Genomic DNA, 144179 nt, shown 5'->3' on the forward strand with positions numbered 1-144179 from the left:
GAAGAAAAGCATAAAAAACACATTTTTCGTAGTGTACCACTTCATAGATTAGGAACAGTCTCAGACAGTCACTGATACATGAAGGTGATATAAAAAAAAAAGTTGTACCTAATATCTTACTTTTAGAAAGTGAAATGTTGCTAATATGCTATAATAGGCCTACACAAAATATGTAGTTAGAAAAAATGCTATAATTTTGCCTTGAGCTGTGGTCTTTATATAAAACCATCTGTTGATAATGATAAAGAATGAGCATACATTGAACAGCACATTACATACATTGAACGATGTCGGTAACGTAGTCCTACAGCGGTGTCTAGCGGCTCAAACGCGAAACGATGCATGGCATTTTGTTTGGCGCCGATGGAGGGAGTCACTCCTGAGTACTTTGGTCAGTCAGACGGCAGAACTTCCGGTCGGCATTTTGTTCTACGAGACGAGAGCCTCTTGATGATCGCAACAATCGTCATATTTCTCATTTACTGTCGAAATTGGCTGCACTCATTGAGTAAGGCGGAACAGACCGACTGAAACTCCGAAGAACGAATGTTTCCTCATGAATGTACGCGGAGACGTTCACCCTTGAGAGGCGGAAAAAGAACGAATCAGCCCGACCCGGATTATTGTTGATAGCTAGCAAGCTAGCTAACCAGCTAGCTGGCAGCCAATCGAGTTCCTTCTGGAGGAGCCGAGAGAGAAGAAAGGGGGAGCTAGAGATACGGACACAAGCTAAAACATTCCCCTCCCTTTGAACGCAACATCTAAAGGTAAATAAAGTCACGCATTTACAACCATGCAACAAACTTTTAAAAACACATTTTATAAATAATAGCATTATGTAATACACGTTTTGTTGGAAGACCACCTACGGCGTCGTTAATCGTTGACCGGGAGGTAACGGAAGCTAGCGAACTAGCCGAGCTAGCTAGGTGTGTTTTTGCTCCGCCAAGGCGCACGGCCTCAACTGGATGTCATTTGTCGAGCCCGAGGATTGGGCCGTTGCCGAGGAATTATGTTCCATGTCGTTGCTTTTTTTCATGTACTCGCACTAACACAACGCATTTTTTTTCAAAACCCATGGGAAATTGACAACAATTCATCAAACCCGACAAGCGCTTCCTTGTACAATTTGAAATGCAGAGCGTTTATTTGAACGGGGAACATCAATAAAAGCTAACCAACAACAGTTTGAGCAAGTTAGCATAACTAGCTATCCATTAAAAAAAGGACTGTTGTTGTTAGCATTTTTGGCAGCTAGCATCAGTGATCTTTGCTGTTATGGTTAGAGTAGTAGACCTAGCTTCACGAGTCGCAGGAAAGCTGCAGGCAGTCAACTTATTGGCAGTTCAACGTTAATGGTTGTGTTCACAAGTAGCGGGCTGCAGCTGACATTTGAGCTAACTAATATAAACAGAGTAACGTATGCTACCGCCAACTATACGTTAGCTAATCGCTGTGTTTTCATTATTTTGTGTTATTTGACTCAAAGTTGTGCTTTGGTTTGCTGGAATATTTGGCAGGGCTTATGTTGGTTTTAGTTGCTATTACTGTTTTGAGTGACCACAGACTGAGAACAAACTACGTTTTCACAGCTATAGTTATTACACTATCGGAGCCTGGCAGTCATGTTCATGTTGTTTGAATCGTGTACATGCTTGTTTTTGGCAACAACAAATACAGTGTGGCTGCTTTCCGCAGTTAGCTAGTTTGCAGAATGTGTACGGGGGCTGTCGGCTGCTGGAGGATGAGCCCCCCACCGCCACCATCACAGTGCATCTGTTCCTTTGTGCTGCCTCCTGCCTGTCAGTCTCACAGCTGTCAGCCAAGCCCCTGCGTGCTGAGGAAGAGCCACAGCCTGGGCATGCTAATGCTACAGCTAGCTAATGTAATGTTTACAATATCCATCTGTTGAATAGCTGTAACAGTAAAGTGATGCAGGAGCTGCTGCACGTATTTCCTATTTGACCTAAGATTGTCTTTACACATGTAGGTGGTATTAGATAAGTTACTGTGAAAACATGTTCAATTAGATAAATACATTTCCAAAAGGTCTACAGAGCTGCATAGTTTAGAATTGTAGGTTTAAAGATTGTGTAGCAGTAATGACAGGATCATTGCAAACATAATATGCTTGTGTGACAGTCAAAACTGCTATACTGTATTTGTCATGCATTGTTGTTGTTGTTAAGGTTATAGTTAACTGCTACAGACAAAACATATTATTTTCTATCAAGAAAAATAATGCGATTTTATGTCACAAAGTCTCACGCAGAGCCATGTTTTTCTCCTTTCAACAGATTGAAGGAGTAGGACTTTTTTTATCTGAAATGTCACTGAGTCCACCCAAGCTAAAAAATCTTCAAAAAGGTATTATTATATTGGTGTGAGCCATTTAATTGACTTGTCATTATCAACAATCGTAATACTCTTAAATGATGCAGAATGCTGAAAAGGTTGTTTCTGAAAATTGCAGCTGGCTTTTCACTCTGCTCCTCTTTAACCTCCTGTGCACTCTTACTTGAGAGGTCATGGACACCTTAAAAGCAAAGGGGTTAATGACAAATGACATGGAGCATAGGGTCCTAATTTGTAGAAATGTCATTAAAAGCAGAGAATGAAGAGCCCTGGTGTGAAATGAGTGAAAGGGAACAGACTCCTGTGATGGTTACTAAAAACAAAATACACAGTGGCATTCTTAATCAGTTTCACAATAGTAGCAAAATTAAGTGTGGAAAATAGAACGTATTTACGGCATAGGATCTGCTGTATAACCACCAACCATCAGAATATAAAGGCTCATTCAGTGGCGTACATGATCACTGTTATTCAAAACCCAGTATTATACGTGACTATAGCCCCCCCCACACAAAGCCTCTTTCTTCTGTAAAACGCCACAGTGTTGTCATACACATGTTTTACATTGTATTTTCAATACAGAGAATACATTTGTTTCCATGTTGCTGGAAGCCACTAAGATATTTGAAATGTAATCTAACATATTTAAATGATTAATAATAAACATCAATCATGGTGTAAGAACACTTGAATATGATATTGCTGATCTGTCAGTGCTTCTGTATTTGTTGAACATTTCTTGATCAAGACACTTAACCTGCACTCATTGTACTGGCATTACATTCCTGATCATGGGATCTAAGCAGTGCCTTATTTACATTATCATATACAAGATATAACAGTACAATGGTGAGATCCATGGCGGTCTACTGATGATGCAGCCGGCACCTTTCCCTCACAAAACATCATCTCAGCATTGGGGCAGACATATAAATGTATACAGCAAATATTCATTCATTTACTGCATTTGATCCCAATATATCTGTTTTAATACTATTGGTACATTATTTTGGTTGCATTTGTTAATTTTTACCCACACTAGTTGTTTTTGTTATTCCTTCTCATGTCCATCGCTCATGCTGTTTTTCTTCTTTCTCTCTCCCTGACTAACCTTCCTCTCTTAGGAGTCAGGAGATGTGAGGACGGGAGTCGTCCATCGGCCCCCTGATCTACCTGTGTATCAGCACACCCCCCCACCCCCACCTTCAGCATGAATGGGGATATGCCTCATGTTCCCATCACCACTCTCGCTGGGATCGCTAGCCTCACAGACTGTGAGTGGCACACAGCCGTGCTCCAAATACACTATCACACATTAGGTTGTATCTCTGCTTCCCATTTCAAATGCCAAAGTTAAATATTGAACAGATTTCAATTTGCAATTATGATAACCTTAGTAGCATACTTCTCTTGCATAGTCTTGCTTCTTCTCTTCTCTACCTTTCTATAACCATGTTTTCTATATTGCTTATGCCTTTTTTCTCACCCTGTCACCCTTTTATCTCCCAACCTCTGTCCTGTCCATCATCTCTCTTCTCGCCTCAGTGTTGAACCAGCTGCCCCTCCCTTCCCCTCTCCCGGCCACTACCACTAAAAGCCTGCTATACAATGGGAGGATCGCGGAGGAAGTTACCTGCCTACTGGGCTGTCGGGATGAGAACCTGGCCTCCCAGCTAGCCCATGGCCTCAACCAGGTCTCCACAGAGTACATGTGAGTTTATAAGGGAACCTGTGTAAATATGACAACATTGTTGCTTTATTTATATATTTTTCTAGTAAATATTTGCATTCATACATATTTTAGATTTTAAACATAGTTCATCATTGTCTGTATCTATTACTTTGAATTATGCTCCCAACTTGTTTTACTCCCATAACTTTATGTTGTGACTGAACTTTTTCACGTGTGTTTTCAGAGAGCTGAAGGACAACCTGGGCAGCGACGAGCCAGAGGGAGATGCACCACTGCTGCTGCAGACCATGCTGGCCAGGAACCCTGGCATCTTCAGGGAGAAAAGTATGAAGATAAATACCTGTTGCATTATGAAAGGAAAGCATACCATCATAAAGACCAGGCTCATGTTGATATTTATAAACCATGTACTGTATTTTCCTCTCTGAACAGATGTTATGCAGCAGCCAATGGTACCACCATACAAGATCACCCAAAATTCCTTGCATAGCCCTGCCCAGTCCGCAAACTTCCAGCCAGCAGCCATGTCTCCCAATCCACCGAGGTACGCGGGACTCTTTGACAGACCCAAGTGATTCAATTCTATCCCATATTTTCTTTCATGATTCAGCATGCACCTTCATTCTGCTTTCTTGCTCACTTGCTTTCTCCTTGTTCTCTTCCACTTTGTCCAGTCGGTTTGTGGCGCCCCCGACCGGTTCCAGTAGTCGGTACCTGGGCCAGAACAGTCCAGTACCCAGCCCCTACACTCCTCAGAGCCCGGCCCCTGGGTACATACAGCCGTTTCCCCACCAACCTCCCAGCTATAATCAACACCAGCAGATACAACAAGGTAAGAGGATGTGTTTTATGTTGCCTAAAGGGTTTACGTTGACCTTCAAAGGTCAACATTTAAGTCTGTCAGATGGCCAAATTATAAAACAAAGTACCTATCTTTGTTTTTCTAAATGCACTTGCTTGTGTATTGTTTGTAGCATGTGATTAGCAACTTTGGTTTGGTATAAACTAGTGGTGTACGATAATTATCGGTCCGATATTAGGAATTATGACGTCATCCCGATAAACCCGATACCAGTATTAATAGCCCCGATAATATACAATATATTTTTTGGGTACAAAAAAAGAAAAAAATACTGCGGTGTGGGTGGATTGGGATGAGGGGCGCTTGTTTTTCACTCGGCTCCTCCCGTTTTGCCAGTACTGTGGTATTAGTGGTTTAGGAAGAGGGGAGTTTTTCACAAATCCAGCGCTCCCTAACTCATGCCTGGCTGTGACGTAAATGGTGTGCGGCCGTGAAGCCAGGACAGTAAACAAACATGTCGCCGGTAGTATGGGACTATTTCAAAGTTTCAGAGTTAGATAGTTCACTTGCTATTTGTATTAACAAATGCAATGCAGAAGTTCCACGAGGAGGGAAAAGGCAACGAGCTATAATACTTCCAACCTGATTTGTCACCTGAAACATCGCCATCGCTACGATGGTGTGTTAAAAGCGTACGAAGACGCCTGCGCTGCTAAACTAGCGGCGAATCCAAAGCCAGCTGCAAAGGCACCGGGGCTTTTACCTATCGACGAGGCTTTTGAAAAAGGCAAGAAGTTTGCCAGAGACGACCCCAGGGCTAAAACGATCTCTAACTTCATCATAGAAATGATGGCGCTTGATTAGAGTCAAAACTGTTCTTGGCTTTGTTTTGTTCATAGTAGTAATGCTCATGTCATTTGCTCACTACTAGTCTTTTTTTTACCACCAGGTGTGCAAAAACTACAGGTACATTTTATACATATATATATATTATATTATTATCGGTTATCGGTATCGGTCTTGAGAAGCAGGAAGTTATCGGTATCGGTTTCAAAAACCAATATCGTGCATCCCTAGTATAAACAATTGTGTCTTTCTGTTGAACCACTGTTGAATACACTTCCTTCAGTTGCCTCACAGATGTTGCCTGTTGTTGTTTTTAGTTTTATTTCCAACTGCATTTGGTCCCATTTGGTTCAGATGGTAGGCCAGGGATTTCCTGAATGTTGTATGAAAATAGGACCTTTTTTTGTTTTGAGCCTAACTCACAAATATAGTGTAACAAAGCAATGTATTAAAATAATGTTATATATGATACGAGGTCAGTATGGCTATTTCATTATGTGCTGCAGGATTTAAGCTCATTGTGGCTTATTACCATGTAGTCATGTTGGATAAGTTGGCAAAAGTGGAAAAAAGTTATTGCAGTGCGGCAAGCAAATAATTGATATGCTGCGGTTATATTTATATATGAACTTAATTCTTCAGAATAGTTTTGGCCTCGGAAATTCATGCCCTCTTAACACTACTTGCTCCTCCAATGAAAGGAAATTCGTTAAAATGTTGATGTTGAAGTGCCTTCTCTGGTTCATTGATTACATATTCCCAGTTGACTGGTAAAATATCAGACCAATGACAGGTGGAACCCGTCTGTTTGAACTATTAAGTCATTTCCCACCATCTGTTTCACACAAAAGTCAGCAGCTTGGAGGCAAAATAAGCTTGTAGTTAACAGACAAATAATTGTACTACGTATACAACCAGTATTCAGTGTAATTCCATTTTCTGTTGAGTGATTTTAATGGGCCTATTAATGTGAATACTAAAAGAGCTGAGGCCACATTTATGCAGCTTAACCCAAATTAGGTCTAATAAAATCCTTTATCCTTTTATTGTCATTAAGTGTTTGACTTATCCCTGTCTTATTTTAGAGATGATTTTTTGTATGGGTGTTCATCAATGTGATAATTACCCCATTATGGATCATTTATTTAAATGTTAAAAAACCTTTTCTTTTGTCTTCTATCTGACAGTGTCTGTGGCCAGTCCCATGGTTCCAGGTGGCATAAGAAATATCCTTGAGGGCAAAGTAGCGGGGCAGATGGGAAATGCTGCCAACCACCACTCAGACAGACATGGCCCTGAGGACTATATGAACATTGCACTGGCCAATGAGGTATGACTTACAAAGACTAGAATGAATACTTTTTAAGTTAAGAAAACCCAACCAACTCTATTGTGAGCCAAAAATCAAATGTATTTATTCTATGTCGCTGCTCTATCACTGCTCCGGTAGCAAACGGGCATTAGTGAGCATTCCGATTGGGAAAACATTGAAAACACTGCTCTAAAGATTAAATATCTGTGGCGCAATCGACGGCACAGATATTTTGTCTGGTTGTGTTAACTAAGCAAAAACAGGTCCAGTTACATTTGTGTGTCTTTAATTATTTTTAGGTTATAATAACTTTATCTTAAATGAGTTCAGAAGATTCTTTTGAAATTGACGGTGGTTATGAGGTGGAATCTCCCTAGGTTTTTTAAGGGAGAACATTTTTATAAATGTAAGCTTAATGATATGCACAGTGCTAGGTATTCAATTACATTGACATTATAGTTCTGATATGTCGGACAGCATCTTTGCCAGATTTAAAAATATTTTATTCGCCCCAATTGTTGTGTAAATATAATCACCCTGCACACTGGAGTCACTTCCCCCTCATAAGACAAGCTTTATTGGCAACAATTAGGCAAAAGGGCTTTAAGATATTTTCAGAGAATGCTTTCGGTTGATAGGCAAGTGTAAAGCTGATACCTGGTAGCTTACATCTCTCTTGTCTGTTGTCCAGGAGGGTGACTCGGCCATGAGGAATCCTTCTTTCTCTCTGAGGTCTCCACAGTCTGGCTGCTCCCCAGCAGGGAGTGAAGGGACGCCAAAACGTAAGCACACTGAAGGAGGAAAGAAGACGCTACAGAGCCTACCTTTTTTATTTAGGAAACAGCCGTCTCTGGCTCTGTAAAACTCATAATTACCCTGAAACAGAATGATTTGCGGCCATAATCCTTCAAACTGATACAATGCCAAAATGATTTTTATTATTTATTCGAGTGCACTGTCACTTCTGTGTTTGGTTTTGTTCGTTTTCTTTTGCATGCCTTTGGAGGATAACTTTCTTCTCTTTTTGGTGTTGCCTCCTCTCAGCAGGTTCTCGTCCTCCACTGATTCTACAGTCACCACCTCCCTATGCCTCACCAAGAGAGGGAGGACTTGACCAGAAACAGCTGCTCCAGCAAAGGAAGAAAGGCCCAGCAGTGAAAGAGGAGAAAGATATGTACGACATTGTAAGCTCTCCAAACAACGACTCTTCAAAACTTACCCTCAAGCTGTCCAGGGTCAAGTCAAATGAGTCCGATTCAGCAGGTAAGGAAGATTTGTGATTAGCTCAATCTTAGCTCGATTCCCATGTTTCTGTTATGCAGTTTCCTACATCTCCAGTTTACAAACTTAAATCACTTTCACAGCTTTTTAATCAATTAGAAGTACTATAAAGAGGTATGCTGCATGCACTTCTTTAAGAAGAAGAAAAAAACCCTCAGTCAAAACTTTTGGACTAGTGAAAACTATTAGCCCTTTGAAACTCAACCATGTAAATGTGCTCTTGTTAATATCTCAGGTGATGTTCTGCCAGGAATGGACGAGAACTCTGACAATATGGAGGCAGAACTGGGCTTTCAGCAGGTGCCTGTGCTCCAGCAGAATCTTGGAGCTCGGTTGCATCATGCGGGTGGTGCCAGTGGTCTCCAGCCTCCCAGTTCTCCGTACGACGAGGCAGAGCTGGATGCCCTCGCTGAAATTGAAAGGATAGAACGAGAAGCGGCTAGTGAGAAGTGTTCCAAGGAGGTGCAAGATAAAGGTGTGTACAATACCTATGGTTATGACTACATGGATACAAGCCTGAAAACATAGTTGTAAGTTTATAACTCTGGAAGTTTTACAAAAAAGTAAACATTACATTTCTTTCTCATTATAGACAAGCCACTGAAGAAGAGGAAACAGGACTCTTTTCCCCTGGAGCCAGGTGCGGGGGGACCAGGAGGACCAACGGGAGCCCCGGGCAGTGGATCAACAGGAGGGGGCAATGCTGGCAAACTGACCCCACAAGAGGCCACTGCAGCTGGGAACGGTGCCAGCCGACCGCCCCTCATGGTGAGCATCGAGCTACAGCAGGCAGGCCGAGCTGATGGGCAGCTCGACCCCTGTCCAGCTGCCCCTATTCCAGCCCTAGAGGCCCAACGCTGGCCTGAAGAACCAGCTAGTGGGCCGGCAGCAGTGGAGGGTTCTGACACGGCTTTACGGTTGAAACCAGATGGAAGGCCGGAAGTAATAAAGAACAGGGTCGATAAACACGACAGCAGGAGAGATGGTCGGGATTCATCAAAACACAGACTCGATGAGAAGTCCTCTGAGAGACGGGGAGATATGCCAAAGTCATCAAACCGAGGGGAACTCGGTCGAGACAGGGACAGAGAGTCTGACAGAGATAGGAGGCATCGGAGCGAGACTGGTGGTCGTGACCGACGCTCACCTGACCCTCGGTGCCGAAGTGACCGAGATAGGTACCGAGCTTCTTCTACTGGAGAGCCTGGTCGAAGCGGCAACAGGCAAGATGGTTCCAACCCGGCCTCATCCGCCTCTGGTGCTAAACTGCCAGATTCATTCCCTGCTCAGCTACTGGGAGGGCATAGTGGCGCACTGAAGAACTTCCAGATCCCTAAGGTGATCTGGGCCGACCCAAACCAAATGTCTACCCACCTACCAATCATTCAACTTTCACTGCCTGCAATCTCACAAAACCAAATCACACCACTGCTCGCTGTTTTTTTACATGTTTATGTTTTTTCATGTGCAAGACTTTTGTTTATTCCTGGGGTAAAATGATGTCAACACATTGACACAAACCTAACCATCTGCTTAAAGTAGAATATTTGTTTATGAATTGAAGTTCTAAGTCCTGTGTGTAAACAAAAGCAAGTACTTCAAAGAAATGCTCCACTGCTGTTTCTCAGACATTTCTTGAGAGTGAATGTCGACTCAAAGCTCTCACTGTTAGTACCGTGAAGCCCAATAATCTGGACTGGGAAGATTTGTCTTGTAAAGCTTCCATTTGTTTCATCCTTCCTTATATTTATTGTCAACGCAGTGTTAAGAGATGCAACCCCCAGCCATATACCATGTTGAGTAACTTGCCCCCACCACAGTAAAGTGTGCTAAGTAAATATTTAAACTTGGCAGATTTAGTGTTTTCTTACCGAAGAGCTAGCACATTTTACATCTATTGCAAACTAAAGCTTATTTTGTTTTACTGAAAGGATCAGTTAAAACAAACAAAAAACAACCACATGTGCCGGAGCAGCCACTATATGGTAGCCATATTTAGCTCCCATAAATACAAGATAACCTGCCGTTTAATGTTTTAGTCAAATTGATAGCTCATCACCCATGCTGCATACCAGAAAAGAATTGCATGTCTGCCTAAAATCTGGCTGCTAATCAAGTTTTTAGTTAAAGTTACTTATTTACGTTTTTGATTGTCTTTATAGAGTGCCACTCTATTGTTCTCAGCAGAGCAATGTTACGATGAATGTATGTCAGTCATTGGTAGGGTTAGCAACATAAAACTGTGTTTTGAGTTTGCTAAGCCTTTTAGCAGAGGCTGTTTGTTTGTGTAATTTAAGCCAGTTAGGAATAAGTGCATATTGCATTTATTTGATAAAGACCGACGCTGTGAAAAGGTTGACAGTGTAGACATCCACAGAAGACATCGCCCTGTTTTCCCATCACACCTAGTGGCTGGGGGCAGTTGCTGCCTTGACGCTGCAGTTTTGACAATGTTTTTGTGAAGACATTGAGATAATGTTAGGATAACAGTGGATTATTCCTTGAGTGTTTATCAGAACTTTACTGGAAACTAACATCAAAATCACTGATCTCATGTTAATCGGTTTGATCCATTGTTTACATGTTATTATCTTACGTGATTTTCCTTTTTGTAAACAAAGCTCATATTTTTTAACATGCGATTTTTATAAAAGTTTGAACTACACACTTGACAAACACTTCTCTAACTCCTTTCTGTTTGTTTGAATTTTTTCAGATCAAGCGTGATAAGGATGGCAGTGGCTCCATTGAAAGTCCAATGTGGGTTCAGCCCAAGGTTAAACTGGAGAGGCTTGGATTGGTGCAGGACTTTGAGAAGAGGCCCAAGCCTGTAGTGGTTCTAAAAAAGCTCTCCGTCGACCAGATCCAGAGGATCATCCGACACAGCAAGTCTGGGAAAAACAGGACCTCCTCAGCAAAACCTGTCACGGGTGAGAGCTAGAATCTATAGAGTGGCGAAGTCACGCCCATCTACTTCCGGTCCATGGGACCGTATTTCAGAAAAATAATGTATTGAAGTCAATGGAGAGAGAAAACGTATCTTTCGATCCCGTTTGAATTGTGCCATGAATTACACATATGATGTTTGTCAATCTTAAAAAATAATTTCCATGTCAAAAAAGTCACAGTTTGTCGTAAAACTAACGACCCGTCCACACAGCGGCGTGCGTTGAAGCTTCCAACGCTTCTGCCCATTCACTTTGAATGGGGTGACGTCACTTTTAGCCGAACTGCATTTTGGGAAGCGACGTGGAGCGTTTCTGGCGTTACTCGCTTCAAAAGTTGAGCAATGTTCAACTTTTGGCGCCTCGGCAGAAGCGTCAGCCAATGAAATCCCGTTTATGCAAATCTGCCAGTACAAACGCTAGCCAATCAAACCGCGTGTATGCTGGGAGAGACTACGCAGGTCATTTCCTCATATTCCAAAAAATGGAGGGAAAATTCATTATAGCGGTAGTTGCTGTATGATCAGTCTCTGTTCATCTACCGGGATACAAACCGGAGGAACCAGGCATGGAGGGAGGAGGCAGAGACAGTGGGTGAAACTGGTAGGTTTTCGCCTGTTTGGGGATTTTATATCCACTTTACTTCGATTTAACATTGCTATTGCTTTGTATGTCGGGGGCGGGAGATTCATGTGATTGGTTGTTGGTCGCGTTGCTCGCAAAAAATCCCCAAGCTTCAGACACGCCCACTTCCAAGCGTCAACGCACGCCGCTGTGTGGACGGGCCGTAACGGCCCCTACACACGCTTCTGCCCATTCACTTTGAATGGGGTGACGTCACGCTTCGCCGAACTGCATTGTGGGAGCAAAGCGTAGCGTTGCTCGCTTCAAAAGTAGAGCAATGTTCTACTTTTGAAGCTTCGACGGAAGCGTCAGCCAATCAAATCATATGCCAGTACAAGCTCTAGCCAATCAAACCACTGCTTGTGTGTCTGGGCGGGAGATTCAGGTGATTGGTTGTTGGTCTAGCTTCAGACATGTAAGTGATGTCACAATTGTTTTCCTCCACTAAGAGATAGCTAAGATCAGCGCCACATAGATATATAATCTATCTATATGGCGCTGGCTAAGATAAGATAACTTTAACAAGATGCCTGTGTGCTTAGTACCAGGTTGTTATCATACCAGCAAAGGGTCTTGCTCGTTCTTTCGCTTCCCGTCTGATGAAAGGACCAGGAGTGGCTGGATCAAGTTAGCTAGTAGCTAGCACGTTTGTTAGCATTACAGCCATGTCATTTTTATTAGCCTTAATATGAAGTAACATTAAGTAACCCAAAATGTTAAACAGTAAGAGTAGTAGTCATATTTCGTGAACCCTTTGAAGAGTACTGTCACCGGTGTGATCATTCTATAATACACAATTTAAGCCCGGGGGAAAAATGCTAACGGTAGCACCGGTGATCGCCGATCTTTTCTACTTCATGCTATCTGCACAAATGGTTGACATTAAACATTAAAAAGACCAGGCAGTTCAGAGAGAATCAAAGGAAGGCAGGCAGGCAGCTTTGCATAACATTCTTCTGGACGTGTTTCATTGTGGTGATAGTGAGGGTAGTCGATCGTTTTGTTGACAAGACAGTAGTGACGGCCATCTTGGTGACGTGTGTTGTTCTGCGAGACCAGAGATGTTGTGACTTGCAAAATTATCTTTTAAATTGACAAACATCATATGTGTAATTCGTAGCACAATTTAAACGGGATCGAAAGATAATCTTTCTCTCTCCATTGACTTCAATACATAATTTTTTCGGAATAAGTTCCCATGGAGGTCCACCGGAAGGGGAGGGACTTCGCACGCATGTTTTCACCACGCAATTACATTTAAAGCAACATTACCTGTATTACCGCAACATTTTATTTTCAGGTGGCATGGACCCATCAGTTCTCAAGGATCTTCCCCCAGAGCTGCTGGCAGAGATCGAGTCAACAATGCCCCTGTGTGAACGGGTGAAGGTGAACAAGAGGAAACGAAGCACTGTAAATGACAAGCCCAAATATGCTGAGGTCAGCTCAGATGACGACTTTGACGCAAATGGAGAGTGTAAGTCCAAATATGTATTTCTCATCAGTTGTTGCTTAAAGTCTTTGCAAGGTTTAGGCATTTGAGGAATATTCTTAAAATGGGATAACCTATTGAGCCAACAGTTAAAGCCTATTGATATTAATATGTGTCAACATTTCTAAACACAAATGAACTGTAAAGGGTTAGTGTTACTTTGGTTTTATTTATAATTTAGGGCCTGAATGTTGTTTCCTTGTTCTCCACAGCTGCAAGGAAGCGCCAGCGCCAAGAAAAAGACCGGACCTGGGATACGGAAGAACGGGAGCGCCGGGGTTCGGGCGAACATCGGAAAATTGTGTCGCGGGACAGCCGACGGGGCTCAGGGAGCCGCTATCGAGACTCATCTGACGAACATTCACCGCCACCAAGCATAAGTGAAGGTCTGTATAAGTCCGCCATCACATGACTTCCAATTAAATGTTTATTTCGTTTTTTTTTTTACTTGTGTATGTGACAGTCATAGAACTGCCTCCACAGTAAAAGATAATGCCACATTAGGTTGGGGGGTAATGTTGTATATAAACATATTTTACTTGTCAGTGTGCAACACATTTCACACACACACACACACACACACACACACACACACACACACACACACACACACACACACACACACACACACACACACACACACACACACACACACACAATAACAGCAACATAAACTAAATGAAATTTCTGTTCCTCAGTCGCCAGAAAGATAGATAGAAAACAGAGTTTCTAGTAACAATGAACCTGTCCAGGGATTCATTAGCATCCCATACACCCACACACACACACACACACACACACACACACACACACACACACACACACACACACAATAACAGCAACATAAACTAAATGACATTTCTGTTCCTCAGTCGCCAGAAAAATGAAGATTAAGGAGAAGCAGAAGAAACGGAAAGCATACGAACCCAAGCTGACCCATGAAGAATTGATGGACTCGTCCACATTCAAGAGGTTCTTAAATAGCATTGACAACATACTGGAGAATCTTGAGGATGTGGATTTCACTGCCATGGGTAAATATCAGCGCTGACTTTGCTTTGTCAATCCAATTGCAGAAACCTCTGTTTTATTATTCCTCTGCACTGGCACTATGTTTTTAGTTTTTTTTAGATCCGTTGTAGTGAAAGTGAATTGTAAATTTGTCACGGACATCCACTTGGAATCTAGGTTAAACCATTGGTTTTGATGGTTATGGTTCAATGTCACTGTGACCACACAAAACAAGCCATAACTCAAAAAATGAATGCGCTAATTATGACTATTTTAAATAATTGTCTTAACTGATACAATTATGACATTTTGGACAGACTTGGATGTAAACTGCAACTTGAGTGGTTGTGGACGACATAAAACAGCTCGTTAGTAACTGTAGTTGTGATTTTGTGTTCTCCAGCAGAGGCAGATGATGATGAGATACCTCAAGAATTTCTGCTCGGGAAACACCAGTTGCATGAGCTGGGCAGCGAGTCCGCCAAGATTAAAGCCATGGGCATCTCCGGCAGGGTACTGCATATTATAATATATGAATATAAAGAAAGAGATTCCACTGTTGCGTATATGTGGTGCTGTTTCAGATGTAGGTCTAAATAACAGTCTGTGTTGTTATAGATCCCAACAGAAAAGCTGGTGAAGCTGCTGAACATACTGGAGAAGAATATCCTGGATGGGTCCAAGCTCTCCACCATGATGACCCATGTGAGCCTCTTTCCTCCACATTTCTGTGTTGAATATTGTTTGTAGTATAATTGACTTGACATCAGCAATGTGTGACATACTGTGAACATGATGTTAGAGATTACAAAAGATACCCACTGGTAGCAAAAGTTCAAAATTGTTAAAATGCTTCAAATGCTTTTTCTCGGCTAGACTGAATATAAATCTTCGGCCTCAGAACAGTCGTTTATTTCAATGATTTCCATGTGACCTCAGGACAATGATGCTGAAGATGAGGAAAAACTCTGGCGGGACCTGATAATGGAGAGAGTCACAAAGTCAGCAGACGCGTGTCTCACAGCTCTAAACATCATGACCTCAGCGCACATGCCCAAAGCGGTCTACATAGAAGACGTCATAGAGCGGGTGCTACAATACACCAAGTTCCATCTGCAGAACACACTGTACCCCCAATACGACCCGGTCTACAGGGTGGACCCTCATGGAGGTGAGGGTTGAGAGAGAGCTTTATTTCATTTGAGCTGATGGGATTGGAGAGAAATGTCATTTTTTTCTTCTTCTTATAAATCTCTTTTATTAATTGTCTTTTTGTTTAATTTTTAATTATGATGTGTTATGCCTATATAAAGCACTTTGAATTGCCTTTTTGTTTGAAATGTGCTATATACATAAACTAAGTGTAACCTTAATATCTGAGAAGTTATTTCAACACAGTTCTACATTTTAGAGACAGTTTTTTTTCAATAACTAGTAAAACTTGTTATTATGTAAATCATTGTTTATTATCAAATTCAGTATTTAATGCAGTTACTCTTGTCCATCTAGGTGGTCTGTTGAGCTCCAAGGCAAAGCGGGCAAAGTGCTCCACACACAAGCAGCGAGTGATTGTCATGTTGTACAACAAAGTGTGCGACATTGTCAGCAACATCTCTGAGCTCCTCGAAATCCAGCTGCTTACAGACACCACCATCCTCCAGGTAAAAACAATGTTAACTGCAGTCATCTGTTAATCAAGACAAAAGTTTCAGCGTTAACCAGTTGATGATTTGTCGTTATTTTTCTATCCAGGTTTCTTCTATGGGAATCACTCCTTTCTTTGTGGAGAATGTCAGTGAGCTGCAGCTGTGTGCCATTAAACTCGTTACAGCTGTAAGTCACATTATTTTCTCTTAAAAATACATAAAAACGTAGTGCTTAAAATCGTTGTTGTACCGTTATGTGCAACCCTGCATTGTTGTTTTTCACTGTCTCCCTCTGACTTGTGTGTCCATCCATTGAATGCATGTTTCTACAAAACTACGAGTAGAGATTAATCATTTTTGTCCCTATGTTCTGTCTCCAGGTGTTCTCACGATATGAGAAGCATCGGCAGCTGATCTTGGAGGAAATCTTTACCTCTTTGGCCAGACTGCCCACCAGCAAACGCTCCCTCAGGAATTTCCGGTAAGTTGTGAATTCACATGATTTATTGTTGTCAGGTCATGCAGAGAAAAGCATCAAACCAGAGGCTTAAGCCAACAATGTAGCAGAAATAATAATAGTTGAGGTAGAGGTGAAGATACCCATAGTAGTAACATTACACATATCCATGCTCCTCTTGTGTCTAGGCTGAACAGCTCAGACCAGGATGGAGAGCCTCTGTACATCCAGATGGTGACGGCTCTGGTGCTGCAGCTGATTCAGTGCGTGGTCCACCTCCCCAACGACAAGGATTTCTACGACGAGTACGAGGGCAAGGTACGACAGCAAGCAGACACACGACACATCCTCGCAAGCGGCAAAAACACATTCATTTCATTTTCTTTTTTTTCCAGGTGGATCAAGATGTGTTGATAACCAACTCGTATGAGACGGCAATGAGAACAGCACAAAACTTCCTCTCCGTCTTTCTCAAAAAGTAATTACTTTCACAGTTTTGACGGCTTTCGAGTAGGCTATGCTCTTTCCTTTTGGCTATTTGAATTGTACTGAGGCAGTCACCTTATATTTTTATTAATGCGTACAGTGTAGACCAGGGGTGCCCAACCTTTTTTGAACCGAGAGCTACTTTTAAAGTTGCCAGTCTGCCGAGATCTACCAGTCCAAATAGAGAGGCGTAGCCATTACTGACAGCCTACTACCAGGTAAATACACACTTCTACTTGTATAAAACTGACCTTTTGTACGATTAATACTCCATAAAATACTGCAGATCCTTTATCTTACCTCTTTCTAATCTACACACATACAAGTATTTAACTGAAGTTACACAACTGTGTTGATACAGAGTTGAAGTTTATTCACATGTCACACTACAGTGGGTAATGTTTTCAAGAAACATTGAACAGTGCTGCCACATATGACACAGGGAAAAAAGAAAAGACGCTGAACCCTTTCTTTGCCAATAAAATTAGGCTTACTAATAAGACAACTCAGATCTGAAGCTACACAGGAATCTGCTGCAACAGTGCAATAAAAAAGACAAAATTAATAGAATCAAACCCTTTTTTTGTTGCATTTTAGTAGAGTATAAAAATAAATGCCTTTTTAAAAGAGGATGCAAGCAACTCTAGTTTCTTAACCTGAATTGATAATAGACTATAATCAATTTAAGTTTGCATTCTTATACAATTTTGTACAATAATTATAATGAATAAGTTCAAAGAAACAGCTTACAGCTGATTAATAACGGTATCTAACTTGAGTTTTTATTATATCAAAAGCCTGTTGAAATGCTACTGTTATTTTTACTGTCCCACAAAAGAGCGTCTGCAGCCTCCAGGAATGCTTCTTACACAACTTCGCCGTCTTTGAAAGACTTCATGTGTTTCGCAAGAACGTGACTGACACGACAAGATGCTCTGGTAGCAGCCTTGCTCTTGTTGTTGGGCCTGGTGGAAATGGACTGCTGTGCATTTAGCTGTCCTTTCAGGCCCCTCCCCTTTTGGAGCGTAGGGCAGAATTAGGAGGGAGTTCCGTCTCTTAGTGTTTGTGCACTGTTTTGAAATGCCGCTCCTAAATTACCCTTCTTCGATAAAGCCAGGCTCGCATTGCAGATGAGACAGATGGACTTTGAATTGGAATAGATACAAAAATAATCATCCTCCCACTCGGAGTGAAAATTATATATTTTGGGCTTTTTTGCTTCTGCCATAATTGCGGTCTTGTGTGTGTGCGGACTGTCACTCCTGTTGACACGGACAACGTCAGCGAAATAGTGCCCACTGCCCACCAGCCACGCCCCCACACATGGGGTCACGCCGGCCAATCACAAAGCTTTGGTGCATTCAAGTGCATTATTCTGGCACAGGAAGATTATGTTACAGGACATTAACGATAAAACAGAATATTGTTGTTCTATTTTTAGACACATCTCGCGATCGAGTGGGAATCTCCCCGCGATCGACTGGTTGGGCACCCCTGGTGTAGACAAATACAGTAGAGTGATTGCTTCAGTGTGTAGGAATGTTAGTCTTCCTTTCCTGGTGGCTTCATGACTTGATTCTTTTTTTCTACCAATATCTTTTTCTACTTTCTAATGATGCTTTCCCGTTTGTTCCTGTTATTCCCCCACGTTTCCTCCTCTGCCACTTTTCTATCTTTTCCCGTCCCCAGGTGTGGCAGTAAGCAGGGAGAAGAAGATTACCGGCCTTTGTTTGAGAACTTTGTCCAGGACCTGTTATCGACAGTAAACAAACCAGAGTGGCCGGCTGCAGAGCTGCTGCTCAGTTTGCTTGGCAGACTACTGGTTAGTAAAGCAGAGCTCTTTCTTTAAACTGGAAATGCAACCGTTTCTACTTAAGTGTTTCAAATATAAAGTATCCAGCGGCCTCATTTGTATATAGGTTGTATAGAAACAAGTGCATGGTGTTATACAGTATAAACATTAATTATGTCAAAATATTTTTTTAATTGTTAAGCATTTTAGATTTGAACGGTCCTTTTACAAATAAAGTTCATTATTATTATTATTGTCCGGCAGTGGCTTGGACTGGGAGGGTCACTGGTTTAAAGACCCGAACAGCCTTATAATATGGATTTTGGACTGGTACTTAGAGAGGTCCCAGTTCACCTCCTCGGCCCTGCCGTGGTGCCCTGGAGCAAGGCACCGGACATAATTAAGAAGAAAGCTCTTTTAGTAAATGCACTAATGAAATGATGATATGGAGTCTTTCTGTTTTTCTTAAGTGTGTAGATAAAAGCTAATCTTGTGTAAGTGTAACATTATATTTCTAATTCTGTCTCTCCTCCCATCAGGTACACCAGTTCAGTAATAAGCAGACAGAGATGGCTCTGAGAGTAGCATCTCTGGACTACCTGGGCACAGTGGCTGCCCGCCTGAGGAAGGACGCGGTCACCAGCAAAATGGACCAGAGATCAATTGATCGAATATTGAAAGAGGTAGGAGATTTCCCATTTGATGCCCTCATATTCACTTGAACATACAAGTTAATGTATATAATAATAATAATAACTAAATGGAACATTGTTAAAATGCCTTTGTAATCTCTCTCTCTCTGCTTATTCAGTCTCAAGGTAATGATGAGACCCAGCAGCTGCAGAAGGCTCTCCTGGACTACATGGAGGAAAATGCTGAGACTGATGCCTCACTGGTGGTGGGTTTACATTAGACTGGCTGAGCAAGTGATGATTTTAGACACCATTTGAACTTCATTTAAATTAAAGTTGAGGGCATGTTCTGAATGTCATGTTGGCATTTGGTTTATTACTTTAATTGGGGTAATTGGCCACCCAAGCTTGAAAAACATCTATTGTCCATTCATGCTGTTATCTCTTCAAATTACTAATAGGCCCTTTTAAAAAAATGAAATGGCTAAATGGCTTATAGCAGGGCTATTCAATTAGTTTGGAATGGGGGCCGGTTGATGAAAATGATCCAAAGCAAGGGGCCGGGGAAAAGATGGCTTGAAATATGAGCAATCATATTAAGTGCTTCGGATACAGTAAATACTACAACAGCATAGTGGAGTGCATATATTGTGTTTAATTAAATCAAACAACATAGTCCCAAGGCCTTTATAGATCTAAATGGCAAGTTCAGAGCTCAGTACATGTGAAGCTGATTTAACCATCAACATCATTTAATTTTATTTACTTTAGGTGAAATGATCTAATCATTCACGCAGAGATGCAATAAATGTCAGGAGTTGTCACTACAGTAGCTAGTAGGTGGGTTCGAAACCCGAGCCCGCAGAAGTTTTCAGGGATTGTCTTCTCCTCTTTCTCTCAATTTAACACCCTCTCTGGAATAAAGGCACTCTGGCCCAAAAAAAAAGAAGGTAGATAACTTTTTAACATTATAGTCAAAGGGCCAGTAAATATCACCCCGGGGCCGGATTTGGCCCGCGGGCTGCCAATTGAATAGCCCTGGCTTATAGTATCACTACCTATATGTTTGTTACATTAGTATGTAATAATCTGTTACTATAAACAGTCTTTGAATAAATTCAATACTGGAATTTTTTGTCCTCTAGTTTGCCAGAAAGTTCTACATTGCCCAGTGGTTCCGGGACACCACGACAGAGGCTGAGAAGTCCATGAGGAACCAGAACCCGAAGGATGAAGACTCATCGGACGGACCGCAACATGCCAAGGAGATGGAAACCACCGGGGAAATTATGCAACGTGCTGAGAAGCGCAAGAAGTTTTTGCGCAACATCATCAAGGCCACGCCAGCTCACTTTGCCACACTGAAGTAAGGATTCTGTCAATGTGTCAGCAATCACCATATCACTCATATCGACATATTCAAACCTATTTTTCTCATTTGTCTTGTCTCGGGCCTCCTGTCAGTTACGAGTCTGTTTGTTATACTATACAACCCTCTAACATTCCCCCTCTTTGCCCCTCCCCAGAATGAACTCTGACACTGTGGACTATGAGGACTCCTGTCTGATTGTGCGTTATTTGGCCTCCATGAGGCCGTTCGCCCATAGCTTCGATATTTATTTAACACAGGTAAGATTTAAATATTATTACCATAAATATATTTGTCATCTGTCAAGTCACAGCAGCTACACACAAATCATCTGTTATTTGTTCACACAGTATAATACAGCTGACATTTGGACTAACTGGTTTAGCTTTTTTGAAGAAGAAAAGTAAAGATGTTATCATGAGCTGGTGCATCAATGAATCTTTTTATTTTGTACAGATTCTGCGAGTCCTTGGGGAAAGTGCCATCGCCGTAAGGACTAAAGCCATGAAATGTCTGTCCGAGGTTGTGGCTGTGGACCCCAGCATACTGGCAAGGGTATGTGAGGATCTGTGTTTGCCAAGATCATTTGTCATGTCTGAATTTTGCATTCCACATAATATACATCATGTGGCTTCTTGTTACTTTATTGCTCTGTCAAAAGTTCTGTCCTATGCTATCATGTATGCAAGTGCTATATTCTGATACACTCTTCTCCACTTCTGCAGTCCGACATGCAGCGGGGCGTCCACGGCCGTTTGATGGACAACTCTACCAGTGTGAGAGAGGCAGCTGTGGAGCTGCTGGGCAAATTTGTGCTCAGCAGACCCCAACTCACTGAGCAGTACTATGACATGCTCACAGAGAGGATACTGGTAAGTTACTGAATCTGACTCATTGTAGACACTTTTGTGTTGTAAGGTCTTACAACCATGTGAACTGTCCACATGGTAGAATGCTTACATTTTTGAATTATTTTTTGCAGTGGTGTTATGGTACGCAGTGTAATCAAAATGTTGATGTATATTTGTTTTGGTTCAATGCACTCTTTATTACTGTTTTTCGGTTCCCGTGAGGATGCAATTGGAAAAAATGTAGGTCATTGCTATTCCATTTATTAGGATATACCCAGCTGTTTACCATGATGTTAATTACATGACATATTGGCCCCTCTACTAATGTGATCTTAACCATCACACTATCAGCATCATTTACATTGCAAGCTTTTTATTTCTGGTCCCACAGTTTGCTTGGAAAAGCACTGCAGAGATTGAGTTTAAAGGAAGTGTTCTTATTGGGTGTTTCAAGTTTGCTTTTGCTTTATGGAATTAATGAAATGAGGAACCAGTTTAATCGCAGGATGCAGTCTAGTATTAACAAAGAACATTGTGAAGGTGGTGGCACTATAAGCTGTCATTTCGAAACGCCATCTAACACACAAGCTCTGCACTAAGTCTTTGTACTCGGCTCCTGACAAGTGAACATACTGAAATTGTTGTGCCTGTTGTCATGGAAATGATCAAGAGGGTTCATGAGAAGTTCACTCTTCATTACGGTCTGAAGCTGCCACCTATTGGTAGAAAAATGGCATTGCACCCCATTCAGAAGTTTTTGTTTATGATACACAGGACACTGGTATCAGCGTAAGAAAACGAGTGATCAAGATCCTCAGAGACATCTGCCTGGAGCAGCCCACCTTCAGTAAGATAACTGAGATGTGTGTGAGGATGATCCGCAGGGTCAATGACGAGGAAGGAATCAAGGTATGGATCCACTGCACCTTTTGTCTGTTCAAAATGTATCATTACTCATCAATTTGTTTTTCTTTCATTTTTAAGATACAATGCTCTGTGTTCAAATATATGGATCGCAAAACCTTTGAAAGATATGATCTAAGGTATAGATTTAAACTGAAGACGTGAACTTGTTTGCTTTATAGAAATTGGTGAATGAAACATTCCAGAAGTTGTGGTTTACTCCAACTCCCGCCAATGACAAAGTATCCATGACCAGAAAGATCCTCAACATTACTGATGTGGTAAGTTTGGCTGACTTCCCAGTTTGTTGGAAGCCAACTGTGGTGAAGTTTGGCCAGGGAATCTTCGATTGTCATGAGTCTGATTTGTTCTTCAGGTTTCAGCGTGTCGAGACACCGGCTATGACTGGTTTGAACAGCTTCTTCAGAATGTAAGTATTTGATTTTGTGTCGTAGCTTCGTCTAACGGGAATTATATGGATGTTTAAAAACGTTTTTAAATGAACATTGTCTCTTTTGCTCTAGCTTCTAAAGTCTGAAGAGGATGCAACGTATAAACCAGCCAAAAAGGCCTGTGTGCAGCTTGTTGACAATCTAGTGGAGCACATCCTCAAATACGAGGAATCTCTTTCAGGTATGCAGGTTTATCCTTTTTTCATCAAATTAAACGTTCCAAAAATGCAGCAGTTGATTTTCTTTCAGAACGCTATCTATACTTACAGTTTAGCCAATCATTGCCCTGCAGTAGGTTTGAGTTAAAATGTTAATTAATGCATTCCATTTTGACTCTGCAGAGAACAAAGGTGTAAACTCAACACGGCTAGTGTCGTGCATCACCACCTTGTACTTATTCAGCAAGATCAGGGCCCAGCTCATGGTCAAACATGCCATGACCATGCAACCCTACCTGACCACAAAGTGTAACGTAAGTTGTGCATACTAAATCCCTTTTTGTTGTTGATAAATATACAAAGCAATACTCCCAATCTACTTGCATAATATGTTCTTTTACAACAGAACAGAGAAACTTGCACAAAGAATTCACTGCCTTATCCAGAGATTGATTTCAGGAACGATCTTTCTGATTGGCAATAGTAGAGTTCCCCAAACAAGTCGATGTTGGTTGGGATCCATCAGAGCTTTCCCAATGAATAACTCTTTTATTGTTTTAACCTCAGACTGCCAATGACTTCATGGTCATCTGTAACGTGGCCAAGATCTTGGAGCTTGTGGTTCCTCTGATGGAGCATCCCAGTGAGACTTACCTTGCCACAATCGAAGAAGACCTCATGAAGCTCATCATCAAATATGGCATGACGGTGCGTGGTTGTGGCTTTTTATCAATCATATGGGGGGGGGGGCACCATTGTGGACCCATGTTGACTTAGTAACATTTTATTATTGAAGTTTGAATGGTGTTGTTAAGGAGATGAATTGATGGTCCTCCTTCCTTTTCTCCAGGTGGTCCAACACTGTGTGAGCTGTCTCGGAGCTGTTGTCAACAAAGTCACGCACAACTATAAGTTTGTGTGGGCTTGCTTCAACAGATTCTATGGTGAGACATACAGTTAGAAATGTTGACCTTCCATGTTCTGTTTTTGCAACAGTTTGCCTGCAGTTTAAGATGTCACCCATACCAACAAAGTTCAACTTTAGTTTAACATTTTAAAACGACATATCATGTTATCATTGGATCTATTCTCGAGATAAAAACTGTTAAAAAAAACTAAATTAGGAGACACCAAAAATGTTTTAATGTGTTTTTGCAGGTGCACTTAACAAGCTGAAGGTGCAGCATCACGAGGATCCCAACAGCACCACGCTGGTAGCAAACAAGCCCTTCCTGCTGCGATCGCTCTTCACTGTGGGGGCCCTGGCTCGGCACTTTGACTTTGATCTGGAGGAGTTCAAAGGCACCAACAAAGTAGGCCGATTTTATAATATCACAAATTTGAAATTAAAACTGTGAAAGCTATCGATTGTAGCTGTAAGTCTATTTATTGTTGTTTTGCTTTTAGACACGGATAGAGAAAGTGTAGGGAATGCTTTGATGTGAAACCAAAGCCTTTGCTCTACCACCTTTATTGCTGCTTCAACAAATGATTTAACCTACAACTCTTATAACTATGTCTGTGTGTTGTGAACAGGTTGTCATCAAGGAGAAAGTTCTTGAGCTGCTGGTTTACTTCACCAAACATGAAGACGAGGAGGTCAAGACCAAAGCCATCATCGGCTTAGGCAAGAACACTTTTTTTTTTTCCATATACAATAAAGTTGTTGCTAAGTCTCTGTCAGTGTCAACTTGTACAGGGCTGAAATGGAAAGACGTGTGTTAGAAGCCGACGCTCTAGTCCCAGCAGATGGATGTACATTGTTTGCTTGTTTTTTCATGTCTTTATTCTTTTCTCTTAGGCTTCCTTGTGATCATGCATCCCAGCCAGATGTTTATGCCTGAGGTGAAGAATTTGTACAACGGCATCCTGGCTGACAGGGCCTCCTCCATCAACCTCAAAATCCAGATCCTTAAAAACCTCCAGACATATCTTCAGGAGGAAGACACGCGGATGCAGTACGCAGACAGAGATTGTAAGTGATGCTTTCTTTGTTACTGTACTTTAAGGTTTGTTGATTTAACACTGCAGTGTTACATTCTCTTACAGCATATCAGCAAGGTGCAGGTTAATTAGATCATATTTTGGGTCCTTGCAGGGAAGAAACTGTCCAAACAGGAGGATCTGAAGGAGATGGGAGACATCTCATCAGGGATGAGCAGCTCCATCATGCAGCTTTATCTGAAACAGGTGTTGGAGGCGTTCTTCCACACCCAGTCCAGTGTACGGCACTTTGCTCTCAACGTCATCGCTCTCACACTCAACCAGGGTCTCATCCATCCTGTACAGGTAAGACATGAAAGCCGGAAGCTGTCAAACCACCCCACCTCTTGTGATAAATAATAAAGTTACATTGTAATAACTCATTTAGCAGAATAAATCAACAGTAATATGAACATAAGCATGTGAACATCACATATTTGTTTGCCCTGTCTGCAGTGTGTACCCTACCTCATTGCAATGGGAACAGACCCAGAGGGCAGCATGAGGATCAAATCTGACCAGCAGCTGGTGGAGATTGACAAGAAGTACACGGGATTCATCCATGTGAGTCCTTGTTCAGTGTTGTCAAGTTTAAAAATAACACGGCAAGATTCTAAACAAGAATACAATGTAGATGGATCTTCTGTAGGGCTGGAGATTGCTGAAATATATTTCAGCAATTGTCTGGATAACTAAGTCTGTAACACTTTTCTTTCAACATATTTTTTCACAGATGAAGGCAGTTGCTGGGATGAAGATGTCGTACAACTTGCAGCAGGCCATCGAATCGTCTCGCAGGAACATCATAAGAGGATTCAGACAGGAGGAGACGACCTCCGCTCTCTGCGCCCACCTCTTCTCTATGATCCGGGGGAACCGGCAGCACCGGAGGGCTTTCCTCATCTCGCTGCTGAACCTCTTCGATGACAGTTCTGTGAGTAAACCTGGGCTCCTCTCTCTCCTAATTAGCAACATGCTAGGACAGGGGTCGGCAACCCGCGGCTCTTTAAGCCCTCTGCTCTGGCTCCCTTGAGCTTAGACAAAAATAAGAAGGAAATAAAATAAAAATATTTGTAGGACTATTTACATTTTGTTGCACGGTTGAAAATGTTTCGTATCTTATATTTTGAGGTGATACTGTGACACATAAAAAAAAAAACACCCGTTTTTAATTAGGTCAACCGAATACAACTTTATAAGCTATCAAATATGTTTTGCGGCTCCAGACAAAAGAAATTGGTGGAAAAGGGGGCAAAATGGCTCTTGGTCAAAAAGGTTGCAGACCCCTGTGCTAGGAGAACATTTCTTAGAGATACAGATAACGGCACTGATTGTAAAGCAAAACCTTTTATACATAGACAAAAAACACACTGGTGTTGCAAAATGTTAAATCCCACTCTTTTACTGTCTTGCAAATGTAATAAGAATTTGTATTTGTAGCATGTATGAATTAAATTCTAGTAGATGAATACTAAGAAGAGTGTTACTTACCATGAAGCAATGCTTTCTTTCTGCAGAGGACGGAAGTGAACATGCTGCTGTTTGTAGCAGACAACCTCGCCTGTTTCCCATACCAGAGCCAGGAGGAGCCTCTCTTCATTATGCACCACATAGACATCACCCTGTCTGTGTCCGGCAGCAACTTGTTGCAAACCTTCAAAGAGGTAGGGTAGCATTTTTTTGAAAGTAGTTTTCGCATAGATTAAATACAAAAATTTAAACTTTTTTTTTATCGTGAAGCATTTATATAGATTGTTCTTCCTTTTCCCTTTCCAGCTTCTGCTAAAGGAGCCACGGCGTAAGGAGAAGAAGATAAAGGTGTTGAAGCAAATGTCAGATGGGGAGGATGAGGAGGAAAAGATTCATTGTGATTCTCCCAGGAGCAATGAGGAAGGAAACAATGAAAATGAAGATGTGGTACGGCGGCCTAAAAAGGCCAAAAAACCTATTCCAGAGTCGGAGAGCTCAGAATCCGATCTGGAGGATTTGGATTTGGAGGATGTGGAAAAAGTGATGAGGCTCCTCCCAGACAATCCCACAGGTCTCTTGGACTTTGCTAACTCTGTTCAGGGCATCTTGTTGCTTCTGGTGCTCAAACAGCATCTGAAGAACCAATATGGATTCTCTGATGGGTAAGATCTTTTGTAATATGTATTTCTTCATAGACTTTTTCTAAATTAAGACATCTACTTTTGTATGTGTTGATTAGTTCGATCAATTCAAACCTTTAGTCGCATTAGAAACTCAAAATGTTTTGATCTTTCAACAGCAAAATTCAGAAGTACTCTCCAACAGAGTCAGCCAAGGTGTACGATAAGGCGGTGAACAAAAAAAACACTGTTGTCTTCCACCCGCGACAAACCATCGACTTCATCTCCAACAACATGTTTCGTGCCACACTGTCAACCGATGTCAAGAGGCGAATTGTCCGACAGTACCTAGATGTAAGCATTGAAGCTATAACAGACTTTCTTTGCCAATATTTTATGTACATCATCGTGAAAGTTAATCTGCTTTTGGTCTACTCACAAGTTACCAAGATATAAATACTAAATTGTTTCTAATTATTTAATAAATGTTCAGTGCTGGCTGTAGTTTGCCCTTGAAAGCATTCAATACCTGTACATGACTTGTACTGTTACTTCCACTATATTCTGTCACGTTTGCTGTTGTGTGTGAAACCTGCATCTGAAAGACCGTTTTGATCTGTTCTCTCCGACAGTTCAAGGTTCTGATGGAACATCTGGACCCAGACGAGGAGGATGAGGAGGGAGAAGCGTCTGCCAGCGCTAACATCAGAAACAAAGCCATAAGCGCCCTCCTGGGAGGCTCCGGCCCCATGTCGGGACCCAGCCCTCGCAACCAGGCTGGACCAGAGACTGATGACGACTACAGTGATGGAGACGAAAAGACCCCAGGGGTGAGAGAAACGGATACACACACCATGTATAAAATACAATTTCGAATACGGGGGGAAATAATGCAACCCTTTTTTCTTTTGTCATCCCTGCAGTCCTCTCGAAGGTCAAGGCGAGCAGTTGACTCCATGAACGAGATATTGGAGTCCATGGATGTGATTGCTCTTTGCTGTCCGAAATACAAGGACCGGCCGCAAATAGCTCGAGTCATCCAGAAGACCTCCAATGGATACAGCATCCACTGGATGGCCGGCTCCTACTCGGGGCCCTGGGCAGACGCCAAGAAACGCGATGGCCGCAAACAGGTGCCTTGGGTGGACACTATTAAGGAGTCGGACATCATTTACAAGAAGATTGCCTTGACCAGCAACCACAAACTGAGCAACAAAGTAGTACAGACTTTACGCTCACTGTATGCAGCGCGGGAAGGAGGGGCTAGCTAATGGCTCCCGTGTGATGTTTTTTTTTTTTCTTTTGGTCCCCCTTACCCATTTCTACTTTATCAAAAATCCTCCTCTTCCCTGCTCCTCCTCCTCCTCCTCAACCTGCCACCTCCAACAACACAGCCAAACTTCACTGGATTCCTACCCTGCTCCTCTTCTTCCTCATTTTTGTAAGAAAGACAAGAGGGCAAGAATATTTGACACTACATACTTTTACATGAGTTATTCTTGCAGAAATAAAAAATGACACAAAAGACTTGTTATATTAGAGGGACTGCTCACGTTTTGTTTGTGTACAAGTGCAGAGGATAGGATCCAGAAGGCATTAAAGGAATAATTACCCAAATTATCCCTTAAAAAGGCTATTAGAAAAGAGACCTGGAGGGAAATGTTATGTCAACATTGTTGTGGGAGCTCCTTCGCTGTTGTGCAGCAGATTCTAATCGCTCATTTCTACTCCCACTGTATCATAGTTTAACACAACAAAAAACTAAAATGTTTATATCTCTGAAGACAAAAAAGCTGTAAAAAAAGAATAAAACCTTAAGTGAATGTTGGAAATTAGTCTTTTTGATGTTCTTATTAAAGTGTTTTTGGAGTTTATTATACTACTAGCACCCTGATGGTTTTTAGCTTTTAGATATTTTATGGAAAACAAGAAAAAAGACCAAAAAAAACAAGATTTTTTATTTTTGTTCACTTTTATTTGTCCATGCTGTACAATGGCAGAGTCCTCTGGACATAATTTATTCTATTTCGAAATACGCATGCAGTATATGTGGCCTATTGCAGGAAGATATTTTGTAAATGTAGATTTTGTTGTATTAGGTCACCCTAGTAATAAGAGGAAAGGGGATTCATACCCTTTTGGTGGAACAATACTGCAATAAATTTTTCTACTTCTCTTTGTCACTTGTCTGCTCAAGGTGTTAATCTGATCTGTTCATTATATAAATGAAGAAAAGTGTAGGAACTGGATACTGCAAAAACACAGATAGGTCTCAGAGGCTTAATCTGTTCCATCTGAGGGATGGGGAAAGCTTAAAAAAGTATACCAGACAATCCTTTTCTGAATATGTCTGTACAATTTAAAACAAAGCAACTACCAGTACCACATTACAATAAGACTACCTTTATAAAGGGTTTACGAATAGTTTATAATTCATTTATTAATTAGGTTGTGAACACTTTATCATTATTAAGCTTTTATAAGACATGAGATAAACAGGGCACCTGTGACCAGTTGCTTGCCAAATAGTGAGCCCACATTTATCTGTACTGCTAAGCCTTATATTGGCTACCTAGCTTACTTCGTCTTCATCAGCCAGCATCCTTGGTATCTGTTGTTCACTGAGTTGATTCTCGCCAAGTAGCCAATATAAGGCTTAGTCATCTTGCCAAATAGTGAGCCTGTGTTGATGTATAGAACTGGTTTATAAAGGGTTCTTAATGATTAATAAAGTGTTTACATTACAACCTAATTATAAACCCTTTATGAATCCTTTATAAGGGTAGTCTTATTGTAAAGTGGTACACTTTTTTGTATTGTGTCCACCAGGGAATCATGCTACACCACTATGGAAAACCGTCTCCTAACATAATTTATTGCCTATGGTACTGTCATTATATTGGATAATTGTATACAAGCTGCATTTAAATCTGTCAAATCAAACCTGTCAGACACTTATTTGTATTAAGTGATGGAATGTAACTTTGTTTTCTACTTAAGTATACATTGTTCTATTTTATTCTACTTCATACTTCTACCCAACATTTTGGAGTTAAAACATTTAGTTTTACGTAATTACATTTATATGAAACCTCAAGTTGATTTGCAAATGTAGATTATCAATACAAAATATAGGCCATTGTACACAATTAGTAGTTTACTTTTGTATCTAGTTTTGATGGTCACAATTTTGTACTTTGACTTGGTTAAGATTTAAAATACAGTACTTCAACCAAAGTTTTCAATATTCTCTTGTTTTAAATACAATCCGTATCCGTAACACAAATATAAAATGACCAGGCGAGAGAAAAAGGAGAGGAAGCTGATTTCTGAAGCCACAAGCAGGTATTTTAATGGACAAAAAGAAAAAGGCATCCCCAGCCAACTTGCAAAGTAAACTAAGATACAAATATATACTGGAACCATACTGGAACACATCTAGTGATTAACGAAACACAGGTCCCACACAGAGACACCATGCTGCACACATGCAGCCAGAGGAGAAGGAGATGAACCACTGCAGCCTTCCTCAGGTCCTTTAAGGAGGCCCTGATTGGGGATTGGGAGCACCTGGGGGAGAGGCTGCACCTGGAGACAATAAGAGAGAGAGAGAGAGAGAGAGCGAGAGAGCGAGAGAGAGAGAGAGAGAGACACAAAGAGACACACACAAAGAGAGAGTGACACAAAAGCACCAACTGCGGCACGTAACAGTGACTGTGGTAAAGTCTACTTGCAGAGCTAGTTACGGAGCATTCTTGGACCTAATGGCTCTCCGTAGTCTGGTGATATGACAGCCTTCCTGTTCCTGCAAAATTCGTATTGTTTTGGCGGGGTCTGTTACCGTTTGTGTCTTCCTCCCTTCGGACGTTTTATCCGATGTTGTAAACATCAACTTTCTTAATACGAACTATGGAGCGGTACGTATTATATTTGCAGTTGGTTTATTCCTGAACGTAATCAGCAAACAGACAGAAAATATGTAATGATTTTTTGCTCGCCAGAGAAGGTTTTGCCAGTTGCGGTCTTTGTTGTTGACTTTAGCTATAGTTACCTATCGTAACATTAATTGAAACGATGTTATCAATCCTAATAGGTTGTTTTGAGTAAACTTTACTCCATAACAACTATTTTAGATTGAGCAAGAAACCAACAATTTCGGCGTGTAGAGTTTTGTCTAGTTATGTCACTGAACGAGTTGCTAGTTAGCTTGTTAAGCTAGTGCTTACACTGACATCCGTTACGTTAGCCAGCTGTTGCTCCTGATGATTATTGTTTTAACTGTGGCCAACATTTCCACAATAAAATGCACTTGTATGTATTTTGCGGACATTGTGGAACATACGAATAATGTTTATAAATGGTATCTGTTTATTTTGTTCTTGATCACGCTACGTTTCTAGTGGAAGGCGGAGTCGAGCAGTAAGCGGCAGAACATCGGATCTGCCGATGCGCGTGCAAGAAACCAACAGAATGAGCATGGTGTATACAACACCAAAGAAGTGGGTTTGATGCAAACACGTGTTTACATTCATTCGTTTAAGTTGTATAGTTAGCAAAGATACAGGTTTCTTGTGTCGTTTACGGATTACACTCTTATTTGTATGAAGCATACATGTAGTTGGTATAACCTGATGTTAGCCACACCCACACAACTACTTTACAAGATACTTTACTTCTAATAATGGGTTGTATCCACAATATGATATTATATATAAGATAACTTAGTGAGGACTACACTGTTATAGATAGATTGAGATGTTGTGGCTAGCTTCATGTTATTGTATATTACATTAAACTTTAAGAACAAACTGGGAGACACTGCAGCTTTATTTTTTAAAGGCTTCATAGATTATATTCTACTTATTTTAGTGTATTATAAACAATGTTTTATGAACCTGTGAGAACTCAGTAAAGTCAGACTAATAGATTAGTGGTACTTTGCCGTAATAGCAGTCATATGAAACATATACATTTGTTCACAGTTTTGTTTCTTTACAGCAAACAGCCTTCCTTTGGAAAGCTCAACATGCCCAAACCGCAGTCTGGGACCTCTGAGAGGCGGACCAGCTTCTTTGATGCCAGCCGGTATGTGAATAATATTGAAAGAATATCCAAAGTTGCATTACCATGTACTTCTACAATGTAAGTGCTAATACACATATATATAATGCTAAGAATAACAATATATATACATCGGCAATATCTACAGGTCCTAATACAACTTAAGTAGTAGTAAGATCAAATAAAGTGGGTCAAATGTTGACTTTGCCTTTTTATACAGGAATAAAGACTTCAGTACCTGAACATCCTGTGAATATGGCTTTAAAAAGTATAATGCATGTTCTATATGAAAACCTTAGCTGACTGAGGTTTTTATATCTATTAATAGGTTTCTACAATACAATTTAACAGTTTTTTTTGTCAGTTAACACAATTCATTTTTGATATTGTGGTGTAATGCTAACATTTTGTCTGCAGAACTAGTGGAGCCAGCATGCCTCGCAACAGCATCATGTCAGGATTTGGAGGAAGTGAAAAGATAAAAGACAGCAGAGCTTTGCACGATAAAGCGTTTGTTCAGCAATGCACCAGGCAGCTGCACGAGGTACACACACACGAATAGTTGAGTTAGATTTAACATTGCTTCACCCTTTCATATTCAATACATCAAATCCAATGTGTAGGAGATAAAACAAAATTGAAAGACTTTGGTGGTTGAATCTAATTTGGCAGACAGCAACATTTCATTGCATTGAACTGATGACAATTAATGCAACACCACTACTTTAGCATAAAATAAATATTGGCTGATTTCAGGTATTTGTTTCATTTTTGTATCACTACACTCACACTGATTTAACATCAATCCTTATGGTATCTGATTTGTAGCTTAACCTTTTTTATGTACCTTTCTAAAAACATATAGTTAGTTAATATGAGTAGGAATCTATACCGTTGCCCTGTCCAGTCTGATTCTCTCTTTGGTCTTTCTAGTTCTTGACAGAGCACAGTTACCCAGGCCCCTTGTCAGCCAAGACCCTCGTGTCCCCCTCCACCAAGGAGTTTGTGAAGGTGTTTGAGTTTGTTTACTGTCAGATAGACCCCACGTTTGAGATGCCAAACTCAAAAGTTGAGGAGGAGGTTCCAGCTCTCCTTAAAGCCCTGAGGTAAGATGATGTCATTTTGTTGTAATAAGTACGTATTCATTAATATTACTTTGTTTCGTTTAGTGCCCCACATTGCATATTTTGATCATAAAAAGCACCTGTTGGCTTACCTTGTGTATTGGGAAGGCACTTTAGTACCACTGCAATATAAAGATTTGTCTGGATTGAAGTAATATTAAAAATAAAAGAAAGATGAAGAGAAACTATTAAACTATGCATATCAAAAATTCATAGTACAACAAGTCTGAACATGCAAGTAGCTATTTTAATTAGTTGTAGCCTTCCATTTATACATTTTTAGAACTTCAACTTGTAACCGAATATTCCTACACTCTGGTACTTCTACATAAGTACTTCTCCCACCTCTGTTGGCTTCATATCGATGTTCAGATCGCTGGAGCCATCTCCAACGATCACCTTTCCTTTCTCTCACTCTTTTTTTTCTCATACAACTCTCTTCTTTTTGGTTGAAGGTATCCATTTGTGCTCTCCAAGTCTTCAATGTATTCCGTTGGAGCCCCCCACACCTGGCCTCTGGCCCTCGGTGCTCTCACATGGATGATTGATCATGTCAAGGTGAGAAGCGATAGACCTTTTTAATTAGAAAAGAACAGGCTCATTTGCATAGGAAGCAGAATACATTATTGTAATTTGATAACCTAGTTAAAACCAGTCTTGTGTTTTCTTTCTGTGCCAGTTTGTCTCGCATATGGGTGAGAAGGAGACGCTGTTCCGTGACTTCTTTGATGGCGATGAGGACATCGAGGAAGGGTTGGAGTATAACAAGGTACCTCTTTAAGTATGTATGCTTTGGATAAAAGCATCTAACAATTGAAATGTAATGTTTAAACAGCACACAGTGTATTCCAAACCCATTCAGTGTTTTTCCTCTGTATTTCGGACCAAAATCCTCAACATAACTGCACATTATAAGGTTATTCTTATCCGTCTAAATCTAAAGCATGTTGTTTATTCATCTTTATTCTTTGTCTTTACGGTGCAGCTTGTCGAGGACTACTCGGCTGAGGAATACTCCAAGTTCATGAAGGGCGAGGACATGTTTGACGACATGGGGGATGTATTCCTCAATAATCTAAGTAAGCACAGCATCTCTTTATGCAATATATTTATTTTTAAACAATTCTTTGCATTCCATAGATGTTTGAACAGAATTGAAATGACTTTGTACGTTCAAATTTAGATTTTTAAAACTGGATTTTAGTCCCATTTAAAAGTGTTGTTTTCTAAAACGACAAAAAACAACAAGAATCATTTGTCTTCACCCCAGCCAAACTTTATAACGTTGGCGAAGCCCTGCTGGACTCGATGGAGGAGAAGTACAAAATCCTCAGCACTGAGCTGCATCTACTGGAGAACGACAGCCAGGCGGTAAGGAGACCTTCTATAAAACCATTCCCATTTGTACTGCGTAGATTAGGATTAGAATCTTGATATTTCTATTACGGGTTTTTATATAGGGTTAGGGATATTGCACTGCACAAGTGGAAAGGGTGAAAAACTATCATCGTTGTTAGGAAAAATATCACTCGTCACCGGCTAGGTCTTCAATATCAGGAAGGATATATGTATTTATTATCCTTGCAAGAATGGAAGTAGTCATCACACAGGGCTGCGTGGGACAAATAGTTCCCAGAACAGTGTCCTTCACATGCTTATATACAAGAGAGGGAGTTACAATCACAAGATGCGGAATACCGGTTCAAAGCAGTATTCAATGTTTAGTTCAGATTAGCTAAGGCCTGCGTAAGCAATAAACATGACAGTCATATGTCTATCTTCTCCATAGAGGCTGAATCATCATGTTAATCGTTGTCACATACACTGAACAAAAATATAAACGCAACACTTTTGTTTTTGCTCCCATTTTTTATGAGATGAACTCAAAGATCTAAAACATTTTCTATCTACACAAAATAACCATTTCTCTCAAATATTGTTCACAAATCTGAAAAAATCTGTGATAGTGAGCACTTCTCCTTTGCCGAGATAATCCATCCCACCTCACAGGTGTGGCATATCAAGATGCTGATTAGACAGCATGATTATTGCACAGGTGTGCCTTAGGCTGGCCACAATAAAAGGCCACTCTGAAACGTGCAGTTTTGCTTTATTGGGGGGGGGGCCTGAAAACCAGTCAGTATCTGGTGTGAGGGGTAGGGTTAGGGTTAGGGTAATGTTGTGAATCGAGTGGCCTGTGTTCGTCGTCCATAACATATGCCTGCCCATACCATAACCCCACCACCACCATGGGCCACTCGATTCACAACATTACCCTAACCCTACCCCTAACCCTAATCCTACCCCTCACACCAGATACTGACTGGTTTTCGGACCCCCCCAGACCCCCCCAATAAAGCAAAACTGCACGTTTCAGAGTGGCCTTTTATTGTGGCCAGCCTAAGGCACACCTGTGCAATAATCATGCTGTCTAATCAGCATCTTGATATGCCACACCTGTGAGGTGGGATGGATTATCTCGGCAAAGGAGAAGTGCTCACTATCACAGATTTGTTTCAGATTTGTGAACAATATTTGAGAGAAATGGTTATTTTGTGTATATAGAAAATGTTTTAGATCTTTGAGTTCATCTCATGAAAAATGGGAGCAAAAACAAAAGTGTTGCATTTATATTTTTGTTCCGTGTAGCTATCATATGCCTAAAACAGTGTCCTGATGCTCTTCTAAGTAATCATACTTCCTGTTACGTACACAGCTACGTTTATGTTTATTTAGGATCCCCATTAGCTTTTGCTCTTGACAAAAGCTACTCTTCCTGGGGTCCGACACTTGAAACAATTCAACAATAATACAACAACAATAATACAACAACATTCAAGACATAAGTCCTGACAACATCACCAACATCATCAACAATCTCATCCACTTTCAATATCAATCTCAGCCAAGGATGAGTGCACAAGACACCCACCAGTACAAAGCATGAGATTAAGTTAGGGTTCAGAGCTCACAAGGGTACATGGTCATTAGTAGATGGCCCTTCAATCTCTTCTTGAAAGAGGCTCTGGACTCTATTTCAGCAAGGTAGTTTGGCAATGAGTTCCATTCCTTTATAGCTCTATAAGACACAGAAGAGTTCAGAAGATGTGTCCTGGGTTTAGGTGCCCGTAGATGGCCTGATGTAGCTTGTCTAGTCTTATGGTCATGCTCGTCTCTTGTGTAAACTATTTGATCATAAAAATACAATGTTTTTTTGCTAAATTGGAAATCTTTTAGAAAAGTGATAACACGAGATTGCAGACGTTTCTCAACCGGAAGCCATGATAGGTTTCTATGCATAACTCCAATATGAGTGTGCTTCGAACAGTGGAGAGCTAGTCTGGCAGCCTATGTAGGGCCTTCGTTATCATGTGCTACTCTGATATTAGAAGAGTACATTCAGTATTTTCCCAACAATCGTCAACAAAATAATTGTGCTACAAAATGAAAAGAAGATATTTATGATTATCGAAGGTGCAAAAGTTTAAAGCTAAAGCCAATATACCTTGGCTTTTATGAGGGTGTGCACCCATTTTATAGTTCTATCAGTAACATGAATATATGTTTAAGCAACAATAAGTCAGATGGATAAGATTCTGTTTCTTCTCCTGGACAGGACCGTCTCACGACCAAGAGGTTGCTAAGAGTGAAGCTGCAGACAGACCTGAAGAATATCCTGATTTATCAAAGCAAACTGGATTCGTTCAAAGCAATCCTGGAGTGCAAATATTCAGAACTGAGTGATGAACAGGAGACTACTGGTACATATAACATTCAACCAGTTGTTAAGCAGGATGCACAGGATCATGGGGGAGATTTCAGTGTTCAGACACCAAGCAGATTCATGTGCTAATTATCAAAGCTCATTAAGTTACTGAAACTATGAATTTACATGTTCTTTTTTGGCCTGTCTCTACTCTGTACCAACTAAACAAGGATTCTTCTTAGGAGTTAACTGGACTTCTTGACTGAGATATTTTCTCTGTCTGAATCCTTGTAAAAAACATTTAACATTCTTGCTTTAAATAAGTCCCCAGAGACCACACTTTACTGTGGTTTTAAAACTCCCTACCGTGCGATAGAAACATATTCTGTCTCTTACTGTCAACACGGGATCATTCAATGCTAACAAAGCTCCCACTGAGCAGCATAGTTCACTACTGAGGTGTGGATGGGGTTTTGAATCCTTTTATTCTCTGTCTTCCTGCAGAGAGTCACCTGGAGTCTCTCAAACATGAGCAAAATGAACTGCAGCAACTCCTGAAGAACCAGAAGTTTACTCCAGCTGATGTGGAGAGGATCACCAGAGAGAAGAGAGAGCTCCAGCAGACCATCTCCAGCCTCAGCAAGTCTCTAGAAGACGCTGAGCAGCACAATTGGAACGAGGAGATCGCCCTGGCCAAATTCAACGAAAAGGTATGAGCATCTAATATGCATACTTAATGACATAGTTGGGATTAAAATGGTATTTTGTGTTTGTGGCTACCAAAGATTGATAATGGCAAATGCTTTTCATCATTTGAACTTGAATTCCTTGCTCCTTCTGTGTGTGTGTCATTTCCTTATATCCATCCAGGCGGAGCTGAAGGTGGCAGAATACCACAAGCTGGCCCGTAAACTGAAGCTGATCCCGCTGTCTGCAGAGAACGCCTGTGGTCATGACTTTGAGATCAGGCTTTTTGAGTCGGGCACCATGGATCAGCATAAAGTTAAGATACAGGTACTGCCAAGATTTAATTCAGATACATTGAGTATGATCAAAGCTGGCTTATTATATCTATACTAATGTCATTTGGAGCTTTGATACATTTAATGTTATCAGGTGGAAATGATATTCGATTTTCTTTTTTCGTCAAAAATGAAAGGTGTGTGTTCTGTGTCCTTGTTCTGATCTTTGCGGTGTGTTTGTAGATGCTCCTGATAAAGCTGGTCGGTAACGTGGAGGAGGAGAACAGTCGCCTAGCCAACATGAAACTTAGTTTAGAGGAGTTTTATGAACAGGTAAAAACATCCTTATTGTTTTGCGCTGCTAACTTTTTCCTTTACTGACGCACATTATTACAAAAGTTTATATTTTTTCCATCTCAATTGTCCATTTTCATGTATGTGTCTTTTTTAGGTTGGTTGTAACATCTTGGACAAGTCAAATGACCTGAAGAATCTCAAAGAGCAGATCCGCAAGGTCGATGAGCGGCTGGATTCTGTCATGCAGGTAAAGTCCATGTAGTTCACGCTTATGCTTCAAGTAGAACACATCTAGTGACCAACCACATGTCAACAAGATGAACTATGTCCGTGTCGATCCAGCATTGAACGGTTTGTCTTCAAGGCAGAAAAACAGGAATATGAAACATTTTCAAATATTTGAAGCACACAATGTTTCCTGTTTGCTTGTGTCTGTGTAGGAGTCGGCACAGGAGGAACAGGACTGGGCCACTGAGATGGAGACAGTGGAAAACCATCGCGATATTCTGAAGAAGAAAGTTACGTATGGATACGACGAGGCCGTGCTGCAACTGAAGGCAGCACAACAACAGTGAGTAACTGACGATACTGTTTATATGCTGTGGCCATCACACAACACAACATTATCAAAAGCCCCCTCCTAAATACTGTTTCTGCACTAAACATTTTTTTATTTTAAAAAGGAATTGGCGCTCCGGGTTTCTGTTTTTTCTGTTGTAGAATATAACACTTGTTTATTTTCCAGGTACCACCTGGTGCTGCAGGAGACCAATGAGGAGAGGCGAACTGTAGCAAACAACCTTGCGTCTGTATTTACCACAGCTACCAACCACCTGGCAGTCGCAGAGGTAACCTTCTTACTCTACACCCGCCTCCTAATCTATTTCTAAGGAATACTTCAATCAGTTTTAGCATGCAAATAAACTACATATTGTTTTATTTATACAGTATATAGTGTATTGGTCTGAAGCATCATTATTCAGGGTGCATCAACACCTGTACTTACATTACTGTGTGTACTATAACCCATTGGTGTGTGTGGTTGTGCTACAACAGAAGTGCATGGAGGACCAACACATCGGAGTGCAGCGTGTCTGCTCCAAGGCTGTGGAGGAAGATGACGCCGCTATACAGAAGCTGGGGGATGTTGCCAAGAGCTTCACGGCCAGATAACTCAAGAGACTATGGAAGCGTGGGGAGCTTTATCTGACATTTGTCTTCTTAAATTGTTTGTGTTAGAAAAAAGTGCTCCATCCAGAAAAAGGTTTTGAAGTCTAGATGCATGTCGTTCACTTACCCTGTTACCTACATGTTCCAGATGTTCACGTTGGGCACATAACTCAAGAGACTATGGAAGCGTGGGGAGCTTTATCTGACATTTGTGTTCTTAAATTGTTTGAAATTATTTGTGTCTTTTATATTTAGATTCTCATTCATTAGTTCATAATTGTTCACTTGCCCTGTATTAACATGTTCCAGCTTTTCACGTTGGTCTTTTGTGTCATTCTTTGACACATCTCAGTTTTTTAAATTATTAAACCCTTGTATACTAAATAAAAACGACTTATTACTTGTGCACAAAGAAACATATTTAGATTTATAAGAACACATGACCAAGCCTTTTTATGATTGGTCTACAGACAAACTTTGGGTAAGTATCTAATAGTACAACCTTTTAGATTCTCAGATCACATAAAGAATCACACTTATTAAAAGTTGTGACATTTTTCATTACATTGCATTACCTCTCTTTCGACTCCACTTCGAGCGATAGAACTATTAACAAAGCACTTATATATGAATAAAGGACTGGCTTATCTAAAGCCAGTTGAGTAGCACTTGAAATGTCTTTGCTCTATTAAGCCTGATGTACTTATATGATTCTGTTTTCTTCAAGTTTGTATTTTGTTGGTCGAACGCACTTATTGTAAGTCGCTTTGGATAAAAGCGTCAGCTAAATGCAATGTAATCTGTCTATATCAAATAGTTTCTGAGATGCAGCCATTTTCTTGTCAACAGGAAAACATTGAACTGTTTTTTTCCCCTAAAATATAATGCAATCTATAGAAATTTAAATCTAACATTTTGTCAAAATGGTGTTGTAAACTTGCTAGTTTGTGGTGTAAAGAAACATCAGTCTTCATTTGGTCGTACTGTAACAGTTGTGTTGAGCTGAAGCCACTAGAGGGCAGCACAATCTTTCGGTTGCTCAAACTGACACACATATATATATACACATTCTTAAAAGGCAATTAATTTTGTAAAAATAAGCCTGACATTTTTATTAAAATGTAATACAACTCAATCTTTAAAAGTTGTTTTTAAATAAGGCATGGAAAGTATTTAAACGTTTTCTTTTTTTCTGACTCAGTCATTTGTTTCCTCTTATGTTTGTACAGTTTACAAAATGCCTGTTGAACCAAAAACTAATTTAGTTTGTTCTAGCTAACAACTACATGTGACATGTTTTGTAACAATAACATTGTTATAACATGGGTAGTACTTTCCCTAACCGTAAGTTGCCCGTTGTAAGATCTGCCTTACATTTCATTGTGAGAAAAAATTATAAAAAGTCTTACATTTAATTAGACAAAGCTGCAACAACTTTCTTGATCAGAGTAAGCCCCACATAAGTGTTTACATTGATTCTGTCGGCTGAATCTCCTCATTGTATTCTTCATTGTTACCGCAGTCTACATAAGCCCACTTTATACCGACACAACTACAAAAAGGGAGGTTTAAAGCCGTCTGTGTTTGCTGAAAATCTCTTGGCTGATGCGTAGTTGGTGGTGAGAACTTCTCTCTCCTCAATGCTTTCTCTATTTCATAGTCAGCATCGCTCATTGTCCCTGTGTCCACAGAAATCTGCCTTTTGGGATTTTTTGTGATGCAATCCAGAGATCATGTGGCAAGCTGTACACAATTCCATTTTATGTTTTTAATATATATTTTATTTCTGTATCCTTCAATACGGGCCCTGAGGCAGTGTTTGTCAGACTGTCTTATGAAACTTTACGGTTCATACGTTTTTTCACAGAATCTTTTTAAACAAAGACATCTGTTTTCTGATTCAGCTGCTCTTGTTCAACACGGTGTCATTGATTTATGATTTCCCATCCATTTCCAATTCACTCCTTTCTCTTTAAAGGAAGACATTTCCCTACAATGTCCTTATTTTCCATTGTGTCAGAGCCGTCAGAGCACACGACTGGATACATAGGTGTTATTTAGATGCTTTTATCCAGAAGGTCTTACATCCAACGCTTCTATACAGCACCACAAGCAATATGGTGTTTTTAATGTTGCCCAGGGACACTATGACATGTTAATGCATCAACATACAGAGATTATTTTCTTGCAACAGTGTGGCAAACATTTTAACTTGAATCAAAGAATTGCAGAATTAATAAAATACAACTGGTTGATATTATTTAAGCATATGATTTGTAGAAAAAGGAATATTAAATAACTATTGCAATATTGAAATACTTCATTTCTAAATAACTTTCATTCGTGTCATCGGCCCGACCCTGAAACTCCACATTGTGTCAATACATTACATGTCACTTGTTAGATGCTTTTATCCAAAGCGACTTACATACTCAATACTGTGGACAATCCCCACAGGAGCAATTTTAGGTGAAGTGTCTTTCCCAGGGACACAACGACATGCTGACTGCAGTGGGGTTTGAACCTGTGACCCCCTGATCCGAACGCCTACGGACAACCCACTACGCCACACGCCCCCTCAATACACTACAACACAATAATCTGGAAGAAGTTTTTTACAGGGGAGCGTTTGAAAAGCACCGGTGCTGCGAGCGTGAGAGAAATGTTTTGGCAGATGTGATGAGAAAAGATGAGGTGATTGTGAGGGGCTCCATGGAGAGAGGGAATGAAAAATGTGATGGATAACTTCCACTACTAGCAGCGGCAACCCCTGTGTGTGTGTGTGTGTGTGTGTGTGTGTGTGTGTGTGTGTGTGTGTGTGTGTGTGTGTGTGTGTGTGTGTGTGTGTGTGTGTGTGTGTGTGTGTGTGTGTGTGTGTGTGTGTGTGTGTGTGTGTGTGTGTGTGTGTGTTGGAAAGGGAGAAAAGAGGGAGGGGTGGGGTGCAGGAAGAGGAGAAGAGGAAGCCCGTGCCGTGTGTTAACATTCACAGAGACTTAATTCAAACTAAACAGGGCTGACCTTGGTGTGTTTATCAGATCCCATATGGACAGGTGGCCTCCATAAATGCCATTTTAGGACTTAAGAGTGCGTGTTTGTGTCTTTGCATGGGTGAGAACAAATGAATGTCTAGATTTGTGTATCTTTGTACCCCCAGAGGCATGTGCATGGTGACCTGTACATGTATGTGTGTGACTCCTCGTGCAGGAATTTGCGTGCTTATTTCTGCACATGCCTGGGTTTGTATTTGTGTTCTTGCTTGTTTCCATGGATCTTTATATGTGTGTTTGCATGTGTGTGTCTGCTGTCCCATGTTGCCTGTGGCCCTCAGCCTGCATGGACCTATTTTATCATGGATCATTGCATTTAAAGACATGCACCATGCATTTTTAATATAATGTATGTAATGTTCCTGCTCTCACACAGGGGAAGTCAATGTGACATGGGTGAGGGAAAAGGCCTAACTCTTCCAGGAGATGTGTGTGTGTGTGTGTCTCCCTCTCACACACAGGGCCTCTAATAGAAGAGAGATGTAAGGAGGAGGGTATGTGGTAGTGTGCACATGAGACAAAAAAACAAAGTTAAAATTCAAAGGTTATCTTCTTCCTGCCCTGGGACCTGGAGAAGGTGTGTGTTGTTGCTATCCCATGTACCACAGGGCTTTCAGCAGCTAATCTGTCAATCCAGAGACAGCCAGACACAATAGATTGGCGAGGTGTTAATGTGGAGTCTTATTTGGGGTTAATCTCACCCATCCGCAACAAGAGTAATCTGTTCTACAGATGTGGGAAATGGCGGCAGAGGGTAAGATAAAGACAGAAAGTGAGGGCTGTTTTATAACTCTACGCTTTCTATTTTCTGTCTCCCAGCTCCCTGTCAAAACACCATCGTGTAGCTGAAATCCGTCTTCCTTAGCCCTACATTATGACTAGCCCTGGCATTTAGATTTCCCTTCCAGCAACTAATTGTCACCGGATTTAGAAGGCAAATCCTCTCCTGCTATGGCACAAAATACAGGCATAGAAATGATGCAACTGTTGTAACAAGAATCAGATTCTGACCGCCAGACAACTGTTGATGTCTCGACTTTAGTACAGTCATTAATAACAATAACACAGCAATTAAAAAACGAATAATGCATCCTTCTGTGCCTGTAACATATGGTGTATAGTGGGGCAAAAAACTATTTAGTCAGCCACCAATTGTGCAAGTTCTCCCACTTAAAAAGATGAGAGGCCTGTAATTTTCATCCTAGGTACACTTCAACTATGAGAGACAGAATGGGGGGAAAGAATCCAGGAAATCACATTGTAGGATTTTTAATGAATGAATTGGTAAATTCCTCGGTAAAATAAGTATTTGGTCACCTACAAACAAACAAGATTTCTGGCTCTCACAGACCTGTAACTTCTTCTTTAAGAGCCTCCTCTGTCCTCCACTTGTTAACTGTATTAATGGCACCTCTTTGAACTCGTTATCAGTATTAAAGACAACTGTCCACAACCTCAAACAGTCACACTCCAAACTCCACTATGGCCAAGACCAAAGAGCTGTCAAAGGACACCAGAAACAAAATTGTAGACCTGCACCAGGCTGGGAAGACTGAATCTGCAATAGGTAAGCAGCTTGGTGTGAAGAAATCAACTGTGGGAGCAATTATTAGAAAATGGAAGACATACAAGACCACTGATAATCTCCCTCGATCTGGGGCTCCACGCAAGATCTCACCCCGTGGGGTCAAAATGATCACAAGAACGGTGAGCAAAAATCCCAGAACCACACGGGGGGACCTAGTCAATGACCTGCAGAGAGCTGGGACCAAAGTAACAAAGGCTACCATCAGTAACACACTACACCGCCAGGGACTCAAATCCTGCAGTGCCAGACGTGTCCCCCTGCTTAAGCCAGTACATGTCCAGGTCCGTCTGAAGTTTGCTAGAGAGCATTTAGATGATCCAGAAGAGGATTGGGAGAATTTCATATGGTCAGATGAAACCAACATAGAACTTTTTGGTAAAAACTCAACTAGACGTGTTTGGAGGAGAAAGAATGCTGAGTTGCATCCAAAGAACACCATACCTACTGTGAAACATGGGGTGGAAACATCATGCTTTGGGACTGTTCTTCTGCAAAGGGACCAGGACGACTGATCCGTGTAAAGGAAAGAATGAATGGGGCCATGTATCGTGAGATTTTCAGTGACAACCTCCTTCCATCAGCAAGGGCATTGAAGATGAAACGTGGCTGGGTCTTTCAGCATGACAATGATCCCAAACACACCGCCCCGGGGCAACGAAGGAGTGGCTTCGTAAGAAGCATTTCAAGGTCCTGGAGTGGCCTAGCCAGTCTCCAGATCTCAACCCCATAGAAAATCTTTGGAGGGAGTTGAAAGTCCGTGTTGCCCAGCGACAGCCCCAAAACATCACTGCTCTAGAGGAGATCTGCATGGAGGAATGGGCCAAAATACCAGCAACAGTGTGTGAAAACCTTGTGAAGACTTACAGAAAACGTTTGACCTCTGTCATTGCCAACAAAGGGTATATAACAAAGTATTGAGATGAACTTTTGTTATTGACCAAATACTTATTTTCCACCATAATTTGCAAATAAATTCTTTAAAAATCCTACAATGTGATTTCCTGGATTCTTTCCCCCCATTTTGTCTCTCATAGTTGAAGTGTACCTAGGATGAAAATGACAGGCCTCTCTCATCTTTTTAAGTGGGAGAACTTGCACAATTGGTGGCTGACTAAATACTTTTTTGCCCCACTGTATGTGCAACATTTGCTCTTTGTAAATTGCTTGTTTGAGGTGATGCGTTTCTGAAGACATTTTATTGCTGGTTTTCAATTGTCTCGGTTATATTTAGTTTCTTTCATTGCGTGCTGAAGGGTAAGGGTGTCTGCTTGTCCACATAAATTACATATGAAACCTTACAGAGGGACAGACAGAAATAAATGCTTTAGATCAGACAACCTTGCACGCCTAATATGCAAATATGTAAAGCAAGATACATCAGATATGCAAATAACTCAAAAGTATACCAGCTGAAAGTTGTTACAGCAGAGAGTCTGCGTATTGAAGGACATACTTTCTCTTACATAATCATCTGATTGTGTTGTCAAGGTATCAGCAGCTGGATAGACAGCCTAATACATTTTATATAATGTTTGATTGTGCATCAACGCCTTTATAATGTCTCATGATTTATCTGCGGTTTTCAGTTGTTATATTATGTTAAATGTATGCAGGACATTTCAATCTATGATGCTTTGATTATGATTATTCCTTATCCCTCAAACTGTCTCTTGAGAATGCCCTTTATTTATGAAAGTGCAACACTAAATGGATGCAGTACACCAATAGAAAAATGTATATTTAAAGACTCCTCAGCTTGCTCTACAATAATGATGAAACCTTTATGCAGCTGGTTGGTGATATGAGAGGAGAGTGATACCGACCAGTGTCTGTGTCCTGAAAGAAGCAGCAAAGACTATGGCCAGTAGTGTAGTAGAGGGTGTACATCCGTCACCACTTGTGTGATGCCACAGCTCCTCCCCGGGCTCTCCCTCTGCTCATGATGCATGTGTGAGGCCAGTGGTTCCTTCTTGTTATGGTTCCTTTGATCGCAGTGGTCTGTGTTGACACTACGGCAGCATCCTGTGTGACTTCAGCGCATGTTGACAGTTTCCTGTGTGTTCAGCCTCAGTGTGAGACGGTGTAATCAGGGTATCTTTTGTTGAATAATAGATTCAATGAGTGACTGGTTTAGACACAGCAGGTGTTTCCATTTCAGCCCGCTCATAATTCAGCTAAGGCATGAAACATAACAGTTCCTTAAATGTTATTCTTTTGTGGCAGAACGATTTATCCACAGTATCCACAGTATGGAAGATAACCACAGATTGAGCAGGAAAACAAGACATAGGTTTGTCCAACAGTCACACAGAGCTCCACAAAAAATGAAGAAAAAGCAGCTGGAAATCTACTTGGACTTTACACATGGTGTAGTCTGGGGAACATTCCATGTTTTGTGGTTCATCTCCAACATGTAGGCCTATGCATTTTAATAAAGAGACCACTAACTTATAAATTACTACTCAATTTTCCCTTAACTTAAATATATTGTAACAAAATAACACATAAACATAAAAACACTTTATGTCGTACTTGTCATGACATGACAGCAATTCAAAATGAAATGGACACAAACATGAATTAACAATTAATTATTGTAGCTAATGAGAGTCAACAAGCGTTTGGAAGAAATCAAAAGACACAACTAGCTTCAGTTGTTTTTTTAAGGAGTAGTCAGATTGATAGATTTTTACCTTCTATAAAGTTGGTGGACATTTGAGAGACATTAAAAGGATCAAAGGTTCTGAGGCTGAGTTTTCATGATTTTGAATCCCTCGTATGGGTCAACATTCAAAAAACGATTTCCCATAATTCAACTGGGAAACATCTTTCCGGCTAGTTGTTTCCTAATTTCCATTCTGTATGCTAAGCTAAGCTAATCAGCTCCTGGCTATAGTTTCATAAATACCGTACGTACAAGTAGTATCTATCTTTTTTTAATCAAACTATCTGTAAGAAAGACAACAATTTAATTGACCAGAATGTCTAACTCAAGGTTTAAAATATTTTGTAATCATTGTTCTCTGGTTTGCAGATTTGAGACACTGCACATCTCAATGTAAGCAATAAGGTCTTTTGGAGTTCAGGAGTAATGGAGGAAAAAAGGCTGAATCAATTAACTAAAGGTATTAGCTCTGTGTTTGGCCTGTACTCAAAGTGCTTGTGGCAGGTATTTATTTTCTACATCCTTTGAGAGGAGTTGTTTATTTTAGACCATTGCTGTTGTTCTGTGTATGTCAAAGGTTAGAGCATGGCAGGAACATTACAGAGGTCAATGTTTTATTTCCTGTCGTGGTAATCTCTGTTGAAATATGTTCACTTCACAGTGGCATAGGGCACTTTCCACCATATGGCAAAACTTAAACGAATCAAAGGGCAAATAAACATGCCATGTTATTATCCACCTTCTGCTTTCTACTCATAGTTATATAACAGTAAAATGGTAGTCTTAAAGCAGTCCGACATCAATCACTGTGTGTCTGTGTGGGTTCATATGAACATGATGTGTCTGTGGTTAGTGTCTGTATCTGGCTCTGGATCTGGATCTAGATGATGTGTTGGGATCAGGGGGGTCACAGGTTAAAACCCCACTGCAGCAGTCAGCATGTCGTTGTGTCCCTGGGCAAGACACTTCACCCCAAATTGCTCCTGTGGGGATTGCCCACAGTATTGAGTATGTAAGTCGCTTTGGATAAAAGCGTCTAACAAGTGACATGTAATGTAATGTAATGTGTTTTAGTGAATCACAGGGAAACTGAGGCTGAGATATCACATTTCCATCAGTTGTGTCTCAGCTCACTCAGGCCTGGATGGGGGTTATTAGGGTCTAAGGAGGGGTCCTCGGAAGGTCATTGTAGACTCTGAAAGTTTATAAAAAGGTCTGTGAGTCAGAGGTTTGAACTGTTTGCTCCCTGCCTTCGCTCTGTGAGTCATTTTCTGGCTTAGTAGGATCCATTTCAGCGTCCATTCAGGGGGGAAACAGATGTCTGTCAGAGGATCAGAGGCTTTCAAATACTTTTGTAGGTATTTTTGGGATGTTACACATTTATGTTTAGATTTGATCAGTAGCTAATAACTGCAACACTTGGTGGCAGTCCTTGTTTTTCCACCAATAGCCTTCTGTTGCTTTACATGAGTAATTGATGAGGTTTCCTTTCACTGAAAATGCACTTCTTAAATATTCTGGGTGTGTAATCACAATGTTGAGTCTCAATGTGGCTCATGCTCTTTGAAGCCCTCCTCTGCAACACATCTTTTTTTGTTTACATGTCATTTGTTAGTCGCTTTTATCCAAAGCGACTTTCAGCACTGTGGACAATCCCCACAGGAGCAATTTGGGGTGAAGTGTCTTGCCCAGGGACACAATGACATGCTGACTGCAGTAGGACTCGAACTTAATACCCTATGATTCGAAGTCCAGCACACTATCCACTTAGCCACACCCTCCATCTCTTGTCTATTTTATGCATATTATCGAGTAAAGCCAAACCAATATGACAACATTACAAAGATGAGGAAACACTGCTATAAGGCTGCAGCTTTCACAAAGGAATTCTTGCTCCTTTGGATGGTTGGGAAGTATTATTCCAGTGTCCTGATGAGCTGTAGTTTTATACACACATGGTTTGGTGGTATGTCAGTTTTGGCATCCAGCAGTGTTCCTTTTTTTGCATTTGGCCCAGTTCACATTATGGATGTGGTTTGTGTGGATGATAAGGACACAGTACCATCTGTTTGTATTTGTGTGTTTTATCTGAATGTTAGTTATGTTGTAAGTCAGATACTAAAGCCAAGCTGCGTGATCTATTCATCAGATTTATGACCACCTCTTGACTTTTCCCTCTGCAGATCTACAAGGGAAAACACAAACGTGCTGCATGTTTTTCCAAACAACAAAGATATATAAAGATAAAGAGGGACATTTATTAAAAATAAACTTTGATTCAGTCGCTGATGATGGAAAATTGTTAATTCAATGCAGAGTGAAGCAGGCAACTCCATTTGTAGATGCTTTGTATAATGATGTTTCTGATATTGACTCTGATTGGTTCTCTGTTCTCGTTTTTAATTGTTTGTTTCTAATTGTGCTGCTACCTATTTTGGCCAGGACTCTCTTGTAAAAGACTTGTCCTTGGTTAAATAAATAGAGAGGGTGTAGGAGTCAGAAGTCTTTGCTACAGATCCTTTGCATACCACTGAGGTGTTTATGGAGGAAGTGAGAGGTTCCTCCTTTTAACACCAGGGAATATACAGACACACACACACACACACACACACACACACACACACACACACACACACACACACACACACACACACACACACACACACACACACACACACACACACACACACACACACACACACACACACACACACACACACACACACACACACACACACACCACACACACACACACACACACACACACACACACACACACACACACACACACACACACACACACACACACACACATACACACACACACACACACACACACACACACACACACAGAGGAAGGAGGGCTGTAGACAATAATGGATGAAGCTAAATTACATCAAAACGCAGAGGGACGTAAGGAAAATAAAAGAGGTGGGAGGGTATCTGAAGACGAGTAGTGAAAGATACAGGAGGATGGAGGGAAAGTGAGGAGCAAGAAGGGGGTCAAAGGAGGTCTGCTGTTTCCTCATGAGGGGAGAATGAATTGTGTGTTAGTAGTCTGGTTTGCCTCTTGGGGCCTTGGGCACACACACACACACACACACACACACACACACACACACACACACACACACACACACACACCACACACACACACACACACACACACACACACACACACACACACACACACACACACACACACCACACGCACACGCACACAACATAACTGTGTTTACACAGGAGATTAGAGCAGTTCCACTCCGTACCTCAGCGTAGCAGAGGTGCTTCAGACCCATGTGTGTAAACGATGAGAGGAATGTACTCTGATGTTTGACAATGTATGCTATGTTCATTTTGTTATCATGGGTCAAGGGTTACTCCAATGTACACTTAATATAAAATGGGAACAACTAATACAAATGTCATTATTGCTTCAAAAAACAACAACATTTTGGCTGTAACAGCTGTTTAGAGTGTGATTGTTTGATGTTGTTTGTCATAATTGCCATTATTTAGGGACTCAGTATATTTCGAGTTATCAATGTCTGAAGTAAAATCAAGTAAACTGTCTCTTTTGTGTATTGCCACAAAATATGTTGTGGCAATATTAGAAATACTTCTTGTACTTGCAAGACAATCGGTCTCTTGTTGCAAAATAAAAATAGCATGACACTGAAAGATGTGTTTAAATGCCCTTGCCAATACACCTGTTTTTGCAGATTAAAACAAACAAATATTCCTCTGAAAACGTTTATCCGATTGGCAAAACCTTTTTCACAGATGAAAAAAAAATAAAAACAGCTTGACAGTTCGAAATCGATCTGAGAAGCAAGTGGTACAAGTAGGAAGTCACTTAACTATGTAATCTGTCTGCATAGTCACAAGCAAGTAAATAATTGAAGCCTTTGGGTTGAAAGAAATACAGTTTCAAAGAAGGGTTTAACTAGGTAAATCCTCGCTGCTCAATCTCTCTGTGAGCTTGTGTGACTTTGTCACATCATCTCAGCTGTTTCCTCCCGGCTTGATGTAGGGTGTCATACTACAGCGGACAGCTTCCTGTCCAGCAGGGCTTCAACCAGTCGGCCTGTGAGCCATTTCTTATCATTTCACCCTGACATCACAGACAGAAGTGGCCGAAAAATCATGTCATCAACCAGTAGCCACACATAGCCATAAGAGCATGTCTAGCATGGATTTTAGACAGCTTTTAATTTCACATTGAATTGCACTTTCTGGCTTTTGATAAAGGTTTAAGCTGGCCCTCTGCCACAGCACTTAAACATAGAGATGTATGCTTTTCTTGTATGATTACATGCACACACTCAATGGTGTGTCAAATGAGTGAGGCTGAGAGCGTTGTAATGCACATTCTCAGGTTGTACCTGAATATTTAACCATCGGGTCGAACACCTCGTACTCACCAACTCGCAGGTGATAGTGTTACATTCACACCTCTTGCCATTTCCTTCTCGACATCTATCATTTGTGTCAAAATATTGCATCCGCTAAAGGACTGAGCTGGGTCAGGTTCACAAGTTAACTGAAGTTCAACTGACTTATATTACGTACATTACAAATATGAAGTGTTACATCATACAGTATGTACAGTGTTGTTATATTACACCATAAACCCTTTCAATTGCAAGCCCATTAAATATTAAACCTTTGTTAAATCAAAAAACTAAAAGCTGAAAATTAGGGTTTTGATAAATGTCTCACCACTGATGTTATTTTGATGGTGTCCATTGTTCTGTCTTTCATCTCTCTGATAATTGGGTGTATGAATGTAAAGTCCATCTGCAGTTTACTTGAGAGATGACTGATAACACGTGTCTGTGTGTGCGGTAGTGATGAGTGGGAGCCTGTGGCTGGTGGTCCAGACTGCAGGTTTGGCGATAGGCCAGACGTGATGATCAGGGCAGTGTGGTTAGAGCTCCACGTTAATCCCCTCTGCTTCTGCTTTGTGTTGCAGCCAGTCCACTGTCAGCACAGCTATCCTTCCGAAACTAAAGCTCCCAGCCTGTTTCTTGCATGGATCACTAAAATATTGTGTTTTTTGGACTTTTATCTTAAAGATTTTTGAAGTTTGGAACCAAAACCCCCCTTTTGCCTTTCTACGTTTTCAAGATCCACAAAAGACAAACTACTTTTATCAATTGTGTATATGAGAAGATATGACATCTTGGAGTCTATTTTATTCTCTAAAAAGAAGTGAGAAAGCTTCAGTGTTGTCATCATACATCTGGAATTGGTAGCTGTATTGTTTTCATCTGCGATGCCTCTCCTTCCTCCTTCTGTGGTTGTCTTTACAATTGACTCTTCATATGAGTCACACTGACAGCAGTGGCACAAAGAGCTTGTGTGGTTTGACAGATCTCTGATGAAGACCCGCATTATGTCTCATATAACCGTGGATACACTTAGGTTATAATTTGTATCTTTTCTCATGCCAGCTGGCACAATGGTGGTCGAAAAGCTCTGCCCACAATTGCTTTCTCTTGTAAACAAGCTGGCCACTAATTTGGATGGAATGATGAGTGTTTGAGCTACTGCAGAGACACTTTATGAAGTGCAATTTAAAACCATCATGCTGACAAGCTTTCCTTCTGAGAAACTGACTTTTAACAGCAGTGTTTACCTTGCCTGCCCTATTTACCCCATAATAACTACTAATATATATCTTTGACTGCTCAGCTGCTCAGTTGCACAATAAAAGTATCCATATGGAAAATGAATTTAGAAAATTAAACAATCTTGTTTTTCCCTGAACATGTGCCCTGGCAACTAACAATAATACATTTTCTATTTAAAAAAAAATATAAATATATATAATATGGCATATTTCTTGTATCGTGCACTACAAGCATTATTTTATACACTTCACATTTTACTAAGATAATATCTCATATCTGAAAACGTTATATGGCTAGACATATATTATATTTTAGGTGAACCAGCCCTTTGAAGCGATCACTGTAACATACAGTAAGTGTCTCCTTCTCAGTTCTGACAGTATTTAGCACCTGTTTGGAAAACCATCCCTTTAACCGCTATTGCTTGTGTTGTATTTCACTCCACAGGAACATTATCCTCCATTACAAGCTCCTCTGACACCACGAACAAAAGAGCGGCTCAGACTCATCTGACTAATGACACTATCCTCTGACTGTCAGTGAGCACTAATGGTTTCCCCTGCTCTCCACAGGTTAAGCTGATGGCCTTGTTGTTGTGTATATTTTCTACAGGGGGGCCAATAAAGGTTTGGCACTGTCATGGTTAACTCAGTTTTATGCTTTATTGGTCCCATAGCAGCAATCAAACTACAGTCCACACTCGGACAATTTGTTAAATGTTAAGTGTTGAGTAAAACTGTGGCTTAATAACTGAATAAAGGAGAAATAGAAGTTACTGAAAGTGTTGACTCATTCAACTGCATTTCTAGGTTGCCCAAAAAGCGAGGAAGCTCTAAAATAAAGTGAACGTGGCACTCATTTTATTTCAGTATTGGTAGTGCGTAGCTGATTTATATTAATCAATGATCAACTGGTTGCAGTTTTTACTACCATAACAGTACCATGGTAATAATATCAACATCCAAAAGATGAACATGTTCAAGTACAGAGACGTAAACATCTGCAGTGCCAACAGAGCTGAACTGTAAACACGTCAGTGTAACCCCAGCTGTCAGAATCTATCAATCCCCAGCTCTGAGCTTGACTGGTGTATCAGCTCTGGTTGCAAAGCGTCTCACAGAGAATCACAGTGTCGCTTATCGAGATAATTAGTAACATAAGAAAATAAGGGAGTCTTAGCCCCAGTATTGCCCTGTAATTGTTGAACCAGGCAGCGCTGACTCACAGCTCGGGGACAGGCAGAGGAAGGGCTGTGAAATGTGAGTGAGCAGCGGATAGATCAGATATCGACCACACACATTAGTTCAGCAAGGCACATCATCTCTTCTCAAGTTCTCCTTCATCATTGTCTTCTCTGGATATGCGCCACCTTTCAATTATACTGTCTTCTCATTGTCCCCCTTTCTCTGCCAACACATACGTTATCTCTTAACTCATTAATCCATGTTGTATCACTCGTCTTTCATCCATCTATCTGCTGTCCATCTCATTTTCCTTTTATACTTGTACACTATACTCTAATGCAGTGGTTCCCAAACTTTTTGTGCCCAAGGCACACCAAAGGACAAGTAAAAATCTCAAGGCACACCTATTGTGCAAAATAGCTCTTATAACACGTGTTATCACTCATATCATGTAAAATATCTGTAAATGTGCATAATTATTTACTAATGCCAAATAAAATGTGACAAAGACAACTATATTACTCATGAAATATTTATTAACGAAATATTTCAGAAATTAATTTGAAACTTTATCAAATTAGGCTTCATCAAAGCAGCAACACACTCATTTAAACCAGACAGGTCACACAATTAAAAATGAGGCAAAGGAAACTCAGCAGAAATTCAGCACAGAGAACTGTCAATGCAAGGAAGCTGCATTGTCCATGGTCCTGAACTACACATTATAAATGTAACATTTCAGGAATCAGCATTGAAACATGTGCTATTGTAAATATTTTTGCCGACTTCACAAATTAGTGAGATACATGTGCCTGTCGGGGCGCGCAGAATTTTGTAATCCTTGGTGGCACTGAGGAGAGGGCCACTCGCAAGTCCTGTTCAACAGAGAGCCGTGACCTCCTGTTGTTCTTCATGTAAACCAGAGAACGCCAACTCCAGAGATGGGGTCGTTACTAATTTTTTTTAATATATTACATATTACTTTAAAAAAAAAAAAAGTTATATATTACACTACTTCGTTACTATCTACATAAAGTAACTCGTTACTTTACTCGTTACTTCACCCGCCGAGCACGTACGAACTGCGCATGCCTGAGTGGCAATAACTTTCCTTACCAGCAGGCGGCGGTAGTGTGTATTTGTCATTCAAAGCAGGCAACAACCGGAAGACAGAGAAGAAGAACAGACTGCGTGATATAAACAAACAACAAATAGCGTGTGCGGTAGCTTCACCTTAGCATGTGTTCTTTGCAGGTGTTTGTTGAGATTTGACGTGGTGTTTCCAGCAGTGGATAACAGCTTCTGGCCTGGACACAGTTTGCACCTCACCGTCACATTCCTGTCTATTCTTCGGACGAACTCAAAGTAATGGGCATACCTCCACCGCTCGAAAGTTATCGCTGACTCAGCCATGTTTATGCAGCACTGCGTGGAGATGTGGACGCGCAAGTCGCGCAGATTACGTACATATAAACATACAAAGTACTGATATAGTAAATGAAAAAGTAATTATTTTTGTGAAATTGTATATTCCAATAATAACGTATGGTTGTCACAAAATCCCACGGCACACCCAGACTTGCCTCACGGCACACCAGTGTGCCGCGGCACACCGTTTGGGAACCACTGCTCTAATGTATGAACAGATACTCCATCCTCTTCTGTTTGATGTCCGTTCCTGTCATTTGATAAGATCCTTCTATAATCCTTTATATATTACAAAGGCAAATCCTTTACGCCCCATTCCTCTCTCTGCTTTTCCACTTTCACACAAAAAGTGACGGAAATACAATGATTCATTTCTGTTACCTGTCTCGTTTTTTTTATCCATGCCAAGCGTATGTTATGGCTGTATGGCGTAATGTTGGAAACCTGAGTTTCTCTCTGAGCATTGGTATATTGTTCAGATGGACAATTTATGACAACATGGCTTCTTGTCTGCTAAACTCATCGACATAGATCTGAAACACAAAATCCTGCTTTAGTAATCACATACAGAATACACTGTGTAGAATACATTTATTAACAAGTAAATAAGGCATTTTTAAAGTGAATATCGTATAAAAAATATAGCTGTTGGTACATTTCTATCAGGAAATCTTGTTTCACTTACACATCAAGTGAATACACTAGGATGAGATAGTGAGGGCAGTTTTGAAGATGTCCTGTAGAGTTTTTAAGAGATGGTCCCTGCTTCTTTGTATAGTTTGAGCATGTGAGCAATGCACCAAAGTAGCAATGAATGCAACAGCAAATAAGAAGCCTGCAAGCGCTTGATCATGATGTAAACAATGCACAATTTAAATGACTGTTTTCAAATTCGGCTTCGAAAATGTTTTATGAGGAAGAAAATTATTTAGAAAACTCTTTTGTTAGACTTCAAGGACACACAATGTGCTTTGGTGAAAAGCAATAAATGAACACAGACCTTTGTTTGCAAGACAATTCCACAGGGCCTGTAAACCAGTCTTTTATACAGCTTTTATATGGAAATAGATCATCAAATTATTTGTTTTAAACCTTTGGCACGGTCTGAGATATCACATTACAGTAATAAATAACATGTATTCCTTTTATAAAAACATAATAAATATCAATAAGTTAATAAATTCAAGATTTCATAAATACATTTCATATGTGTATAACTTTTTCCATGTAACATACGTGCTATACAATAGACAGAACGAGTCTGCTGAATCATCCATTGTGTCTGACTGATTTCAGTCCAGAAAGTATAGGTAGAGTATCCATGGAAACATTTAAAATCACACTGAACATATTAGCAATGTGAGGTGTGAACTGTGAAGGAAATTGGGATATTTGGATTAAGCAACGAAGCGGATCCTTGCTTTGAGGTTAAAACTGTAAACTCCTTTCCTTCTTTATTCCTTTACTGTTGGACTGGATTCGACCACAAGTAATGTCTGGAAGTCTCCTTACAGTGGGAAAAACAGAAGAAAAAACACTCAACATCAACTTCAAAATGGGAGGGTATGTTAAACTACACAACACCTGACACCAGCTCCCTACACACAGCCACACTTCCTGGCAGAGTGCTTCCTCACGATGTGGTACACCAGGTTGTCGTCCAAAAACGAGAGGTCATCATCAAACGATATTGGCCGACAGCAGGTCTGTGGGGGCGTGTCCTTAGGAGGAAGCCTCCTGTTGTGAGCGAGGTTATAAAGGATTTTGTCATAGTTTGTCTCAGACTTCCTGCAGGGTCCGGAGCAGTACCTGAATATCATTTCCTCGCTGGAGCTGTAACCCAGCCCAAGGTCTGTCACATTGAGGTGGATCTGTTTGAGCACACAGCCCTGTCCTCGTCTGTTACCTCCCTTTACCTTCCCTCCTGTCTCCCCTCCTCTAGCTCTTCCTCTTCTTCCTCCACTCTGCTGGCTTGTCCCCTTCTTCCTTTCCCTCCTGAGTCGAGTCCTGCTGCTCAGGTCTTCTTCGGAGGGGGAAGAGGTAGGGGAGGAGGTAGATGAGGACACAGTGGATGAGGAGGAACGACGTATTTTACTGATGGTCCCTTTGATTAAATCCACCATGTCCTTAAACTCATTTGTAGGGTACTCCTCCATGGTGTCTGAAACACATTAAGACAAATGGTACTCTTACAAGGGCAGCAAGCACATTATTGTTTCACTCATCATCTGGCTATTGAACAGATGTTGAGAGGAATTTAATTTGAACTGACTGCCAAGTTACAAATGTTTTTATTTATGAACCAGACTGTTGAGTGCTTCATTAAAGAAACAGAAGCCACTCTTATAAGATATACCACTAGTTACAATTGTGGATTTACTGAAATTAAATTGACAACTATTGTCATTTACAACATAACATTGTATAAACAAAACAATTATTTGAAAAATGAATAATTGATCTATTGAAAAAGAATCGTTTCTTGCCAACCTACATAACACAATTGAATTATCTCCAAAACCAACTCTTGTTACGGCCTACCCAGTGTTAAAGGTATAAAGAAAGTAATACCACCACAACCCAAGAGCTCTGGTGCCCCTTTCACACCAGCGCTTTTTCAGCTCCGGCTCGGAGCTGGAGCTAGAAAAGCACCGGTTTTTCCTGTTCACACCGCAGCGGCGCCGGCTCACTTCCAGCTCCAAAAAATTGTCGGTCTAGAGCAGGGGTGGCCAACCCGCGGCTCTCGAGCCGCATGCGGCTCTTTGCCTAGTTTCATGCGGCTCTTCAGTTCATATCGAATTTTATATGTGTGAGTTTGGGGGAGAGACACTGACTCCTGACCAGTAGCGTGGCGTGGGAAAAAAATTAGGGGAAGCCAATAATACGTCCTTTCTTTTGGGTCGGGGGTGTGGTGGTCAATGTAATAACGTAACCAGATGAGTGATTACAGCACCCGGTATCAGTTTACACACATTTGTATCAGATGCAGGACTTACACACGCCTGTTATCTAACCGACAGGTCCGCACGCACTCTCCAGCCCAAACTCTAATAAGCATTCACAAACTTAATCAGGAGACATTTAACGTCCGATTCACTCCTTTTTTCCTCGCTGTACACAGCTCCAGTTTGGGCATTGGCCTGTCATCAGATTGTATTTGGTGTTGCTGCTGTAGCGGAAGTTTAGTACAATTATTTTGATGAAATACTCCAAATCTCCACCCTCCATAATTGCACTTGCTTCAGTTGCTTGCTACTTTCTAACGGCGGTGAGAGTGGTGCAGTGACGCTATCTATCTTCTATCGATTAGATTTATGATTAGAAAATTATAAAAGTAGGGTAGACATGTGGATATTATCCGACTGAACAAAACTTGCATTTATCTAACAGGTTCGTTTTCCACTGACCTTATTTCGAGCTATTTTCCTAAATCCTATGGAGAAATCCCATAGCTTTTTTGTCGAGGGACACCGAGCGCAGCTTACTTCCGGATTTTAGTATGCGTCACTGCAACACTATGCGATTTGATTGGATTGTGAGGCAAGGGAAGCCAGCCGCCTCTGGCTTCCCTTGGCATGGCCCTGACTAATCACAGGTTGGCAGGGGCATCACGTGAGCCTCATCTGATTGGTCAATCCCTCCATTTGTTTTCACCAAGGGAAGCCAAATTCGGCTGGCCTCCTCTCGCAACAGTGAGTGCAATCTACTGTTTCACCATAACATCTAGAGGGGCGCTGTTTGTTTCACTCTTTGTAAAATACTCAATGAGAATGGGGGAGACGGGCCGGCAGTAACACACAGCAAAGGAGAATTATCGAAACAAAACAAAGTGTTTTTATTTATTTATTTAAATTATAACAATCCGAAAAAACAGGGGAAGCCTGGCTTCCCTTGGCCTCCGGGAGAAAACGCCACTGCTCCTGACTAGTGTTGCATAGTGTACCAATACTTGAAAGGTACCGCAATACCCTGCCGTTAAAAACGGTACGATTCCTGCGTTTCATTAGTATCGGTACTTTAAGAATGACGGAGAAAAGTACTCCGGTGAGAAAGCGCTGTTTTAATAAGAGCCGTGTGTGTTCAGCGCTCTGCTCTGCTCTGCTTCTGCTCTGCACTGCAGCCCTGCCTGCAGCCCCTCCCTTCTCAAGCACGCTCTAAGTCCCTCCCCTCTCTCATGCAGGTGCTAGCTGCCAGAGCATGTGAGAAAACGAGAAGCATGGCTGCAAGTGGGAGTGCAACTGCCGCTGCGCCTCGGCCTGTCTGTAAGCAGGGGCGGATCTAGACAAATATTCATGGGGTGGCAAGAGGGTGGCAGGAGATTTTGAGGGGTGGCATCCCCTGACAGAAGTATATGCTGATTTAAATCGCAATCATATCAATCAATTAGGGGTGTAACGGTACCCGTACTGAAATTATTCGGTACGGGCCCTTCGGTTCGGTACACGTGTGTACCGAACGAATATAGCGTTAAACGTAAAAATATTGAGAACATGAACAACTTTCTGGAAGTAATCTCAGGTATATATCATAGAGCGACCAAGTAATTTCATTGGACGAGAGGCATACTATGAGAGCTGGTCACAGGGATGCGTTCAAATGTAGTCAGTAATTTGAGGAACTGTCGAAATGGCGAACGCAGATAAAGTGGAGCTGAAAATCCTACAGCATCATTGAAGTCTCCGGTTTGGGAACATTTTGGTTTCACAGTTACGTACAAGGATGACGGACAAAGACAGGTGGACCGAACCAAAGCTGTTTGTCGGTATTGTTCAACTAACATTGGTTACGCGGCTGGCAATACATCACACTCATTTGAAAAGGCATCACCCGAATGTGAATATCACCGGTACCAAAAGAAAAAAGACTGAAGTGCAAACCCAACTCCCACAAGCATGTAAGCCTCCACCACTCGCAAAGAGTTCAGACCGAGCCAAAGCTATTACAAACGCCAAATATCCTTATGTTGCCATGCTAGCAAAGCGCTACCTGGCTGTGCTACCTCTGTCCCTAGAGAGGGTGTTCTCCACAGCAGGAGACATTGTTAGTGCCAGCAGATCTGCCATTTCAGCAAGCAATGTGGACAAGTTAATCTTTCTTTAAACAACATGAAAATACAATGACAAGCAAGTCCTAATGTCAAGCTGGCTGCTTAGGTACTATACAGTTCAAATACAGATTATTTCAGTTCATCGAAATGCTGCACCTTAATGTTTATTTTACTATATGTTGTATTTATTTGAATACATTAGTCACAGTTTAATAATAATAAAAAAATGTTTTTAATGTTTTGTGATCATTTTTTCTGCTGTACCGAACCGAACCGTGACCTACAAACGAGGTACGTACCGAACCGAAATGTTTGTGAACCGTTACACCCCTACAATCAATGTTAACTTGGAAAGCCACAATATTCATATTTTAACTCAATCACATAGGTGATATTATTGTGGCACATCAGTAAAGCCTTACATATAAGGTGGCAGATGTAATTTAATGAATTTTAACTGAACAATAACTGAATGAGTTTGTCTCACTCTTAGACCAGCAGGGGTACCAAATATATGCAGACTGCTGCAATAAGTACATTAATTAACTGTCTCATCGATGTTTGTCTGAATGAATATGATACTATTAACAATCATATTATTCCTATCAGCTGTATAAATAAATAATAAATAATAATAATAATAGATTTAATTTGTTAGCGCTTTTACAGGTGCTCAAAGACGCTTTACAGATATAGTGAAGAACTGTTATGATTCACATATTCATTTATTATTGAATAAACTATATTTATTTTTTGGAGGAGTTAATGATGAATGTTCATCAAGATGCTTGCTCACCCTCCTTCAAATTTGAAAAACAAGTAATTATATCATTATTGATATACAGTTACAACCTTGACTTTACATCAGAAAGAACAAACATTAAAGAAGTGACTAACTGCATCAGTTAGGGTTAAAAAACGTGTATTCAGATAAAACATCGCTGCAGTTATTATCCAGTGGAAGGTCCTTACCTACTGGCCTAGTTCAATCAAAGTGGTTACTTTCTGTTGGCTGGGCAGTGTAGTTTCACACACCGTCTTATTTTACTTTTTCAGGACTTAAAATTGTTTTTTGGGGGCAGACCCCCTCAAAGAAAAAAATATATACACGCATACAAGGTCATCATCTTAACAGTTTGTTATTCTCATCGAGTCATCCGTGAGCAGAGCATCAAGTTGGCATGTCTATTACAGCTGAATGCGGCGATTCCTATCTTGTTCAGCAAAACGCCTCACAAATGTATTAAGATCAACAGCTGTAGTGCGTTTTGATTCAAGCTGAGTACAGCCAAACTCTGTCAGTGTAGACCGCAAATACCTCATTCCTTCAGTCTACTTGAGTCCGAAAGGCTTCTCGTTTTGCGCCGTCCCGTTCAAATGAATTCGCCACCAATCATATTTCCACTCTCGCGCCAGGACCGGGGGAGGGGTTACATGACGTGAATCTTGTGCTGCATTCACTTGCACTCGGACATTAGAGACTTTCTCTCATAAATGTCCGATGAGCAACAACTTTTCTTTCAAAACAAAGATGCCAACTGGGGTGGCAGCTGGGGTGGCAAGGCTATTGTTTAGGGTGGCAGTTGCCACCCCATGCCACCCCGGTAGATCCGCCCCTGTCTGTAAGACATGTATTCATTTTATTTAACACGAATTCTTGTCATTTATTTTATTTATTGTTCTCATTGTTTAAAAGTTTGTGTTATGGTTATGGTTCTGGTGTGAAATAAAGCACAATAATTACATTTAAGACTGTTTCCCTTTTTTTAAGAAAAGTATCGAAAAAGAATCGGAATCGCAATTCTTGACTTGGTATCGAAACCAAAATGTTGGTACCGTGACAACACTAGCTACTCCTGACAGTTAAACCTGATATTTAGTCGGTCTGTTAAGTATCGAATGCTGATCATTCTGACGTAATTTGGCCGGTCAAAGTGGTTTGGGCTCGGATAAAATCGCTCCGTTACTTTCGTCCCGTGTTACTTTCGTCCCGTGTTACTTTCGTCCCGTGTTACTTTCGTCCCGGCTCTCCCTATGTGTGTATGTGTGGTGTCAGTATGAGAGGATGCCAGCGCGTCTAATTTTGATGTGGCCCAAGAGCCAATCACAATAATACCTGCGATGCAGTGAACCAATCACCTTTGAGGGGGGAAAACCCTATTGTTGTTTAAACATTATCCAGTGTTTCCCCTACCATTGTCTTGGAGGGGCGCTGCACCCCGCCAACGGAGCCCCGCGCACCCCCTGAAATTCAAGGTGTTTAAAAAAAAAATATATAGCACCAAATTGCAAATAATCTATAACTACTGTCACTTTTCACATTGAACATGTGCTCTTTTATTAAATAAACTAAACGCTTTCATTTCAATTTGTGAGTTTAGTGTTTTTGACCCTAAGAAACACTGATGCATTAATCAATAACAATAATCCACAGCTCCTCTCTGCTCCAGAGGTTTTAAAAATATATATCCCAATGCCACAAAAATGCATCAGTGACGTGGTTGAAATCTTGTCTCCAGAAAACAAAAACTGAAACAAGCGGTATCAGTGTGTTTGATGTGGCTCTTTGCAGTAACATAGAAAAAATGTGGCTCTTAACCTCTGACTGGTTGGCCACCCCTGGTCTAGAGGCAAGAGCTTCGGAGCTAAGAGGTGGCGTCGCTTACGTCTCTCTTACGTCGAGGCGTGCAGGACACTAAACCCACCTCCCCTGAACATGGGTCGACTGTCATGCCTGCCTACAAGCAGTAGTGCTTATAAACACACTTTATAAAGTCAGGCAACACTAACCAGGCTTCGTGTGATTCTGTTTATTTGTACCTTACTTTGACCATCCGTTCACTGTTATTGATCATTGTGGAGAGGCAGACGTGTTGTTTTGTATTATAGCAGCTATCGGATGGAATCAATACATGGGCTGCACAGGTTGTCGTGTCCGACTATCACAAGTAGAATCATAATAAAAATACGCCGGTAAAATGTGCCTGTAGAAAACGGTTTATGCCACAATAGGATAGCAATTGCAAGTAGTCAGTTTAGCTTCGGTTGCTATGCTAACATAACCCATTTTATACCAGAGAAACTTTCATAACAGCGTTGTGATACCAAACAGCGTCAATTCAGAATGACACACATTCACTTAGGCTAAGGGGAACTGGGGATATGTATCAGCTGCTTGTGTGAGTCGGACAGTGAATACTTTAGAGCGGCCGCTGCAGTGTGAGCTAACCGGGAGCTAACGGAGGAGAATAAACTCCCGTGGAAGAGCAGCCAACACTGCAGCGGTCGGTAAATGCTGCAGAAACACATTAATAAACAATGAACCACGGCACTCTGGAGAAAAGTATAAGGTTGGAGAAGTCGTTATTCAATTTATTCTGGCTTCGTGTGATTAAAAGCAACACGATCATCGACCCGACGCAGTTCCCCATTGTTGTTGTTGTGAGCACCGTAATGCCGTTGGGGAGCAAATCAGCGATGTAAACGGTGACGTCATGACGCAGCAAAGGCAGCACCAGTCGGGTGCTGGGCGGTGTGAACAGAGCGGGAGCAGAAAATGGAAACCGGAGCTGAACCAGAAAAGCTCTAGCTCGGAGCTAGAAAGGGAAAAGCGCTGGTGCGAAAGCCGCATGAATGTGGCAGTCCTAAGGTTGGAGACAATAATGGGACACCATAAAACAGGTTTAAAAGCTGAACCAGGCACCATAAATATGTACAAATAAAATATGTGTAAATATTGATTATTCTCTGAAGTGTAATTCAGTCAAATCAGTTTCACATGTTTTGAATTGAACAGTTCAACAGTTTTTTAAAGTAGCCTATTTTTTGTTATGGAAAATAAAAATAATTCAAGACCGAGCATGCCTGCTGGAGGCTAATCTTATTGTGTTTTTTGGCACTTTGGGCACTCCATACATAAACCACACGCTCTTACTTGTTTCTCCTTCAGCCAGCGTACTTTCCCAGTCCGCTGTACCCGCCTCAGCAAGGCTCATTCCCGGGGAAGCGAGAGACAGGCGGCCCTGAATCGGCGGGAGCTCCAGGGGACTGTCGGCGGCGCGCCCTCTCCTCTCGGTGGAAGAGGACTGTGGTCGGCTCCGGAGCAGACGGCTGGCGTGCACGGCGCTCAGCAGTATCAAACAAGTGATCAGGCTATCCCATAACTTCATTGTCCAGCTCAGTCTGACAGGAGGACATGGCGCGAGGAAAAATCAACAGGTATCATCTGGCAAATGTGATGAACAACATGTTGTATACGTTTGAGAGGAACATGTGGGGCGCACTCATCGGCTCGGCCGGGTTCCTGCCACTGAAAAGGCTGAAGATAAACGTGTTCGTGCCAGCGCACTGTAAACTGCACGCGATCCCTCACATGCCAGTTGGCAAACGGTGTGCAGCGTGGCGCAATATCCAAGGAGGCACGAAACCAGAGGCAGAAGCACAAAGCAAAGACTTCCCGTGAAGTTGTAAGCAAATCCAACGACGCTTATAAGAAACACATTACTCCCAGTTTACAGTCTACAGGTTTCCACTTAGCGGTTCCTGTTGGTTTCTATTGTCACTACACTCATCCCCTCTCATCATCAGTCCTGACTGAGCCGTGAGCAAAAGGAGAGGCTGGGCAGAGGTGGTGACGTCTGAGGGTCCATCCTCTGCTTCTTCCAGTCCCCACCCATGCAGAGTACACAGAGGGATGGGTCCAGGTTAATGGCTTCAACTTCCACTTCCAGTATTGGTAATGGAATAGGGGTTTTGTTATGAAAGAGGCTCAGTCTGTCCACTCAGAGAGAAGTTTCACACTTTCCACTGAATACTGCAGATTCCGTGCCCTGCTTTTGGTGTTAAATTGATACTGGATGGGAAATGTGTTTCTTATCAGCCAGTCAAAACATACTGAATTGTGTTATAACCACAGTTATTATTATTACATGTTACTTGTTAGACGCTTTTATCCAAAGCGACTTACATACTCAATACTGTGGACAATCCCCACAGGATCAATTTGGGGTGAAGTGTTTTGCCCAGGGACACAACGACATGCTGACTGCAGTGGGGTTTGAACCTGTGACCCCCTGATCCCCCTGATCCGATCACCAACGCACTAATCCACTGCGCCACACGCCTCCACATTGTGCATCAAAGCACGCTTTTTTATAGTTAATGAACACATGCCATTTAATCAAGGGACAAACAATGGTGTGAATTATCTAAGGTGAAAGTATATTCTTTGTTCAATTTATATTTGAAGCAACATGTCAAGAACAACTTGCTTAAAAGATTAATAATAACCCGTTTAAAGACATACATGGTGTTAATATCAGTGGAATTGGCAAAATTCTTCACATGTGTTTTGCGAGTGATCCTGTTAAACAAATTAAACAACTCCAAACTTCCCTTGGAAACTCAAGCTGTAAACCAGCCATTGTGGGTGTCAAAATGAAAGTCAGAACTTCACTTTACACCAAGCTGCAAATGGAAGCACATCATGGTCTCAACCCGACAACAGTGTCCTGCATTATTTAGTGAAAGAATAGGAGGCTGTAATGCAAATGTTATTTTCTTATTTATTCATTGTGACAGATCTTCTTATAATCTAATAATTGAAATTAGACAGGCTACAAGGCACACATCTCTTTGTGTTTAATAATCGAGACCAGAGCAATTATGAGTGGAAGTAATTGAGTTTATGTGCCTAATACTGCATATAAACTAAACAAATGTAAAGTTGTTTCGTGTGGCATTAACTTGTTCCATAGTGCAAGTGTCAGTCGTCAGGGCACTATGTAAGTGGCAAAAAATGAGGTTAAAGGCGGGATATGCTTGTAGAGAAAAGTAATCCATAGAGTACAGTGGGGCAGAAGAGAAAACTCAAACGAGAAGGAACAGAAACAGTGTTATGGGATTTGTTTCTATCTCTATAAACAAGGCTTAATGTGTCAAATGCTCTTTTTCCAGGATTTGTTAAAAGTTGTTTATTTTATTTTAGTCATCACAGTAGAACTTACTCACACAGCTGTATTGCTTTAATACTTCAAGGTAGATCAGGGTAAGCACAACACATATGATATGTACGATTTATATGATTATGTATACCACGTGATAATATTTGATTGAAAGTCCAGATGTAAACAACATCCAGTTCTGTTCTAATGGAGATAACCAAGCTCAATTTAATGATCAAGTGCTAGGATACTTTGAATTCCTGCTAACATTTTAAAATCCACCCTCTCTCTTCTTCCGCAGTGCTATTTGTGGATAACATGTGCTGCTGTTCCGTTGCAGACAAACCAGACAAATCTTTCCAGGAAGAAGAGAAATGTCACTGTTTTCTCTCCAGCTGCACTGAATAAGGCTGTTTTCTCTAAGGTAGTTTAACTTTACAAGATTGATTTGAAATACAAACAGTATGTCCGCATGTGTGTGTACAGTACATGTAAATGTATAAACACACATGCACTCATGCACCCTTAAAGTGTTGTGTTTGGAAATTAATCATGTTCATGTCAGTGGATGTTAGCCACACTGTATTGTAATCACCTCACCACACAGAACATGCAAAAACCATTTGAGCATCCATGTATTCTGTAACTGACAAGTCGTACAGAATAACAGTTTTCTTCCACTTCTGTTTTTAAAAGTTCGACTACTAATCACTCAGAAGAGGCTATCCTTTCCCCTGACCCACTATAACTGAATGGAAATATCTCATCCTCAAGCAATTAGACCCTCACAAGCAGAAAATACACCAAACAGATGTCCATTCTACTTCTTGCAAGGCATGAGCGGCTAACCGGGGGCTGAACTGCAATTGAATCTGTCAGCCATTTATGGGGCTCAGTTTTACTCACATGAAGAAGGGTTAATTGCACAGGTCATTTCACCCGTCATTATCGGCCAGCATGAATCTGCATCCCCCAGAGCGACTCATGTGAAGAGGGGAGTTGACAGCTGTAATAGACGTCTGATTTGGGACACTGCTGCTGGTGCAGAAATTAGCAGGGGAAAAAATGAATATCCTAAATTTCCAAGCTGTTTTTCGGGGTTGGTGATAATATCCTGTGTTCTGTTTTCTACATTAATACGTGTTTAATCTCATACTTACAGTGGAATGTGTTTTCTCTTTAGAAGCATGGCCCATTTGGTCCAGACTGAAATGTCTCAACTGCTTTTAGATGGATTGCAATGGAAATCAGTACAGACATTCATGTTCCCAAGAGGATGAACTGTAGTGAGTGAGGATAACCTGACTTTACCTCTAGCATCACAAGCAGGTCACATTCTTCCCTTATACAGAGAAATATCTTCCCAGGCAATTAATAATTGATTTGGTCATCCCATAAGTTCCCGTACGATAATGAGTCTAATGCCCCGGCCACACGAGGACGAAAACGGCCGTTTGCGTTACTGTTTAGTGTCATATAGACCATTCGGCCATACGAGGACGACCGAATACGGCACTAAACGACTGAGGAAACGATAACGGGTCCCAAGGTGGATAGAACGGCATACGCAACGCTCTGGGGGGTCCAACGGCTCTGTGTGTACGCCCTCTACGATCATTTTCTGATAATGATGAGGCAATAGCCCCACCTCTCCCCACCTTTGCTGCTCACCCCCGCGTCAAAGTAAACTGCACACTGAATTCAGATTATTTATCTTTCTCTCAATATGGACATAAACGCGAGTGAAGTCTAATCTGACAGGACGGAGACACGCAGCTCTGCTCACCTGCAGCTCTTCCCGCCGTGATGCAGCGGTGAACGGAGTAAAACACACACTTCAAGTCAGATCATCACCCTTAGCTATTTTATTTATTACCTCTCAAACTACCTAAACTAGTTATAAATATGTTTATTTTTACTGTCGGCCGAGTCACTCATTACTGGATCAGCTGCTGCATGAAACAGCGACACTGGCGCGCTGTCCGAAGAGAGGGAGGAAAAAGAGAGGCTCCATGTATTTTATTATTATATTATATAGAGTCGTTATTCATTTGTTTTAAATCTCAATAAATAACAAAGAAGACCTTTGACCGGCACTTTTATAATTTTGTCGGAAGATTTAAACTTTAATACACGTTGACTGGCGAAAAACTCTGCCCGGTTCCCTCGGCCCCAACAGAATAAACAGAAGGGCAACCATGACAACCATGCTTCTTCGCTGCTTTTGTGGAGGAAGTTACAGCGCCACGTACAGGCTCCTGCATATGTACTGCAGCTTCTCCAGCGGTTGGAGCTAAACGGAGCGGTCTCGTGTGGGCAGACACCATCCGGATAACTATTGCGTGTGGACGGAAGCTTGTTTGCGATTGCGTTTGCGTTCATCCTATGCGTTTAGCCGTTTTCGTCCTCGTGTGGCCGGGGTCTAAAGTTTATGTTTTTGACAAAAATGTCTAAATAGATATTAAAATAATTGCCTCAAAATGTGGTACTCGCATTTATGAATCTGATTGATTTATGGCTCGAATTTTTCAAAACCACAAACATTCTAGTCATCTTCAGCTTTTTGTGGTTAGCACAATCATTTGTGTAAGACATGTTAAAAGGCACAGTGGTAAACATTAACCAGCTAAACATCAGAATGTAAACATTGTCATCATAAGCAGTACAGCTTAAAGGTTAAAGCACTGGTGTGTTTGATTAAGGCCTCAGTGAGCCACTAGCGTGTCTTTAGACTTTTAGTCTTCTTTTATGCTAGGGAGATTTATATCAGTTTATTAATTTTCCCTGCAGCTGCCAGGGGTTATGGCTTGGTTGGGGCAGGAAAACTGCTTACATTAACCCCAAAGTGAACTCTAAATGGTCAACTCATATTAATTTAATTCAGGATGTGAAACTTTCAATTCTAAATTAAGATTTAGAATTTAAAGTTACCCAAAAAATAGAAAATTACCATAAATGATCAACTAGTTATGAGCAAATCAACTTGTCATTAACCTTGATGGACTTAACTCGTAAGGGCCGATTGTCGAACCTCAGATTGAGGAGGAACAATGCGGATTCCGTCCTGGTCGTGGAACGACGGATCAGCTTTTTACTCTCGCAAGGATCCTGGAGGGGGCCTGGGAGTACGCTTATCCGGTCTACATGTGTTTTGTAGACTTGGAGAAGGCGTATGACCGAGTTCCCAGGGAGTTACTGTGGGAGGTGCTGCGGGAGTATGGGGTGAGGGGGTCTCTACTCAGGGCCATCCAATCTCTGTACTCCCAAAGCGAGAGCTGTGTCCGGGTCCTCGGCAGTAAGTCGGACCCATTTCCGGTGAGGGTTGGCCTCCGCCAGGGCTGCGCTTTGTCACCAATCCTGTTTGTAATATACATGGATCGGATTTCGAGGCGTAGTCATGGGGGAGGGGGTCTGCAGTTCGGTGGACTAAGGATTGCACCACTGCTTTTTGCAGATGATGTGGTTCTAATGGCTTCATCTGTCCTGCGACCTTCAGCACTCACTGGATCGGTTCGCAACCGAGAGTGAAGCGGCTGGGATGAGGATCAGCACCTCCAAATCTGAGGCCATGGTTCTCAGCAGGAAACCGATGGATTGTCCACTCCAAGTAGGGAATGAGTCCTTACCCCAAGTGAAAGAGTTCAAGTATCTCGGGGTCTTGTTCTCGAGACACACACACACACACACACACACACACACACACACACACACACACACACACACACACACACACACACACACACACACACACACACACACACACACACACAACACACACACACACACACACACACACACACACACACACACACACACACACACACACACACACACACGTATGACTTGCATGGATGAATGCCGCCACTAGTGGACACTGTTTACCATTTATATTTACTGATGTCAATGTACATAGTAATGGTAAACATGTACAGCATTAAACACCTCAGTGTTGACAACCGAGAGTAAAATGTTCTGTATTTCCTTTTTTCTTGTTTAACTTACAGAGTTGAAATGAATTCAGAATTCTATATTTTGTCTATGATTTGTTATGACTGAAAGTCCTTATGGTTGAAGTGTGACAGCAAACAAAAACCACTGATGCAAGTGAGGAATAAAATCAATGTATCTTGATATTTTTAATGATCTTGTAGTGTGGTGAGAAAGAACAAATTAGTTCCCCCAACATCCCAAAATCCTGTCACATGCCTATGACTTCCGACTGTTGTTCTTCTCCTTGAGAGGGACAATTTTCTAAACCACCAGTCTGGTTTATTAGCTTGTTTTAAAAATAGAAAAAAACAAACATTTTAATTAATTTACAAGGCTAATCAGAATTTTACCTTGTGATTCCCTTTTATTTTTGAGTGAGTTCCCCAGAAAAGTAGATGGATGGTCTGGTTGTTTGTATGATAATGTTAGATATATGATTTTGTTTGTGCTTTGGCTGCCTGCATCTCTTTGTCCAGTCTGTGCGATTATGTGTTTGTCCAGGAGATGGAACCAGTGAGTTTGTTCATGCAACAACGTGACAATCATCTCAGACACTGCTCTCAATGAATAGTTGTGTTACATCGTGGAAATCCCCCAAAGCTTTTGTGCTGATCTGACTGAGTTTTTACAAGTTAAATCAAAGCAGGAAGTCTTGTCGCTGAAATTTGGTCCTATGAGTAAACATGTTTTTATTTTACAACTACATGGTGACAACACAATACACATCAGTTATGCTAAATAATTTTCTTTTGTTTGAACATAGATGAGCTAGAAATGTAATTTAGATGATACAATATGACAATGGGATCCTGCTCCATTGAAGTCAAAATACTAAATATTTCACCAAATACAACTTAAAAACAAACAAACAGAGGATTTAATTGATTTAGGGCATATTTTAAAATTGTAACTTAGTCTTTGCCAAAATCAGCTTATATTATTTGACACAGGGTAGAGTTTTCCAAAAACAGTAATGATGTTTTTTCTCACAGTATTTCCCTCTGACCTCTGCAGATGCTTATCCGGCTGTTTGGGTCATATTGTGTGATTGTTTGATAATTTCAGGTGAAGAAACTTGAATAATCAGATCACATTATGCCTCTGTGACCCAGAGAGTTTATGATAAATACAATTGACAAATGCGAGGAAGGTTGGAATCAAGTTGAAGAGAAATTATGTATTTTCTGCATAGTGCAATAAGACTAATATCGTGTTGTATTTGTTCTAGGTCTTTGATGATGATTGGTGGCATGATTCTTTTGGTTTCTTTTTTTATCTTTTGACAATCTGATAGATGCATGACATGAAGGAAAACACATGTTTGTAATCTTTAAATAGAGTATTATTATTTAAAATGTGTTTGTCTTTAACGCAGATTTAGGATTAGGTGCTTATTGATGCACACTAGTTATAACTTCTCCCATGAAGATGTATTTTTATACTGTGATGGTCATCGCCTGTTAGTTTACCAGCATCATTGATGAATGCATCAACAGTGACAGATATCCTTAAAGCAGCTTACAACTACATTATACTGAGTGCTATTTATTACATTTTACATTGCATGGTTAACCGCTGCTATTGGTGCATGCGTCTGGAATGAGAGTTAAATTGTAAAGCAGACTATTGAAGCAATTTACAATTTTACAAAGGGGATCATAAGGAAATGTCATTGTTATGTCACACCCTCACTCATGATAATAAAGTCATATACTTTGATACGTCTTACTTACATTTCACCTTCACTCAGTCCTGGCCTAATAAAATCATTCTCCCTAACAAAACATGCTGGTACAATTTGTACTGTAATGACGAAGTCTTTATGAAAAGGACTATAAGGAACATGTGAAGCTACCTTAGGGGTCTCTGCACTAGTTAATATTATATTTTTAGTTTTAAAGACTTACAGTAACTAATAATGTGGGTCTCTAAATCTTTTCTTCTATCAATAATAACGAAAATGAGGCAGATTTTTGCAGGACAAGTGATGGATGAAGTGCACTTTCACAAAGCCTGAGAAAATATGCCCAATCATTGCCAGGTATAATTTGTGTGTGCATTGTTCCCAGTCGTCTTTCACTCTCCTTTTCTTTTTCTAGCTACTTGATAAGAAAAATGCCTCTGAAGTGATTTGGCTGAGCACTCCTGCAAACACGGCTCTCTCTCTCTTACACGCACACGTGCACAAGTGCACAACACTCAAATAGCATTCATTTCAAACAAACGGTATGTCATTATAGAGACTTAAAAAACATTATCAGTAAAGAGTCGCAAAATAATCAGTACAGCAATGTCTTTGTGGGACATTAATTAAGATTGAATTGTTTTGCCTTGTTTAGTAATTGTTACACACCGCCCCCCCCCCCCCACACACACACACACACACACACACACACACACAACACACACACACACACACACACACACACACACACACACACACACACACACACACACACACACACACCGTACAGTTACTCTGCTTCTGCGTCTTCATGATCTCCATCTGTGTCCGTTGGGCGGATTAGAGGCTTGTTATCCTCTTAGCTCTAAATGGCCCTACGTTCCTGCATTCCGCTGTCCGTCTCATCTGCTGTCTAAGAAGCGGACCTGAGCGTGACAAGAAAGCGAGATTCATGCTTAAAAATGATCGAGCCCACTATTTAGTTGTTTTAGTCATTGCGCATTACGCGCGACTTGTCGGGACAACCCTCTCTATCGTTTGTCAGCGCGCGTGGGGCACAGTGGATGTCTGTCCGTCCGTCCGTCAATGTGTCCAACCCACTGATCTTTCGTAGACTGTAATCTTATCAGTGTCAAACCGTACCTGCCTTTTCCTCTCGGGCAGTTTCTGTCTGTCTTCGAGTGGCATTTGCAAGACAAATCTGGATGAAAAAACGATTTTGATCAGAGAGAAACTTTATTATCACAGAGGTCTGTTTTTATTTACTGCTACAGGCGCGTTTGCATGTGGGATAAAATGATAATTTGACCGTTTTAAACTTTCGACCTGCAGAAGACATGGGATCTAAAGAAAGGATTCTGTTACTTCTCTTCGCAATATGCACAGCCAACGTGTGCCTTTGTGCAAGAAAATCAAGTGCTCGGAGATCTGGTGAGTTTACCTGCTGACCTTTATTCCACATTTGACATGGTGTAGTAAATATCATGATAATCCTTTGTATTGAAACATTGTGGATCAGGGCAGAATTTGTGTGTGTTCATCTTTCCATTTGTTTGATTACTCCAGTATCATAAAGCCAGCTTTTGAAATGATTTTTCAGTACATGAAAAATACAATTTAAGCCTTCATTCCCAAACATCTACGTGACTAATTTAAACTTTAAAGTCCTTTTTATTGTGATAAAAGCTATACAATATGAACATTGCTGTTCAAAACAAGCCCTTCCACTTAACACCCCTGTTCATAAAAGTGATAATTCTACAACAAAATCTACAGTTTAGCATGTTACTTATAGACCATTTAAAGAAGTTCCCCTCACTTTTGTACGATGTAATTGTAACACATTATATGTTCTGATACATTTTAGGCAGGAACTTGTGACTTAGAGGAAAATAAAAAGGATATAACGTGGTAACATTTTGACTAAAACACATATTTTAGGGATTCTCCCAGATATGAAATGTTTGTCGAATAAAGACAGGGAAGTATCCAGCTTTGGATAAACTGCATACAAAGGAAACTTGCCAGTGGATGTTGATGTGTCCTTCCCACAGTGCCTTCTCTCTCCTCCACCCTTTTCTGATATCCTGTCACCCTGTACACTTTTTCCGTCACAGTTTCTTCCCTTTCCTCCCTCTTTCCTTCTTTCAATCACTTCCTTTCTCTCTCACTGTCAGTCTATCTGATGTATTTCTCCCTCAGCCTAAGACCCACAGGCTAACTATCACATCTGTCTGTCAGCACAGACTCACCACAGTGGGGACTGCTATACAGTGGACGGCTGTGGTTCTGTCTCTATGACCTCCAGTGACATTTGTACTTGTTTTTTGTTTGTTTTTGAGGTCTCTCAGGCTTCCTTCTGAGGGACGGGGAGTTGGGGGTGTCAACAGGGCTAGATGTCCAGATGAATCACATCAGCCTTTACACAACAAAGCTGATAGCACTAGGAAAGAGTTAAGATTGAATGACGTCTTTCCCCGAGATTGTCTTACTTTTGCCAGATTTTGACAGCCCTCTCTGGAATTATTCTGAAAGACAATGAATCTTTCTTTCATATTATACAAGGCATTTTCACCTTTATTTGAAAGAGTAAAAAAGCGGGGAGAGAGAGGAGTATTACAAGCTAAACAAACGTCCCAATGCTGGAATCAAACAAAGGACAACATGGTAATGTAGCATCCACTTTAAACACTGCTACCAAGGAGCTCCAAAACAATGACAATATATAATTTATTTTTCAGGAGATGACATTTCCCAGTTAATCCTGTCAGATTCAGTTTACATTTCATTCAAATATCTTATATCCTTCCCTAAGCCATGCTGAAGGGCAGCACATGTCTTGGTGGATGAAACAGACCTGGAAGCAGTGTTTTTTCACATGACTGACTTCAAAAGTGGAGCCGGAAAATCAGAGTCAAATGTGCAGGTGCTTTGCTCCAAAAGATGTCTGGCTGCCACTCAATGTCTATGTGTATTTGGTTCTAGAGAGCCAGAGAGTACCTGCAGCCAATCGGTAAACAAAATCCTGCGACTCCTGTGTCATGTTGACTTATGTTACAAAGAATTTCTTTCTGTCTGTAAAACATGAAAATGCTACTGACCACTGGAAAGTGTAATTATTGCATCCACACTTCAGCGTAACAAGGGATTTCAAAGGAAACACCTCAGAGTGGTAGTTTGACAACCTGGTGTGTTGAATTTTGGGATGGCCTGTAATACTGTACGTGTGTTCCTTGATGTGTTCTGCATGAGAGGATGCAGATGTTTTTATTTAATTGTTTTATCAAGAGAGAATGACAATGTTTTGGTAGCTGACAGTGTGCTCTCTTGTGGCCATTTTCCAAACAGTGTGTTTATACTGTACATTGTAGAAGTTTGCACCTCGCATAACCTCTAAAGTCTGGCCTCTCCTGTCCCATTCATGTACGAGGGCAATGCACCCATTAGATTTGACCATTCAAGTGGGGTTTCTGGGTGGTACGGCCAAGTTGAAGACTCAGTAGCAAAAGCAGCTTATGTGGCAACTATAACAGCATAAACAGTACCTTGAAGAGTAACCAAAAACAAGGTTGACGGAAAATAATTCTGTCCCTCACTCATGGTCAAAAGCTTAATGTACCCAGAGCTACCTTGAAGCACCATTGTAAGCTGCTGTACTCAGAGAATACCCTGGAACAATCAGATAAAACAAACTACAAGTGTGTGTCTACAGAAGGTCCAGTTGTGATAGACATGGTTCGCCACTGATGATCATGTACATACAAATAATGATTTAAGCATTTCTTTCTCCATCAACTCTTATTCTGTGAGTTCAGCTCACCCGTACACATCCCTGGGGAGATATGGATGATCAGGGAATACAGCTGACATATTGAATTACCCGCTTGGATGGAAGAGCAGGGGAAAGGGTTCGATAAAGCAGAAGAGATGTTCAGTGTATTTAGGAGAGAGGTCGGCTTAGGAAGTAGAAGAAGGGAGTCACAAGAAATAAAGAGGAGAGAAACAGGAAAATGGAAAAGAGCAACACTGTAGCTACATGATATTTCAATTTACAGAGATCTGCCTCCTACATTAACGTTTGTTTATTCCTCGTGTCAGTGTATACGAGGGACTTCTGTCCTTTTGTCAACTAGACCAGATCAGGACATATACAAGTCTACTCTAATAAGGTGATAAATAAAAAAGAAAGGTGTTTAGCTATTTGTATGCTGCATTTTCACGTAGCCTCTTCATTGTTTGAATGTAGCATGTGTTTGTGTAAATGGTATGACATAAAGTGCATGACTGCGAGGCCATAAGGGTCCTTGTCTGCTCCTCTATCTCTATTAAAGCCAGGTGATGAATATACAGCAGGTCATCAGAGGTGTTGATGATCTACTCCTCTATAGCCCGTTCTCTTTCTTCTTCGTCTTCAAGAGGGTTTTCAGGCCGCAGTCTGAAATGACAATCTCTTGAAGTGTCACACAAACACCCAGGATTTTAATAACTCCAAACCAGGAAGATAATGACATATGAAGCGAGTCAGTTGATATTAGAATCCCCCCCAGAGAGCTATGGGTTATGCCATTTAAAAAAAATCCTTTTGTAACTCTAAAAAAAGGTAAGGTAATGTTTATGTAATCATTGGCTATTTGAAAACCTTTTGCCAAAGACCTGCTTTTGTTCAAACCTCATGGTGGTATTGACAAAGCATTTATATATAATCGACAGGCAATTCGGTCGCAACTGAAAGTAGTATTCAATATATATCATCTTCACAAGTTGTAGGGTGAAGGTTGTAAATATAAATTAAAATGTATTTTTATATTTATGAAACCTCCCCTGACACTTTGCACCATTGTTATCATCAGAACAAGCTGTGAACATTTGCATTGATGAATGTTAGCAACAAATAAATTATATATAATAAATATTAGACATTGAGCATACAGAGTAACACCATCATTTATTTTGACTTGAGTTTCTTTTTGTGGGTTGTTTAGAGCATCCTTTGACACATTAGCAGATGATTTGGTGTCAGGAGCAGCACCTTTCACATAATGATCCACTGTTAACATTATATTATATATATCATTTATTTATTTTAAGGATGCTGAGATGCTTAATTTGCTCATTCTATGTTTCATTGGTCAAAAGCTGCCATGTAAATCAAACAGTCTTGTTCAATAATCCATCAGCACTAAAAATCAAATGAACAATTTGATCACTTGCGCTTTTATTTATGTTTTCTGTTGCCCTCACTGATTTTGTCTCTGTGTGTATTTGTTAGATCGCCTGAGTCCTCCATTAGACATCCAACTGGAGACAGTCAACTGCACCGCCTTTAGTGTACGATGGAAGATGCCCCGGCGACACGTCAGCACCATCACCGGATACAAGGTAGTCACAGAGCATGTCTTTTACATTAAATAATAACACAGATATTTTAGTATTGTATGTATTATTTTTACATATTGTTTAATTTGGTCCAAAAGGGAGATGCTTGATACAATTTATATCAGGGTTTCCAGCAGTGATTTCATTGTGATGGCTTCCTTGCTGGGTACCACCATAGATATGGGTACCATCCACACATGTAAATGTGAATCACTACACAGAAAAACTGCTAAACCAAAAGGAAAATAAAACATTTAGCTTTACAAACAGCGGGCTTAAAATCCTGCCCTTCAAACTCCTTTTCAAAATGCATTGAAAGGTTTTCAACCTGGTAAACATAAAAAGAACCTCTCGGATATGTCATAAATCATTTTGCCTCTCTTTCTTCTAAGCCAATGCCCATTACCTCTGCAAGCCTTTCAGTTGGGGCCCCCATCTTTTATAAAGTGCCTGTCAAATACACTGTCCAGCAAGATGGCCTTGAGGGCTAGATTGATATTTCAACATTTCTTGTGTTTTAAAGGAACCCCTTCACTTTGGATGTATGCTTTTAAGGGGGCAATATAGCTATGAAAGATGTCACAAATATTTGTTTTAGCGTTTTGTCAATAGATGTTTTGCTCCGCTCTGTGCTTCGAGTACTAAAGTGTGATTTGTTTTCTTGGTAGAAACATATAGTAAATATATATTTTATGATATGCAAAGGCAGGTCAAGAGATTGTGTATAGTCGGTGCACTAATTGACAGGATGCTGAATAGAAAAAGGAGTACCACTTTTCTTTTTTTACACAGTCATTACTTCTAAGAGCCAATGTTCTCTTATACGTACATTTAAAAAAAATAAAAATCTTTTGAATGAGATATTATGCCCTACTAACTTCCTTCCTTCCTTCCTTCCTGCCTTCCTTCCTTCCTTTATTTTGTTTGTTTTGAGTCAACCATTACCAAAAGTGTGGATCAGTACGAGTGTTGGTGTGTGCTCTGCTTTTGACCATATGTCCGCACTAAGAGGATTAGCCAGCTACCTAGCTTCCCCAATGCTCTAAGATCAACGTATGTGTTCATTTAACCAATCACTTTGGAAATCATTGATGATCGGGTTTCCTCACAGTTTTTTCCCCATATCTATTAAGAAACCATGACTTCATACTGGAAGAGGTTAAACAAAAATGGTGCTTTAATCCAAAATAGCAAACATGATATTTATGAATGTCAAATCCAACACTGACAGAATAGGTTAGATTTGTTATGAAATAATATGAATCTGGACATTTTTCATATACAAATATAGCTTTGTATGCGTCTTTTTCGTTGACAATGTGTGTGGGTTTTTCAGGTTTTCTACACAGAGATGAGGAATGGTCGTCCGATGGATACAGGGTCTCTGATGGAGGTGCCTCTCAACTTGGACATGCTGACCACTGTGAGCACAATGACTTTAAACTTTAAAGAGCATCTTATCTTTAAATCAGTGGTGAACATGCTATAGAGCATGGGTGTCAAACTCAAATACACACTGGGCCAACATTTAAAAATGGGTACTAGTCGAGGGCCGGACTGGTTCAATGTTTATTGCAAAACTTATTGAAATGAACGTATTGCACATATTAAACCTGGAACTAACAAAGCTTAAATTATTGCCTATAAAAACAACATAAAATAATCAGTTGCATTCATTGCTTATGGCTCTATCAGAGTCATTTCTTATGATTACATTTTTCCACAGGCCAACAACAGCTTCAAAAAAACAATTTCCCTCAAAGAAAAAAACAAACATGCCCTGTTGTCGCAAGAAGAAAAGTGCAAAAGGAAACATCCATTGAAACTCAGTGTGCTGCTCTGTGATGCTAGTTCAAGCCAGATACTTGGCATCTCATCTTGGGTGCAAGTTCATCAATGTTTGGGGTCAGGCTCTGAGCTGAGGAAACCCTCAGGATTGAGTGAAGGTGTGCGTGCAATATACCGGCGGGCCAGACCTAATAGTAATTAAAAATTATCCTGCGGGCCGAAATTAAATCCGGGCCTTGAGTTTGACACATGTGCTATAGAGTATCCCAATTGTATTCACCACTCAACTTTGATCCATCTCTAACTTCCACTGTGGGAATTATCAGCTGTGGTAGCCAACAAATCTTTGCAGAGCTGCTTTATCATTGCATGAAGAAAACATGCTTCAAAAACACAAAACCCCTCCCCAGAAAAGATAATAAAAAACTCTTTAGCCAAAGCCTGACTCATTGTATCCCTCTCTAAGTCTCTCCTCTATGCCAAAGAGCTCCTTTTTCTTCCAAACAACTATAGAAAACACATGAATTATTCCCATAGTGACATGTTGCTGCATTATTGTGAACATGGACACTGATATATATTTAAAGTTGATCCCGCATTGTCCTGCTACTAGAACACCAATTGTGTGTTTATCTGCTGCTGAAAATATTTATGCGCAAATGCCCTGTTTTCTGTTTTATTGATATATAAAAAATTGCAGAGCCCAGTTATTTTGGAGAACTATTTGCTTTTTTATAAAATACAACTTTGTACTAACTAGACCATTACATTCCCCATGTTTCACATATCACTAACATCAAGTTGAATATTAGAATGTTTTGGACCTGCAATTACATCTGTCATAATATCTGCCGCACTGATACACTTAAACATTTAGGTAACCCTCTGCTCTTCTTTTCTCCAAAGGGCCAATTTGAAGGACAAGCAAGCTTTGTGAGTATTATTTTCTCTTTTATAACAAACTAAATTGGACTGGTTTATTATCAAGCTTGACATTTACAGCTGTATTTGAACTACTTTCCACTCGGAAAATCTCAAATATTAAATTATTTGTTATTTAGTCTTTCGTCCTCTTCCACCATCTTCCCCGAACTATCCTTGATGCGATCTTAATCCATATCTGTCTTTTTCTCTACTCTACCACTCTCACATTTGTAGGATGTGGAGATCAGTAATCTTAAAATGAACACTAAGTACAGATTGACAGTCGGAGCGTATGGTTGGGCAGGGGAAGGCCGACCCAGCATGCCTAGAGACATCAGCACTGCCACACATGGTAAGAATATGTCGTAGTGACTTCATTTTACAGCTGATTCTAATGTTCCTGCAATGGTGTATTGTTAATATCTTCTTCTGAATTCAATTTCTCTCTGTACAACTAGATAAGTGCATGCCCCCATCACCCCCCACTCAGCCTGTCGTCATGGCTGTATCTGACACTGAGCTGGCGTTGTCATGGCAGCAAGGAGAGAGCGAGGGAAGCGCACCTGTCCTTCACTTCCTGGTGGCCTACATCAGGTAAGTCGTTACAAAACTCAAAGAAACATGTAATGAAGCTTGATGTTTATAAAACAAGCCCATTTATTTCAAATCATATCACTCATTTATAGTCTTCAATGGTGGATATTGCTATTGAGATAGGCCAAACTGCACCTACTACTACGTTGTTAAATTGGTTGTTAAAATGACAGGTTAAATAATTAAATCACACATGTTAAAGTTTGAAACGTAACGTTGTGAAAAAGAAACACCCAGACATTGTTCGTACCACAAGATGCAAACTACTTGGTGTGAGTCCTGTGTTTTGTGTCTTATCGATAGCACAACTTTCACCCCTCATGGTGTTTTTAGTTTTTAATACTAAGTCAACTGACTTGGCCTTTGCTCCTGTCATAGATTTTATAGTGGCTACAGGTCGGTTTCATCTACTTGTATTCCTTCTTTTGGTCATCAACCGTCTGAATAGTTCATAAAACCAACTTTTTTTCAGAAGCAGGCACCTTCTAACCTACATCTATAAGATAACAAATATCTGATAATATTCTAAATGGGTGACCTGCCTCTTGCGACCTCACCATCAAAGTGTTGCTGCCAGAACTCACACTAACACACATTGGCAGGTTTATAGATTTGCAGATGCACTTAGTTACATTCAGGTTTCACACAAACACTAACCCCAACCCATATAGACACTGACGTGTCCAAGTCACAGAGGGAAAGAACGGCCTTAAGTAAAAAGCCTTGTATCATAACTGGCTGTGGGAGGAAAGGGAATAGGCTGACTGGTTTGATCTTCATCGTCATTCTCTTAATTGATAAGCCGTCTGTCTCTGGATAAAACTGAACGAAGACCACCATTCTGAGAGGTTATTTTGCAGAACAAATACTCTTAGGTATTTTCTACAACCATACAGATAGTACATAGTCATCATGCCAAGGTATCCAAGGATACTAAATGTAAAACATTTTCTAAGAAGATGGGTTTGGGTATGGATTAAACAAACTAGAAACAACATTTTTGTCCTTTGGGCTTTAGTTTCAAATCGTATAAGCAGAGCAAAAGCAAATAAGTGAATTGACAATATACAGAATACACAATGGCTACACGAAAATTTAAAAAAGCTTTTTTCCAAAAAGCTTTCTCTGTAAAGCTGCTGCACATTCAGCCTTCTTATTCAGACCATCTGCAGACACTCATCACTCGTCACATTACTACAACACAGAATACAAAGATCCTTTTAACACTGAATTTCGTGAGGCCTTTGCTGGTCTGCTTAATCTAATCACTTGTGTTTTGACATGAGGATCAGCTGGGACCCGAAAAATAAGGAATTTCATTTTCTGACCAGCCTCACACTCAAACAAAAGTACACACACAACACCACACACACACACACACACACACACACACACACACACACACACACACACACACACACACACACACACACACACACACACACACACACACACACACACACACACACACACACACACACACCGCACCACTGGAGGACCGCCACTGTCTAGACAAGTCTTCAGGCTAAAAATTCAAGGAAGTCGGATAATGATCCTCCTTGTCCTCTGTCTGATTGCCAGACCATAATGAAAGAAGAGAGATAAAATGTTTAAATGCCTCCGTAAGAAAAATACAAATAAACAGAAAACAGTTCTAAAGATATAAGACGAAACTAAGTTAAATCACAATAGTGTTGCCTTTTGCAGTAGAGAGTTAACTCCAGACTGCGTAAAGAGAGCGGGACAAAGACAGAGAGACAGAGGCAGAGAAACTGTCACTTACTGTGACAGCGTAGACATGAATCAGCGTCTGTGTTTGCATGCAGGCGCTTTTTCAATACAAAAGGGCCTTATCAGAGGCAAATATTTCTCCCCCTACTTCAAAAGAGGCCTTGCTGAAGAGAGACAGTGATTGGTGGTGAAGATGACTCTGTTCAACAGATAGCCGTGGCTCCAGGCGCAAAGAATCAGCACCAAATATGGCAGCTGGAGATGATAGGCAGAATAAATTAAGTTCAGGAGTTCATCATTTTGTTTTTTTGCTCTACTTTTCAAAACAATGCTCTGATTAAAGAAAAAATAAGAAAGCTTCTAAAGAGCCTTAAAAATAGTAATGTCTCTCTCTTTTGCGACTTTGAATTACTTAGATCTACAGTCTCTAGTTATTGTTATATTTGCAAACACTTATAGACTTTTTCAAGGAAAACAAAGATAAATATCAACATCGACATCGTCGTCGTCATCATCTTCATCATCATCATCATCATCATCCTCAATACAATCACTTTTAAGATGTTTTGAGAATTTTTGTCAAAAAATAATTATTTGTGAAATGTCATAAGGAAGTGTTTGTAATTGCAACATTTTTGATAAATTAATCCCAAATCATTTATTTTGTGTATCTTGTCGTTCACAGGCCAGAAATGGACACTGAGTGGACATATATCCGTGAGCCCATTGAGACTAACTCCATGGTTATGAAGGGGTTATTACCGGAAACAGAGTACCAGTTTGTCGTCAGGGCGACCAACATGCACGGAGTCAGCCCACCCAGCAACATCAACAACCCCGTGCGCACTCTCGGTAAGAAAAAATGTGATCTTTGAGCCAACGTGCTGTGACGGCCAGGAAAGCTCGCTCGTTAGTCTGCTTTCAACCACATTTCAAAGCAAATTGAACAATACACCCACACTGAACTAAACAGACTGTGGTTATTTTTTCACCAAAGCTATACAATGTTCAACCACTATGTAAAACCCCAGCATTACAGTGGAGAAGAATCTTTTCTTACTCACTGCGCTGGGAAGCAATGAAACTTGGAAATGATTTTAATACAAATAGATGCATTGATTATAGTGAGCGCCAACATGTAAATATGATCTTAATAACTTAATTCAGTATTGCTTTATTATATAGACAGTTTCTTACCTTTGCTCACTTACCAAATCCTAGTCTAGCTTTCTAAATGAAAACATTGAAGCTGGTAATTAAAGTAAATTATGTTAAAGTCTCATCACATATTATCCCACAGTGTAATATTCGGAAATCTTGCCATTTTAGATGCTTTTTCCAAATGTCTTTAGATGTTAAGATCTCCGGCTCAGGAAACCTTGGAATAAATAAAATATATTCTATGAATTTTGACACAGAAACACATTTTGCCTCCCTAAGTTTGGATTTGGGACAGCACCTGACAGCGTGAGAGTCTGGGATGATGGAGATCAACGGATTCATTTACATTATTATATTTGCTGTAGTCAGCTGCTGGTGATGGGGATGGGTGAGAGACGGTCAGCACAGATTGATATTAAAACACACACGCACATTCACACAGGTGTGTACTTCATATACACACACATACAAGCAATGTCCTAATGCTTTAGGGACCATGACATTCAAACAATGTACTTAAAGACGTGAAGGCATAATGTCATGCTCTGTGAGAGTGGATGCTTCTTCATGTCAGACTATTGGGAGTAAAGTCAAGAGGACTATTCATCAAATAAATCAAACAGCCATGTAGACACAATCACATTATCCAGACTTTTTTCTGTGACCTACAGACCTCACTGCTCACTCGCTGCATGTGGGCGGGCGGCTTGAGCGTCACACGCTATTAGCTGTCAACTGGTGTAAACTACTCTGATTAAATTAAGTGCCCTAAGTCCTGCTAGACTGCTCTGAGACACAGAGACAAAGCTACAAAGCCACACAGCAAGGGAGGTAATGATAGAAGGAACTTGTAAGGAATAATGTCAATGAAAGTTACATGAAGCCAAATCAGATAAGGCGGTTAGACAGACATACGGACAGACAACAACGAAGAGATGGAAAAGCGTGGTTCCTTAGCGGGGGATAAAAGCGGGTTACGCTCGATTCTCATCAGACAGGATTAAGGACGGGATGCCAGACCCCTTCCCTGCCAATGCACAGCTCTGATCAATGCACACACACACACACACACACACACACACACACACACACACACACACACACACACACACACACACACACACACACACCACACACACACACACACACACACACACACACACACACACACCACACACACACACACACACACACAGCACACACACACACACACACACACACACACACACACACACAATGCTCCGCAGCCTGATCGAACAGTGGGGGTGGGCTTGACTGACTGACATACTTTTCTTGTCGCTCTCTCTATGACAGTGTTTATGTGTGTGTGTTTAAGTGTGTGTGTGTGTGTGTGTTTATAGCAGTTTGAAACAGGGTATGGACTGAGGGGGATTGTTACACAACAGAAGATTAGTGGAGGGCTTTTTTGGGTGCCCCCCCCCCCCCTCCCTGTATGCCAGCAGTCAGTATTCAGGATTTAATGTTATTAGGCTGTGCTAATTGGCTCTTTAAATCTTGATATCCATTAAATAGTCAAGTTTCTTTGAGATCTGAGAATGTTAAACAGTTTATTTTGTTGTATAATTATGATGTGATTCAATCCATAACTACAAATTATATTTTAATTCCCTAACTTGCCACACACACACACACACACACACACACACACACACACACACACACACACACACACACACACACACACACACACACACACACACACACACACACACACACACACACACACACACACACACACACACACACACACACACACACACACACTTAATTTTCTTAACTGTTAAAACCTGTTTTAAACCCCGAGCCTGTTTTTCAGGTCTGGCTCGAAAATGACATTCCCAGAACAAATGACCATATCTTCCCTTCTAAAAGGGTTACATTAATAATCTTTTTTCTCAAAGCAAGGTTACACCTGTGAGTTGGATGTAGAAGTGTCAGAATCAATATAGATGTTTTTATTTTAAACTAAATTCAGATTGAACACAGTTCTTTGGGGCTTTGGGGCTTCACAGGTTGTCAATGTAAAAATTACATATTTTCTATTGTCCAACACCAAGTATATAAGATAAGATAGATTTTTCAGCCTTTTCAACATAATTAATATTTTCAGCAATACAGCATAAACATTTGGCAGCATATATAAATATAATTTAAAAAGGAAAAACACATGATAAACACACATTTTGTTGTCTGTTGTCTTTCTAAATAAATATTTGAATGAAGTAATAACAATTTAACATGTCTTTTATTTATCTTAACCTAAACCACACCAGCTAAATCTTTATAGGTTTATTAAGCAATAATATTTGTGCAGCTTCAGCTAGAGCTACTGACCAAAAAGGACCCAGGTGTCATGCTATGCTCACAGTACTCACTGTCTGCTTTTGTCTTTGTACCTTATGAGCAGCCGTTGTGTATCGAGGAGACACGTTTCAGTACGTGGTGCCGCGGCCTGGCTTCAGGCGAACAGGTAGACCTGCTGGGCCAGAAGCTGTTTCTACTATTCAATATCTGTGTCCCACCATCAGTGAAATGTTTTCATATTCCCCAGTGATCGTTTATCATTGGGAAACAGTCACCCATCCAGCCACATAGGAACCATGCATCTTCAATCTCTCCATGTGTGCAACTTTCATATGAATTTGCCATGTTGTTTGTTGTCAGGGCCATTTTTATTGTCTAACAGCTTACTTGTGTTTTATTATTCCACTAACTTAGTTTGACCCCTAAACCTGCAGTCATGGTTTATTTTATAATCAACAGTTATAAAGAAATGTAAAGAAGTATGTAATAAACATCATGTATCTTTATTGACATGAACAGGTGCTTCTGAAGTTGGCAGTGGGTATTACGGCCGTTACATCACAGACTCAGGAGACAAAGATGAAGATGGTTTTGACATTGATGACTCTGATTATGACATCTTTATTGAGGAGGTGGGTGATTGCATACTACAGCTTGACATGGATACCAATTTTAGGCACATCTATCATTATTAATCCTCTTATTTTTTCCTAGTTAAAGCCATTCCCAGGAATCAATAAAGACAACAGGAAGTCCCAGCTCCGTTCACGCCCTGATAGTCCATCTGGCCGTAACGTTGTTTATCGTATGAACACCATCGCTCCCCGCAACGTTACTGCTACGCCTGCTTCCTCCACCACCTCATCTATCTTCCCAGATTTCACAGATCTGGTTTTCTCATCCACCTCAGAGCCCAGGACCACCAGTTACACAAAAACCACGGCCCCACTTAGCACCACCAGGTAAGATTTAAAACCTTATTTTACCTTGATAATCGATTTTACTGAAGGGTTTACATTGATTATACTATTGATGTTTATCAGCAGCTGGAGGTCGTTATGGCCTCTCTTTTAAATAAATGATTTCCTTATGTTTCTTAATGTTTGAACAAAAAACAGGGGTATGAGGATGGTTTTCTTTTATCTCAGCAAAATCACAATTCTTATTGCAGATCCTCTTGCTCTTGGATTCCTAGATTGTCCCTTCTGGCTTTTTTATTTTCTCCAAAGATCCACCTACCGTTTTTTGTATACTCTTACACATGTGATAATAGATGGAGAATAGAGCAGTAACATGTCACACCAATTAAAGCTGCCATTCTGGTTGTGATGTACTGAATGTCATTACCTGCAGCAGAGTAAAAAAGGTATCACTCTTAGTTAAAACTTAGGAAAGAGCTGATAGATACATTATACAACTGCTTTTAAAATAGAAATATCATTATTTGCTAAACCACTGACTATACTGTAACATCACTAAACTTCTTTCTTTCTCTTTTGATTTTAGCAACCCTTTTCCCACCACCACTACCGCCCCAACATTGTCCCCCTGGAAAGGTGAGGTACCTCGTATGTACGAGCTGACCTGCGATGACACTGTGTGCCCCCCCGACAGCTTCTGTCTCAGCGATTTCGACAGCGGAGGCTCCCGCTGCCACTGTAACCTCGGACGGAGAGGGGACAACTGCTCTGAGGGTGAGGGAGGTGTAATTGAGTTCAAGCTTTAGTAAAAGTGTGGTGATGCTAAAGAGGCAACTATCAATTGTATAATACTTTCGTCTTTTATCCCTCCCAAAATAAACTTATGATGACTTTTTTTCCTCTTCAGTGGTATCCGTGAACTTTCCCAGGTTCCATGGCTTCTCTCACATGACCTTTGAACCCTTGAAGAACTCTTACCAGACCTTTCAGATCACTTTGGAGTTCAAGGTAAAGCACCATATCTTTTTTTGATTTGATTATGGTTTAGGGTGAACAGATCTTTAATCCAGTTTTTTCGGTGGTACAGGCCGACTCTGAGGATGGCTTGTTGTTATACTGTGGAGAGAATGAACACGCACGTGGAGACTTTACCTCTTTGGCTCTGGTGCGAGGCAAGCTGCACTACAGGTGAAGACAACTGTGACTCACTGAATGAAAGGAGTAGATTATTTTAGATAAAGTTTACAAGTCTGCTGGTTTTAAGAGACTGGATTGTTAAATATGTGATTTAAGGAAATCTGAGAATTTAATGAATGTAATTCTTCAAAAGCATTCAAGAAAAATATTTATTTGAACCATCTTAATGTGGTTGTTAGCATAACATTGATGACATTTGTAACACTGTATTCCCATTTGATTTAAGGGTGAAGCCATAAAGAAAATGGTGTGTTTAAATGTTCAATCTATAGACAATATAGCTGATAATAATATACAGTATATTTTGTATTTACAAATGGCAAATATAATTGTATAGAATCACTCATCCTTTGTGTAATGTCAGCATACTTTAGGTAACTGGACATTTTATCGTTTTCCCCTCAGGTTTAACTGTGGTACAGGAGCAGCTCAAATAATAAGTGAGAGTCGTATTGTGGTCGGTCAGTGGCACACAATCACTCTCTCCAGAGATGGCATGAGCGGCTGGCTGCGAATGGACAACGACAACCCATTATCTGGACGCTCAGAGGTAACAATAACACACATAATCACTTGCATATTTGTATTATTTTTACATAATATATGTGTTTGCATAAGACCTATTTATCAATTTATTAAAGTGCAGTACGGCTTCAAAAAGGGAAAAGCTTTTTGCAGTATAACTATTTTGATATTGTGGTTTGGATGAATTTTGTGTGGAACATTGCTGCCAAAGTGGTTTTACAGTAATGAAGCACATTTTGTTATCCTCACTCTTTGCTTTCAGGGCCAGTACACCAAGATCACTTTCCGTTCCCCGCTGTATGTGGGTGGATCCCCGAATGCTTATTGGCTGGTCAGGGCAACAGGTACAAATCGTGGCTTTCTGGGCTGCATTCAGAGTCTGACCGTGAACAACAAGGTGATAGACATTAGACCCTGGCCGCTGGGCAGGGCTCTGAGCGGAGCAGATATAGGTGAGGAGGCATACTACCAGCAGTATATGATTCTAACCCATATTACCCATAATGCACTGGTTTTCATCTTGGATATTGATGCTCAGACAAGTAGTTTAGGAGCAACTCTGGAGAGGGAAACAACTCATTTTGGACTCTGTACATAAGTAATGTAATGAGGTTAGAGGGCTCTATTTGAATATATATGGCAGTATTTCTTCATCGCCCAGTTTTTTCACTGTAAAGATTGACATGTTTTGATAGCAATTATTCTTCTGTTCAAGGTCCTGACAGTTCTAACCAAAAACAAAACAGGACAAACAAATATGTTAATATTCTTTTTTTTAAAAGAAGCTAAATGTTGTAAGTAGTCATCACCTAAGATAATAATGGTTAATGGTTGTGCACAATACCTAAGAGGATTTTGCGGAATACAATTGCTAAATACTACAATACTAATACTAAATGGGGGAAGAGCCTGAGCTATTAGTTGCAGCAAAAACTAAGTGCATCATAATAAATAGAACCCTAACCCTGTCTAAATCCCCCCCTTGCCCCCAGGTGAGTGCAGCGACAGTGTGTGTGACCTGGTCAGCTGTGCCAATGGTGGAGTTTGCTTTGCAAACCGTGCCGATGGCTTCATCTGTCTGTGCCCACTCGGCTTCAGGGGAGCACTTTGTGAAGAGAGTAAGTCAACTGTATTTCTCAAGCCTACTCAATGCGTTTGACTCATACCTAAAAACACACACTGTTATCAAGAGTCATATTTCTTTAAATCCCTTTGTGATAGCTGTCATAGATTGTCACAGAAACCTTTTAAAGTAATTACTGACCAGTTGAGTGCAATATAAAGGAACATTATTCGAGATGAGGATTATTATGTGTTATATAGAGGCAGGGGGATTGATTGCATGTGAGACTAGGTTTCAAACATTATATCCCCACTTTCTCTCCATTTGCTTTTCATTATTACATTATTATTACATGTCATTAGACGCTTTTATCCAAAGCGACTTACACACATTCAGTACTGTGGACAATCCCCACAGGAGCAATTTGGGGTGAAGTGTCTTGCCCAGGGACACAACGACCTGCTGACTGCAGTGGGATTCAAACTTGCTACCCCCTGATTCGAAGTCCAGCACACTACCCACTGAGCCACAGCCTCCCTCCCTTTTGTTCTTTTTGTTCTCATCAACTCCTTCTTCTTCCACCTCTTCATTCTTAATCATCTCTATGTGCTCACACCTCTTCTTCCCTCTTGGCCCAAATCATTTTTTGTCTTTCTATCCTTTTTATATATTTTCTTGTTTCCTCTCTCCACCCTTCAGGTTTCTCACTGTCCTCCCCTCTCTTCAATGAGACAGTGTTTTCGTATGCTGTCATCCCATGGCCCCAGTCCTTACAGAGTTATCTGTCCTTCATGGAGTTTGAGCTGACGTTTAGGCCGTCGTTGCCTGACGGGACGCTGCTGTACAGTGACGACGCAGGCAGCGGAGACTTCCTGGCTATCAACCTTGTGGACGGATATGTTGAGTTCAGATTTGACTGCGGCTCTGGAGGAGCTACTATAAGGTATTACATAGATTTATTCTTAAACTGTTCCCCGTCTGATTTACTTTCTCAGTATATTTTCAAACTAGATGACTGAAACTGTGTGTGCTACAGGAGTGACGAACGGATCAGTCTGGACAAATGGCATGAGCTGAGGGTGTCTCGCACGGCAAAGAGTGGCATCCTTCAGGTGGACAGCCAGAGGCCAATAGAAGGAATCACTGAGGTATTTTGTTTTTGGTTGAGGAAAGCTGCAGTATGTCATTCTTTTACTACAAGAGGGCAGAACAAACTCACACACTTCGAAAAGTGTGTTTGTACACTATTAGGTTGTGCGGGTATGGGTAAATAACATTGGACAAATTATAAATTCAGTTGATGCAAAGCAACATTGGTGTACCATTGGAGTCACCTGTTGAACGTCAGCCCAACATGTACACATACTATTTTTACATCTCATATGTTCTTTAATGTGTTCTTCTGTTTATTTGACAACAATTTAGCTTAAACCTTCAAATTGAAGGAAGGAAAATAACGTTTTTACAGTAGATTATGAAGACAAATCAAGGCAATACATTCGTAAACAGGACAAGATCTTTCTGTCGAATTCACAATTACATTTTCAACATTTTTTTTACCGTAACTCAAAATGGCATACATGTTTTTTTGTTTTAGGGGAAACATATATACAACGTTAATCTTAGTGTACATAATTGCTAAGAGGGCATAATTACATTAATTTATTTTGTAAATCACTAATTTATTTTTGTTCGATATCCTCTATAGGGAGCTTTCACCCAGATCAACTGCAGTTCACCTCTTTATATTGGCGGAGTGCCAGAATACGATAAAACCAAGAGGGCATCAGGTGTGATAAAGCCTTTCACTGGAATTATTCAGAAGGTAATTCAGTTCACATTTATGAACAATGTTGAAATGACTAAATGCTTTAAAGTTAACATTAAAGTCAAAACACTTTGTTCTTTCACATCACTAGACATCAAGTTTCTATTTCAGTGTGTAACCCTTTCTTGACCTCTCTCTCTTCCTCCATCTGGTCTCTCTCTGTTTCTTTCCTTTCCCTTCCCCAGCTGATACTTAATGATCGCACCATCCCAATAATAACTGGCTCAGCTGGTGGAGTTAATGTAGCAAATTCAGCTCACCCATGTGTGGAGAGTCCCTGCGCCAACGGAGGGTCCTGCAGGCCGAAGTGGGACGGTTATGAGTGTGACTGCCCCCTGGGGTATGACGGGAGGCACTGCCAGAAAGGTCAGTCGCATAGTTGCACAGTAAGCATAATAACAATTTTTTACAGAACTTGCTGTTTTAGCATGTGCCTTGAGTCTTCTTTAGTCTGTACCTTACATACTACGACTAGTGCAGCTATAAAATGGTGGCAGTCTAATGAAGTGAGAAGGTTTGCAGTTCAATTTTTCTTCTTAATCAGCTGTGAAGAAGTTAATGATTACTTTTTGTGTGTAATATTTTGATATAATTATGATGCATGATCCTTCCTCTCAGGGATTAATTGTGTGTTTTCTCTTTTAATGTAATGTCATATTTAATGATATATTGGAATACCTAATCCCTTAAGCCTATCTATGCTTTCTCTGTTTTTAATGCTTTCCCTGTACAGAATGTGGGAATTACTGTTTGAACAGTAAGTTTTTTTCAATGACTTAAAAATGCCATTAGAAACACCCTGCGCATCAATGAATCATAATCTATCATGGCCTCACTTAACTCATTGTCCTACATCTGTTTCCCCCTCGTACATTTCTCCTCCCAAAAATACCTTTTAGTCTTCTAGCTTAGTTTCATACATGCTGATGCTGCCACCTTTTGATGTTATAAAGTAAATACAATGTTTTCTCTGCCCAGCTGTGACTGAAGCCATTGAAATCCCACAGTTCATTGGCCGAAGTTACCTGACATATGACAACAGAGATATCCTGAAAAGGTGGGTTGTGAAGTGACTGTGAAGGGCTGCAAAATGTTTTGTGATATAGATATACTTTTAAGGTTCTTGTAATGATGTTCGTTATACTATCTGCACAGTTCTGGTTTTAATCTCTTTTGCTGGTAACTTTGTCTGTATTTTTTAGGTTGTCTGGTTCTAGGACCAACCTTTTCATGCGTTTTAAGAGCACAGCCAACGACGGCCTGTTGTTGTGGAGAGGAGACAGTCCCATGAGAGCCAACAGTGACTTCCTGTCTATGGGGCTTCAGGATGGGGGACTAATCTTCAGGTATTTGTTGTGTATGTGTTTGTAAAATTTGACCTTTTTAGAGAGGTTCAGCACAAAAAAAAACACCTCTGGGGTCATTTGGGTGTATTTGGGTATATTTGCCGTTTCTCTGGAACCCATTGGTCGATTTTGGTGATTGACATCTCGTTTGAACCGTTAGACCCAATAGAATCGAAGGGGAAGTTCCTATATCCACCTACACGTTAACATTGAGGAGTGAGAGTAATGCGCACGCAGTTTGCCCAAACCGAAAGCTATGTAAAGCTCTGAAAACTGAAAACTGAAAACTAGGCTTATTACTGATGGATTATCAGTAATCATTTGAAAGTGACACAGACACATTGGAGTCACCTATGGATTAACCTTCAGCAGCGTTTTTATTGTTTTAATGCCATTGAACACAACTTTTGATCAGAAAAACAGCAAAGGTAAGACTATTTGCCGTTTTTGCTCGCTAAAGCTACGTCGTGTGTTGTCTGGGTTTGCCTGAGCTGCCGTGAGTTTTGCGGTCGCACAGTGATGATATTTATACCTCTAGAATCTGTGGAATATCAGCTTTAATCTGATATCTTGTCTGTGCAGATCCGATAAGTAATAAAGTATTTCTACCGTGAGTTCTGTGCTAAATGCGTTAGCATCTTTTTGCTCAAGGCTCATTTAGACGCTTCTTGTGAGACTTGTGTTTTGTTTCGGTACAATTTTTTCGTATCTTCAGTTAGCTGAGTTTCTTCCCGTTAAGTGGGTATGACACATTAATAGGTTGTTAAATGGTAAGAAACCCTGAGACACAGTTTCGTGAAAAAAAAGCCTGCAGCCCCTGCTAATAATAATGAGCAACTTCCATTAAAGAAAGGTCCTTTTACTGTACATCCTATTATTTGTATGGATCTGGGTACATCCCCACTGTGTACTCTTGTAACTCCTTGTATGTGTTTCCATGTTGTTCTAGTTATAACCTGGGCAGTGGTTCGGTTAATATCGCTGTCAATGGGACCTTCACAGATGGAAAGTGGCACAGAGTCAAAGCAGTGAGGTAAGGTCTAAATACATATAAAATAAAAGGTGCACCTTTCACACCAACGCGTTTTCAGGGCCGGCTCGGAGCTAGAACCTGAAAAGTACCGGTTTTTCCTCTTCACACCGCAGCGGCGCCGCCTCTTAGCTCCGGAGTCCGGTTAGTTTCCAGCTCCAAAAAATGGTCAGTCTAGAAGCAAGATTCCGTAGCTAAGAGGCGGCGCTGCTTATGTCTCTCTACTACCTCATTCACGCCAACGCAACTCCGGTTCAAGCTCCGTGCTAGAGCTTTTCAGGTTCAGAACCGGTTCTTCGGTTTAGCTCCGGCTCTTTTCACACTGCCCAGAGTCCGACTGGTGCTGCGTCATTGCGTCATCGTTTGCGTCATGACTAACCGTTTGTGTGCCTGCTTCATAAAGCCAAACCACGCGGAAACCCCTCACAGCTGACACCGACAACAACAACAATGACCGATTGTGCTCCAGCTTCCTCTGTACCTCTTCGGAAGACCAGATTCCCAGTAGGTAGCTGGTCTCTTCAGTGGACCACTGCTGCTTGTTAAGTTTCTCCATCGTTGTGTACAAACTGGATAAAACGCAGGCTTTTTGTTGTTGTTCAGGAGTTGATCTGTCTCTGCCTCTGCCCCCGCCTCGACGTAAGCGTGACGTATGCAGTGCTTTTGCTCTAGCCGGACAATTTTTTGGAGCTTGAAACAAACCAGATTCCAGAGCTAAGAGGCTGCTCCGCTGCGGTGTGAACAGGAAAACCCGGTGCTTTTCAAGATCCAGCTTCGAACCGGCCCTGAAACACCGTTGGTGTGAATGAGGTATACGTTGAGGCGGGGGCAGGGGCATGGGCGGGATCAAACTCCTGAACAACAACAAAATGCCCGCCATTTATTCAGTTTGTACACAACGATGGAAAACCTCAAACTTAATAAGCAAGTAAAGTCGTCCCTCGTAAAGTCGTTCCTTGTAAAGTCGTCCCATGCCTTCCATTTCGTTTCGTAAGAGCATAACCAAAGCGAACAGCGCTTCAATACAATCGGCCATTGTTGTTGTTGTCGATGTGAGGGATTTCTGTGCGGTTTGGCTTTTATGAAGCAGGCACGCAAACGGTTACGTCATGACGCAAACGATGACGCGATGACGCAGCACCAGTCGGACTCTGGGCGGTGTGAAAAGAGCCGGAGCTAAACCGAAGAACTGGTTCTGAACCTGAAAAGATCTAGCACGGAGCTTGAACCGGAGTTGCGTTGGTGTGAATGAGGTATGTGTGGTGTGAACAAAGCGGGAGCAGAAAAGGGAAACCGGAGCTGAACCAGAAAAGCTCTAGCACGGAGCTAGAACGGGAAAAGCGCTGGTGTGAAAGCCGCATTATATAGATGTTCACTAAAGAGATCTCTTGCTATATTTTTGACTTAACTTGACAACTCAGACAATGAAGATGCACCAAGGTTGTTCTTTGTCCACTTGGGGGCAGCAGAACATTCTGACAAATCACCTTTAAAGTTGATTTATATGCGATGTGTTATCCCCATACAAGCAACTCCCTACTCATAATACATTGTACTTTGATTGTTGATATTATTTAGATGGATTATTTTAGTTTTAAGGAGAGGTATTTGGTAAACCTGCTATTCTTTCCAGTGCATGACATTCAGAAACAGGTCAACTTTCAAACCATGTGGAAAATGAAAAAACGAATACAAGGACAAAGATAAACTTTAAAGACATTTTTAATTACTTGGGTTTACCTTCCCAATACGTTTTCAGAGATGGCCCGTCAGGGAAGCTGACAGTTGATGACTATGGAGCAAAAACAGGACGGTCACCCGGAAAGATGAGACAACTCAATATCAACGGCCCCCTCTATGTTGGTAGGTGGTGCTGACAACTGATCATCTCAAAAAGCTTTATATCTACTGTAGACAATAATTTTAATTTCTTTTTTTCACCCTGAAGGTGGCATGAAAGAGATAGCCCTTCACACAAACAGACAGTACATTGGAGGCTTGGTGGGCTGCGTGTCCCACTTCATACTCTCCACTGATTATCACTTAGCTCTGGTGGAGGACGCTGCTGACGGCAAGAACATCAACACCTGCTCCAACTAAAATAAATCGCTTCAATACAAGAAGGTCTGTTTTCAGCTATGTTTTTCAACTGGAATGAACAACTCGACCAGTTGAAAACTGAAAGAATAAAGTACATTTTGCTCTGCCAATTCTAGGCTGACATTGTATAGACTGGAAGTGGGAAAAGACTAACAACATTGTTACTTCAAGTCACAAGATGATTTAAGTGGCAAGGTTTCCAAACCAACTCTAACCTGCCAAGTTTTATGTTTTATTTTCATGTAACAACTTGTTGATGAATTGCTCTGAAAAACCGTTTGGACATATGGCAACAGCAAACGACCAAAGGATATTACAAAGCACAAGTTCTCTGTGAAAGGAGATACAAGCTTAAAGTTATGGGTAATGGAGGTCTTTGAAGGAATTTTTTTCCAAATCGTATATTTATTTTTTCTAATGTTAATCCTGATTTGATTGCTGGAAGAACTGAGTGATTCGAAGGATCGAGAGTCATCACAACTTTTTCATGAACCTGACCCACAGCAGCTAGCAGAGATAAACTTGTTTGTAGAGGATTTAGGTTTTGACCCTAGAGCACTTCTTGTTTGTTTTTGTGGAATTGTGAGGCGTGTTCTTGTTGGTGACGTATTATCAGTCTGTAGACAAATGTTTTTTTGAAAGTCTGATTAAAGGTTGGTAGTTTTAAGGGACGTAGATGTAAGCTGCACATAATATTTAACCTTTATAAACTCCTCTTTTAGTTTACATGCTCCTTTATTTGGAACAATCAGATACTGGTCACATGAAAGTCATGTTGACACGGTGAAGCAGCCAAAATGCTGGTGGTATTGTGCGTGACCATATTTGACTATCATCTGACACAAACCAAATCCCTATGGACTTCAGCCTGCAAATTGAGCTTCTTTCACAACAGAGAAGAAATTGATTATTTCTCTTAGTTAAGCACTTTAAGTGCAAGATGATACATTTAGTGCTTTCTCATGCTTAAGCCTGCCTATTTGAATTACTCTCGCTTAACAAACAACAAAACCAATGTTATAGTTATAACAGGAGTTTGCATCTTGGATTTGTTTTGAGAAAATAAAATGTCTAGTTATGGTGACATTTTCGTTTTGAAGTCTGAAGGGATCTAAATTAAGCAAATCCACACCTGTGTAACGTGAATAAACATACGTTACGTGATTTACCACTGGGTAATCAGAGGGGTTGACCATCAGCTGTACACAACGTAGCACATATTGACTGTTGAACCATGTGTGTAAAATAGCTGTGTACCATAGACTGTAGGAAAATGTCGGTGTAGCATCTGTGATGTCAGCATATGTGTCAGTTAGTGAAGCCAGATAATCTACATGTGTGCATGGGAACTGACCTGGGTAGAGCTGGAGTGGGACGAGCAAGCAGGAACCATCACGGCTGAGTGTGCTCATCCCAAAGCTGACTGCTAAATCAAGCCTTAAAACTGTATCTCCGTTAAGATCCCCTAAAAATAAAAGAATCATTTACAGTACTAAAAAAGTGTATAGATCACCATTTGTTATATGATGAGAAGTTGATTGTAGGCGAGTATAAAGGAGTATACCTTTCCATTACATTTTTGCAACCATGAAATAAACTAGGGAAGATAAAATAAGATTTGAATGGATACACCACCATCTTTTTTTAAATTATTAACAAGAAATGTTCCCTGTATTTGTATTTGGTACACTGTGACAATTGCCTGTCTAAAACTAGAGGCTGTGATAAATGCTAACCAAATTAAATAACTGAATAGCTGATTCAATAACACATTGTCATGGTTTGTAATGAATGGTCGTGCTCTCTCGATTTATCTGGGAAGTGGAAGTCAAAATGTCCAAACAACATTTGTTATGGATTGAATAAAGCATTATGAACAAGATTTCTGTTTAATATGGTAAACTATTCTCAAAGAAACCAACATCTTTTTGTTACAGTTTTTCAACTAAAAGGCTGTTCATGCCTCTTACTGACAAACAGTATCTCACTTGCTGCACTAACTGAGGTTTGTTTCACACGCAAGAACAAGTTCTTTAAAAGATCTCCAGGAATCGACAAAAGGAAACATTATAATATAAAATATACTATGTTGTCATCCATCTATATTCAGGGAAATATCGTGAATCGATATAAATATTATTCCAGCACATCATTAGTGGTCCCCATGTCAACAACTGTCAACATTTTTTTTATAAAGGAGAGATTATTTAACAAATGACAAATCCCTGTTGGAAGCAAGAAGAAATTCAAGATCTTAAAAAACACGAATTAAGCAAAGGTTGACCCTGTGTTGACTCTTGTGATGAAAGTGAATATCAAGTACATGAGAAAAGGAGAAAACATTTTATAACCTGGCACTGTGATTCACAGAGGCAGAAGATTGTCAATGTTTGTATGAACAATGTATATACCACACAATAACTACCCGGTGATAACTCACACAGCACTGGATACAAGAGAATGTATGTACAGTTGTGTAAATGAAAAATTGTTCAACCCCGATAAACAAAGAAACACGCATTTCAGGAGAGCAATGTTCTGCACATAGGAAAACACACATTGAATTCTTGTTTCTTTCCTTGCTTCAATTGTATTTCCCCCTTGTCATTATTGCCCTTTCCTGGAGGTCCTTTCAATCACAACTAAGCTTACAAGATTTGACATTACATTTCAGAACATGCTGGTGGTTTTGTAACATCTAGGTTGCTACAATATATTTCTACCGTGCTGTTGAAAATAGGGCAGTCTGATGGACTTTTGTCATACAGCAATACAACTATCTATAAAGTATTCAGTTGGTCATTGCTATGCTTAAATCCAGCACATAGCTTCGTCATATGTAAGCATGTCACTGGTTAATATTGTCATTTGATGCAAGCTGCTAAAAGCTAAAAAGATACATTGTCTTGGTACATCGTACCATCTCCGTTGCTCATTGCTGGACATGACATGACACATTTTGTTCAGGACTGAGCATCTTTCAGAGGAATTTTACATTGAATTTGATTGATTTTGTTCCCGCAGGTGTTCTGTTCCATCACCTCAACACACGCAGTAACTTGTGTACACACACACACGCGCACGCACACACACACACACACACACCCACACGCACGCACGCACGCACGCACGCACACACACACACGCACACACACACACACACACACACACACCACACACACACACACACACACACACACACACACACACCACACACACACACACACACACACACACACACACACACACACACACACACACACACACACACACACACACACACACACACACACACACACAGACAGAGCGCACTCCAGCTCTACATTATCTACAGTACGCCTAGCACCCAGAGTTCACACTCAAATGAACTGAGAGCAGGGGGGACTAATGAATTGAGCTTTTCATTGAAGTGAAACCATTTAGTTATTGAGGTCATCCGCTTCTTATCGCAGTTTAGAGTTAAAGGTCACCCCTGAGAGATTCACTATAAACCTGCCACATTCAATTCACTTGTGATAACTATCCAGTCTGATAACTAGTGGTTTATGTTTGGTTTTATCTAAGCATTCAGTACGTTCTTCTTTGAATGAAAACTGATAGCAGTACAGTTACCTAACCTGTACCCTAACTCTAATCCTTTTTCTCACTCTGATCATTGACTTGAATAACACATTGTGTTACATACACCAGGACCCTGTAACCTCATCCTGCTCCACTTGCAGCTTATAGTATATTTAATGGATTGACTCACCCAGAAAAAATACATTGTTCCCCTTACAGTCTATTCGTTTGTAGAGGTTATGTTCAGTTTATGCTTTATAGTACCTCCAGGTTGTCAGCAATCAAAACCAACCCTTTAAATAAAACCCTTTCCGATTCTGAACACCAAAACTATTTTAGGCAAAACAGCTATATAAACGAACTAACTCAGAAAGCACTTTAAGAGCCTCATCAATAGATATAGCCAGATTAGAAAAAAACAGGCTTCAAAAATCGTGATTGAAATGGAAATGGAGGGTTTACATAAATCTACGTTTAATCTTCGCAGCACTGCACACACAGTCAACTTACATGTAGCATCTGCATTTAAAGCAGTGGACAACTATTATTTACACTACACTTTGGCAGCAGTGTGAGGGTCCTGTGCCTTGCTCAAGGACACCAATTTTAGATACTTTGCTTTTTTGTGTGCATGAAAAAGTTGATGAACAAAGATGTGATAATGTGAGAATCAGTCTGGAACAGGAAATGTAAACACATCAATTAGTACATAAATGGAATATTTAATGCACTGAGTTGTTTCGCCCAGTCTGAGAGCCTGGAAGAGAGGATGGAAATAAGAGGAAAAGTCTCTTGACCATTGTCTATGTGCACAATTCAGTCTTTTCTCACATTAGCCTTAAAGAACTGTGTTACCAAATAAGGTTATGTTCTGTTGGATCTCTATTCCCCCATGTTCAATAGCACAAACGTTATTTATGGGAAGAGGGGAAGACAGTTTTCAGTCTTGCCAAATAGGGATTTGAGTTAGTTTATTGGTCTCCACTTATTCTGATTTATAGTGTAGAATCACAAATGGAGGAGGCAAAGAAGGAAAGATATGCACAAAGCAGATTATCAATATTCCTTAAATGTAATTTATAATTCATCGGTTACCTACTTATTCTCTTGCTGGATATTCATTTTCAAGACATTTTTTCTAAGTTACAAACAAATCAAGGCAACACTTCTTCAGAATGATCCTCACATTGCCCATAAGGACTTTTACTACAGGATATGGATTGATGTTGAAAACAGAACACATTGTGCCATGACTCTGCAGAGCATTGGGGATTTAATCAGTAAGCATGTGACCAATTAATGATTCACAATTCAGCTGGAACAAAACCTTATCTGACCAGAGTACATGTCATAATGCTCCTCAAAAGATTATATTTTAAAATCACATTTCCCCTGATAAATGTTGAAAGGGTACAGTCCATCCTCTTGGGGAAATGTACATTTAAACAGGTGAAAGCCATTGAGAACATGTCACGGTGGAGTTCTCTGCTCATGCTCATTCTCCGCTTCTTCCTCTTAGTGGCAGGTTCACACCGGTTGATCCTTTTTATGTAAAATAAATCATGCATATATTCTGCAGACAGAACGTGTGAAATGCTCTGTGATATTAATCAAAAGTGAAGAGAGATTCAGTCGTTTTTCATGTCTTTATTTTTGTTTCATTATTCACCAAATCCTTTTTGATAAACGGAAGATTACAAAGTTAATGACACTAAACAATTCTCTCACAAATGAAAAACTAATCCTTTAAGAACAAAGAAAAGGAATTTTTGTACAGATTTAGAGGCTTGGTATATGTTTACATAAAATAGAAACTGCAGAATAAATATAGGCATATGTGAACTTAAAAAATATATTTTTGACCAAGAAAAACCAGTCCATTGCACTTTAATGATAAAGATTGCTTTACAGGGTCTTGTCAGTTAGTATTGCATCCAGCCGGTTTCTATGTTGGCTGACAGTGAAGACAATGAGGAACAGGTTGAAACGAACCAATTACCCTTCTAGTCCATGTTATTTATGCTTAACACTTCAGCTTTACTCATACAGTGTAGAAACACTTGTTTTGCTATTATAGAAAACAGTTCCCCATCTTGTGTGGGGAATAATGTGCCTGAGTGCAAACCCACTCAAATGCTCAACATCCAGTTTTGTCAAGGCAGGGCTTACACATTAAGTAATCCCTTTCACGACACGTGTGGTGCCCCTACAGTGATAATATAATTCAGTAAGAGTGTTTTAAATCCACGGTCATTATGTAGTGCAAATGGATCAATCAGACAAATTCAAGTGGTTTTCTTCCAAAGTGTTTTAACTAAAGGTAAAATAGAAGGTCTTTGTGTTTCTCCTGACAGTAGGTCAACATATTCTCTAGTGAGTGACACAACGACGTAACATGTATGTCATGATGAATAATCCCTGGAATAAATATGCATTCATAACACTTTGAGTGACTTGGACGATGGTATAATTGCCAAGGACTTTAGATTTCATGAAAAACCTTTAAATGTAAGACTGTGGTGTTAAATAGTATATGCGTAATGTGCTTTTCTTAAAAAATGTCCTTTGATTATGAGAAAAAAAAATGAAACCATTTAGTTTTCTCTGGAGAATAATCAAGCTTTGTTTCAAATCACGAGAGCATTCACGTAAGAAGCACATTACATGGTTGAAAAAGGAATTGCTGAAGAAAATTAGAATGTTCTGCTTGTGTGACTCAGCATCAGTACTTCATATTAGTCCATCTCTTGGCTCACATTGTGCGTTTCATCCTCATCATATATACTGCTATTTTAGAATTGTAGCTCATTCAGCCTGATGGAGCTGTCATTGCCTGGGTTAGTTATGCTTCAGATGCTCTGTTTGGCTACTGGATATCCCAATGGGGCTCCTATTGGCGCCTGTGAAGACATGACGCCTCGCCACACTGGTGTTCTGCCGCAGCCGTCCCCAGCGCCTTACACTCTGCTGGTCAACACTGGGACCTTTCAGCCGGGCAAGGCCATTACTGGTAAGATATCTATGATCCCTCTTAGAAATAAGAAGAAAAACCTCACATAAACATTACAAACTATTAATAATCCAGACAGAAAGCTGTGAGTCATGGAGGAGAACATTTATAAAGAAATTGCTATTTTTTTTACAGATGATAAGGGATTTATTTTTCAAGTGGGGAGAGCAAGAACAACTTTTATTGGAGCTTTGTTACAAAAGCTTTGTTTGTGTTAATCTTGGACAAGGAACACACTTCTTTCAAGAACTCAAATCTGTGTTCACGCGGTGATTCAAATTCTTACAGAGCAACCAAGGGATACTATTGTTTGAGCCATTATAAAGCTGATGTGAGAAAAATGTTTGAACAAAGGGACTGTTTATGTGTATGCGTCTGTTATGTCAGGCAACAAATTATTGGTATTTGATGGAAGTCACAAACAAACTTGGATAAGGTTATTTTACTCATACCCACTTAATTGTGTTGAGTATTATTAGAAACTATCATTCTGGTTGGAAGTAATTTCCTTTGATTCTTTTCAAACAAGCTATTTGTTGTAGTTTACCAGCATACCGAAAGAAGCAAGGGAAAGGGAGACTGAGAACACTTTAATATCTGTGAACTTATTGTCAGACATTATTTCAGTATTAAACAACCTAAAGCATATGGCATTTCCCTCTCATATCGTGCAGCATTGTGAACTTCTTACTCCTCTGCTGGTTTGCAAGTAATTTTGGTTTACTGGATACATCAATAAATGAGGAATATATCCTGTTCATCTGTTTTCATTCCATACTTTTATAAAGCAAGTGAAAATGAAGAGTACATATAAATATTACTCTATATATCGGCTCAGCTGTATCTGTGTACTCCTGCAGTGACTATCAGTGGACCAGAGTATCGTGGTGTGCTTCTGGAAGCTCGGACAGACGGCAGCACTAATGCTCTGGGGAGCTGGCAGCACCCTGCTCCAGACACAAAGTTTCTTCAGGCGAGTTTCATAGCTAAACTCTCAAACCATCCGACACAGAGGAAATAGGAGAGATCTCTTTGCTAAATCCAGTCTTGTAGAAAATATATTGTTTTACATTCTTATGTCTGAGAGATTTCATGATGTGATTTTGTGTTTTATATTAACAGTGCACAGGGAATCCACAAGGTGCTATTACTCATGCAAACACCAACCTGAAGAGCGAATCCACTGCATACAGCTGGATGCCTCCTGACTCTACGAGCCCTGTCTACTTCATGTAAAACAAACACATTTTTCCTCAGATTTTTCAATCACAAAAACAAAACACTTCTGCTCTCATACTCTGTGTTTCTTCAGGGCCACAGTAGCTCAGCAGCGCGCAGTCTTCTGGGTAAATGTGAGGTCCGCCGCTCTGAAAAGAGGTAGGTAGAGCAGGCGGAAACATCAGAAATAAATTCAAAGAGAAAAACTGTAGTGATGATTTGCCCTTATCTTCTGCTTCTCAGGGAAACCAGAAAGTCTGGGATTGGCTACAGAAGCAAATGCAGGAATGGCTAAAGAAAAACCTGTGCTTCTCCTCGGGATATGTTTCCTGATGATACTGGTGCTGGCGTGAACATCATGGGAAAATAACATGTTTTCCTGCAATCTATTGGGCTCTGTATAATGCTTTGAATTAATCACAAAATTGTTTTTGACTATCTCCCTTTAAAAATACACACTTTTGCAGACATTATATCATTAACTCAAGCCACAAGCATGAACACAAAATAATTTTCCTCGCCATAGACATCATTTATAGATGTTTATTTTGTGTCATGCAGTCATGTCCACACCTTTTATGGTGTGTGTTCAGTCCTATTTAATACATAATAAAACACGTGGACTTCTGCAAAGAGAGGAAATGGGGCACCTTTAGAGACATTAACTGACATTTAAAACATTTCAACTAAATGCATTCAAGTTTTTATAAAGAAATGTATGATTACATAAGAAAAGGTCAGTCATTCTGGTGCGTCATCCCTCTGGCTTTTTTGAAATATATACTCTACTACAGAACAATGATATTGTTTAACAACAAGCACGTCACACTCTTGCTCTCATATATATGTGCATGATTTACACGGTAAACCCCTGCATGATTAAAGACTTGCCCTGTATGTTAAGTTTAGTAAATGGGTTATCAACCTTAATTTTTTTCACCAGACTTTTCTCTGTATTGTATGTCTCTCTGATGATAAAAAAGATCCATCACTTCACATATTAAAAGAAAAACTCATCAAATTAATGTTATCCCTTTAATTTCAGAGAGAGAAAGAAATGGATTGATAGATAGAGGTTGGTTGTTATTGACAGCAATTCATTCCACTTATCGAAGAGCGTGTTATGATGGTGATGGACTTTTATTAATCCCTCATGGGGAAATTGTTTCTCTGCATTTGACCCATCCTAGTGTTAGGAGCAGTGTACTGCCATTTTGAACGGCGCCCGGGGAGCGGTGCCTTGCTCAGGGACACCTCGGTAGCACTTGGTCTTGCCGGGACTTGAACTGGTGACCTTCCAGTTGCCAAGCCAAGTCCCTATCAACTTCGCCACCACCACCGCCCCTATGAACTGCTTATTCCACATCGTTTGATCTATAACCTAGATTCCCTGTATGTTGATGAACAAAAACCTAGGCAGATAGTAAAGAGGCTTAAGGCATGCATTACATGTGAGATTTAAAGCTCAATATTCATCATGTCCTGCTTGACTCACATTTTTCAGCTCCACATGCTGCAGCACCTCCTGACAGCTGTGCCATAACCAGAGGAGCAGGTGCAAAGTCTACTTTACTTAAACAGGCGAAGGATTCAAATGTTATATATATATCGCCCACAATTCAAATAAACAGCAAAAAAACACATGTGAATGTTGAGGATCTTTCCATTTGATAAATTCTATCTAATATTTATACATCTTTCGAAAGATTCATATAATTATCTTGAGCAGTGAGACAGCAAACATGACAGAAATACATGCATGATAAAGTTGAATTGCAAAAGGTTTAACCGCTCAAGTCAGATCAGAAGAATGATCATCAGCAGAAATCATTTAGCTTTATATTTCTACTCCACTCCAATATCAGAAATATTGAAACATTTAACCTCACTACATTTTTTCTGTCGATTTAAGAGACTTTGACAAATCAGATTGATATTACAAAAAACAACAAATAAGTTCTCACGTATAATTTAGCTTACTAAAGCTAAAGCTTACTTACTTTAGCTTACAATTTAGCTCGTAAATCAATTAAGCTCCTCCTCTGCCAGCGACTGTGGCTCAGAGAGGGTTGTGTGTGTGTGTGTGTGTGCGTGTGTGTGTTTGTGCATGTGTGTGTGTGCATGTGTGTGCGTATGTGAATGACTGTATGTATCAGTGTATGACTGTGTGTGCGAATGGTTTAATGTTGGCATTTTTTAAAGCGCTTTGAGGGCTTGGAAGACTTCGAAGGCGCTGTATAAATGCCAAGTCCAACATTCAACACATTAATGCATCACTATTTCTAATTCAATTATATAATAGTATTATATAATTGAAATATAATTGAAAAAACGGTATTATACCGTTTTTTACCGTTTTGAAAAATGTGTACTTTTTTGTACATTGTGATGCTAATACTTTTGTTCTCTGCTTAGATACAATTTTATATGGAGGGCTTTTACTTGAAACAGAGCATTTCGTCACTCTGTCTACATGTCCATGTCAGGGGATGGGCCAAGTAACATGTTATTGGAAGTTGTTGCCTCTGCAGAGAACTTTATAAAAGTATAAATCTACTGCACTGATTTAATACCTGATAATCATGCTGGTGCTTTGTCTATAAATGGGGCGAAGCCTGCGAGCTAGTTCAGGCAGTCAACTCGAGCACTTATGCTGCATTCATAGTACATAAGGCCCCTTGCCACTCTACAACCAACCAAACAGTGTCTCCTTAATATGCCGCTCTATTTAACCTGCTAGATATCTCTCCATGCATTGCTTGCTGCTGCTATTGCTGCAGCTACCTCTACGTCGCTGCTGCTTGCTGCCCCACCACCACCCCAGCTTCCACCCCAGCTTCCACCTGTAGGCTTGGGGGTTAGTTATTTAATCATCACTCATCGTGCTATGTATATCTATGGAGTGATGATGCCCGAGCCTATAGTCGCCAAACTCAACTATATGCTGCTTCTAATAAATATGTTAAAGAAACACGTGAGTTGTCTGACTGAACTGATATGCCTCTATGTAGTGAAGTATTGATCTCCAGCTGACTTATGTGCCCGAGGTTGCAATTTTAGTCACAGCGCCAGTACCACTCAATAATATATTTTCCACTGCAGGTCAAATGCCAGCTAGAACAGGGGATTCAAACCCAGGATTTAAGCACCAACACAACCAGCTGGTTCAATAGTCATTGACTCATGGACATGTGGAACACCGACCTCCTTTGTTCAAGTCAAAGTTTATGAATCCCACACCACTGATGTGTTTTTCCATAGAGACAAGGTCATTCATCCAGATGGTGTGTTGGGGTAAACAGAGAGGATGATAGTTGGAGATCTGAGATGAGAGACGTGGGCATGCCGTATAACCGGACAAACTACAGTTGAATATCTGAGTAAAGGAAAACACATCAGAAAACCTTTTACCCCAGTCAATAAAAACATGGAAAAGACAAAAATCAAAGCTTTCCAATTGGAAAGCAGGCAATACATCTCAAAGGATATTTACTATACTTTTCAAATGTTGCTTTCCATTCTGAAAAAGTATAACAAGTACAACAGCTGTCAACAGTTTGTTATGTCCTCTTCAACAGGCCTACTATTTCCACAAAAAAACTAAATATGATCAGATGCTATTGACCTTTAAATTGTGTCATCTTAAGTCAAAGCATGTTGTGTTGAACGCTATTTTTAATTAAGAAATGTACACATCAATGAAATCTCTTGTAAATGTTTTTAAATATTACATTTAAAGCAACCTAATTTCTCATTTGTCCAATTTGCTTTTCAAGTAAAATTTGACTCGTGCCGTCATCTCGTGCAGACAGAGTTGGATGAGGAGGAGGACTTGCCCCTTTTTCCCTCTGTAACTCACGTGTGTTGCACACACTGCATTAACATGAAGAGTGGCCTTGTCAGGCACAGTCAGTGTAAGGCTAATCAACATCACATTTGACCTTGTTTGTGTAATCAAAAGATCTCTTAAAAAATCAAAGTTTAAAATCTTTTGGAAGTTTGCAATATGCTGTTCTTTTATTATAACTTTTTTTATTTGCAACTTTATTAGTTTACAAACTAAATGTATTTGACATTTTTGAGATGGCTAGGGTCATAAATAAGGATTTACTGTATATACAAAACAAATCCTGAGGTTAATGTAGCACTAGATGTCCTAGTTGTATGTTTCCCTGCTGTGCTGACATACTGCAAACATAACAACTGTGATTAGGTCACCCAGCAGAACCCGGCCACAGTAATCCCATGACACATCTGTGTGCTCTGTGTGATATTGTACACAAATACATACTACATGCATGCGTATAATATGTATACATACATGCATGAATGCAAGCACACACACTCACACACACACACACACACACACACACACACACACACACACACACACACACACACACACACACACACACACACACACACACACACACACACACACACACACACACACACACACACACACACACACACAAACACACACACATGCACATGTGGAGTATCATGTACATTAATAATACAGGCAGATCAAACAGTGATCCACATGCATGCACAGTTTGCAGATTAAGGCTATCCCTTGCTGTAGGGGCTTAGTTGACATCTCTGTCTAAACTCTGCATTCTTCACCTCCCTCTATTCCCTTCATCTCCTTTACACCATGTCCAGCACCATAAAAAGCAATGACCAGCAGATGAAGCATGCTTCCTTTCCATGTCCAGTCAGCAGTCGCAAGAATATCATTTAGAACAGGGCCCTATAATCCTCTTATTTGCTCTTTTAAATCGATCCGGATTTGATTAGCTCATAGACAGTATGCACCCGCTCAGATTCACTGTGTGCATTGTTCAACTAAAAGTGCCAATTCATATTATTTACTATAATTGAATGGCTTCAAAGATGCCAATTGCTAATGTGTTCATTATATTTAATCCATGGTGATGCATATTTATTTTGGGACATTGCCTAATGCTGATATTACAGATTTATGACAGATTTCTATGGAGCCATTATAATTGATTTGAGTGCTCTTTTAAAATATTTGCAGCACAGTATTTTGGCTATGGGGTAAACTTTTTCTGTGCTATTTTAAGCTTTCTTAAAGCTGGCCCTTTTGCACATGAATAACCTTTTCCTACAGCTAAAGGGGAGGTAGACATGTTTGATAAGTGTGAAGTAAAGGATAGTGTGTGTGTGTGTGTGTGTGTGTGTGTGTGTGTGTGTGTGTGTGTGTGTGTGTGTGTGCGTATGAGTGTCTGTGTATGTGCGTGTGTGTGTGTGTACTTGTGTGTGTTTGTGTCTGTGTGTGTGTTCTGAACCATGATGTGTGCCTTGTTGCTTAGACTGATGGTTGATTTCATGAGAAATATTAAATGTGTATGATGGTAACTGTATAGCACAGTGATGTTTCAGCAGAGCGTGCACTCTTTGGGTGAGAGAACCAGTGTTGCAGTGAATTGCAGATTAGCAGGAATCATTTAGAAATGAGAGGTGAAAAACATGCTTCATCATGTCAGTTTGATCTAAAATGGCAGTTAATACTGGTGTTAGTGAGCATTATGACTGTTATGTAAGGATCTTATAGTTAAAGGGTTAGAGCTCAGGGCTGGGCCATATTACATGGAGGGTGGGTAAGGATGAGAGAGAAAGAGAGAGAGAGAGGGAGAGGAAAGAGAGAGAGAGAGAAAGAGAGAGAGAGAGAGAGAGAAAGAGAGAGAGAGGATGACAAGAAGGCATGGCTGAGAGAGCAACACAGAGAAAAATTGCATATTGAAGGAGAGACCAATAGAGGGAGAGAGAGGGGGGGGAGAGAGAGGGGGGAGAGAGAGGGGGGGGGGAGAGAGAGAGAGAGGTTGAGAGTCTCCAGTTGGTAAGACAATCAGAGACAGGCCAGTGATTTAGAGCTTGGTGCACAGCTGGTGTGACGGGTGAAGAGGCTGCAGGCTAGCATTGAGTGTATGGACAGTGACATTGTGCAATGGCTGGGGGATTTAATATACTGGATGGAAATCATCAACTCAATAACTTAAGTATCAAACAGGAAGCATCAGGGAGAAGACAAGTTGTTGAACTGCACACCGGAGGGGATCAACTGGATGGAAAGGATGTTGCTTTTACCTTTGGTACATCTGGAGATAACTAATGCCTGCACGGCTTTGGACGTCGTCTAGATTCACAAAGAAGTCAAAGAGGATTGTTTTTCCACATTCACGATTATTTCTGAGTAATGTAAAAACGTTTTTTGCACAAATAACCCCTTTCATCCTTTCAGCTTTTACTCCAGGAGGATACATATGGACATTTCACATCTTCAAAAGGCAGCAATCACCTGCTGCTTCATATTTGGTACTGAATGGATGGTTTACGGTGGGAAGAACAAGGGATTACTCAGTGAAGTGAATCTCCTCTCAATTTAGTTCTTAGTAGGATCTAAAGGAGATGCTGTACGTATTTTGCAAATGAAACTACTATGGAGACCAGACACAGGCAAAGCAAAGTTTACACTCCGGTTAACCCACTGCATCCTGCCAGGTTATCACTCCTGATGAGGTGTTTGAACCATGTGGTCCACTGAGAGCATGGAGCCAGAGAAAGCTCACACCCAGAGCAGCTTCATAAACAAGGTGGATGTGCCTGACCATGCTCACTACATCATCGCTATATTTGTCTTTGTCATCGGGATATTGGGCGTCACTGGCAACGCGCTGGTTATGTTTGCCTTTTACAGGTTGGTTTGAGTGTTTTTTCTTCAGATTTTCATTTTAAGTCATTGTGTGTGCCTGCTCTTTTCAGTGGAGCCTTTACCAATGTTCAACGTGGGTCTCTATTTGATTCAGAGCCCTGAGGGGGTTTATGGAGATTTACGGATGGAAAGTCATACATGGAGAGACAGACAGAATCACAGAGTGCGTGGATCTGTAGGCTGGGGGGTGTTGTTGGTTGCGTGTGGTCGCTGTTTGAAACACATGTATATTTACGAATAAGGAGCCAAAAGCCTCTCAATCAAAGTTGAGAAGTTTTTGCTCTCTTTAATTCACTGCAGGGGGAGGGTCAGTATTTGTCATATATTTTACTTTCCAGGGGATCAAAGGGGTTTCAAAAAGATCTGGTGATTACCACTCAAATAATCCATGTATCTCCATCCTGGCCAATGCATGGCAAAGACGTAGAATGAGGATCACTGGAGACAATCTGTCTTGTATCCTCATAAACAATGTAAAATGTATTGTATAGAAAACATATTTGTTTCCATTGAATGTTTTAAAACTTCCCCAGCCTTTTTGGTGCTTTACTGTGTTTTTACCCAAATGTTAAAAATAATCATTGTGCATTGTCTGCAAGTCCATTTAGAGTCACAAGCTCATTCTGATATGTGACTCTTAAATTGTAAACATTTTTGATAAGACAAAGAAGAATATGTATGTTATTAGTCGTGTCATTTGGACTGCCATCGACCTCTTATTCAGCTAGTGACATTAAGAGTTTCACAGAAACTGGGTCAGAGCTAAAAAGTGTGTGCGTGTGTGTGTGTGCACATGTGGTCAGTGTGTGTGTTCTCGGGATTGTCAGAATCTTTTATAGTTCAGTTGTCCATTACCGTAGATTTCTCCATTGTGTTGTGCTGATCATTTGTGTTTACTGAATCAAAAATGCACATGATGTTATTATTGGTTCCAATCCATTAACACACAAACACACACACATGCAGGGCCACCGCTTGCGAACAAGCAAGGCAGGCAACTGCTTGGGGCCCCGGACCAGAAGGGGGCCCCCAAAGAAGGTAGAGTAAGAAGGTCCACAGCAACGACAACATGAAACACTCTTTAATTAACTGTGCCTCAAGACTGCCCCATGCATAGCGTGCCGTAAAATGCTGCTTCTTATCTTAAGTTGCGTTGCCTTGCCCTGCTCCGGCGGGGGCTCCCAGTGAATGTCTTCCTAGGGCCCCCACAGACTCTAGAATCGGCACTGCACACATGCACGCACGCACGCACGCACACACACACACACAAACACAGAGGGAGATAATTGTCTTTCAAGTGTTATGTCACTCGATATGGTGATTTTCTAGGAAGTATATTCTCTGTATGTATATGCATGCGCAAACCCTTAGAACACATAGAGAGATCTGCAGTGACATGAAAACAGATTAATGGTGTGATACACATACAAATGTTCAAAAGCAGACCCAAAGATGTCACGTATTCACAGGGTGACCTTGCATACACAACCCGATTGTTTGCTGTTTGATGAGAGAGAAGCCACTTTTGAGTCAGTGGACCCAGAAACCGAGTTAAATCAATAAAACGTCAGTGGAGGTAGACAGCAACTGCCTAATCAAGTTGCTGTCTAATGCAGGTTCTCACAGAGTTGACCAGTTCAGCAAAGATAATTGGTTATAATAATATATAAGAACAATAGAATATGTTAAAAGTAAGAATAAACAAAGGTAGTGAAATTGTGTTAAAGGCAATGCTGTATACATATTTTTTCTATTTTCCTTTTCAAATGTCCCGATGGAAATTAAATTGTTTTCTTGCAAAAAAATATTTTTGTGTGTGATAGTTTATATTTCAAAGAACGACAGCAGAATGTCTCATAGGTTGTGAAGTATTATAGAATGACAAAGAGTTATAATTGTAGTCCAGTCCTAAACCAGTAAGTCATTAATAGCCAAGTAAACAAGTAAAATAGCTTTGAAACCATTCCTAAAAAAACATTTGTTCTAAATGAATTGAAGAGTTATAAATTAATTGTTTTAGAAAACCTGTGAAAAGAGCATCACAGTGGTCCAACCTACTTGTAATACAATACAAATTCGATAACACAGGAACATATTCTTTGGATATGAACAGCTGTTCCTTCTTGATGTGGGATTTAAAATGTAAGTCTGAGTGAAGGCTAAAGCCCAGCTTGTAAAATAACATGTAACATATTTATGATACTAACAGTTGTGTTTTTAAAGTCTTGTTTTGACAGTAATTTATTCATATCACGTTTGTGTGTGTGTTTGTGTGTGTAGTAACAAGAAGCTTCGTAACCTGCCAAACTACTTTATCATGAACCAGGCCATCAGTGACTTCCTCATGGCTTTCACACAGTCCCCGTTCTTCTTTATCAACTGTCTCTACAAGGAATGGGTGTTTGGAGAGATGGGTAATGCTCTTTTTCTAACATCTTCAGACTACTGTGCACTTGTTGTTGTTTAGTAATTCACATGTCTGTATGTGTTTCTTCTCTGCAGGCTGTAAAATGTATGCCTTCTGTGGAGCCCTGTTTGGCATTACTTCCATGATAAACCTACTGGCCATCTCAATTGACCGCTACCTGGTGATCACTAAGCCTCTGCAGGCCATTAACCTCAGTTCCAAACGAAGAACCACGGTGGCCATCATCATGGTCTGGCTGTACTCTTTGGCTTGGAGTCTGGCTCCTCTTGTTGGATGGAGTAAGTTGAGCTACCTCAATGTCTATTTCTATCAAGTTCTTGTACTTGCTCTGTGATAATCTGAGAGAAACCGGCAAATCACTTGCACTGAAGAAAAACTGACATAGGGTTTGCTGTGATCTTAATCTACACTTTCACAGACATCAAAACAAGTACAAGTCTCATGTGAAAGAAAACTCAGAACTGCTGATGTTTTATGTGATATCTTAAATGAAATGATGATGTTCTTTATCCCTTTTAGGCTCATATATCCCTGAGGGCCTGATGACATCTTGCACATGGGATTATGTTACATACACAATGGCCAATAGGAGCTACACGATGATGTTGTGCTGTTTTGTTTTCTTTATTCCACTGGGAATCATCCTTTACTGTTATATCTTCATGTTTCTGGCTGTACGGCAGACTGGCAGGTACTGTAACTCTTATATCAGCAGGAGTGTTGTGTTTTTTTGAGTTTATGTAGGTGGAGATACATGCAATATAAATTATTTTGATAACACTCCAAAATGAAAAAATACCACACTTAAATAATTTCAACTGTTTTTATCAGTACCATATGTCAAAAGGAATGTGTGTTTAAAAAGCTGGTGTACAATGGCACGTTAGGTAAATACTGTAGTAGTTAGCTTGATAGGGCTATACAACACAGGAAAGGCAGATTATCTGTGTAAAACAAAATATGTAAGGTTAAGGTGCATAATTCATGTGCACATATATATATATATATATCTTTATAAACCCCCAACTACTTTGACCAGAAGTGAATTCTTATATGAATGCTTCTTTTGGTTTATCTTTCAGCTTTAATAACTTATTTTTGGGCAGAGATTGGTCTTGTTAAAGATCATATCCTAATTGTTCAGCAGGACATGTATTACCTGAATCTTGTTTTATGGTCTCACTTGCTCTAACTGTACCACCCTACTCCACCCACAGGGAGGTAGAGCGTCTGGGGACCCAGGTGAGGAAGTCCACCCTGATCAAGCAGAGGTCCATCAGGAGCGAATGGAAGCTGGCAAAGATTGCCTTTGTCGTCATTGTGGTTTATGTCCTCTCCTGGTCACCGTACGCCTGTGTCACAATGATTTCCTGGGCAGGGTAATACTTCTTTCATACATGATTAGTTTTGTGCTTGTACATTTTGGGATAATATTTTTGAAACAAAAACCTGCTGTGGAGTTACAAAGGCAGCACATGTAGTTGGATATACAGCCTACATGATTTAGCTTCAAGTTTCTGCAGGGCTAAATGAAGGATGTGCTGGTTTTCCAGGACATCATTGGAAGTTTAAATGGATTTCCAAATTTCCACTAGGGTCAAAATGTGCCTAAATCTTTAATGAATGAACTACTGTGTATATTTAAAGACACTTGTACATTGAGCATTGGTCTCTTTGATCATAGATTCAATGCATACATTTATTTTCAATTTCTTTCATGTAAAAGTTGCATACTTAACTGTAACATTCATATAAGTAGACATTTTGTATCTAATCATATTTCCATCTGCCTTCGCTTTATAAAATGCTTGTGGACACATATTTTTATTCTAACCATTTTCAAAAATAAAAAAACATTCAGCAGACATGGCAGTCATGCTACACTTAGGAGTGTAGATAGTGTGTTGGCCATTTGGATATAAATCTCCCCAAAATGGCATTGATGTTGTTACGGTGTGTGAAGCAGGTAGGACCCAAATGCAGATTAACGTGAATTCCTTTATTTCAAGGCTATACTAACAAAGACAGAACAGAACACTCACCGAGGACAAGCCAAATCACAAGACGAACCGACAAAGACAGACAGAAAAACCAGAACTTTAATACACACAAGACTAATCACAGAAACAAGACACAGGTGAGGAGGGAGGAGAAAACACAGGGACACCAGGTGAACACAATCGGGTAAATTAGACACACCAGGGAAACTAACGACCGGGAACCACAGACAGATTTAAACAAGACACAACGCAGACAGAAACAAGACAGGAAGTGAAGACCTTTCAACATAAAACATGAAACAAGACGAGACAAAATACAATACAGGCACAGATGTATCATTATATAATGTTGTGCCCTGGATCAGTGACATACAACAGAAGGCGAAGCTGCTCATACATTCTCAGCTTATCACAGAATTCACTAAACCCCATGTCCCTCCTGTGACACACAGTAGGATGAGGTGTACAGTAGTTATGTAACTTAGAAATCGCATACTTTTATTTATTTCATTCACATTTTGCTCTATCACTGGGGAAAGGTGGCGTTACACACAAACAAACACACACCCACCCACACACACACACACACACACACAATGAGACAGACTACACACCCCCTTTGTGGCAGCTGGCACATTTAGGCTAATCCCTGGTCCAGTACAACTCTTCATCAAGTTGCAACAAATAAAAAAATAAAGTTTTACTGCTGTTGTCACGCTAGAAAAGCCAAAGAACTAGGCTACAAGATTATTTTTTTTTCAAACTACTGTTGTTCTGTCTCTTTCAGTCATTCGAAAATCCTGTCGCCATACTCCAAGGCCGTCCCTGCAATCATAGCAAAAGCCTCCACCATCTACAATCCATTCATCTATGCTATTATACACAACAAATACAGGTAAATATATACTTTTTTAACCTAAACTGCCTCTGAACATGTATGATGTCATACATTGGGACTCATAGTTCATCACATTAAACTTAAAGCTTTTTCTGTTGCTTTGTACTTTAAAAGGATGACTCTGGCAGAAAAGATTCCCTGTCTGAGGTTTCTGTCCCCCACTCCTCGAAAGGAATGCATGTCCTCCTCCATCAGCGAGTCCTCTCTCAGGGACTCCATCATTAGCAGACAGTCCACAGCCTCAAGGACTCACTTCTTCACAGCTTCCCATGACATGGTAATCCTTTTTTAACCAACATTTTGTTGTTACATAACATGGCTTGTATGGGCTATCACTGATCAGAAGGAACCATTACAATTCAGTTTTGTTAAGTCTCCTTTATTCTTGGTGACTTTTACAGTCTTTTAACACTAATCTGTGAAGAAACATACATGTAATCTTAAGGCTTTAAATTGATACATTAAAGATTTAGGTATTTTTTTGTATTCATTCCTGTGCCTTTTTATTCAATTTGGTCAAAATTGTCAAATTGAATGTTATAATTTGTATCATGTTCCTACTTTATGAATGCACACCTGAAAGTTAAATAAAAAGTTGATATTCATATTTTCTTCCACCAGGACTGTTACGTGACAGCATCTTTTGTCATGCATCGTTCACTTTGCAGGCCAATGCTTGAAATGTAATTCAATTCAAGATAAAACACTGGGATTAAGATCATTTTGGCCGCAAAATCATAGAAACCTTGTTTATGATTATGTTGCTTCAGTTTCTTTTCAAATGTATAGTGTTTCTAGAATCCATTGTTGAGGTCTACTAGAATATATTTACATTGTTCAATGTTCCAAAATCAAATCGGATTGGTCCATTTGGACCTGGGTATCGTTACGTCACTATACTCAGGAAGAAAAAAATGGAAAAATAAAATCTCCAACGAGGCGTTTTGGGGCAGCATCGACAGGTATTTTCTGTGTTAGAGTTTTACTCGCTACAGGGTGTACTTTGAGGGTTTGTGACTTTGCAGACCGTTTACATGCATAAAAAGCTACATAACACACAAGGGGACAGGTAATAACCGGAAAAGCATGACATGGGACCTTTAAATCACATGCTGATTTGAATTGATTTAATCTTGATTTAATAAATTGTTGTCCAATTCAGCTCACATTAGTTCTGTTTTGTCCTGCAGGTATTAAGGGATGTTGAGATGGAGCCGTTGGGAAGGAAGTCCGGTGCTTCCCTCAGAAGCATGCCATCGTACAGACAGCCTTCCAGAAACAGGACTTATAAGAAACAGTTACAGCGAAATACAGCCAAAACCCAAGCAGCAGAGAAGGTGAGAAAACACAGCAAAAAAATAGTAACTTTATCTTAAACGTATTTTATCTCATTGAGGAAACTTGTATTTTTTTCTCATTGTCAGCACCCATCTACCATGAATGAAACATACTGTGACCATGAGCTGGTTTGCAGTTCTCTCACCATCGCCACCCTCCCCCCTACTGGTCCTCACCAGGAAACGCAGTCAGAGTTTATCTGATGAGATTTCAGACTCAAGCGAGAATAAAGGCAGCATCAGGGATCACCACAAGAGCGACTCCTTCGATTCTCATTTTGGAAAAATACCAACCAATGATCCTAGATCGCCTCAGGGTGTCCCTCGCATAATTGTCATCAGTCCAACATCTGAAAGCAGTCTTATCAACCATGACAGTGTCTGCTTAGAAGACAGTATTGAGGCGATGGAGAACAATGTTTTTGTTAGCTTAAACTTCTCATCAGAAGTCTTTGAGGCAGTGGAGCTGCTGCCTTGATCAGCTGGACTTTGCTGGACTGTGTAATGTTTTTCCTCTGAAGTTATATTATTTATTGTGATTCTTCACCACAGACATATTCTTCTTCTACTTTTTTGTTTGTTTGGAGTAATAAGGGTTGGATCTCAAAATGAAACAATATGACCCGGCTCTGGTATGCAATGTGCTGTGTTTTCAGACGTTGGCAGAGGCTGGGGCACCCCAAGGGACAGCATGGGTAGAAGCATGTTTTCATTAGATCCCACAAAAAGGATTTGAATATATATTTTCAGGAGTTCAGGGCCAATCACAAACTGTCTCTTAGTTCAGCTATGTGACCACTTCATGGATTATATGCTTGAGACTGAAGGGAAAATTGCATTTCAAATTAGATCATTTTATTCAACTGATATTTCCACGTGGGAATAGGAGAAAACAAAAATCTAGTTGCTGTTTATTTTCCGTTCAAATATCACACAAACACTGCAACAGCATAACAACTTAGGAAGGAGACTAGCACAATGACTTTAGGTTTTAAAGATGTAAAATAGTAAAAAGGGTTTGTATATTCAATTATTGTCTTGTGATAGTAGTTGCTTTAGGGAATGTGCACCTCTCAGACTTTGTATTAGTTGCAAGACAGTGGTAAAATGAAAATGTGAGGCTCTTACGTAATGCTGGTAAAAAAAAAACGACAGAGCAGAGGCAGGGTCAGATTCAAAAGCGTCTCATACAAAAAAAAGTTACAATTGGCAGTGACTTTAACATGTCTTGCTCAATGTGTGGACACTGTGCTTTATAACAAATGCTCCAATGTATTATTCCTATTCATAAAAATATGACTGTTGTGTTGCTTATGAATGCTACAGTGTTGTTTCCAGTGATCTGAGTCAGTGTTATTCCAAGTCACTGACACAAGTAACACGGTTTATACACAGCACAAAAGTTCAATAATGTTTACAGAATTATTATTATTATTAATATCCATCCTTTAAAGAAACAAAACACAATCGCTCCAGTCAATTAATAGTCTTATCGACTCATTACTAATATTAAAGGAAAAATAAGCAATTTTTTCACACACTTATGAAACATCTTTGTTGTAATATCTGTATCATCTGCGTTTTAACATTTGATACTTGTGCATCTGTTGCTTTTGAACTCATTAGTTCAGTTCATTTGCACTATTATTCAAATACATACAATAGGGAAAAAATAAAGTTATTTCAGTGCCAGAGAGGAAGCAATCCTGAAAGGCTCCTCCTTTATTCAGATACATACATCTAGAGAATGACAATGACTACAAACATTATAGGGAAATTATGGTAAGAACATTTCTTTTTCATGTTATGTGCTGATTAAACTTTTTCAATCCACTTTTTGTTTAACTTTTTGTTAATCTGAAAAGAAAACACATGATTATACTGATAATGTAGGTATTGCATAAACCCTTCAATGACAACGGCTAATTTTTATTCCAACGTTTTTTTATTTCCTCAACAACCGCACTTGCAGGCAGCCAGAAATTGTGGCTATTTTGGCTAAGGCGGGGTAAACTTACTCTAAATTTATTTTTGCATGATTGTTGACATAATAAGTAATATTGCTTGTTATATATTGTGAGTCTGAACGACGTGAGTCAGACTGATACAATATATTTTGATGTATCTGTATCTGTGTGTGCTTTCTATCTTCTTCTTGTCATTTAGCAGAAGTCCAGTATTTCAGGGTTTGATGAAAAGAGGGAAATTATATATAGGTAGGAGCATATTACACCTACAACTGCCATATGGACGAACAGGGAAGAGTAAACATCTCCTCACAAGGCTCACTGAAGGTTACTGCATATTTATTTGAATGTCATACCAAATAAAGGTTGTTATTTTTGCCTAATCTTTTATTATTATGTACAATTAAACAGATAAGAGTGAGGGATTATTGTGAGTGTTGTTGTCGAGGCAAGTGTGACTTTTGACCAAATTAATCACTTTATCTCTTATTTCAATAGAGAACCGCAGTGACGCGTCCTAAAACCCGGAAGTAAACTCCTTCCGATTCCTTCGTCAAAAAACAATTCAATTTCTCCATAGGATTTTGGAAAATAGCTTGAAATAAGGTCTGTGGTTGACACACATTTAAGAGACAGATCACATTTTGTTCAGCCAGATAATATCCACATGTCTACCCCACTTTTATAATTTTCGAATCATAAATCTAGTCGCCAGAAGCAAAATGCTAACGTAATGCTATAAACGAACTACAGCAGAGTCGCTGCTTTAACGTCACGCAACTTAAGATCCATATTCAAAACTACAGATTCAAAATTGTTCAAGTTGAAGCGTTTGTTTTAACAGTTTGCAGGAGGCAGGTACTTGCTTTCAAGCAGAACAGGGCAAACAAACTTAGCGGGAGTGTTTACGTGTTTGGTGTAATGACGTACAACGGCCTCGACAACTTCTGTAGTCCTATTCAGCCACATGTTAACAACCATTGTTTTTCAGACACGTAAACTCTTCAAAAATCACCAGTGGGGTCACTGCTGATGTATGTAATGTCGTAGAACAAAACGTGATCTGTCTCTTCAATTTGTGTCAAACACAGACCTTATTTCGAGCTATTTTTCAAAATCTGGAAAAATCTCCATTAAACCCCATTGTAAGTTCAGCCTCATCCCCACCACAGCAGCCACACACCTTTAGTTAATCTGCCAAAAAGGCCACATTATTAACCCGAAAGTACACAAAAAGTACACTTCATATGCTCAAGTTCCTTGACCTGCTTCACGCTTTGAAATTTCACCGATATCTGTTACGGTTCTTCAACAAAACGTTCACATGTAAGAGGTTTATCTCTCATTCAGAACAATGAAAATGCTCTCCTCTCACTGATTACTGCACATCACCATGGAAACCTTTGATCTCTGGACACGTTGTTAGCTCAAATATAAACACCTGTGTCATGGAACACAATGATGTCATAACTCCAACTGATATGCTCAGAGCAGCAGACTTCAGATAATGGTTAATGGTCCTCAACAGCTCTACGTCAATAACAGCTCTACGTCAATAATGGGGTGTCATCATACGCCGTTTCCATGGAAACGCATCCCTCGTCATAAAACACGATGTCGCTGTAACTCCAATGGACACGGTCCGATCGTCCCCCAAACTTCGCTTGTATATCACCGGTCCATGCCTCAACAGCTTTACGTCAAATCTGACATCTCACCATAGGCTGTTGCCATGGGAATAGATCCCTCGCCATAAAACACGATGTTGTCGTAATGCCTATGAAAAGGGTCAAAACAGCACCACACTTCAGATAATGGTTAACGGTCCAATCCTCAACAGCTTTACGTCAATTATGGGGTTTCATCATATGCCGTTTCCATGGAAACGCATCCCTCACCATAAAAGACGATGTCGCTATAACTCCTATGAAAATGTTCAAAAAGTGCTCAAACTTCACATGTGTGTTAACAGTCCAGCCGTGAAGACATCTACAGGACAGTTTTGAGATTTCTTCAAATGTCGTTGCCATGGCAACACAATGCTTGCCATGAAACACGGTTTTCTCATAACTTCAATGAAAATGCAGCCATCAACGCATCTAAGCGTATTATGGGATGTCATCAAATGCCGTTGGCATGGCGACAGATAATTCGCCATCAAGTTAGTTCAAAAGTTTGCAGTTCAAATATTCTGCTGCTTTTCCAAGCCTTTTTACTTTCTTTTCTTCCCTCATCAGACATTCAAGCCCCCAGTGTTCATGTATCATTTCAATCTAAATTCTTCACTTTCTTCTTACACATTACATTTCAGCATAGCAGTTTAGCGTCAGCTTTTCAGCATAAAGCATTCCCAATAGCAATTTCTTCAGGAATTGCATTCTCTAGTTTGTCTTAATGTGCTGTGTCATGTACTGACCTTCCTTCCTTTATGCTATTGTGATAATGCATCGGACAATTTCATTGACTCTTTTGTTGAACAAACAAATTATTCAAAGTGCTCTACAAGTATACACGCTTTCCTAGTTTGCATAAAAGATGTACTTGTTGATGTTTAGTTAGGAAGTGATATTAGATGGTTTTCAAATATATTTTATTCATAATAGAACTCAGTCTTTTCTGAGCTGATTTGAACAACATTTTAGATTATGGGATAATTAACCTGTTCTACACCGCCCCCCCCGATACCGGGGGGGAAAAAACGCGTCATCTGCAGGAAACAGCGTCTGAGGGCATCTTAATATTCAATAAACTATGAATGTTTTATATAGAAACTCAGTTAACTGATCTTTTTTTTTTTTTTTTTTTTAAACACCCACAAAGCTAACGCTCTGCCTCTGAATTAGCCACGAGCGAAAAAATGCTGATGCATTACTGCACAGAAACTCACTCATAACACCCTTATTCCTTATCGTAGCTGCACGTCCAACCCTATCAATTAGCATCGCGAATATATTAACAAGAACAGACATCAAAACATGTGGCAAAATGGCTTACCTTTGTCGTTGTCTGGTCAAAAGTGGTCTTCAATGGCATTACAACGATAACAACGCTGCTGAAGGTTAATCCATAGGTTAATCCAATGTGTCTGTGTCCCTTTGAAATGATTTCTGATAATCCATAAGCAATAAACCTGCTTTTCCGTTTCCAGATGTCAGAGCGGTAGGTTCGCTCTCATGCAAAACTGTGTGCGCATAGCTCTCATTTCTCAATGGTAAGGTGTGTGTGTATGTGGAAATCCCCCTTCGATTCTATTGACTCTAACGGTCAAAAAGAGATGTCAATCGCCAAAATCGACCAATGGGTTCCAGAGAAACGGTAAAAACACCCATTTCCACCCAAATCAGAGGTGGAGTTATTTTTGCTAAACCTCTCTAAAAAGGTCAAATGTCACTTGTTTTGCATCAATCTTGATACAGGGTATACTTATATGTTGTACTTTGGATTCCTAAAGCTTTTAGTCTACCTTACCATCATCCAAGGTAGGGCTGCTGGCTGCACGATATTGAAAAAAACTGACATTGTGATATTATATTGCGTTTTTTTTAAACTATATTTAACCAGATGAAGGATTTTAGTCACGGACGTCTGGATCTTAACTGGTTGACTCATCATACCTTAAGTCATGATCTAACATGTCATGATAATGCATGTTGCTTACCCTCAAATAAGGGGGGTTCATCTGTGAATGAAGAAGAGAATAACCTTTTCGTATCCAAAATAGTTCCAGATGGCAGATGTTGCTTTTCTTTTTGGAAGTAAATCTTCATTCTCGCCGGTATTGTCCTCCTGTTCCTCGCTCAATTTTTACCGGTTGTTTTGATGGTCTGCAAACTAGCGGGGCGGGGCCTGCTGTGATCTGATCAAGAATGATTGTGATTGGTGGTTTGCTGTGCATGCAGAGCCTGCATGTCACTCACTCAAGTACCCCCTGACATGAGAGCCGCGCAAGTTTTCCTTCTTGTAGCAAGCAGCAAAATAATTATAACATGACGTGTTTGAGTTAATTTACCTACTTAATATCGCACGTCCTAAAAAATAAATAAATAAAATCGCATGTCCCTGCGATGTGAATATCGCGCATGCGCATATCGCGGTTATCACCATGACACGATATATCGTTCAGCCCTAATCCAAGGGTAGTTTTCACTATAAGTAAAAAAATATTTTTGGACGGACACTATCATTTACAGTTTTTTACTATGTTCAATCTGAATTTTCTTTAAATAAAAAACATCTATATTGATTTTGACTTTTCTACATCCAACTCACAGGTTTATCATTTACTTTGAGAAAAAATATTATGAATTTTCCCCTTTTAGAAGTGTAGTTATGGTCATTTGTTCTGGAAATATCATTTTCGAGCCTGAGACCTGAAAAACAGGGTCAGTGCTTAACAAGTTAATGATTAAACAGCAATGCATCATATTTTATAGCAGTGGTTCTCAACTGGTCAGGCCTCGGGACACACTTTTTACTTGGTCAATACATCGCGACCCAACATTTTGAAGCACTCAAATCTATTCAACAAAAAAACGTGCTGTAATATATGCTTTTCAGCATACAATATTAATAAAAGTGAAGTACAGTGCATATATCCCTTAACCGAACTAAAGTATGCTTTTTAAAAAGGTTTAATGAGATGATGGAATCAAAGCTGAACTATATAAAAAGGCACACATGCTGAAAACCCAACCCCAGCAGGGGGGTCTGGGGGGATTCTCCCCCAGGAGATTTTTAGAAATACTAACATAAACTATGCATTCTGGTACACTCTGAGAAGAAAATAAATAAATCTATTACTACCCGACATATTTTACATAGTTTGTTTTTTCACTTTGTTCTGACATCTTGCAGAAGAGAAGAGTAAAGAGGAGATAGTCTGTGTGACTTACTTTAAATTGTGGGTAAGGGTAGATAGCTCCCATTGTTCTGTGACCTGTCAATCATCAAACCGGGGGTCATATTTCATTATCTGTTCATTTTTATCTGAAGTTGTATCCATAGATGTATAAAGAAGAGTTCTACCGCTAAGTTATTCTCCGTGGGGACTTCCGGCAACAATCTTGATTCTGATTGGCCAGAAGACTTGAAAAAACATCAGCAAAGATATTTTATTGAGCAGTGGCGAGCCGTCAGGGCCCCTTTAGGCTCTCTGTGATGGCCTAAGATATTCTAAAAATAATATTTGAAACATAAAAAAAAAAAACGTTTTTTTAAAAAAATATTTTGGAACGTGAAGGGTTAAATGCCGTCTCTGCGAGTTACTGTGAAGACGGGAGGGCTTGTTGGTCCCTCTCTATATTCACAGAGGGCCAGCTATAGTAACTCAACGAGAGAGTAATGTCACATGACAGTACAATTGACCAATCATATCTTCCCTCTAAATGGGCGGGCTTTATTTTCGCGGACTTTATGACAAGTTCCGCCCGCTGTGAGGTCTATGCGGTGGTGCAGTGACGCATCCTAAAACCCGGAAGTAAGCTGCGCTCGGATTCCCTCGACAAAAGAGCAATGGGATTTCTCCATAGGATTTTGGAAAATAGCTCGAAATAAGGTCTGAGGAAAACGAACCTGTTAGATAAATGTACGTTTTGTTCAAGCCGGATAATATCCACATGTCTACCCTACTTTTATTATTTTCGAATCATAAATCTAATCGATAGATTTATGATCGATAGATTTATAATTAGCATCAGTTCGTTCATGATGGCTCACTTCAGTGATAGTGATGACATCGTTGCAAAATTATTAACCGAGTCATTTTCAAGATTGAGTTACATGATAAACTGGAGTGGCAAAGGATCAGCTGAATGACCCGCAAGTGCTTCATCCAAAAGGACAGGAGGATGGACTTTGTGTTTAAGTGATTTGATCATCAAAGGTAGGCCTAAGTCATTTTCAATGCGGGGCCGCCGTGCCGACTTCATTCATTTGTAATTGTTACTTGGCTGTGGGTGCCCTGTCATGATAGGTGTTTATATAATTGTGTTTGGTGTGGTAGAGGGTCGCTGTCATTGATGCGTTTTGCACCCCGGGCCGCTGTTTTGATATTCCGCTGAAGTATACGCTGTAACGTAATATCTCTTCTTTTTTTTCTCGAGGGCCTAGGTATAAAAGTCACGGCTCGCCACTGTTATTGAGAAGATGATTACTATGTGACAGAAGTTTTCAAAACCGTTTATGGTCTCCGGTACTTCCAGTCCAACGCCGACTGCTTGCACAGTGTTAGAACATCGGGCCTTCAAAATAAAAGTTTGACTTTTCCCCCCAAAATAAATTCCAATTTTTTTTTTTCACATTTTTTTTTTCTTCACTCACACATCCGCGACCCACTCGAAACGGGTCGCGACCCACCAGTTGAGACCCACTGTTCTATAGGATCCGTCACGTCTACCTTATTGGTGTTTATTCTGCCCTATTTGACATCTCTGTCCCTATATTTAGTCACTTCTCAGGACCCACAGGCCAATATGTTTTCTTGAACTCTGCAGACCTGCCATTTTCCATCCATCCACCAGATGCCCTCAGAACCAATGGTCTCAGTCACATGACTCAGTCACCTGAATCCTGTATCCTTCCTACCAATTCCTCTTTCCCCAATTACCCCAACAGTATTTATACCAGCCCCTCTCTCCCTTGCTCTTGCCAGATTGGCATTGTTGCATCATGACTTGTCTTGCAAGCCTCTTTGCCGGGAACTCTGTATGCTTCAACTTGTTCTTGTTCCTGGACCCCTTAATGTACCTGTTCTTCCTACCTGTACCTCCCCTGTCCTTGCCTTTGAGATACCAAATTGGAAACACGGAAAAACTTAAGTTAAGTAACGACAATCACCTCAAGTTTGTACAATTCTTGAGTACTCTAAATGTAATTTGTTTCATTCTATCACTGTATATGTACAATGGATGCAGGATAAGGTGTTAATATGTGCAATATATACAGTATTATTATTATTGTGCTGCTGTGTTTATTGTATTTTTGTAACTCTGGCACAGCAATTTCCTTCGGGATGAATAAAGTCCTATCTTATCTTATCTCTTTCCATGTGTAATAACTATAAATGGCCACTAGATGGCTGTACAATCATGCACAGCTTTTAGCTCGTTTGAAATGGTTCTAAACTGCAGGCCTCATGCTGATGCTAAATCTGATGTCATTGATAGCCTGATAACATGTGAGGTCGAAGGCTGCCGGTCAACAAAACGTTATGATTATTTCCAGTGCATTTTCTTTCTTGAACCCAACAATTCTGTGACAGACAGATGTTTTGTATTCTGAACCATTCCTTTGAATATGAATACATTAATTAATGTAGATTCCGCATAGTGTAGGCTTAAATTATTTTATAAAAGTTGTCACAGAAGTCCCTTTTAGTGAACTATTTCCTGTAAAGGGGTTTCTGTCTTCATAATAATTAGTAACAAATACTTTTGCAATCAGGATAAGTGAATTGTGTTCGGTTGACCCACTATCCTGCTAAATGCGTAATGACTTTCATTACTGACGGACCTATCACACAAAGAGCTCAATAAATTGCGGCGGAGGTGTAATAAACTGTAAATTATCTGAGGACATCGGGAAGGACAAACTAGAGTACAGAAGCAGGGGCGAGGCACAACGACACGGTGAGTAGGAAACGCGTGCTTAACCTCTTCTACACCGCACCCCCGATACCGGGGGGAAAACGCGTCATCTGCAGGAAACAGCGTCTGATGGCATCTTAATATTCAATAAACTATGAATGTTGTATATCCATGTAACAGGAAGAAACTCAGCTAACTGATCTTTTTTTATTTATTTTTTAAACCCACAAAGCTAGCGCTGAGCCTATGAATTAGCCACGAGCGAAAAATGCTAACGGCGTGTTGCACAGAAACTCACTCATAACACCCTTATTACTTATCGTAGCTGCACGTCCAACCCATCGATCTGATCGTGAGATGACACAGAATCAATCGGTACATACATCATCACTCCCATGATAAGAACTGGCGAAGATATTAACAAGAACAGACATCAAAACATGTGGCACTAGGTAGCTAAAATTGGAATGATAAACCTGTGAGTTGTCTGATCAAAAGTGGTCTTCAATGGCATTAAAACGATAAAAACTCTGCTGAAGTTAATCCATAGGTCAATCCAATGTGTCTGTGTCCCTTTGAAATGATTTCTGATAATCCATAAGCAATAAACCTGCTTTTCCGTTTCCAGAAGTCAGAGCGAGAGATAGGTTCACTCTGATGCAAACCTGCATGCGCAAGCCCCATCTTCTTCTTTTTTTACCATGTGTGTGTATGGGGAAATCCCCCTTCGATTCTATTGGCTCTAACGGTCAAAAAAGAGATGTCAATCACCTAAAATCGACCAATTGGTTCCAGAGAAAACGGTAATAAAAACGCCCATTTCCACCCAAATCAACTCAGAGGTGGAGTTTATTTTGCTAAACCTCTCTAAAAAGGTCGAATGTCCACTTGTTTTGCATCAATCTTGATACAGGGTATACTTATTATATGTTGTACTTTGGATTCCTAAAGCTTTTAGTCTACCTTACCCAGAGGCGCGGGAAGGTATTTTGAGTGGGGGTTGCTGAGGTGCTGGACTCCAGTGAACACTATTACGGGCACTATAGAGCACGCACAAAAGCAATCCCCACACGCAAACACACAGTACACCATTACAATGAAGGCTCGATAATCAGCTCACGGCATATAGGCAGGGGTAAAGTGCTATTTTTTACGAGTGGGGAGCGGACCTCACCCGGGAAGATTTTTTTTAAATATTGAAGTTAAAAGCATCAATCTGGTGCACTTTAAGAGCAACATTAAGAGATCTATGGATACATCTCTCAACACCCAGATGAAACACAACTGTAAGCAGATGTTCTTTTTCTTTATGGATATTTTACAAATCACTCCCCTTTCAAACTGTATTCTTGTTTTACTGCCATATAGTATTTCATAACTGTTTTTCCTTTAGTCTCTTATTTGTTTTATAACTATAATGATCATATGAAGGTGTGCCGCGGAAATAATCTTTTGAATAATTTGTGACCAAACCGTTTGAGACCCACTGAGATAACTTAGAATAAAGTTAACTATCTAAACACTCAGAGTCCTTTAGCTCACCTGAGCCTCTCAGTCTGAGAGGAGAGCTCTCCTCCAGCTTGTGGAACCAACAGCAACAGCTCCGTATGTCCGTTAGTGCAGCTAGCTAACCAGATGCTAACAACACGGTCCCTGCTGCTGGCACCGGTCCCTCTCTCTCTCTCTCTCTCTCTCCCTCTCTCACACACATTAAATGCGCTATGTCCGCACGCACGCACGCACGCACGCACGCACGCACCCCCTGCCTGCCGCTAGGGGTGCTGCAGCGCCCTCAGCACCCCCCCTTCCCGCGCCCATGACCCTTACCATCATCCAAGGGTAATTTTCACTATAAGGAAACAATTATTTTTGGACGGACACTATAATTTACAGTTTTTTACTATGTTCAATCTGAATTTTCTTTAAAATAAAAAACATCTATATTGATTCTGAGTTTTCTACATCCAACTCACAGGTTTATCATTACTTTGAGAAAAACGATTATTAATTTAACCCTTTTAGAAGGAAAGATATGGTCATTTGTTCTGGGAATGTCATTTTCGAGCCTGATACCTGAAAAACAGGCTCAGGGCTTAATTAATCATCATCATCAGCTTTTATTGAAGAGACTCTTGGTCCATTATTAAAAGACATACAACACTCAAATATAAATAAAAAGGCAGTTATACCAATGTTTCCACAGAGGTGACTGGCATCGTACAGCACAGAGACACAGATTTGAAAGCAGCATAATTACAGAGTTATGAGAAACATTCAATCGACAGATGAATTTGTATATCAGATTTCACAAGAGAGCATGGAACGTGTTGACATTTCACTTGCTCTGCACCACCTTGGTTTTCTAAGCAGTATACACGCAGACAATCATTATTGGAGCTTCTGGAGGCTCGCCTTCTTAACTTCACCCACAATGGGGCAGTATGGAGAGGAGTACAATAAGCTCTAAAGAGGTTCACCAAATCATCATCATCATCATCATCAGGCATTTCATATGTAATGATGTGTCCCAGATACTTTGTTTTACAGCAAACAGACAGCACCTGTCCTGACAGATAGAATGTTGGAAAACAAAGGTTCTTATCCCCTTTTGCTCTGCAGATCATTACAGCGCTCTTCTTAGCATTGTATTTAACATCAAATTTTACTCCATAATCAGAACATACATTTAGCAACTGTTGAAATCCAGCATTGCTAGGAGAAACAATAGCCAAATCATCAGCATACATAAGAAGGTTTACAATCACATTACCAATCACACATCCTGTTTTACAGACACATATCAAAAAGATATTAAAAAGGCATGGTGAGAGGAGCCCCCCCCTGGCGAACTCCATTACCAACACCAAATGGCGCCGAGACTGCATTCCCCCATTTTATCCGCATGCTCTGGTTGGCATACCAATAAGCCAGGATCCTAATTATACTGTTAGGGTACACCCCTTTGTCTCAATTTTAAAAACAGTTTATGATGGTTAACTCGGTCAAAAGCCTTAGAGCAGTGTTTTCTCAAACTTTTTCATACCAAGGACCACTTAACCAATAAAAAACACTTGCGGACCACCTTACTCCACAAATATCCAAAATCACAGATTCAAAATCACCTGAAAATAGTACAAACAAGTGGCTATATTAAACTTAAGCTTGCTCCATTGCGGGAGATATTCCCGTGACAGTGCGAGAAAACTCAAATTAATAAATGTATTTCAAATGTGACATTTTACCAATATACTCACGGACCACTATGGCGCTCACGGACCACACTTTGAGAAGCACTGCCTTAAGGCCCGGACACACCAAGACGATTTTGGCCGTCGATCGGCCCTACTCAGATTGGTGTGTCCCGCACCGTGTCTTTTCAGCCGTGCCGACCGTGCCCTTGCCCGTGCCCACCGATTCAACATGGCGTATCGGTGGGCAGTCGGCAAAATAAATCACTCTGATTGGCTGTTCAGCTAGCGAATCAGTGCATGAGAAGCTTCTCTCAAATTATTCTCTCGGTTATCACGCAGTCTGTCTTCCGGTTGTCGTCTCTTTTGAATGACGAATACACACTACCGCCGCCTGCTGGTAAGGAGAGTTATTGCCACTCACGCTATGCGCAGTTCGTACGTGCTTCTTGGCCGTCAGCTGAAGTCTTTGCGGTGTGTTCCAGTGCGACACATGGCCAAGACGCAGAGACGCGAGGCGACACAACAGTCGGGGGTCCGTCTGTGTCAGTTATTTATTGTCAGCTTGGTGTGTCCGGGCCTTTAGAGGCATCGATAAAACCAATCAGAAAAGTTTAATTCTGTCTTCTATATGTTTCTACCATTTCCTTCAAAGCATAGATGCACAGCTCAGTACCATGCTTAGCCTTAAAGCCAAACTGGTTATCTGAGGTACATAAATAAGAACATAATCTATCCAACAAAATTCTTTCCAGGACTTTGGATAACACACTGGCTAGAGCAATTGGTCTATAATATCCAAGCTCCCTACCTTGCCCGCTTTGTCCTTAAAGGTGGGGTAGGTAATTTTGGAGAAACCAGCTCGAGTGCGCTATAATTTGAAAAAATCTGCCACTTCCTTTACAGAGCCCCTCCTCCAACACACACAATGCGCACATGACCAATGAGGGCACAAGATAAGTTTGTGCACAGATAGAAGGCTGACAGGCAGGTAGGCCATCCAGTTATTTTAGCCGGGCCGGCCTAAAATGATTGGTCGTGCTTTTTACAGTGCTACGGCTTCCACAGATGAAATTTTGTTATGGATTTTTTGTCAAAGCACTTAAGATATTCATTGCTATCGGGATGTTAGAGCATTCCATGGAATATAACAAAAAGTGTATCTCGAGCCGGTTTCTCAAACTTACCTACCCCACCTTTAATGACAGGCACCAAAGTAACAGTCAACATGAGGCGCGTTCACACCGGAGTACTTTTACCCGTACTTTTCCCATTTAGTTCCACGTTCACACCAAAAAGAGTACTTAGTTCCGAGAACTTTTACCCCCATTTTTAGTGCCTGCTAGAGAGAGGTGGTACTATCCTGGGGAGAAAAAAGTACCAATTTCGATTGGCTGGGCGAATTGCAAACCACGCCCCGTAAAACTCTGAAAAGTGTTGTATTTGCTGGCATTAGCATTAGCCCCATTAACGAAGAGAATAACTTATGGCAACACAAAAGAAAACATGGGGAGCGGGTGGAGTGATGAGGAGGTGTCGGCGTTCTGGCGATTTACTCGGAAGGCTTCAGTCTACTGAAGCCAGTCCCCAACTCTGGGGACTCCCGGCCGGGAACTTTGGGTGGCAGTATACGCCGTGAAGTGGTTTGCGGCCTGCCAGTAAACCCAAAGCAGAAGAAGAAGAAGTGACGTCAGTGGCTTCATTTGCGTAATCTTCCCTCAGGGAACTTATTGTGGTGTGAACGCGATCTGTACTTAGTTCCATGGGGGTACTAAGTGCTGGCACTAAGTGCTGGGCACAAAGTACGGCAAAGTACTTTGTGTGAAAGTGGTTATGGAGTCCGGCAACACACCATGAGTCATGAGGCCGGGAAAACAAAAGGCAAGATGAACTGCAATCTTCAGGTTTGCCAGTTTAAGTTGCTCTGCAGTGATTCGGTCAGAGCCGCTTGCTTTGTTATCAGCTAGCTGTGTGTGGAATTGCTTGATAAAACCTCATTAGCTGTGACTCCCACTGTCACTTTTCACAACATTACCAATTAACCCACAGTGACAGATTTTCTGCCTAATGTAAAGAAAGATAATAACCACTAAATGTATCCTAAAAATTACAAGTGTTTTTACCACTTTAGTACGCTAGGCATTGTCACTAATTGGTGGTATTCTAGTTGGTTTGCAAATATCTATGTAAACACAAACACAGTAGCAACTGCCAAGATACATGGCACATGGCTTTATTTTAAGGGTCACATTTTTTTTTTTAAAAGTGGCAATCACTTTCATGCAGTCCCTGATAGTTTGTTAAGATGGCCTACATATTTAGTGTATTTGTTTAAAATTGTTGTTGCAAATAGTTGATATGGGCTATTCTAAAATATCAAAAGGTAAATAATATCATTGCAAGCAAAACATATAATTAAAAATGAGATGAGAGATGAGTGTACAAATCAGTTACATTGAGTCGAATAAAGCTTACAAATACAGGGTTGCCAACTATCACGCATCTGGCGTGTGACACACGCTTTCACTCTCAATCTCACGCTCTCACGCTGCCCAAACTATTCTCACGCCAAAACAAGAATACCGAAGACCAGAAACGGTTTTGAAAACTTTTGTCACGTAGTGATCGTCTTCTCAATAGAACATCTTTGATAATGTCTTCTGGCCAATCAGAATCAAGATAACGGCGTGGTGTTGTTGCAGGAAGTCCCGACGGAGAATACTTTTGCTGTAGTACATCTCTATATACATCGATACAACATTACGTGTTGATAGAAATCAACACGTAATGAAATAAGACCCACGGTTTTGATGATTGATAGGTGTGTGGGCTGTCTTTCATTTTGACACACAGAACAATGGGGGCTATCCACCCTTATCCACAATGTAAAGTAATTCACAGCCTCTTCCCTCTTGTCTCTGTGAGGAGCAGCAGGTTCAGCTTTCAGAACAAAGTAACAAAAAACTAAAATGGCATTCATTTTTTTAAATATGTCGTGTAGTAATAGATGTATTTATGTCTCTTCTCAAGAGAGTACCAGAATGTGTATTTTATGTTAGTATTTCAAAAAATCTCCTCGGGGAGAATCCCCCCAGACCCCCTGCAGGGGTTGGGTTTTCAGCATGTCAACTCTTTCACCTGTGGGGAAATTGCAGGATTGGCTCGAGCCTCCAGGTCGCCCTTTTTATTTACTACAAGACAAATGTGCCTTTTTATTTCATACAGTTCAATTTGGATTGAGACAGGGAAATAATCTAAACCTCACGCGTGGCGTTTCACTGTCAAGGGGAGCGTGTATGTAATTACATTGCAAATACTGACTTGAGCCCCACCACTGTATGGGTTTAGCCCTACCATAGATTACCCGACACAAATACTCCGTGGCCGCACTGCCGCCCCGTATTGCGCATGCGCAGATCTAAGATCCAGTAGAAATGATAAAAAGTAAAAGTTTGCTGCTTATTGTTCTACTAGGCCAAAATAGAGTCAAAGAGTATGAGAGTGAGAGTGTGTTAATTCATATATTTGGCAGTTTGGAGTAAGTCTGTAGATGTGTTTGTGTGTATAGGCCTCTCACGATAATTAATTTAGTTGGAAACATTTTCCCGGAAATTATTGCAATAAACGATAATATTGTCGGCACCGTTGTATGACCATTTTAGACCACTGACATAATGATAATATATAATAATAATTTAAGTACATCCTTTCAAACTGCTAGTCACATCTTCATGTAAATGGGAATTTATCGAGTTCATTTTTATTTATCGTACGATAAGTCAACTAATTTCTTATCGCGACAGGCACACAATAAAACAGTGGAAACAAACATGTGTTTGACTTTCATTAGTGAATGAAACTGTGTGCCCTTTATAGTCTGTGTCCAATATTGTGTATTTGTATATAATATATTGTATATATCCTATATATATGCTAAGGTCCCGCTACTGACACGATAGCAGTTCATGTCGTGCGCATATGTGTAATCAAACCCATGATACCAAAATCTCACTCCAGCCAGGTACCCAAAGTTGGCAACCCTGCAAATATATGGGGGAGATGGGTACATACAGTTTAACCATGCACAAGAGAAACAGGGAGAGATGTGTAGGAAGAGTGTATGGGGGGTGGGGGAAGTATTGACGTCTGGTCATGCTTAGGTCAGGCCTGAATAGAGCAGATGCTTTGATGTCCCCTTGAGACCCTGCTAATACTGAATGGGCCTCTGAGTCTGGTCACTGATATATGGCCAGCAATGGAAAGTGTACAATGTTATATACACACACACACACACACACACACACACACACACACACACACACACACACACACACACACACACACACACACACACACACACACACACACACACCACACACACACACACACACACACACACACACACACACACACACACACACACACACACACACACACACACACACACACACACACACACACACACACACACACACACACACCACAGCACTTCATTTAATATAAGTTGAGGTTTTGTTTAATTGCGATTAATTTGTCTTTCATCAATTCTTTAGCACCTCTTATTCATTTTTCTCCATCATTTTGTGATTTTTAGCTGCCCTTATCACCTTTTCCCCGTTATTTCCTGTGTTCATTTCTTACAGAGCAGCTGTCTGCAGAGAAAGGATGTAAAGCCTTTGGAAAGGTACAGATGTCACTGCACATGTCTGTGTCTTATTTATACTTCTGGGTTAATATTTGCCTCAAAGTGATAGGAAGCTCACATTCATGCATAATTCATTATCCACTACAGCCAGGGTCATGACACTGGGGCTGATATAATGAATGCCGTCTGAATGAGGCACTCATGTCACAAAAGATTATGACCTACTCCCAAGCAAGAAAGCTGTAGGTAATGTGATGACAAACACAACTATTGTTTTGATATAGTCAGTACTCAAGTCTAAATCTCTGTCCAAACTATACCCCCGTACACTACTGAACACTGTAAAACAGGTTGTTGACGCCATGTTGTTATGCCAATCAATATTTACAAAAATATGTACTTTGCCATTTTGTATGAAATAAATTATACTAGATATGGTTCAAAAGACGTCAGTCATACCATAATTGTGTAAAGCTTATTCCAATGCCACCAACAACAAAACAAAAGCCTTTCTAATGATTCTCACTCATTACTCATGTTTTCCCCGAAGATGTTCCTGGAGCTGTCTCATCACAGACTAGTTTGTTTAATTTTTCCAACTGCAAGTAGCTGCTCCATTTCTGACATGCAATACACTGTGGGAAAAAAAGTCGCCAATACTGCAATGAGAACCTCAGCAACAGCTGTATTCATCGTGCCATCCTTGAATAAGTACGTTTTTCATTTTTTCAGGCTGAAACGTATCTCCTGCCGTGCTGCTGACAGTGCTGACAGCCAAAACATCAGTCACACTATAACAGCAGCAGAGGAGGATGAACCCAGCAGTGTGTTCAAAAGTAGTTTAGCCAAATTCACTGACATCTAAAACTGAGATCGTCATAACGGAACAGAAATAAGTAGACCAAGGGTGAAAACAGATGATGACTCAAGTTGTCCCACTTTTAGGAGCAGGCACACACACTCACACAGGTCTCACACACTGCAAGCTAAGATAGAAGTTGAAATAGGTGGATTTTGTTTACCGCAGTATGGGACTGGGACAACATTTCCAAATAGGAGATGGTTGTATGTCATCTTTGTTCAATCTTGTTCCTCCGGGGAGCATGAATGAATGTTCAAAGTTCAACAACCGGCTCATTATATTTTAAAATGAAAGACGAAAGGTTGTGCTACAAAAAAGAAGAGATCAGTTACTTTTGTTTATCGTTTATTCCTCTGCATTCAAATCATGGGTTGGTGGACGATGAAGAGCAGCTGATCTTAAGTGCTGGATGGCCTCAGTTAAATGTTTCTGTCTCAGAGGGAACATTACACTTGGCTCTTAACATTCCTTTCTTCGATTGACCCAGACTTGACTCAAACATTAAGCAATGTTGTGTAGTGTACATCTCTCTCTCTGTGTGTGTGTGTGTGTGTGTGTGTGTGTGTGTATGTGTGTATGTGTGTGTGTGTGTGTGTGTGCACCTGTGTGTTCATGTCTCTGCGGGTGAAGCCGGATTTCTCTCAGTTAATCTCTCTTAGGATAGACAATCGTTTGGGCCGAGCTGTCTGTCTCCCTGTGTGTTTGTTTGTCCGGTGACTCGTAAGCAGGGAGGAATATTTTCCACTGAAAGCAACAGATATAAACAGTGACTGAGCTCAGAAAGGAGATGGTTCTGATAGTAAGCTCATCTCTGGATTCCAGACAAGTTTTCACTTATACTTAATATAGGATCAAATTAAGACCAAATGTTATTTATAAATGTTAAATACATTTGTTCCACTGTTTATTGTAAATATAAGAGTTAAAAAACTTGGATCCTTTGACCAAAACAATGGGAATGTCATAGTCTGCTCCATCATTCACCAGTAGTTTTCCATTCACCTGTCTCACCTGTTTTCCACACCCACTCGTTAGCTCACTCTCTTTCTCTTCTGCACCCATTAGCTTCTGCCAGTATTTAAACCCGCACCTTACACACACTCTTTGCCAGATTGTACTTTGCCTCATGCTTGTCTTTCCCGCGTTTGAAACTAGATGCCTACCCGGTTCCGACCCTGCCTGTCCTCGATCTGCCTGCTCTGCCTGTTCCCTGATCCTGCCTGTCCCTCGACTAGTGATGGCAAAATGAAGCTTTGAATGAAGCGTCGAACCACTTGGACAATTGTGTCGGAAATAGGTTCATTTCTCGAAGCTTCAGTTACAGCGACCTCTCCTGGCGAAGTGCAAGGCTGCAGTGGGTTTAACGTATCTTTGCCTTGAAAAATATTCGATGCCACACACACACTAAGACTGAATATCATGTTCTATTTGCAATTAAAGATTGATAATTGTGTGTATTGGGTTATTGAGAAGAGAGAGTACTAGACATGTTTTTGGGCGGAGAGGGCCTTTTATCAGTTATTAAAGTTGAAAAGCAATGATTAAAATACGTCCATTCCGGGATTTGAACCAGCTGCGCGGAGGACATCGCCACATTCGGGGCCGCCGGCTCAACCCACTGGGCTATCTATTTCTTGAAATATTTAACTGTTTTTATATTACTGATAATTGTCTTTTTGTTCACAACTTCTCCACATTTCGAAGTGTTTCCCGAGCCAGAACGACCTATCTTTCTTCCTGGCTTGCTCTATAATGATATCAAATGCAATACCAACAACAACTCAACAGCAACAACGCAAACTACGACAACAACCCACACATTGCGCATTCTTTAGAGCGGTCATAAAGTGTTGAAGCACTCAAGTTTGAAACTGTTTCAACCTGTCCCCTGTCAGAATCGAGACGAGGCAGTGCATTGAATCGCGTGAATGGTGAGTGATTCATTCAGTAAATGAAGCAGTTGCTGCTTCGGACGTCACATGTCACGTGATTTGAAGCAGTTGCTGCTTCGGACGTCATATGTCACGTGATTTGAAGCAAGCTTCGAAGCACTGCTTCTATGGAATAGGAAGTCCAGGGTTGAAGCTCCGTTTGAAGCTTCAGTGTCAAACTGCCATCACTACCCTCGACTATCCTGCCTGTATCTACGCTGACCGCCTCGATTACTCCCTGACTCTCTGCCTGTCCCTGACTCACCTTCTGCCCGCTGTCCTCCGGTGCGTTTTAAACTGCTCGGTTGGTATTCCTCAGATCTAGTGGAATCTCCAACAAAGTTTATTACCAATTCTCCTTGGTTTCTCGAGTGCTGCATTGGGTTCTCCTTGATTGATTGATTGATTGAAAAGTTTATGAACAGCTTGTATATTGGGTACAGTACAGTACAGCTCAAAACATACAATTGTTAAGGGGATGCAGACCAGAGAAAGACTTTCGTCTTGTTTACATCAGGGTCCCCCATTTCCAATTCATCATGTCATTTAAGACATATAAGACATATTTGACATACAGATGGCTTATTTACAATTTACATACAGGTGGTTTTTTTACATACAGATTGCTTTGTTTACAATTTTCATTTTAGATTTCGTTCTAATACATCCTAACCGGACATTTAAGACATACCAAGTCTACAGATATACAGTTAGTAACAGAGTCTAAAATGCGAGTATATACATAGATATATCTATATATATCTCAACCTGTCCATTGAACGACAGGTTGAGATTTGTACCATTACCGGGGCCAAGTTTTGCAATGCTCTCCCCGAAGGTGCTCTTTAAGAGAGGTTTTGAAGGTAAGTATAGTTTTACTTTCCTTTACAGTTGTGGGAAGAGCGTTCCACCTTGATGTGCATAATTGCGAAACGTGTATCCCCCTTTTTTGTGCCAAATCTGGGTTTCACATGATTTGTGGAGCTCCCTCTGGTGTTATGATCATGGTATTCCTTGACCTTTGGGAAGAATTTTGACATGTACATGGGTACCATAGAGGTGTAGTGGATCTTGTAGACCAGGCCCATTGCAAGTAGCTGTACTCTGTCGTCTACTCTAAGCCATCCTAGGTTGTCAAAGTGGGCAGAGGTGAGGTGGGTTCTAGATGAAAGGTCAAGCAGTAGTCTGACCAGTTTATTTTGCGATGTTTGAAGTTTTATTTTAGCGCCTTGGAGGTGCTATGGTACCATGACGTGCAAGCATAGTCATTAGGGATGCACCGAATATTCGGCCACCGAAAATTATCGCCGAAAGGGTTTTAGCACCGAAAAAATATCACCGAATGTCAGAACAGGCTTACGTTGGTAACCTAACGTGTTGTTGTGATGACGTAAAAAGACGCGGCGACCATGCTCGCGGCTGGCCCCTAGGGGGGGGGGGGACATTGACCTTTGTCATCGAGATTGCCCTGAGCCTTTAACAAATCGTATTAAATAATCTGATGACAGACTGTAAACAGAATAGCTGAAATTTTAACAAACTAAATAACTCAGTTACCTCTAATCATTAACCCATGTTTGTATCCGTGTGTTGCTGCTAGCATACATAACACCTGAACGTGGAAACGTTACTCGTGGATGTGGGCTACAGAGCTGCTAGAAAGACGGTCGAACCCGGGTACATTCCTCCGTCTGCATGCGGTGCACTTTTGCTAAATGTTTAGACAAATTGCTCGTGCTTACATGCTAAACTCTTATTTGCACTTATGGTAACAAGTATTCTCCACATCGAGACGGGTAAAGTTTAACCACACCTCGGAGCGCGTTCTCTCCGCCATCTCCGCAGTGTGCTCCGCTGCATGTAGCAGCTGCGTGTATGTAAACTGCCCCGCCCCCTCGCACCACAGACGGGGAGAGAGATCTCGTCTGATCGAAAATACATCATAGACGGCATTTGTTGTCTTTGCATATTAGAACGAGTTGGCGATACTAAGACTGCGATATAATGTTTTTTAGCAATAATACATGACATATATAAATGTACTGTATGCATTCAAAAGTGCTGAATAAATGTTTTATGGACCCATAATAGTGATTATTATTTAAGTTAAGTTTTGCCATAATCACGTCTATTTCCATAATCAGGTAGCTGAACAACATTGGTAAAAAAATGTATACATTATATATATATATTTCTATTAATCATTTTCGGCCTTTGGTTTTCCGGCCAACTGTTTCCTATTTTCGGTATCGGTTTCGGCCAAGAATTTCCCATTCGGTGCACCCCTAATAGTCATAGTACCCTTGAATGAGTGCTCCTGCCAGAGTTTTCAGGGTGTTTTTGTTTACCAGAGAGGAGATCCGGTATAGGAATCTAGTTCTTTGATTGACTTTTTTATTACATTGGATGCCATTTTGTCACAGGAGAGGTTTGCCTCAAGAATAGATCCTAGGTATGTAATTTCCTTCTTACTTGTGACAATAATGTCGCCCACTACAACTGAGAAGTCGTCGGATTTGCTGAGATTATGTTTCGAACCGAAGAGAATGGACTCTGTTTTACCCAGGTGTAATGATAATTTATTATCGGCGAGCCAGGTGCAGATTCTGCCGAGCTCGGAGCTGAGGGTTTTTTTCAACCTGCAACCTGTTCCTGTCAGAGACCAGCAGGGCTGAGTCGTCCGCGAACAGGAACAAGTTGCAGTCACATGCTGATGACATGTCATTTACATAAATTAGGAACAGTAACGGACCCTAATATGCTTCCTTGTGGAACACCACAGCTCACTGGGAGGGGGGGGGACAGAGTACCGTTTACCTCCACCATCTGTTCTCTCCCCTCCAGGTAGGATTGCATCCAGCTCACCGATAGTTTATCAAACCAATTGCTTTTAGCTTGTCAATCAGAATGGGGTGATTGACAGTGTCGAAAGCCTTTTGTAGGTCCAGCATCACCATGCCGCAGAGCTACTTGCCCTGTCCACCTCTTGTTTGATGTGGTCGCTCAAATAAAGAAGGCATGTGTCAGTGGAGTGGGATGTTCTAAAGCCAGATTGAAATTCATAGATTAGTTTCTTTTCCGCGAGGGGTACTTTTCGACCTGTTCATATACTATTTTTTCCATGACTTTTCGAGATGGAGGTAAGTATAGAAACAGGCGGTAGTTGCCTGGGTCCCAATTTGCTGCCCTTTTTGTGCAGGGGGGTTACTCTTGCAATTTGAAGTCTTTGGGTACTTTTCCCTGTTTTATGGAGAGGTTAATTATGTTGAGCTATGACTGGTGAGATGGCGGTTGCTGTGTCTCTGAGGAATTTGGACGGGGAATATTGTCGTGGCCAGTGGCCTGTTAGGTTGGAGGGGCGCCTCAGTTTAATGAGTACCTCTGCTGTTGTTCCCCTTGCTAGACTGAAATCATCTTTGCGTACCCCTAGGTTTTTGTAGTAGGTCATGATTGTGATCTACTCCAAAAAGCCCTGAGTGGTGAGGGTAATTTATTTACAAGAGTTGTGGCTATGTTTGTGAAAAAATGTTCAAGTACTTGGCCACATCCAGTTTGTCTGTGATGAGCCTGTTATCTGTCTTTATGTTTAAGTTAGAAAATCTCGTTTTGAGTTTTTACTGCAGCCAAGCTGGTTATTGAGTAATTTCCAAAGTTCACGGGGTTTATTTTGTTTTCCTCAGTTTTGACATTGATGAAATTCTTTTTGGCAGTTTTGATCATGGAGCTTACGTCATTTCTTAGTCTGTTTCTTTCAATTTTGGTTCAGTCACGGTGGGCCTGGAGTTCACTGCTCGTGCTTTTGGAAGCATTGACTGACTTTATGAAACTCAGAGCATTTTTTGTCTCTGGTTTTCATGGGGGTCAGGAGTGCTCAGCGCGATTTTTTTTACCCTGGTTGTTTCTTAGGGGGGCCAACATCATTGAATATTGCAGAGAATTTGTTTTTGAAACCAAGCCATGTTTCTTCAACTTGTGTACCACTGAGCTCATCTGACCAGTCCAGGCTCTCCAGTTCTAGCATAAAGGCCTCGCTAGAGTAGTGTTTGAGGTCTCTAGATATGACCTGTTTTGTTGACAGCCGGCCCTTTGTTTTAGCTTTTTGCGGGTACAGAATATCATATAATGATCACTTAACCCGCATGCTATAACCCCTTTACTGGAGATCCTGGACTTGTCAGAGGTCAGAATGAGATCAATGGTAGTTTGTGTTGTTTCTAGGGATGCACGAATATTCGGCCACCCGAAAATTATCGGCCGAAATGGTTTAAAAAGGCCCTTTCGGCTTTCGGCCGAAAAAATATCACCGAATGTCAGAACAGGCTTACGTTGGTAACGTGTTGTTGTGATGACGTAATAAAGACGCGGCGAACCATGCTCGCGGCTGGCTCACAGGGGGGGAACATTGACCTTTGTCATCGAGATTGCCCTGAGCCTTTAACCAAATCGTATTAACTAATCTGATGACAGACTGTAAAACAGAATAGCTGAAATTTTAACAAACTAAATAACTCAGTTTCCTCTAATAATTAACCCCATGTTTGTATCATGTAGTTACCTCCGTGTGTTGCTGCTAGCATACATAACACCTGACGTGGAAACGTACTCGTGGATGGGGCTAGAGCTGCTAGAAAGACGGTCGAACCCGGTGCATTCCTCCGTCTGCATGCGGGTGCACTTTTGCTAAATGTTTAGACAAATTGCTCGTGCTTACATGCTAAACTCTTATTGCACTTATGGTAACAAGTATTCTCACACTCGAGACAGGTAAAGTTTAACCACACCTCGAAGCGCGTTCTCTCCGCCATCTCCGCAGCAGTGTGCTCCGCTGCATGTAGCAGCTGCGTGTGTGTAAACTGCCCCGCCCCTCGCACCAGACGGGGAGAGAGATCTCGTCTGATCGAAAATAATCATAGACGCATTTGTTGTCTTTGCATATTAGAAACGATCGTTGGCGACACTAAGACTGCGATATAATGTTTTTAGCAATAATACATGACATATATAAATGTACTGTATGCATTCAAAAGTGCTGAATAAATGTTTTATGGACCCCCATAATAGTGATTATTATTTAAGTTAAGTTTTGCCATAATCATGTCTATTTCCATAATCAGGTTAGCTGAACAACATTGGTAAAAAATGTATACATTATATATATATATATTTCTATTAATCATTTTCGGCCTTTCGGCATCGGTTTTCGGCCAACTGTTTCCTATTTTCGGTATCGGTTTCGGCCAAGAAGTTTCCCATTCGGTGCACCCCTAGTTGTTTCACATACCCGGGTGGGTTGGGTGATTAGCTGGCTGAAGCCGTGCAGATCACAAATCCTACTGAAGGACCTGAAGACGGACGTGTCTTTACGTTGCATATCCGTGTTCCAGTCTCCAATAATAATTGTCTCTACATCCCCACATCAGCCAAACACCCATCTAATGTATCATAAAAGTCACTCTGTTCGGTGGTCTATAGATTGTCCCGACTATTACAGATTTAGCATTGTCAAAAATAATTTCAACCCACACAGATTCAATATTTTCATGATGCAGGTCAGTACGGTTTTTGAAATTGGTGTCTTTATGTATGTCATGCAGACACCACCTCCATTCACGTTCCTGTCCCTTCTCACTACAAGATAATCTTCAATTTCAATCTCTGAATCTGTAATGGAATTGTCCAATTTGGTCTCAGAAAAGCATAATATGCTTGCCTTACCGTTCATGAATAGCTGCCTGAGTTCAGCCAGTTTGTGTCTCAGGCTGTTAGTGTTCAGATGAAAAATATGTAGTCCATTTTTGTTGCTTAAATGCACAATGTCGTCAGCTTGCAGATATTTGTCTTTGTCCGTTACAGCAACCGGCTTGTCGTGGTGGGGTGGTGGTGGGGGGAGGGAGGCTCCGTTGTAGCTTTAGCCGTTGATATGCTAGCAGGGTGGCTAACAACATGGCGGATATTTGTTCCCTCGGATCTCGGTTCTCTTCCTCTCGTCACTGCCTCATGCGTGTCTGTCTGCCGAGGCGTCCCCGGGGAATCTCGAAGTCTCCGTGTATTCCTTGGTCTCCGCTGTCTCCACGGTCTCTGTTGTCGTCGCGTAGTTGTTGTTGCAGCGGAAGAGATGCTAGTTCTGAAGCTAATTGAGATGCTAGCTTCTCGAGCCTGCAGGACTGGCTTCTTGTCTGCACCGGGCCCGGATTCAGATGGATGTCTCCCGCTAACAATAAGACCAAGACGATCATACTTCTTCGGTCTAGTTTGCCTGACGGGGGTAAGTACTTTCGCGTCGGGTTTGCAGTTAATAATGCATGAATGCTTGCACTTCCAAAAGCGAGGTGTTTCCTTTCCCAGCCGTTGAGAAGGTAAAAGTCATTGTGGTTCATTTTATCCCCGCTTTCATTACTCTCCTTCTCTAAGTGATGTTGCCTCATTGATGAGTTGAGGTAGGAGTCCATAATCCATATTGTCAGGAGGATGAAATATGTAAAAAATCGTGAGGAATAACCGCCAAAGCGGGAGCTCTCGAAAATGCGACCACTCATAGTGAAACCGGATGTGTCATGTGCCTTAAGATTGTGACAGAACAATCTGGCCAGAACATGGACCCAGCTCACTCCTCTTCACCGAGACCGTTTCGAGAGAGTTGAGGACGCTCTCCAGAGGCAGGAAGCCTCGATAGCCGCCCTGGCCACCGAGGCTCATCATGCTAACTCTTCACATGACCAGACGATAACCTATTTAGCTGCGCAGCTACAGCAGCTAACGGCTACTGTGCAGCAGCTAGTGGCAGGAGTGGCCGCTCCAGCGCCTCTTCCTATACCGTCGACACCAGCTTCTGCATCACCTCTGATGGGATTTACCCCGGAGCCTCGGGTGGGAACTCCGGAGCGCTACGCCGGGGAACCGGAGGGCTGCAGCCCGTTTCTTACGAACTGTTCTATCCTGTTTGCGCTGCAGCCACACACTTTCGCTTCTGAAGCTGCTCGTGTGGCGTTCACGGTCAATTATTTGACTGGGAAAGCCCGACTGTGGGGCACAGCGGAATGGGAGCAACAACACCCGCCTGCTCTTCGTTCCCCGCTTTTTCTGCGGAGCTGCGCAAGGTGTTTGGACCCGTGTCTGTGGGTCCAGACGCTGCAGGAGGACTACTGAATCCAATTTATGATGAATTGGAAATGGGGGACCCTGATGTAAACAAG

The 144179-nt window shown here is 40.6% G+C and overlaps 6 protein-coding genes across 13 annotated transcripts; 5 read left to right on the forward strand and 1 right to left on the reverse strand.

Moving 5' to 3' along the window:
* The first annotated feature begins 392 nt into the window (after nt 1-392).
* nipbla (NIPBL cohesin loading factor a) lies at nt 393-29360 on the forward strand. 6 transcript variants are annotated; one of them, XM_034234932.1, is made up of 49 exons: nt 393-767; nt 2298-2367; nt 3480-3629; nt 3901-4066; nt 4272-4372; nt 4481-4592; nt 4723-4880; nt 6884-7026; nt 7700-7790; nt 8053-8271; nt 8525-8764; nt 8882-9627; nt 11006-11219; nt 13159-13335; nt 13563-13736; nt 14223-14384; nt 14765-14874; nt 14980-15066; nt 15301-15532; nt 15871-16022; nt 16114-16194; nt 16388-16488; nt 16653-16782; nt 16860-16942; nt 18640-18772; nt 19282-19425; nt 19554-19640; nt 20520-20740; nt 20901-21003; nt 21200-21298; nt 21469-21615; nt 22369-22503; nt 22680-22778; nt 22874-22927; nt 23022-23130; nt 23291-23421; nt 23675-23815; nt 23958-24051; nt 24266-24420; nt 24644-24734; nt 24909-25082; nt 25206-25396; nt 25547-25654; nt 25824-26024; nt 26608-26754; nt 26867-27222; nt 27360-27534; nt 27813-28010; nt 28104-29360. In XM_034234932.1, exons 3-49 carry the CDS (start codon nt 3566-3568, stop codon nt 28449-28451), a joined length of 7584 nt encoding a protein of 2527 aa, XP_034090823.1. In that variant the 5' UTR covers nt 393-767; nt 2298-2367; nt 3480-3565; the 3' UTR covers nt 28452-29360. The 6 variants fall into 6 exon arrangements, with proteins under 6 accessions (XP_034090823.1, XP_034090822.1, XP_034090826.1 ...); XM_034234931.1 differs by having other exon boundaries at nt 3461-3629; nt 28104-28451; XM_034234935.1 differs by having other exon boundaries at nt 8882-9057; nt 28104-28451.
* Nucleotides 29361-30803: 1443 nt separating this feature from the next.
* ndc80 (NDC80 kinetochore complex component) lies at nt 30804-39890 on the forward strand. Its single transcript, XM_034234797.1, has 17 exons — nt 30804-31097; nt 31581-31679; nt 32179-32265; nt 32659-32785; nt 33175-33347; nt 33821-33923; nt 34045-34134; nt 34351-34444; nt 34636-34736; nt 36982-37126; nt 37576-37781; nt 37942-38085; nt 38277-38366; nt 38485-38577; nt 38771-38901; nt 39076-39178; nt 39387-39890. The coding sequence occupies exons 1-17, from the start codon at nt 31090-31092 to the stop codon at nt 39501-39503; spliced, it is 1911 nt and encodes a 636-aa protein (XP_034090688.1). The 5' UTR covers nt 30804-31089; the 3' UTR covers nt 39504-39890.
* A 15657-nt stretch (nt 39891-55547) lies between these two features.
* Nucleotides 55548-64574, reverse strand: LOC117558658 (glial cell line-derived neurotrophic factor-like). The gene is made up of 2 exons (XM_034234981.1): nt 64030-64574; nt 55548-57209 (listed from the first exon to the last, which is right to left on the reverse strand). Exons 1-2 carry the CDS (start codon nt 64262-64264, stop codon nt 56647-56649), a joined length of 798 nt encoding a protein of 265 aa, XP_034090872.1. The 5' UTR covers nt 64265-64574; the 3' UTR covers nt 55548-56646.
* Nucleotides 64575-66381: 1807 nt separating this feature from the next.
* LOC117558647 (pikachurin) lies at nt 66382-97470 on the forward strand. 3 transcript variants are annotated; one of them, XM_034234963.1, is made up of 25 exons: nt 66382-66461; nt 76981-77090; nt 78424-78510; nt 79782-79808; nt 80034-80151; nt 80258-80393; nt 82810-82976; nt 86130-86242; nt 86325-86572; nt 87117-87304; nt 87438-87538; nt 87618-87718; nt 88133-88277; nt 88515-88704; nt 89245-89370; nt 90015-90258; nt 90352-90463; nt 91024-91140; nt 91329-91509; nt 91877-91900; nt 92122-92200; nt 92346-92489; nt 93439-93522; nt 95279-95382; nt 95468-97470. In XM_034234963.1, the coding sequence occupies exons 2-25, from the start codon at nt 77052-77054 to the stop codon at nt 95617-95619; spliced, it is 3027 nt and encodes a 1008-aa protein (XP_034090854.1). In that variant the 5' UTR covers nt 66382-66461; nt 76981-77051; the 3' UTR covers nt 95620-97470. The 3 variants fall into 3 exon arrangements, with proteins under 3 accessions (XP_034090854.1, XP_034090852.1, XP_034090853.1); XM_034234961.1 differs by lacking the exon at nt 66382-66461 and adding an exon at nt 72784-73142; XM_034234962.1 differs by lacking the exons at nt 66382-66461; nt 91877-91900 and adding an exon at nt 72784-73142.
* Nucleotides 97471-102024: 4554 nt separating this feature from the next.
* Nucleotides 102025-103761, forward strand: si:dkey-251i10.2 (uncharacterized protein LOC562682 homolog). Its single transcript, XM_034234863.1, has 5 exons — nt 102025-102190; nt 103051-103163; nt 103313-103422; nt 103503-103567; nt 103652-103761. The coding sequence occupies exons 1-5, from the start codon at nt 102025-102027 to the stop codon at nt 103759-103761; spliced, it is 564 nt and encodes a 187-aa protein (XP_034090754.1).
* Nucleotides 103762-109965: 6204 nt separating this feature from the next.
* Nucleotides 109966-117288, forward strand: LOC117558604 (melanopsin-A-like). The gene is given in 10 exon segments (XM_034234864.1): nt 109966-110132; nt 112428-112561; nt 112650-112853; nt 113095-113266; nt 113793-113954; nt 115363-115470; nt 115588-115750; nt 116664-116810; nt 116898-116969; nt 116971-117288. Coding segments are annotated over 10 exon segments (1647 nt in total).
* Nucleotides 117289-144179: the final 26891 nt, after the last annotated feature.

The sequence above is a fragment of the Gymnodraco acuticeps genome, unplaced genomic scaffold (genome assembly GCF_902827175.1).
Source record: "Gymnodraco acuticeps unplaced genomic scaffold, fGymAcu1.1, whole genome shotgun sequence".
In the NCBI taxonomy this organism is placed as follows: domain Eukaryota; kingdom Metazoa; phylum Chordata; class Actinopteri; order Perciformes; family Bathydraconidae; genus Gymnodraco; species Gymnodraco acuticeps.

Excerpts from the sequence above, each read along its gene's own strand:
- nipbla (XM_034234932.1), top strand. The coding sequence starts at position 3,566 with ATGAATGGGGATATGCCTCATGTTCCCATCACCACTCTCGCTGGGATC. Across the intron at positions 3,630-3,900 it reads GATCGCTAGCCTCACAGACT|TGTTGAACCAGCTGCCCCTC; the intron begins GTGAGTGGCACA and ends TTCTCGCCTCAG. Across the intron at positions 27,223-27,359 it reads CAATATGGATTCTCTGATGG|CAAAATTCAGAAGTACTCTC; the intron begins GTAAGATCTTTT and ends ATCTTTCAACAG.
- ndc80 (XM_034234797.1), top strand. Across the intron at positions 38,578-38,770 it reads GGCTGGATTCTGTCATGCAG|GAGTCGGCACAGGAGGAACA; the intron begins GTAAAGTCCATG and ends GTGTCTGTGTAG. Across the intron at positions 38,902-39,075 it reads CTGAAGGCAGCACAACAACA|GTACCACCTGGTGCTGCAGG; the intron begins GTGAGTAACTGA and ends TTTATTTTCCAG.
- LOC117558658 (XM_034234981.1), bottom strand. The coding sequence starts at position 64,264 with ATGAAGTTATGGGATAGCCTGATCACTTGTTTGATACTGCTGAGCGCC. Across the intron at positions 57,210-64,029 it reads GCTGGCTGAAGGAGAAACAA|ACACCATGGAGGAGTACCCT; the intron begins GTAAGAGCGTGT and ends AATGTGTTTCAG.
- LOC117558647 (XM_034234961.1), top strand. The coding sequence starts at position 73,049 with ATGGGATCTAAAGAAAGGATTCTGTTACTTCTCTTCGCAATATGCACA. Across the intron at positions 87,719-88,132 it reads CGAGGCAAGCTGCACTACAG|GTTTAACTGTGGTACAGGAG; the intron begins GTGAAGACAACT and ends TTTTCCCCTCAG. Across the intron at positions 95,383-95,467 it reads CAACGGCCCCCTCTATGTTG|GTGGCATGAAAGAGATAGCC; the intron begins GTAGGTGGTGCT and ends TTCACCCTGAAG.
- si:dkey-251i10.2 (XM_034234863.1), top strand. The coding sequence starts at position 102,025 with ATGCTTCAGATGCTCTGTTTGGCTACTGGATATCCCAATGGGGCTCCT. Across the intron at positions 102,191-103,050 it reads GCCGGGCAAGGCCATTACTG|TGACTATCAGTGGACCAGAG; the intron begins GTAAGATATCTA and ends GTACTCCTGCAG. Across the intron at positions 103,164-103,312 it reads CAGACACAAAGTTTCTTCAG|TGCACAGGGAATCCACAAGG; the intron begins GCGAGTTTCATA and ends TTATATTAACAG.